The following is a 144179-nucleotide window of genomic DNA, read 5'->3' as shown; positions in this document are numbered from 1 at the left end:
CTGATTTCTGCTTTGTATGCACTTGTTAGCGTGACTTTGGCCAAGTACCTGAATGTTTTTAAGGTTGTTGACTCTTCTGGAAAATGCAGATAGATAACAGTAGTTGTTATAGCACGTAGTAGTTGCAAGGATGCAGTGAGAAGATCCATATGAGGCGATTGGCACGGTGCCGGCATAACTTGAGAACTGTTAACTATGATCACACTGGGCTGCTTGTTTTCCTTCCCAAATCCCACCAGCTGGGGAAACTTCAGTGTTCTTTGGAATGGCCCAAGCTGTTCCCCACCAGCGATCCCTGCCTTCTTTGAATCGGGGCTTCTCTGCCGCGCCCCCATCCCACTTCTTTATGACAATGTCCTGGTCTACACTTCACTGCCAGGGTCACTGTCTTCTTATCCATCATATCCTTGCCTCTTTCTTTTCTCTACTTAAAAATTTTTATTTCCCCGTGTGGCCTGTGGGATCCTAGCTCCCTGGCCAGGAATTGAACCCATGCCCCCAAGCATTGGGAGCCCAGAGTCTTAACCACTGGACTGCAGGGGAAGTCCTGTCCTTGTCTTTCTGTATCACCAGGTGGAACCCTTCAGCCTTGGTCAGATGACTTATTTTCCTTAAACCTACACAGGCTGTGCTGTATAGATAATTATCTCATATAAATGTCAGGCCTGTTCTAAGGGTATATTTTCATAATTCTTCCACTGGAAGGATGGACATGGGACTAAACCACTCCCTGTGGGAAGGATCTTACCCTCTACCTCTCATCTGGAGATTGGGCCCTGGGTCAGGGGTGGCTCTGATCCCGGGGGGTGATCATCTAGGACACTCTTGGCAGAGAAGCAGGGTGGCACTCTCACATGAGAATGGCCCAGCAGGGAGGACACCAGGAGGTAACCTTCAACACCTGAATTCAGTGCCTGAGCTCAGACAAAGACCCTGGAGTCCCGGGACAAACCCAGCTGTGCTTCTGTGCTTCCTTGACTTTCTTCGATTTCTCTTAAACTGGGACTTTTGGAAATTCCAGTCTGTCTCAACCCTGCTGAGTCACAACAGGATAAGGAATTCTGTCCGACCATGAGGCAGACTTGGAAGATGGCTCTTTGGGAGGAGGAATGGGGACAGCAGAGGGAATTGAGTGGAGGGCTTCCTGAGGCATTTGGAATGATCTTGGCACACAGAGCCAGCAAGCTAATGACCTTCCTGTGCCAGGGATGTGGGGAGGGAGGAAAGATGGGGAGAAGGTTTAACCTGGCTTGTGCTTGATCTTTCCCGTATTCTGAGAGGTGGCACGGCCCTTTCTCAGGATGGAATGGGGAGGAAGGGAGAAGAAAGTCTGGCAGATACTGGGAGATAAGAACATGACCACATACTTTTGTCCATGCGGCTTGAGGTTTTATGAATTCCCAGAGCAACAGATACATTTCTATCCAAAACACAGAAAAGATACCCGAAAGGTAACTCCTGATTGACCGTGATTCTGAAGGATGTCTTCACTATCCTCTTATAGGTAGATAATTAAGTATAAAATAGAAATATACAATATTTAAAAGAGATCAGAGAAGCTCCCCATCCCACCACCTTATCCACAGGGATCATTCCAAGACTCCCAGTGGATGCTTGAGACCACAGATAATGACAAATCCTGTATATTATGTTTTCCCCTATACTAGTGGGCAGGTATTCTGGACAAAAGGATGAATCACATCCCTGGTGAGACACAGGGACAGCATGAGATTTCATAATGCAACCTAGAGTAGTGTGCAATTTTAAATTTATGAATTGTTCATTTCTGGAATTTTCCTTATAACATTTTTGGACTGTGGTTGACCTTGGTTAACTGAAACCATGCAAAGTGAAACCTTGGATAAGTGGGAACTACTGTATACAAAGAGCTGGGAGGTCTGCCTCTCAAACTGTTCATCCAATGAAAGGCCATGTGATTTAGGACAAGATGCTTAGCTTGCCTCTACATTTCCTGAGGTTTAAAATAACTGTTGATTAAAAAAAAGAAAAATCTCCTTTAAGATGTCATGAAGAATAAGGGAATATTCATGTCATACTTTGAGGAACTCCAGGGAGCAAAGTGCTTTAAAAATGCCATCTGGTCTGTGAAGTTTTTAGGTATTTGAGGAGAACTATAAAAGGCAGCAGGAAAAAAGTGCAGACATCTCTAGAAAGCATTGAGCTGTGCATTTAAAGAAAACTAAACACAATATCTTATGTTTAATAAGAAAGTGGAGTATTGGCATCGGGTAGAAAGGAAAAAAGGAAGTGATAGAAAAAAATTCTTTAAAACCTTATGCTCAGTTAAGTCTCTTTCATTGCCATTCCCAGAATTCCATCCTACTGTTTTTGAGTTCACAGAAATAATTAGCTTCCTAGGGACGCAGTAGCAAAGTAGGTGGCTTAAAACAAGAAAAATTAACTTTCTCACAGTGGTGGATGCTGGACGTCTAGGTGGGGATGGTTTCTTCTATGGGCTCTGATGGAGAATCTGGTCCTTCTTGTCTCCTAGCCATTGTCTGCGATTCTTAGTGTTCCTTGCTTGCAGATGGATGACCTTAACTTTTTAAAAAATTTTTATTTTATATTGGAGTATTGGAAGCAGGAGGAGAAGGGGATGACAGAAGATGAGATGGTTGGATGGCATCACTGACTCAATGGACATGAGTTTGAGCAAGCTCTGGAAGATGGTGAAGGACAGGGAAGCCTGGCGTGCTGCAGTCCACGGTGTTGCAAAGAGTTGGACATGACTGAGTGACTGAACAACTGGAGTATGCTGCTGCTGCTGCTGCTAAGTCACTTCAGTCGTGTCCGACTCTGTGCGACTCCATAGACAGCAGCCCACCAGGCTCCCCCGTCCCTGGGATTCTCCAGGCAAGAACACTGGAGTGGGTTGCCATTTCCTTCTCCACTGCTTGAAAGTGAAAAATGAAAGTGAAGTCGCTTAGTCGTGTCTGACTCTTGGCAACCCCCTGGAGTGCAGCCTACCAGGCTCCTCTGTCCATGGGATTTTCCAGGCAAGAGTACTGGAGTGGGCTGCCATTGCCTTCCAACTAACAATGTTATGAGAGTTTCAGGTGAATAGCAAAGGGACTCATCCATATGTATACATGTATCCATTCTCCCCCAAACTCCCCTCCCATTCAGGCTGCCATATAACACTGGGCAGAGTTCCCTGTGCTCCACAGTACGTCCTTGTTGGCTATCCATTTCAGACACAGTGGTGTGCACATGTCCATCCCAAACTGCCAATCTATCTGTTTCCCCCAACCTTCCCTCACCAGCAACCTTAAGTTTATTCTCTAAGTCTGTGAGTGTTGGATGACCAGTTCTGCCTCTTTCATCACAAGGCCTTCTCTCTGTGACTCTCAGCATCAAAACCCCCCTTCTCTTATCAGGACAACAGTCATACTGGATTACAGTCCACCTTAACAACCTCATCCTAGTTTGCAAAGAGCTAATTTCCAAATAAAGTCACATTCACATGTGTTGGGGACGGCTAAGACTTCAACGTATTTTGAGGAGAGGACACACTTCAACCTACAATACTGACCAACTTAAAACTAAGCCTTCATTTTGCCTGGGTGATGAAGGCAACTCTCTGTGTGGGTGAGGCATCTTGGGGGCACCTTCTAGGGCAGGCAGGAAGCCCAGGGACTGAGCTACAGGGAAGTGAATTGTGCTGTGCGTGCCTTTATGCAACTTTTCCCTGGGTACCATAGTGCCCTCAACTAGCCACCCCCAACCCTGCCTCAGTTGTCCTTCTGCTCTCTGTCCAAGACATTTATTTTCAGTTTAACAGATAAATCAAATACTTAAAATGAGAGTTAGTTGGAAGGGGGGACCTATGTATACAGACAGCTGATTCACTTTGTTGTTCAGCAGAAACTAACACAACATTGTAAAGCAATTATACTCCCATTTAAAAAAATGGACTTAGTTAAATAAAAAGGTCAAATGTATTTTTTTTAAAAAAGGGTCAGAACATGCATTCTTGGCCTCTTGCACTCCGCTTCGTTTTCCTCGGCTCTATTTGCCACAGCCACAAAGGAGTTCTCTTGACCTTCTGCAGCAAAGAGACCATGCCCCCCTCCCCAGAGAGGATGCCTTCGCTCAGCTGGAAGCAGCTGGTGATGTCAGATGCGTTACAAAATTAAATGCCTTCTACTGCTGAATCTTATTTTAAAGCTTCTCTGAGTCTCCTGCATTTTCTTGAGTATGGTTATCACCAGGGGTGACGGGGTGGGAGGAGAGGAGGAAAGACAGGGGAGGACACTTCCAGCAGAGTGCGTGCATGCCTGTGTGCTCCGCTGCTCGGCTGTGTCCAGCTCTTTGCAACCCCATGGACTGCAGTCCGCCAGGCTCCTCTGTCCATGGGATTCTCCAGGCAAGAATACTGGAGAGGGTTGCCATTTTCAGGGAATCTTCTCAACCCAGGGATCGAACCCGCATCTCCTGCATTGCAGGCAGCTTCTTTACCACTGAGCCACCAGGGACAATTCCAAGACTCGCTGTCACCTCCAGCCTGACAGTCTTGGCTCACATTCTCCTGCAGGTTCGTGTATATTCATCTGAGTACAGGGTCAATTCTGGATGAATGGAGTCAGCTACTTTTTAGCTTCTGCTGCCAGAAAATGGATTATTTTTTCTTCAACAAAATGTGAACGCGGTGGCCTCTCATTTTTGCAAAAACAATATGCTTTTGACAGTATTAATGAAATGACTCCAGTTTATCCAAGTTGATGAAACCTTTGACTGTTCACTCCTGTCTGCTTTGACTGCAGTGCCCCCTAGTGGATACTTTTCTAACAAGGTTCTCATGGTTGATCACTTGCCAGAAATAGAAGAATGCATTTTAGCAAACATTATTTTCTAAAGTAGGTCTGTATTTTTTTCTTTTTTTTTTCCCAACGAAAGTTCACTTCAATATATGACCAAATTATGTATATGTATAATCCTCTGATTATTCACATGAAATTCTCTGCACGTCCCCTGCAAATTTCAGGAAAGGAGGGAGAAGGAAGGGAGATATAATGAAACAGGCACAGAAGGAAATGACCATGAGGACTTCAGAACTGTGCTCGGTAACATGATGTATGTGTCTGCGGCTGCTGCTGCTGCTAAGTGGCTTCAGTCGTGTCCCACTCTATGCGACCCCATAGACGGCAGCCCACCAGGCTCCCCCGTCCCTAGGATTCTCCAGGCAAGAACACTGGAGTGGGTTGCCATTTCCTTCTCCAATGCATGAAAGTGAAAAGTGGAAGTGAAGTCGCTCAGTCGCGTCCGACTCTTCGTGACCCCCTGGACTGCAGCCTACCAGGCTCCTCCGTCCATGGGATTTTCCAGGCAAGAGCACTGAAGTGGGGTGTCACTGCCTTCTCCGGATGTATGTGTCTAGAAAAACAAAAACTCTGGAAATACAGTATAGTGAAGCTTTAAAACTGAGATTTACATGACTAAACAAGTTTTAAAACAGGATAAGGATATGAATTTCTGCAGCCAGAGTCTGACCTCTATTTTCTGCCTGAGGGCTTGTGACAAGTACATGGGGAGGAAACAGCGGGTCCCCAGATAAAGGCCACTTTCTTACTGCTTTGCATAAAGATGTTCTGCCCTGAACTTTATCCCCATTTTAATCAGCAACTCCTGGGATCTCCAGCTATTCTGTGGACTCTGGCTCCTTCTGGCCCACAATTAGGGTGGAGGTGAAGGCCCTGGCCTCACTTCCTGGCTCTGTAGCTTCTAGAAGACTGTGCGGCGCAAAGTCTAGGGATTCAAGTAAGTATTATCTTGTACAGGAAACAGATTGGGGTGTGAGTGGGGAGTTCTCAGGTCCTCTCTGAAGCTATCGCATCGATCCCCACACTTGAGATTTTGCAAACGAGCCAAGAAGGAAAGAAAGTTCTAAATGGGGGATTAAAGAATGATTGCTAATTTAAAAATGTTTTCTCCAATAAATGGCATTAAAAGTAGTAATTATATAATTACTATCCACATTAGTTCATAAAAGAGAGAACAGTTAAATACAAAAGATGAGACGTAATTATAGATGGACATTTCATCCAGAGGAAGTTGTGTTATATATATATATAATATGTATGTGTTGTTGTCTTTCCTTGTCTTTCATTTCACCATAGATCAAGGAAAAATTTGTTCTGAATTGGCAGCTGTCTGTGGACTGACTTTGGGGAGCTCTGATCCTGAACTTTGACTCTCCCTGGTAATTTGGAATGCATCTCCACTATGTGATTTCTTTGGAACTGAGACGCAGGGCCCGCTGTTGTATAAGGATAGATGAACCATGAAAAAGAGAATCTACCCTCCGGGGCTACAGAATTTGTCCCTGCTGGGCTCTGCTTGCTGTGGAGGGTACATGAGAAAGTCAGATCACTGAGAGCCCTGGGGACCGCAGGACCCAAAGACACCGCCTAGTTAATCCTCTCGGGTTAGTGCAGCACCGCGTGTGGAGTATCCCGGACAGATGGGCTGTGCTCACGCTCAGGGCCCAAGCGCTGTTGTACATGGCAATGCTAACCTCCGTAGCGCTCACACTTAAAAAGGAAATCCTCAGACTCTTGGAATCAGCAATTTATAGCCAGAGTGGGACTAAAATCATGCAGTTGAATTTCCCCATATTACAAGGTCACTAATTCACCTGGAAGAGGCAAAGGACAAGCACAGATTCAGCGAGATGCTCTTTGAAGGGGCTGGCATTCGCCCGTAGGCACCAGTGCCCAGTGATGGAGCCGTGAACGCAGATGTCCTGGGAATGGTGGATGGCTGCGCTGGGCTCTCCTGACACTTAACCTTACACTTAACCCCACCCCCTGGGGCACACTCTCTACTTACTAGGAGCCCTGTGAGCCCAGGAAAACACAACAGTAGAGAACTTTCTTGAGAGCCTTCTCCCGCTAGGCTTGGATCAGTTATTTTAGAGTCTAAGCTTTCTCTTATCCAAGCCCTTATTTTACAAATATTTAATTGTTAGGTTTTCTTTTCAAATTTAGTTCCCTTTTCACATGTACTCTTCCAAATGGGTCACAGTGTCCCAATGTCCAGTTGACACCAAATATTTACATAATTTATGGATTCTTCTATTCTGTGCATTTTGGGAGTTAATGCACTGTATACTATTACTCATAATTTTCTTTTTTAATTAATTATTTTTTTATTGGAGGATAATTGCTATGCAATGTTGTGCTGGTTTCTAACATACATCAACATGAATCAGCCATAGGTACACACATGTCCCCTTCTCTCTTGAACCTTCTTCCCACCTCCCACAACCATCCCATCCCTCTAGGTTGTCACAGAGCACCAGGCTGAGCTCTCTGTGCTACGTGGCAACTTCCCGTTAGCTATCTGTTTTACACATGCTAGTATTTCTGTTTCAGTGCTACTCTTTGAATTTGTCCCACTCTATCTTTCCTACCAATAATTTGGCCACCTGATGCAAAGAACTGACTCATTGGAAAAGACCCTGATGCTGGGAAAGATTGAAGGCGGGATGAGAAGGGGATGACAGAGGATGAGATGGCTGGATGGCATCACTGACTCAACAGACATGAGTTTGAATAAACTCCGGGAGTCGGTGATGGACAGGGAGGCCTGGCGTGCTGTGGTTCAAGGGGTCGCAAAGAGTTGGACATGACTGAGTGACTGAACTGAACTGAACTGAACTGATCTTTCCTACCAGCCACCCCCCTCCACGCCCCCCGTGTCCACAAGTCTGTCTGTTCTCTATGTCTGAGTCTCTATTCCTGCCCTGCCATTTTTCTAGATACCAAATGTATGTGTTAATATATGATATGTGTTTTTTCTCATGTACTACTGGCTCTAGGTTCATCCACCTCACTAGAACGGACTCAAATGCATTACATTTTATGGCTGAGTAACTGCTACTGCTGCTGCTAAGTCGCTTCAGTCATGTCTGACTCTGTGCAACCCCGGAGACGGCAGCCCACCAGGCTCCCCGGTCCCTGGGATTCTCCAGGCAAGAACACTGGAGTGGGTTGCCATTTCCTTCTCCAAAGCATGAAAGTGGAAAGTGAAAATTGAAAGTGAAGTCGCCTAGTCGTGTCCGACTCTTCGCGACCCCCTGGACTGCAGACTACCAGGCTCTTCCGTCCATGGGATTTCCCAGGCAAGAGTACTGGAGTGGGGTGCCATTCCATTGCATATATGTACCACACTTCTTTATCCATTCATCTGTTGACAGACGTCTAGGTTGCTTCCGTGTCCTGTAAATAGTGCTGCAACGAACACTGAGGTACATGTGTCTGTTTCAATTATGATTTTCTCAGGGTATTTGCCTAATAGTGGGATTGCTGAGTATTCATATGGTAGTTTTATTCCTAGTTTTTAAAGGAATCTCCATATTGTTTCCATAGTGGCTTTATCAATTTACATTCCCACCAACAGTGTAAGAGGCTTCCACTTTCTCCACATCCTCCCCAGCATTTATTGTTTGTAAGTTTTTTGATGATGGCCATTCTGACTAGTGTGAGGAGATACCTCACTATAGTTTTGCTTTGGAATTCTCTAATAATAAGTGATGCTGAGCATTTTTTCTTGTGTTTATTAGCCATCTGGATGTCTTCTTTGGAGAAATGTCTGTTTTGGTCTTCTGCCCATTTTTTGATTGGATTGTTTGTTTTTCTGTTCTTGAGATGCATAAGCTGCTTGTACATTTTGGAGAATAATCCTTTGTCAGTTGCTTTACCCATTCTAAGGGCTGTCCTTTCATCTTGTTTATGATTTCATTTGCTGTGCAAAAGTTTCTTAAGTTTAATTAGGTCCCATTTGTTCATTTTTGGTTTTATTTACATTACTCTACTAGGCGTTTCACAGAGGATCTTGCTGTGATTTATGTCAATAAATGTTTTGCCTATGTTTCCTTCTAAAGAGATTTATAATTTCTGGGCTTACATTTAGGTCTTTAATTCTTTTTGAGTTTACCTCTGTTTATGGTGTTAGGAAGGGTTCTAATTTCATTCTTTTACACATAGCTGTCCAACTTTCTAAGCACCGCTTATTGAAGAGACTATCTTTTCTCCATTGTATAGTCTTGCCTCCTTTGTCAAAGACCTGGTGCCCACGAGTGTGTGAGTTTTATCTCTGGCCTTTCTATCTTGTTCCATTGGTCTATATTTCTGTTTTTGTGCCAGTACCATACTGTCTTGATGACTATAGCTTTGTAGTATAGTTTGAAATCAGGAAGGTTGATTACCCTATCTCCATCCTTCTTTCTCAAGATTGCTTTGGTTCTTTTGGGTCTTTTATGTTTCCACACAAATTACGAAACTTTGTTCTAATTTTGTGAAAATGCCATTGGTAATTTGATAGGGATTGCATTAAGAGTGCTTTGGGTAGTATAGTCATTTTCACAATATTGATTCTTCCAATCCAATTACATGGTGTGTCTCTCTGTTTATGTCATCTTTGACTTTTTTCATCAGTGTCTTACAGTTTTCTGTATATAGCTCTTTTGTCTCCTTGTGTAGGTTTATTCCTCAGTTCAGTTCAGTCACTCAGTTGTGTCCAACTCTTTGCGACTCCATGAATTGCAGCACGCCAGGCCTCCCTGTCCATCACCATCTCCCGGAGTTCACTCAGACTCACGTCCATCGAGTCCGTGATGCCATCCAGCCACCTCATCCTCGGTCGTCCCCTTCTCCTCCTGCCCCCAATCCCTCCCAGCATCAGAGTCTTTTCCAATGAGTCAACTCTTCACATGAGGTGGCCAAAGTACTGGAGCTTCAGCTTTAGCATCATTACTTCCAAAGAAATCCCAGGGTTGATCTCCTTCAGAATGGACTGGTTGGATCTCCTTGCAGTCCAAGGGACTCTCAAGAGTCTTCTCCAGCACCACAGTTCAAAAGTATCAATTCTTCGGCACTCAGCTTTCTTCACAGTCCAACTCTCACATCCATACATGACCACAGGAAAAACCATAGCCTTGACTAGACGGACCTTAGTCGGCAAAGTAATGTCTCTGTTTTTGAATATGCTATCTAGGTTGATCATAACTTTTCTTCCAAGGAGTAAGCGTCTTTTAATTTCATGGCTGCAGTCACCATCTGCAGTGATTTGGGAGCCCAAGAAAATAAAGTCTGACACTGTTTCCACTGTTTCCCCATCTATTTCCCATGAAGTGATGGGACTGGATGCCATGATCTTCGTTTTCTGAATGTTGAGCTTTAAGCCAACTTTTTCGCTCTCCTCTTTCACTTTCATCAAGAGGCTTTTTAGCTCCTTTTCACTTTCTGCCATAAGGGTGGTGTCTTCTGCATATCTGAGGTTATTGATATTTCTCCAGGCAATCTTGATTCGAGCTTGTGTTTCTTCCAGTCCAGCGTTTCTCATGATGTACTCTGCATAGAAGTGAAATAAGCAGGGTGACAATATACAGCCTTGATGTACTCCTTTTCCTATTTGGAACCAGTCTGTTGTTCCATGTCCAGTTCTAACTGTTGCTTCCTGACCTGCATACAGATTTCTCAAGAGGCAGGTTAGGTGGTCTGGTATTCCCATCTCTTTCAGAATTTTCCACAGTTTATTGTGATCCACACAGTCAAAGGCTTTGGCATAGTCAATAAAGCAAAAATAGATGTTTTTCTGGAACTCTCTTGCTTTTTCCATGATCCAGCAGATGTTGGCAATTTGATATTCCTAGGTATTTTATTATTTTTGTTGCAATGGTCAATGGGATTGATTCCTTAATTTCTCTTTCTGATTTTTCATTGTTAGTGTAAAGGAATGCAAGTAATTTCTGTGTATTGATTTTGTATTCCTGCAGCTTTGCTAAATTCACTGATTAGCTTTAGCTCTTAGTAATTTTCTGATAGTACCTTTAGGGTTTTCCATATATAGTATCATGTCACCTGCAAACAGTGAGAGTTTTACTTCTTTTCCAATCTGGATTCCTTTTATTTCTTTTTTTTCTCTGATTGCTGTGGCTAGGACTTCCAAACTTATGTTGAATAACAGTGGCAAGAGTGGGCACCCTTGTCTTGTTTCTGATGTTAGAGGAAATTCAGGTTTTCACCATTGAAAATAATGTTTGCTGTGGGTTTATCATATATGGCCTTTATTACCTTAATGGTAACTTCCTTCTAGCTGATTTTCTGGAGAGTTTATCATAAATGGGTATTGAACTTTGTCAAAAAGCTTTTTCTGCATCTATTGAGATTACCATGATTTTCATGTTTTAATTTATTAAGATGGTGTGTCAAATTGAGTCAGTGGTATGTACTGAAGAATTTGGGCATCCCTTGGATAAACCCAACTTGATCATGGTGTATGACCCTTTTAATGTGTTGTTGGATCCTGTTTGCTAGAATTTGGTTGAGAATTTTTGCATCTATGTTCATCAGTGATATTGGTCTATAATTTTCTTTTTTTATGATGCCTATGTCTGGCTTTGGTTTTCAAGGTGAGGTTGGCTTCATAGAATGAGTTGGGAGTGTTCCTTCCTCTGCAATTTTTTGAAAGAGTTTGAGAAGGATAGGCATTTGTTCTTCTCTAAACATTTGACAGAATTCACCTGTGAAGCCATCTGACCCAGGGCTTTTGCTTTTGGGGAGATTTTTGATCACAGCTTCAATGTCAGTGCCTGTGATTGGTTTGCTCAAAATTTCTATTTTTTCCGTGGTTCAGTCTTGGAAATTTAAATTTTTCTAAGAATTTTTCCATTTCTTCCAGGTTGTCCATTTTATTCGCATATAGTTGCTCCTAATAGTCTCTTATGATCCTTTGCATTTCACATTGTCTATCGTAACCTCTCCTTTTTCATTTCTAATTTTGCTGATTTGAGTCTTCTCCCTTTTTTTCTTGATGAGTCTAGCTGATGATTTGGTACTCTTATCTTCTCAAAGAACTAACTTTTAGTTTTATTGATCTTTACCATTATTTTCTTCGTTTTCTTCTGCTATGATCTTTATGATTCCTTTGGGTTTTTTGTGCTTCTTTTTAAGCTGCTTTCGGTGTACAGTCAAGTTGTTTATTTGATGGTTTTTTTGTTTCTTGAGGTAGGCTTGCATTGCTATAAACTTCCCTCTCAGAACTGCTTTTGCTGCATCCCATAGGCTTGGGGTCATTGTGTTTTCACTGTCATTGTTTTTTAGGTTTTTTAAAAATTTCCTTTTTGATGTCTTCAGTGACCTATTGGTTATTTAGAAGCATGTAGGTAAGCCTCCACGTGTTTGTGTTTTTTACAGTTTTTCTTTTTTTATTCCTGTAATTGATATCTAGTCTCACAGCACTGTGGTCAGAAAGATGATAGACAGAATTTCAATTTTCTTAAATACACCAAGGCTTGATTTGTGATCCAAGATGTGGCCTATCCTGGAAAATGCTCTTTGTACACTTGAGAATAAAGTCTACTCTTCTGCACTTGGATGGAGTGTCTTGAAGATATCAGTTAGGTCTGTTTGGTAAAATGTGCCATCTAAGGTTTGTGTTTTCTCACTTTCTGGTTTGACGATTGGCCCGTTGGTATAAGTGGGTGTTAAAGTCCTCTGCTATTATTGTGCTACTGTTGAGTTCCCCTGTTATGTCTGTTAATGTTTGCCTTATCTACTGAGGTGTTCCAATGTTGGATGTATAAATCTTTACAATTATTATGTCTTCTTGGATTGAGCCCTTGATCATTATGTAGTGTCCTTCCTTATCTCTTGTAATATTCTTCATTTTAAGGTTTATTTTTTCTGACATAAGAATTGCTACTCCAGCTTTCTTTTGATTTCCATTTGCATGGAATATCTTTTTCCATCCTTTACATTCAATCTGTGTGTGTCTCTAGGTCTGAAGTAGGTCTATAATGGACAGCATATATATATATGGGTCTTGTTATGTATCTATTCATCCAGTCTGTGTCTTTTGGTTGGAACATTTAACCTACTACATTTAAAGTAATTATTGATATGTATGTTCCTATTTGCATTTTCTTAATTGTCTTAATGGACAATATTTTTGTTTTCTCAATAGTCTGAATCGAGTGAGAACACAACAAAAAGGACTAGGGGAGAAAAAAAAGAATCCCAGATAACTGGTCAATGCAATATTAGGTAAATAGTAACAAATGCAAAGGAACACACACACACAAACAAAACCAAAACAGCCCAAAGAAAACAAAGTACAAGAGAGTGACCTAGTGAACCAGACAGAACCAAAACTGATGTCAACAAATTAAAAACAACAATAGCTGAAACTCAGAACAGAAAACAAGACCAAAGCCTAGAGCCTACTGAAGAATAAAGCAAAGAGAACAAAAGTGACTAACCAACATGGTGACAAACAGAAGGAAAAAACAGAAGTACATAAAAATTATATATATATAATTTTTATATATATGAGAAATATGTATATATATGAGAAATATTTATATATATATGAGAAATATGTATATGAGAAAAACTACACCAAGAAAAGAACAATAAGAGAAACAAAACAAATGAAAAAAAAGAGAGAGGAGAAAACAACAACAGCAGCAACAACAAATCCCATAGAACTACAAAAAGTCAATGTAGAGGTTGAAGTATACAAAGGAAATAAAAAATGTAGGTGAACAAAAATCCTCAAAAACTTAAATGGATATAATGATAATAACAACAATCACAGTAACAGAGAAAAGGAAAAAAAAAAACAGAAAAAAAAGGTCAGACTCAACTACAGAATAAGTCAAAATATAAGAACAATAATAAATGTTTTTCTTGGGTCTCAGCTGTCAGCATCCTTTTCCTTGCTTTCATTCACAGCCCACCTGCATCTTCTTAGGAGGCCCTCCAATACTGAGGGTGGTCTCTTGATCTGCTGTGGGGAGAGTTCAGACTCTAATCTGGCCCTACTTTGGAGTGTTCTTGCCTCCAATGTCCACAGCTGTTGGGGCTAGGACATTTTCCTTTGTGGAAACACTCATTGTCCTTTCACATATTCCATAGACACAGAGGCTATCTAGTTGACCCCATGGATTTAATATGTACCTTGTACAGCTAGTAGAGAGCTTTTTAATCCTCTTCCTTAGCCACTCCATTCTTGGAGCTCAACTGTGGTTTTATCCCTACCTCTACTTGTGGGTAATCCATATGAGTTTGCTCTTGAGACTTCCCTGTAGGACGTGGGTCTGCCCCAGTGAGGACAGGCGAGGAGGTGGCATAGCTGCTTAGATTGCAGGGACCCTGGCAGTGCCAGGTACATGGGAAAACCAGTGGCCTAGGGCACAGAAGATATGGTGCCATTAGAATCTTTGTATAGCCTCTGGCAGCTGGTGTTCAAAGGGCCTCCCTAGCTGGTCCTTCTCTATTGTTTGGTGAAGCAGGCATTTAAAGTGCCACCCTCTCTGAGGTCTTTCTATTGGTTAGCTGCCAGCGCTGACTAAGATGGGGAGAGAGAAGCTACATTGATGGCTCCGCCCCCTGCACATGACCCAGCAGCAGCACCCTGCCTCCATAGCTGCCTGTCTTTCCTCTGAACACGTTTTCTGCTGCAATCTGCTCTCTCCTGTTCCCTCAGACTGTCTTCCACAGTCGACAGTAGTCCTTGCCCTGGGATTGCTCTCCAGCCCCTACACTCCAGCTCCCAGCTGCTGTACATTCCAGTGGTCTTGCATTCCTTGTCTGGGATACACAGGGCTGTGGCACAGATTGTGCAGTCCTCTCTCCATGCAGATTGTCACAGATCAACTGCTTTACTCTGCAACAGCCTCAGACGCTGCCCCTTCATCCCAACTGATTGGCCCAATGTGGAGATCTCAATCCCGCTTCAGCTCTCCCACCTCCTGGGTGCAGGTCCAGTCTGCTCACTCTTCTCCCCTTTTCCCCTTCCTTTCTTCTTCCTACCAAGTTTTGTGTGAATCTATAGACTCCTTTCTGGTGGTCAGGGACACCTGCCAGTTCTCAGCTGGTTCTCTGGGAGGTCTTCTGCACCTGAAGATGTATTCCTGAGGCATCCATGAAGAGAGATACACCCTATATCCACCCACTCACCCACCATCTTGTTTCTTCTCCTCATATTTTTCTTGACTGTGTATGTTTCCATTTGCCTTGTCTTATATTGCCAAGCTTTGAATCAGTTGTATATTTCACCCAGTTAACTCAGTGTTTTGGTTTTGATGGTGTCTCTGTCATGAGCTGAATCACATCCCATCCTCTAGTTCACATTGTAATCCCTGGAACCTGTGAATGTTGTTACTTTATTTGAAATAAGTAACTTTGCAGATCTAATTAAGTCTAGGATCTTCGAATAGGAAGATCATCTTGGATTATCTCTGTGGGTTCTAAATCCAGTGGCAAGTGTCGTTATGGAAGACACACATGGGAAAGGCATACAGAGAAGGTGATGTGAAGATGAGACCAGTGACTGGAGGGATGTGGCCATAGGCCGGGGAGTGCTGGCATCTCTCAGAGACTGGAACAAGCGAGGAAAGGATTCTTTCCTAGAGTCTGCAGAGGGCATGTGGCCCGGCCAACACCTTGATTATGGATTTCTGGCCTACAGAACTGGGGGAGAATACATTTCTATTTTATTTACCTATGCTTTATTTTGGAGAAGGCAATGGCACCCCACTCCAGTAACTCTTGCCTGGAAAATCCCAGGGATGGAGGAGCCTGGTAGGCTGCAGTCCAAGGGGTAGCAAAGAGTCAGACACAACTGAGCAACTTCACTTTCACTTTTCACTTTCATGCATTGGAGAAGGAAATGGCAACCCACTCCAGTGTTCTTGCCTGGAGAATCCCAGGGATGGGGGAGCCTGGTGGGCTGCTGTCTATGGGGTTGCACAGAGTCGGACACAACTGAAGCGACTTAGCAGCAGTAGCAGCGTGCTTTATTTATTTTTATGAGCTTTAAAAAAAATATATATTTTGGCCATACCACATGGCTGGTAGGATCTTGTTCCCCAACCAGGGAATGAACCCATGCCTCCTGCAGTGGAAACATGGAGTCCTAACCACTGGACTGCCAGGCTCCTCTGTCCATGGGAATTCTCTGGGCAAGAATACTGGAGTGGGTTGCCATGCCTTCCTCCAGGGGATCGTCCCAATTCAAGGATTGAACCTGGGTCTCCAGCATTGCAGGCAGATTCTCTACCAGCTGAGCTACCAGGGAAGCCCGAGAATACTGGAATGGTAGCCTATCCCTTCTCCAGAGGAATCTTCCTGATTCAGGAATCAAACTGGTATCTCCTGCATTGCAGGAAGATTCTTTACCAGCTGAGCTAAATATATATATAAAAGTTGATTTACAGTGTTGTGTTAATTTCTGTGGTACAGCAAAGTGGTTCAGTTATATGTAACTGAATCATCTCTTTGGGGACCATTTTTTTTTTTTTTCAGATAAAGTCCCAACTGTTTAGCCCTACTTCCTAGACCCTCCAGAAACTGGTCTCTGCTGGCTTTTCTTGCTCAGATGGTCATATACCTGGGACCAAACTGGAGGTACAGAGTTAGACTTCAGTACAAGTGGATTGCTCACTATCCTCTCCAAGTAGTCCTCATTTTTGCCTCTAAAGTCCTTGAACTACCCTCCCCATGATCAAGTAGACAATTCTACCTTTCCAAGAAAACTCAGGCCCAATCTCATCTCTTCACAAAGTCTTTCCTTACAGCCTTAAGTCTTCAGTGAGTGTCCCTCTCTCTGACTCAGAAAATAGTCTTTTGGAAATTAGTCAAACTACTTGCTGAGTTATTTTCTTATTACTGTCTTTAATTGTTCTTGAAACTTCTATTATTAATATCTTGTGCTTATCTTCCCAACTAACTTGTAACTCTTTGATGACGTTTTAATTTTAATTAAAAAAAATCAAGATAATATGTGAACATAATTTAAAATGTCATCAGTACATCAGAAAAGACTTATAGTGAAAAATACCACTTTTCTTCTCTTTCCTCCCCATCTTTCTTTTCACATTCCTTACAGGAATTCCTTTTCGATTCTTAGTTGGTTCTCCTGGCAAATTCCTCCATGTATTATTTTTCTTTCTCTAGTTCCTGAATTATCATTTATAGGCTATCTATTGAATTTCTGCTAAGGAATATAAACATAGGGTGTTCTCCCTCCCATCATTCCCACCCACCCTTTCAGCTTACATTTTCCTAATAAAATCACAACTTTTGCAGTTGAATTATTAGTGAGTATTTACATAATTACGACTATATAATATGGTTTATCACTGAGCCAAATAGAGTATACGAGCTTATTTTTTCCCTAAACTTTCATTTTGTTGTCTCTGAAACTATCGTTCATTTTATTTCCAAATGCTCTCATAAAACTAACGTGCTTGTCAGTATTATTTTCCAAATTCTCAAATGCAACATATAATCTTTTAGCTCAGGTTTTGCTAGGAAATCTTCCTCCCACAGATTCTGTTCACCTGATCTAGTCTTGGCGAGTTGTTGACTGAACTGGCAGCACCGTTGTTCTACCGGGACTTCCCTTTCTTTCCTGTGTTGAACATCTTCTTTTCTTGGTTCCATGTCCCACTTCTCTTTGGTATTGGCCCTCATTCTATTGGGATCCTTAAAGTTTGAAAACGTCTATTCTACTCTTACTTTTGGTGGATAGATTGGCTGGATATAAAATCCTAGATTGAGAACAATCTTCCTTTAGAATTTAAAATGTTTTAGCTTTTCCCTCTGGTGTTTTCATTCTTATTCCTGATTCCATTGGTGTCTTTCTTCTCTGGATGGCTTTAGCATCTTTTCTTTATCCTTGGAGACTTTCAAGAGACTGCTTTGTTGTGATCTCTTCATTCACTGTACTTGGCATTCAGTGTGCCTTTTTCATTTGAAGACTTGCGATCCTCAGGCCTGGGAAACACTTTCTATAAACACTCTGACAATTTCTTCCTTTTAGCTTTCTTTCTCAAATTTCAGAAATGTTGGGCGTCTTGTTCCAGACCTGTCTTTCTATTTCTTAATATTTTTACTTTACTTTCTAGAATTTGCTCCATATTATATTGTAACCTTCTTATTGAAATTTATCTGTTTATTTTTTTTTAATTCTCAAGAAATCTCTCTTGCTCTTTGATACTTGTTATTTTATGAACAAACTCTCTTCTCTAATAGCTCTAATGGTACACACACACACACACACACACACACACACATCTGTTTCCTGCATCGTCTCTATATTCCCTGGAGTCAATTCTACCATCTCCTCTAACTCATGTACAAAATTTTCTTAAATACCTGGCAATCTTTGGCTGTCCTTTCGTAGTTAAGACTAAGAGACTTGAAAACAATTTGCAAGCTCTCTGTGTGGTTAGAGCTGCAGGCTTCACAATTACGTCTAACTAAAATTTTGGCTAGAGGGCCAACTGGTCTTTTCATTAGCAAGCCATTTCTCCAGAGAAGACTCCAGTCTTCTACTGGGTGGGTGGGTGGGGATGTTATTTTCTGCTTACAGGAAAATACAGCAGGAACCACGTTCTGAGAAATGTTTCTGGCATCAAGTTGTGAGGAAGTGGACTGAGTATTCTACCATGATTAGGCTGACCCTTAGTTAATTCCCCTTTCAGGCCTGCCTCAACCTCTTTCTGGTGCTCATCATTAACCATTAGACTGGTGCTTCTTTTCTTTTTAAATTGGGGTATAGTGAGGTTTTCCTGATGGCTCAAACAGTAAAGAATCTGCCTGCAGTGCAGGACACCTGGGTTCAGTCCCTGGGTCAGGAAGAACCCTTGGAGAAGGGAATGGCTACCCACTCCAGTATTTTCGCCTGGAAAATTTAATGGACACAGGAGCCTGGTGGACTATAGAGGAGCCTGGTGGGCTGCAAAGAGTTGGACATGATTGTTTCATTTTGACTTACAATGTTGTGTTGGTTTTTGCTGTATAATAAGTAAATCAGTTATATGTGTACAATTATTCCCTCCCTCTTGGACCTCTCCACCCCCACACCCCCATTCCCACCCATGTAGGTCATCACAGAGCATCAAGCTGAGCTCCCTGTGTTATATAACAGCTTCCTGATAGCTATCTGTTTTATATATGGTAGTGTGTATGTTAGTCAAAATCTCCCAACTCATCTCATTCTCCTTCTTTTACTCTGGGTTCATCCATCCATTCTCACTGTCTGCCTCTCTATTCCTTGCTTTGGAAATAGGTTCATCTGTACCATTTTTTCTAAATTTTACATACATGTGTACATGTGTTAATATACAATATTTATTCTTCTCTTTCTGACTCACTTCACTCTGTATGACACATTCTTAAGTCTGTCCACGTTGGACTCAGTTTCTCTAGAGCAAGTGTCCAGTTAAGGCTGGGGGCAGGGAGCTTGGAGGTGGTTGCCTCTGTTGAATACTTGGGAGGGAAGTTGGGGGTACATTTGTTCTATGCAGAGACTGTCAACCAAACCCCTGCAGTGTCCCCTGCCTTTGAGTATCTTCCAACTTGAAGTCCTAGATCTTTGAAGGCTCTATAGGGTAAGCTGACTTTTCAATCCTTCTGGGAAAGAATTACAGTTTAAACCATTTTGTTTTTCATTAAAAAGACTAGTTGAAAAAGTATTGTTGTGAATTGTGTGATGGGGTGGAATTTGTGATGCTCGATCTGGGTTGCAAGAATCAGCAGAAACTGCAGGTTAGAATCTACATGACTCAGCAAGTTGGCTGTTAAGAGGCACACACTGAAAGCTGTATTAAGAACACTAAGTTGTCACCAACGGGAAAGTAAATTTGTATTCTTTGGGACATTAGAATGCATTCTCGCAGAAACATCAAGGGGATGTAAAAATAATTTTAATTTGGCACCAAATAGATGTTGCTTTGTTACCATGCCCTGGGGCCCGTAGGCGAGATGTCCCTTCCTTTCCTTGATGCCAAAAACAGAAGGGAAGAGAACAAAATTATTTAATGAAATGGAATTTTAAAATCAGAATATCTTAGGTTGAGTAATTTGTTTTCATTGAATGTACCTAGCAGTCAAAGAAATGTGTACCTTATTAGCCATTTGCAAGCCAGGAAGATGGTCCTCACCAGATATTGAATTTGCTGGCTTGATGTTGGACTTTCCAGCCTCTAGACCTGTAAGAAAATAAATGTCTGTTATTTTACCATTTGGTCTATAGTCAGCTTGAGCTGACTAAGATATTCAGTTACTGTTCTTCCCCTTCACCAGACTGTGAACCCTAAGAGGGCATGAGGGTAGAAACCACATGTTTTTTAAAAAAATTATTTCTGTACCCACAGAATTTATCTAGTATAGCAGTAGATTCTCAACAATGATAAAAAATGTTGAATGAATGGTAACAAATAAAATATATTTTAATTAAAAAAAAAGAAATTAGTACCTTCTGATTAACAGGCTATAAATGCAGAGTAGCAACACCAGGGAAATTAACACTAGTTGTTTAATAAATATTCTTGAGTATGTGCATTCCATGGAGCCATGGATAGCACTCAATCGCTCATACTTTCCATCACTCTCTATGTAAAAATTGTTTCAGTCATATCCGACTCTTTGTGACCCCATGGACTGTAGCATGTCAGGCTTCTCTGTCCATGGGATCTCCCAGGCAAGAATACTGAAGTGGGTTAGCCATTCCCTTCTCCAGGGGGTCTTCCTGACCCAGGGATAGAACCTGGGTCTCCTGAATTGCAGGCAGCTTCTTTACCATCTGAGCCACTAGGGAAGCCCAAGTCTTTTTCAGTTCAGTTCAGTTGCTCAGTCATGTTCGACTCTTTGTGACCCCATGAATTGCAGCATGCCAGGCCTCCCTGTCCACTACTAACTCCGGGAGTTCACCCAAACTCACACCCGTTGAGTCAGTGATGCCATCCAGCCATCTCATCCTCTGTCATCCCCTTCTCCTCCTGCCCCCAATCCCTCCCAGCATCAGAGTCTTTTCCAATGAGTCTTTTCCACCTCTTCATAGGAGGTGGCCAAAGTACTAGAGCTTCAGCCTTAGCCTCAGTCCTTCCAAAGAATACCCAGGAATGATCTCCTTTAGAATGGACTGGTTGGATCTCCTTGCAGTCCAAGGGACTCTCAAGAGTCTTCTCCAACACCACAGTTCAAAAGCATCAGTTCTTCAGTGCTCAGCTTTCTTCACAGTCCAACTCTCACATCCATACATGACCACTGGAAAAACCATAGCCTTGACTAGACGGACCTTTGTTGGCAAAGTAATATCTCTGCTTTTGAATATGCTGTCTAGGTTGGTCATAAATTTCCTTCCAAGGAGTAACCTTTTTTTAATTTCATGGCTGGAATCACCATCTGCAGTGATTCTGGAGCCCAAAAATAAATCTGCCACTGTTTCCCCATCTATTTGCCATGAAGTGATGGGACCAGATGCCATGATCTTTGTTTTCTGAATGTTGAGCTTTAAGCCAACTCTTTCACTCTCCTCTTTCACTTTCACCAAGAGGCTTTTTAGTTCCTCTTCACTTTCTGCCATTTTATTGGACTCTAAATCTCATTTTAAATCTCACAACGATGCCAATACCTTCTAACGCAACTTAAATAAGACCTAAGGGTGCTTTTTATCATGAATGTGGTAGGTAAAGTGGTTGAATGGAAATGATCAATGATACTAATGAATAACTTAACATTTATTCATTGCTTAACATCCACCACACATAAGGCTAAGCATTTTTTATGTATTTGTTCACTTATTTTTATAACTACTATATAAGATATTGTATCAGTTAATTTAGATTAAGTTACACTGCAGTTAAAAAAAAATAGACCCCAGATAAAAATAGATCTCAAAGGCTTATGACAACACACATTTATTTTTTATTCACATGACATGTCCATCGTGGAACTGTGTCACTAGGCACCCAAGGTAGGGCAGCTCCTGGGTGGTGGATACTGGTAGTTTCAGGTGATGAGAGAGGAGAGCTGGTAAACTAGGAGCTAGTTCTCAAAATTTCTATTCAATGACATGTCATTTCTCCCCTCCATTGAATGGCTGAAGCTAGTCACATAGTCACTCCTGACCTGCACGTGTCAGGGAGGTTTTATTCTACTTCATGGAATGTGTGTGTGTGTGTGTGTGTGTGTGTGTGTGTGTGTGTGTGCGCGCGCGCACTTAGTTGCTCAATCAGTCATGTCAGACTCTTTGCAACCCCATGGACTGTAGCCCTCCAGGCTCCTCTGTCCCTGGGATTTCCAGGCAAGAATACTGGAATGGGTGGCCATTTCCTGTTTCAGGGGCTCTTCCGAACCCAGGGATTGAACCTGCATCTCTTGCATTTCCTACACTGGCAGGTGAATTATTTATGCCTGTGCCACCTGGGAAGTCCTATTTCATGGAAACACATCACAAATCACATGTTCATGCCTGCTCCCTGTGGGTGGAGAAGTCCAGTCATTCTTCAGGGAAAGCAGCAAATATTTTGAGGAATGCAACCCACCATCAACAAAACAAAATCAGCAAAACAAGACAAGAACACAACGTGGAGGACTTCATAATGCAGAAATGTGAGAATCAAATCCTGTATGCAACTTTTTCAAAAAGAGAAATAATTTTCCTTTGTAGGTTATTATTCTAGGAGGTAGTTGGTAAAGAAAAAGAAAACGTTAAGGTATTATCTATGAGGAATAACACCAAGATATTTCTTTACAAAAGGACCAATCTAATGTTATTTCTACAAATTAAACTCAGATTCTAAAATCTAGATTTCAGACAGCTTAGGTGGTCTCAAAGAGGATCCTGTTTCCCTTTGGGGATTCTGTAGTGTTTTACATTTACCACGTGACTCTAAATTTGCCAAATGTGAGGAATAGCTGGGGCACTTAAGCGTTATTGTTTTAAGGGGATATAATCTTAAGAGGAAATAGTTTCCGATCATGAGAAGTGTACCTTAAACTCCTGGGTACCTAGTCAATCTTTGCATTTTATTTCCTTTCTAATGGTTACATAAAGTCTTGTCTATCAAGTAAGTACTTGTGAAGACAAGTTCATACACATCTCACTACTGGAAACTGTTTTCCAGTTTATTCAAATATTCATTGAAAAGCCACCACTTCCCTGGGTTTAGCGTTTATCACATTATGGAAATCAGCCAACGAGTTGACAGTGTTTTCTTGGTATAAGCCTGCCATCTTGTGGTCATTTGGAAAATCAGATTTGGTAAAACAAGTGTTCTGCAGTACTTTTCCTTGAATTAGTATTTTTTGACCTCCTAATGCCAGGTGGCTTCATGGCAAGTAGAAGAGGAAAAAGTAGAAGCAGTGACAAATTTTATTTCCTTGGTCTCCAAAATCACCGTGGACAGTGACTGAAGCCATGATATTAAAAGACACTTGCTCCTTGAAAGGGAGGCTATGACAAATCTAGACAGCATATTAAAAAACAGAGACATCACTTTGCTGACAAATATCCGCCTAGTCAAAGCCGTGGTTTTTCCAACAGTTACGTATGGATGTGGGAGTTGGACCATAAAGAAGGCTGAGAGCCGAAGAATTGATGCATTTAAACTGTGGCGCTGGAGAAGACTCTTCGACAGCAAGGAGATCAAACCAGTCAATCTTAAAGGAAGTCAGTCCTAAATTTTCATTAGAAGGGCTGATGCTGAAGCTGAAGCTCCAATACTTTGGCCACCTGATGCGCAGAGCTGACTCACTGGAAAAGACCCTGATGCTGGGAAGGATTGAAGGCCAAAGGAGAAGAGGGGATTAGAGAAAGAAACAGATAGTATCACTGAGTCAATGGACATGAATTTGAGCAAACTCCAGGAGATAGTGAAGGACAGAGGAGCTTGGCATACTGCAGCCCATTGGGTTGCAAAGAGTTGGACATGACTTAGCAACTGAACAACAACAACAACACCATATGGCGCAGTGGTAAGGAATCTGCCTGCTAGTGTAGGAGATGCAAGAGACTCGGGCTTGATCCCTGGGTCAGGAAGATCCCCTGGAGGAGGAAATGGTGACCCGCTCAAGTATTCTTGGCCTGGAAAGTTTCCATGGACAGAAGAACCTGGCAAGCTACAGTCCAAAGAGTCAGGGACAAGACCGAGTGGCTGAGCACACACATAATGTGTACCAAACAATGTCCTACATACTAGGCTTATGACAGTGAATGAAATGGACAAGAATCTCTGCCTTCCTGTAACTTAAGTTTGAAAGCGAAAAGACTTTCATATATAAGTTTAACTTTGGAGATATGACCCCATGTTCTTTACCATTCTCTGTGCTATGTTTAAGCAAAATAACCTCTTCCTATAAATGTCAGTTCATTCCCTTTTTATTCTCCAAATTCATATACTTCTTGCCCTCCCAAGGACTTGGCAACTATAATTAACCCCTCCTTCCTCTACATTTTCAGTCTTTGTACATTCCCTTCAACACATACACATGCTCCAATAGCTGTCATTAAAAAAAAAACAAAAAAAAACACTTTCCTTTGTTCCAAACTCTCTCTAGCTAATGCTGCATTTCTCTGCTTCCCATCACAATAAAACTTCTCAAGGTTTTGTTTGTATGCTTTGTGCCTACAAGGACCTCGCCTGCCTTGTTTATTACTAAATTCTCAGCACTCTGGCAGAGTTCCTGGCATTTAGCAGGTGCTTGGTAAATGTTTAGTTTACGCATGAAATCATATTGCAAGAATGGCAACTCCCACCCAACCCTGGTCTCTGGGTAATCTGGTGTTTGGAAGATAGAAGTAGAAAAGGCACTAGAAAGTGAAAGTGTTAGTCACTCAGTCATGTCCAACTCTGTACGACCCCATGGACTGTAGCCCACCAGGATCCTCTGTCCTTGGAATTCTTCAGGCAAGAATATTGGACTGGGTTGCCATTCCCTTCTCCAGGGGATTTTCCCAACCCAGGGGTTGAGCCTGGGTCTCCAGCATTTCAGGCAGATTCTTTACTGTCTGAGCCACCAGGGAAGCCCCAGAAAAAGCACTAAGTTGATAATTATGCTTAGCACTTGGAAAGATGCTTTAATCTTACGGCTTCCCAATTTGTAAAGTGAGGCCCTGGAATTCATTGGAGATGACAATTACATATCAGCCTTGGGGTAAGATCTAATTGACAGTGGCATCTTGGGTATAGTATAACAAAGAATTTTTTGCCGAGTAAAAGAATATTGTGATTGATTGATATTGACTGATTAGCAGTGCCCAACTGGATGTGGAAGACGGTGTTGGCTGGGGATTCCTGGGTTACATGGCTTCCTTCAGCTCTAATTGTGAAATGATTTGAAAAGACAGATTCCCAGAACATTGTCATTTCAACTGCATTTTAGATTTGAACTAGATTTAAACCTTTGAGCAGTTCTCAACATTTAATGATAGAGTAAGATTTCAATTCAGATTCAAAATTATAAACTACAATCTCTAGGAATAAATCTAAGATGAGTTGAAAGGGATCTACATCCATTTATTTAACTAGAATTCATCTGATATTCTATATCTTGAAAGAAAAGTATTTTATTGTATATTAAAAATCTTCCTTTCAGAAAAATGTCCTGCAGTGTCTGGTATTTATTACGTCTGTTATTTTATCTCCCTAGATGTGTTATCTTTTCTTCTAGTTGGCTGGCTTCATTTGCTTTCTTTTCTTCCATTTTGCTTCTTTACAAGGAGATAATCCCAGGCTAGACTGACGAATATTTCAAGCTTTATTTCCATTATGGGAATAATAAATGTGAAGTTAATGAGATTAAGATAAAATGAACCCCAGAAGGGAGTGTAAGCACCTTTTAATGAAGATCAGGATTAAATGCAAATTTTCATCACTTCATAGTTCACTCAGTCGCTCATAAACGTTTTGAGTGGATAAAAAAACACCTGAATGGACATAGAGACTTAAAAGAATGGGTAGAGTTTATCTCAGTGCAAAGAAAAGATAGTGATTGGTGATTTTAGTGGGAGGAAGTTATTAATGATGTATACCAGGGCTGGACAAACTGCTGATCTTGTGTCAAAGCTGACCTGCCAATGTGTTTTTGTAAATAAAGTTTTATTGGGTCACAGCCATGTCCATTTGTCTTTATGGTCTGTGTGGCTGATTTCTTTTGATATGGCAGAGTCCCTGTGGCAGACAGAACTCTCCTGGCTTGCAAAACCTAAAATATTTACTATTTTGGCCCTTTCTAGGAGGGCCTTATAAGCTTCTCCATTAGATTATTATTATTTTTTTAAATTTACTATTTAAAGTAGTTTTAATATGCCTTTTAATATACTTGGTTAGTTTTTCTGGTCACACCATGTAGCATGCAGGATCTTAATCCCTGAGCAGGGATTGAGTCCCTGCAGTGGAAGCATGGAGTCTTAACCTCTGGGACCACCAGGGAATTCCCTAGATTGTATATTTTTGAAGACAGGAATTCTAGGTTTAGCTTCAGTTTTTAATTTACCTTTAAAAAAGTATCAATCCCTTTGAGATGATCAGTTAATAACTCTAAGAAATGTCATATAGCATACACATTTCTGCACTGGATGGTATTTTCTAGTAGTAGTTACACATGTCCTATAGGCCAATCCTGTTTTTCTCAGCCCTCAGGGCTCTGCCCCTCGCCCCTCCATCTCTGCGCTCTGCTAGGGTCTGCAGCGAGCCACACTGGAAGGGTGTCCATCCCCAGACTTCCACAGCACCCCTTCAGGCAGACCTAGGGGAGCCCTCCCTGGCCAAAATACAAGCCAGGGTCTTAAATTTAGAAGAAGAAAAAGAAAACCTTAAAATACAAATATTCTCTTATTATTTTTCAGTCAACACAATACTTGAGAAGTTGATTTTTGCACCTCTGCTTTTACTTAAGTGTGAAAGTGTGTTAGTTGCTCAGTTGTGTCTAGCTCTTTGTGACCCCCTAGGCTATAGCCTGGCAGGCTCCTCTGTCCAGGGGATTTCTCAGGCAGGAATACCAGAGTGGGTTGCCATTTCCTTCAACAGGGAATCTTCCCAATCCAGGGATGGAATCTGGGTCTCCTGTGTTGCAGGCAGACTCTTTACCATCTGAGCCACATTTACTCCAAAATATCTGGCATTTAGTAAGAAGCAGCCAAAGTGCAGGAGATGGAATTCCAGCTGAGCTATTTCAAATCTAAAAGATGATGCTGTGAAACCACTGCACTCTATATGTCAGCAAATTTGGAAAACTCAGCAATGGCCACAGGACTGGAAAAGGCCAGTTTTCATTCCAATCCCAAAGAAAAGCAATGCCAAAGAATGTTCAAACTACCACACAATTGCACCCATTTTACACGCTAGCAAAGCAATGCTCAAAATTCTCCAAGCTAGGCTTCAACAGTACGTGAACTGAGAACTTCCTGATGTTCAAGCTGGATTTAGAAAAGGCAGAGGAACCAGAGATCAAATTGCCAACATCTGTTGGATCATAGAAAAAGCAAGAGAAGTCCAGAAAAACATCTACTTCTGCTTTATTGACTATGCCAAAGCCTTTGACTGTGTGGATCACAACAAACTGGAAAATTCTTCAAGATGGGAATACCAGACCACCTACCCGCCTCCTGAGAAAGGAGGTCAAGAAGCGACAGTTAGAACTGGACATGGAACAACTGGGAGAGGAGTACCTCAAGGCTGTATACCCTGCTTATTTAACATATATGCAGAGTACATCATGCAAAATGCTGGGCTGGATGAAGCACAAGCTGGAATCAAGATTGCAGGGAGAAATATCAATAACCTTAGATATGCAGATGACACACACTTATGGCAGAAAGCAAAGAGGAACTAAAGAGCCTCTTGATGAAAGTGAAAGAGAGTGAAAAAGCTGGCTTAAAACTCAACATTTAAAAAACTAAGATCAAGGCATCTGGTCCCATCACTTCATACAAATAGATGGGGAAACAGTGGAAACAGTGACAGATTTTATTTTCTTGGGCTCCAAAATCACTGCAGATGGTGATTGCAGCCATGAAATTAAAAGATGTGTGTTCTTTGGAAGAAAAGCTATGACCGACCTAGACAGCATATTAAAAAGCAGAGACATTACTTTGCCAACAAAGGTCCGTCTAGTCAAAGCTATGATTTTTCCAGTAGTTATGTAGGGATGTGAGAGTTGGACCATAAGGAAAGCTGAGTGCCAAAGAATTGATGCTTTTGAACTGTCGTGTTGGAGAAGATTCTTGAGAGTCCTTTGGACTGCAAGGAAATCAAACCAGTCCATCCTAAAGGAGATCAGTCCTGAGTGTTCATTGGAAGGACTGATGCTGAAGCTGAAACTCCAATAATTTGGCCACCTGATGCGAAGAACTGACTCATTGGAAAAGACCGTGATGCTGGGAAAGATTGAAGGCAGGAGGAGAAGGAGATGACAGAGGATGAGATAGTTGGATGGCATCACTGACTCAATGGACATGAGTTTGAGCGAGCTCCAGGAGTTGATAATGGACAGGGAAGCCTGGCGTGCTGCAGTCCATGGGGTCACATAGTGGGACATGACTGAGTGACTGAGCTGAACTGAACTGAGCCAAAGGGGAGGGGTGAAGAGTTCACAGATGGCCACCCCTTAGTCCCCTAGGAGCCTGGAGTCCCAGATTGAAAACTTCTGCCCAAGACTGAAAGGAGAGGCAGCGCCAGGGCGTGGGGGCGAGAGTAGACATGTGTTTTGAACTGACCTTGCTCCCACAGTGGACACTGCCCAGAGCAAGGAGACTCTCTCTGCTCCCTTCCTGTGCCCTCCAGCCACATGGAGAATCTGTCTAGGTGCTCCAGCCACAGTTGCTGGTCTGGACCTCATTATTTTTAATTTTTTCATAAAAACGTTTTTGCAAAATTATACTAAGATGGTTTCTGCATTTGCAAGTTGATACAATAAATGGCCTCATGAGAAAACTGCTATATCTCCAGTAAAAGTCATTACTGAAAAATTTTCCTTTAATAAATTTAGTATCTTTTACAGAAAGGGATATAGAGATACATTCTTCTTAAAGCTGATTGCTAGGAAGAGTTGTTCCTTCTGACACACTTGAAATGTTTTCCCTTATCAGAAAAATTAATAGTCCATAATATTTTGATTTTTTTCTCTCTTGGCTTCCAAGAAACTTAGAGCTAAATTATTTGTGCAAACATGGCAACATACTTCAGGCCTTCCGTTATGGTTTTCTGAACCCTCCCGTCTTCCCTGATTCATTACTTAAGTTTTGTTATTTTATCCTGTCCTCAAAGGTCATACTGGTGGGGCTACAAAATTAGCTTCCTTAGAACACATTTTCTGAGTTATGTTTTATGAATTGGCTAAGAGTTTTACATTCATTTTCTCATATAATTTTCAGAACAGTCCAGTGAAATTGGTAATTTTCTCATCTTCCAGAAGAAAAGACTAAGGCTAAAAGACAAGAAGGATTGTAAGGCTAGAAAGTGAAGGCAAAGTTAGGATTTGATACCATTTATCACCTAAAAGCCAAGCTGGTCAACTCAATCACTGAGACAGACAATCTCTCCCAGTCATATTCTGGTGGGTTTCAACAGATGTCAAAGAGACCAGCTTTGCAAAAATGGAATCAATTTTCCCATTGGAAAACAAAAAGATTAATAGGATGAGCAATTACTAATAGCAGACTTTTATCCATAGAATTGATATTAACCGTTTCACAAGAGACTGAGACTGTGACATCAAATGAAATCCAAGCAATGAATCGACATTGGGAACACAGTCTAATTGTGTCTGTAATTAATATGCAACTTAAAACCATTATAAAATGTTTTGGCATTGGAGCTCTGTAGAGGTAGGTTCTCTTAGGTTCTTCTGGTTGCAGAAAATTTGTTTAATCTTATTGGTGGACAAAACCATAGAAATCAGCATAGTGTCAATGTATGGATCCTCTTTCTAGAAACTGAGGAAATATTTTAAAAGATGAGAACCATGTGTTCAAAGCTGTCACTGCAGCATTATTAGCAGAAAGGGGATAACTAGTCTTCAATAGAAGATAAAATGCTCAGGTGATTTTGATTCAACAACAGTGCTGTGTACTAGAAGTTCACTGATACACTGAGGAAGACATAACAAACAATGTTATAAAAAAAACAGAACTCTGTTTTGATTATGCAAATACAAAAATTAAGTTACTACATGGATGGAGTGGCAGGAACTAACTATAGACTAAAATCTTGTTCCTCCTATTAATGAAATCCCCATCTCAGAGTCTGGGAGTGGGAGGCAGTTCTCTACATTAGAAGTGGACTGGATTAGGGCACCCCAGGGACCTCGGCCAGCAGCCGAAAGGAGAATGCCAAGGCTGCGGCCACATTGTTCATCCAAACCGAGCCACTAATTTAAAGGTGAAGCAGCAGAGAGATGCAAGAAGCAGTGGTATGGTGTTAAAATACGGAGTGCCAGGAAAGCTGATGAGAAGGCAGTTTCCAAGTAGTGATTTCTTAGCCCAGGTCTCCTGAGCAGTGTACAAAATTATAGATTGTGATTCCCAAAGTAATGAGTGGTCACTGCAAAACCAGTCATTCAACATAGAACTTTAGAACATGATATTAGAAAGCTGAGTAACCTTCTGCCCCACCTCTGAAATGACACTGACTCCCACTGAGAGCTACAGTGAACAGTTTGGGCTGAAATCCTGTGGCTCCTCCCTGTGTATTTATGTATAGCATAACATAAGGACAGTAATACTTTCTATACCATTCAGGAACTTACTTTAGACATCTAGGAAGTTGTTTTTGACATCTTTCCTTGTGTTTGATTTTGATCACATGAGTCTTTTAATTACTACAATGAGATTGCTTTTCTTTTTTGTTCTAAGTCCTCCAGAAACGCTGATGCTTTAAGACAGGGACCATGCTTTCCTTGTGTGTCCAATTTCCTGGCCCATCACTCATTTTCACAGATGACTTTCAGGTCCCATTAAAACTATTGATACAATAGCTGTTTTTGTGATTGGTTGGTTTTTAGGTATCCTCAACCATTTTCGCCAGCTCTTTCTTGAATACATTTGCAATTTGGCTTTCTTATTTCTTACTATTTTGCTTTTCTGTTTTGGGAGGAATCATTCTTTCTGACATTACGTTGAACTTTGCTGAGTAGGAGATTTCTAGGCTTAAGAAGCAAGAGGGTTACGGTTTCTGTTTGGAAGTCTTGGGGAGTCTATCCAAAGAGCAGAGTTGAGGAGATGTTGGAATTTGACAATATTTGCACTTGGAGGAGTAGGCAAAGCAGCATCGCTTTACTAATTTACAGCAAAAACAAAACAACAAAAATGCATTCTCTGCCTTCTGCCTGGCAACTTACTTTGCACTTAAAACCAATTTGTTTGGGGCACTATTTCTTGCATTGGAGTTAAAAGTAAAAATACCAGTAGGGTATTTGATCTGAGAGAGAAGCAGGTGGTAACAAGAAATGCTGGTCTTAAGCTTCACAGTACTTAATGTTGGAACCTCTATAGTCTCTTTTACTCAAAAGGAAAACCATATGAAAAAGTGTTCTACAACATTCTTTCTTTATGCCATTGTAAAGTCACTTGTTATTTGAAGAGCTTAATGGGTGATTATGGAGGAAGGGCAGCCGAAGAATTAAGGACTATTTCCCCAAGACTAAGGTCCCTCTGTTCTAATCCTCTGCCCTGTGTCTGTAGAAACAGGTAAGCAGTGCTTGAAAAAAGCCTTCCCTGGTTAGGGAGGCAAATATCCTTTGATCACCGGCTTTATGTATTTTCTTTTATTTATTTATATTGAAGTAAGTCAATTTACAGTATCATGTTAGTTTCAAGTATACAGTATGCAGATTCAGTTATACACATACACACATTCCTTTTCAAAGTCTTTTCCGTTATAGGTTGTTACAAAATACTGAGCATAGTTCCCTGTGCTATATAGTAGGTCCTTGTTTATATAGGTCATATTTATAAACAGTAGTAGGTATCTGTTAATCCTAACCTCCTAATTTATCCCTCCCCCTTTTTCCCTTTGGGGCTTCCCATGGTAAAAACTCTGCCTGCAATTTGCAGGAGACTCAGGTTCAATCCCTGGGTGGGGAAGATCCCCTGGGGAAGGGAATCTTCCCTCACTCCAGTATTCTTGCCTGGAGATTTTAATGGGCAGAGGATCCTAGTGGGCCACAGTCCATGGGGTTGCAGAGTTGGACATGACTGAGTGACTAAACCTCCACCACCTTTCCCCTTTGGTAACCATAGGCTTGTTTTTGTCAACAAAAAAAGATGCACAACTTGGGAGTTGCAAGTTAAGTTTTATCTGGGGCAAAATGAGGACTGCAGCCTGGGAGGCAGCACCTCAGATAGCTCTGAGAGACTGCTCCAAAGAGGCAGTGGGGGAAGGTCAATATATAAGGTTTTGGAGAAGGCCAAGTTCAGAACCATTAAGCACTCATTTTACAAAAGGTTTTCTGTTAGTAGTGAGGATCTGATGTCACCATGGAGGGATTTAGTGCTTTTCTAGATAAAAGGAGACGCAAGGACTGAGATCATAACATGAAAGTGAACGTTGCTCAGTCGTATCCGACACTTTGCGACCCCATAAACTATAGGGGGGATAATCTCTAGGCCGGGATACTGGAGTGGGTACCCATTCCCTTTTCCAGGGCATCTTCCAACCCAAGGTTCAAACCCAGGTCTCCCACATTGCAGGCAGATGCTTTGCCCTCTGAGCAACCAGGGCAGTCCATCTCTGCAGAGGCAAATGGCAAATGCCCTCATTTTTCAGTCATTGTCAGCACTCTTGGCAAGCGCCAATTTGTAGTTGACATTTTCTATGTCTAGTTTTGTGTATGTGCTTCATAGAAAATGCTAGTGAGTAGATAAAGTGCTTTGGGATTTACAGGATAGGTGGGGAAATTCCTGTCTGTGAAAGGGAGGAGGGAGTTGGGAACGAGAACTATTCAGGTAGAGGATAAGATTTGTTTTTTATCCATTTTTTATCTGGGCCAAAAATGTTTCCAGTGTGGTGCCAAGGCCAGGTTGCTCCTTGCATTTCAGGTCCACTGTTTCGTGGTAAACACACGTTGGCTCAGGTTTCCAGCTCTCCTCTTACAGGACAGAAAGAGGAGTGTGAAACAGGGGGTCAGGTGAGTTGTTTTCTTCCATTTACTCAGCATGTAGGAATACAGTGAATTAAAAATCCTTGCCGTGGCTCTGAAGGTCACCGCCTAGATCTGTGATCTATCCAAGAGAGGTGGCAATGAAGGGGCTCAGGGTGCAATGCAGCCCCTACTCAAAGGAAATCTGTTAATTCTTTGCACCTCCAGAGTTGCTGCCTCCACTGACACCTTGAACCACAGCAAGAGACAGTTCCTCAGGCAGCATGTGCTCTTCAGAAAAATCAGGTGTTAAACCAAGGTTTCTCCACTCGCTGTTACTGACATTTCAGGATGAGCAACTGCCTGTTATGGGGGCTGTTCGGTGTGCATTGTAGGAGGTTTAGCAGTAACCCTAATCTTTATCTATTAGTTAAATTAGTTAAATCTAAAGATGCTTGATCTTTATCTATTAGCACCACTTCTCCCCTTATGAGTCTTCCCCAAAGCCTGGAGATATTACCGCTTGTCTTCTGGGACTCAGAAGAGCCCTTGCTTGAGAACCATTGACTGAAACAAAGTCCTTTCTTAGCTATGTGAAGGCTGAGACTGTAATAATGGAGGTGGAAGGTGCGGCAGGGGGAGGGAGATAGGGAGAAAGAGGACGTAAATATGCACGTCAACATTTTCCTTTGATTAAAAATTATGAGTGTATTTAAGAAAGAAAAGCTATCTACTTTCATATGTAATACTGCCTGTCTAACCTTTAGCTTGCAATTCATAGAAGAGACCTTGTGAACAAATTGCAGCAATTCAATCCTTTGCCCAATACTTAGCTGTCCTGCTGAATTGATCAAATTCTCTATAGAAGTCTCTGTGGGTTTGCATTAATTCAGTGGCCCTGAACAAGAGCTAGTCAAAAAGATGTCAGGCAAAGGTGGCTAGGGGAACACTGGGCTGACATGACTGTGACCATGCTTTTGCTTCATTCATGTTGGTCCACAGGTATTATTTGGGGTCGTAATTCTCTTTTCAGTGTTTAGGAGGAAAGACTGGGGAACTGGGAAGGTGCCTGGCCTCGGTGGGTGATATCAGAGGTACCGAGAGGGGAGTTGTGGGTGAGCTTTGGATGTGAGGCGAGGTCTACATAATAATCTACCCTATATGTCTCAATAACAATAGATATGATTTTAAAAGCTGAACACATATTGAGGTTTTTGTAAGCCTACTCATTTAGGTGACATGAGTCCATTTCATTGCAAGCAATTCTACAGCAAATCCTTTAGTAAAAGTCAGTAGTCGCCGAATCATTTATCTTTTTGATGAATATTTCCATAATGCAGGTTATGCCTCACTGAAGCAAAATACGTAGGCAATTGAAAATGACAGTGAAATTCATTTTCCATCCCAGGAAGTCTAGCTTTATGAAAAATTATTCACTCGTTTTAGAGAGTAAAGCAATTTTTATTTTCATGTATATAATGTTGAAAATTAATTACATTTGTCACAAACTGCACCTTTAACATCTACTTCCAAGTTATTTTGTCTATAATCTGAACAGCGAGTGGCATCCATAATAGTTTATGCTAACAATTTTCTGAGCTCCAGAGCTTTAAATTGCTTAGTCATTAATTCCCTAAGTGTGGGTTTAAAAAAAAAGAAACAAAACCTTTCAAGAGCATGCATCTTAAAAATGTAAGACGTTAGATGAACAACTAAAAATGAGTCTAAAAACATCAACAAATTGGATTTTATAATGTATTGAGATATAACAGATATAACGTGTTGGGTACCACCTGGTGCATATCTATCAATTCTGGAAAAGCTTCCATTCTTAAGATTAATAGCACTATCAGCCAGTTACATCATTATTTCATTAAAGAATTGCTTTAAAAATCTTTTAAATAAACAAATCTGATGGAAGACCAAACCGAGGAGAGCTGAAGTCTCACTGATGTAAGCTTTTGCCTCCTGTTTCTATGGTAACCTGTGATCTATATTCTAACCACACCTTTGAAAGGCTTGTTTTCTCCATCGTGAAAATTTAGCTAGGAGCACTGAAAGTACCAAACATTAATTGTTAGGGTTTTTTTTTTTTTTTTTGGAAAAATGAAAAGATAGAAGATAACATCCAAAGACTTACCACACAAACACAATAGGAACACATATTTACTCATTTGGGGATGAGTTTACATGACTGGAAGATCACAGGGATGAAAACTGAATGCTAAATGAAATAACTATGCAGATACCCTAATAAATATATTCAATACATATTATGAGCATAAAATTGTAAGTGCTCATTTAATTGCATAGGGTTAAAACTTAAAGACTTGCTCATAACAGTTCAAAAAAAAAAAAAAAAGATAGGCCAGTAGTTTTCAACCTGGAGGGATGTTTGCCTCCCGGGGGATGTTTGGCCATGTCTGGAGACATTTTGGTTGTCAAAAGTGGTGGTGGTGGGGGTGATACGTGTGTGTTTCTGTGTATGTTACTGGTAACTAGTGGATGGATAGAGGTCAATAACGATGATGAACAACCTACAGTACACTGGACAGATACACCCAATCCCCACCCCCATCAGAAAATTATCTGTCCAAAACAGGAGACTGAGAAACCCAACACCTAACTTCATAAATAATGTGCTGGAATGAGAGACATATACTGAACATAGAAAATTATTGAACATTTATGTTCAAATAAATAAAATGCTTTTATTTGTAATTTGCTTCCCTGTTTTTGTACCATATTTACTTCTTTGGCTCAGTGATAAAGAATCCTGCTACGAATTCGGAAGCTGCAGGAGATGTGGGTTCGATCCCTGGGTGAGGAAGACCCCCTAGGAGGAAGAAATGACAACCCACTCCACTATTCTTGCCTGGAATATTCCGTGGGCAGAGGAGCCTGGTAGGCTACAGTCCAAGGGTCAAAAAGAGTTGGACAGGACTTAGCGACTGAGCGCACACACACACACACACACACTTTGTTATTTCATTTAAATAGGAAACAGACAAAAGAAAAAAATGACAACGACTGCAGAATTCCCTTGCCCCTTTGGCTTTCATAGGTGTGTATTTCCAGCTTTCACGCCTTTGTCTAATTCGGCGTGACCCACATAAACAGTAAATATCAGTACAGTCGGGGAGCCTTGTTCCACTGCAAAACTTCGAGGCTTGTATGGGGTTGATATTGTCACCCAGCTTAATTTAAATATAGCAATTAAATTCTGGTAAGTTTATTCCTTGTTAATCGGAAATGGACTTACCTTTTCCCACTTGAATGCGGATGCACTTGCCTTTGGCGTCTGCCTCCTTGTAACATATGGTTACACTGTATCATTCCGGCTTTGGATACATTCCTATCCTCGAATCCTCGCCCAGGTCAAGAGGGCAGAACCGTCCTGGAGAAGCAGCCGCAGCATACTTTGGTTTTCTTTGCTGCGATGTGGGCGAGCCAGAAAGCAATCCAGATACCGCCAGGGGGCGCGCAAATGCCGCAAATGAAAGTTCCAAAGCCTCAGAAGGGTTTTGCAGGAAGGGTAAAATTGGCTTTTGTCTAATGAAAAGAGCTATACCGTTCTAAGCGATGTCGTGTTACGTTATTTTTCGCATTTGCTTCTTGCCAACAGATAAGCAAGGTGAGCATACATCCCCACCCTGGTGGTTATTTTGTATTCCTGTAATAAAGTGGCAGCCCCCCAGGGACACCCCACACCCCGCAGTTGGCCACGGTTTTGACCTGTGCGTTTCTGAGCTTGCACTGTGCGGCTTGTCTCGGCTAACTCTCTCTTCCTGAGAACTGGTGCCTCCGTTAAATCACAGACATCAAAAAAAAAAAAAAAAAAAAACCCCACCAAAAAACAAACAAAAACCCGACGGCTCCGTGCCTAGGGCTCTGGTCTTCCCTCCTTCTCCCAAGTCCTGAGAGCATCCTCGCAGGGGCGACGCCGCGCGCCCGGCCAGCTGGACCTCCGCGCCGCGCTGGTCCAAAGCCGCAGCCTGCCGGGGCGCAGCACACTCGGTGCACCCGGGCGCCGCCCAGGCGTGCCTGCCCTGGGAGACCACTGTCCACCCTCGGGCGTCGGTCCTAAGGGCCCGAAGGGAGCCACCAGGTCAACCCCTCCCCCGAACCTCACTGCCCGCCCGGGTATCAGAATTTCAGCCGGACACAGCGAGCGTTCGGATGGGATGCTGAGAAAGGGTAGCAAGGGTCAGGGGGCGTCAGGCACCACCTCGAGGCGGCCCCTCAAGGTCTGAGAGAGAGCCCGAGACCTTCTTACCCAACCGTTCCAAACAGAATAGACGGAGAGAGAGAGGGGGGCGCAATGGAGAGCAAGTGTGTGTGTGTGTGTGTGTGTGTGTGTGTGTGTGCCCCAAACATCGCCGGCGCTGCGTGGGGAGGGGAGGCGGCGGAGATGGGGGGCCAAGGACTGGAGAGGAGTGGAGGGGAGGTGGGTTGGGAGTGGGCTAGGAAGGCAGGAGGGGCCCGGGGATGGAGGGAAGGGGAGGGGGCGAAGAGGGGAACCAGCCCTTTGGAGAAGGCAGGCGGGGGTACCGGGGCAGGCGGGGCTGGGGGACCGCGGGGAGCGGACGGGAGGCGGGCGGGGCCCCGAGCGGGAGGGAGGGGAGGGGCGTTCGGGGGGCGGGGCGCGCGGGGGGCGGGCGGGCGCGCGGGGGGAGGGCGCAGGGCAGGAAGGGGAGGGGGAGCGCGCGCGCGAGAAATGCAGAGGCTGCGGCGGCGGCGGCGAGGGCAGTAGCGGCAGCGGCGAGGGCGGCGGCGGCAGCAGCGCGACAGCTCGCTCCTCGCTCCGGGCTCCCCGCCGTCGAGCCGGGGAGAGAGCCTCCCGCCTAGCGGCCAGGCACCCGGCCGGACGACGCCCAGCGACCCGGGCCCCTGCGCGGCACCGCGTTCACCTCGGGGCGGCCACAGGCACCCAGACCCGGTAAGGAGGCGCGCCCCGGTGGCCCCCGCAGCCGCCCCGGACCCGGGGTGCCGGCCACCCCGGGGGCCTCCGTTCCCTTCCCCCCACCGGCACCCCTTTCTTTCCCCATCTGCACCCGCCCCCCCCCCCCCCCGAGGCCCTTTGTTCTCTCTCGGCGCCGCGGCCCGGGATGGGGGGTGTGGGGAGGGGGAGTGGTGCGGGGCCCCCGATTAGACGGCGCTGGTCGTGGGGGTGGGGATCCCTCGGGGAGGGCTCCGTCGCGCCGCGGGGTACTGGAGAGATGGGGGGAGCGGCCCCCCGAGGTGGGTGGCTGCAGCCACTCGCAGGGTGGGGAGGCTGGGGGGATGGGGGGCTGGTGAGCCTGTTAAGCGGAGTTGGTGGTGAGTAGCGGGAGGAAAGCAGCTAGTGCAGCAGGAGATTGCGGAACGTGAAGCCCTTGCGGTGCACTGAGTCCCGAAGAGACAGTTTTGTGAGTCTGGTGGGAGAGGCTGTCACCCGCCCGGCTCGTCGCCGGGAAGAAGGCGCTGGGTGCGGGGGTCGCAGCGGCAGAAGACGAAGGGTGGGGGTGGGGTGGGGCGAGAGTGTAAGGGGGAGAAGGGATACGGGGGGACGTGGTGTGATCAGAAGGAAGGAGGTGGCTTTTTGGTTCAGCAAATGGGTTTCTTTGGCCGCTGGGACTCCTGAATCTTGGCTTGGGGTGGCCGAGGAATGCGAGGTTCACACGACAGCCTGCCTCCCGAGGCACCACTGAGCCGATATGCCTTGCCATTAACCTGTGGGCTCCATCTGAGCGTGTCCTAGTCTCCAGCACTCAGTTCGGAGAATGCGCTGGGCGCCCCCTCTGCGGCCCTGGCCCGGAGGGTGTGAGCTTGAACCTGACAGCGCGCGGCCCCTCGCCGCCCAGCCCGGCCGGGAGCGAAGGTTTAGGGTTTAGTAGGTTTTGCCTAAAGCGCTAATACTGAAACCCGACGCCTGGCCCCTGTTCCCCCTTCTTCGCCCAATCGCCTCCTCCCTCCTTCCCCAAAGAATAAAAATTGCAGAATCCTTGGATCCGAGCGCACACACAATGCGTGGCTACAAACCGCATTCTTTTCATGAATATTCATCGAACGCTTGGCTGGGCTCCTTATCTGCTTCCTCTAGAGACATTTCCGCCTTGAAACGAACTCCGTGAACAGTCTTTGCCTGTGTAATTTTCACCCTGCTTAAAATAACGCAGCGCACATGGGTGCATTTTTTAGTATCTGGAACAGGATTGACAGCCACGCCTCGGTCTGCCGCGAGGCCACTAGCATATCTGCGGCAGGTTAAAATCAAACACTGTCAAAGAGGTGGTCTTCCTGCACTAGGGGTGTGGATCATCCTCGCAGGGATTACAACCGGGGCTCACAGACCTCAGTACTGCAGGCAAAATGAATGAATCCGGACTGTAATTACCTATTCCTTTGTCTTGGCCTCGCGCATGCGCCGGAGAGCAGGGTGTGGAGGGCCCGGGCCGACCCATCTGATCCCTCCATCACCCACCCACCCACTCCCTTCCCAAGCCCAGGAACAAAGGCGTTTGCCCTAAATGTTGCGTGAAACCCTTGGATACAGATGACAGTTTTCCCCCACCCCGTGCGTATATTTCTTCTCCCAGGCTATCTCATCTTTTGCCTTCTTAGCTATTTCAATTGATGAAAAATAAGATTAGCCTTGATGCTGAGGGCAAACTGTGGGGTTTAATGTTTTTGTAACCGAACACTGCTCTTTTCCTTTCTCGTGCTGTTCATTGTTCTTTTTCCTGTAACGTATCGCACTGCAGTGATGGTGGCCCTATTAATTTGCATCAGTTAACCGTTTGTCTGAAAGATTTTTGCTGCTGGCCGTTTGATGAAGGGACATTGGTCTCAAAAATGACAGTGGGTCTTGCCCCTGGTGTCACTACGGGAAAAATTAAAGACATTTGGCATTTCTTCGAACAAGAGGGCCTACAAAACCCAGAGCTGAGAAAATCGTTACTTTGTCAGGATCCTAACGCTGTTTTCTTTTGATTCCTACCTCATTGTTTCATTAGGAAAATCCGAGAAGAACCCCATGGAGATGGAGACCACTGGTAGGGGAGGAAGAAGGCACATGGGGCTGCTGGGGTGAAGATGGTCTATTAAGTTCTTAATTTTTCTTTTCCCTATATATCGATATATGTCTCCATATATATATACATATGTGGACATACACACACACATTTGATGGTTGATGACTGATTTTTCTTTCCAGTGATGCAGATTATGGCCTCTTTTTGGGCCAGTTTGTTCTACCAGCTAAAAAGAGACTTAACTGTTGTGTATAAAAAGGAGCTAAATAATTACATTTTGCCATGGTACGTTACACTTGAAAGAATTTTATGTTTCAGTATTCTCAGTACACCCTGGTAAGACAACACGTGGCAGGAAAATGGAAATTATCTTTTTTGTTCCTGTTAATAAAACTTGATATTGATCAAGTTGAATGTATCAGGACCTTTATTTGATATGGAGGGTAGCCGCCTGCTACCCACTGTCCTCCATAGTATTGGGTGGATTTTTAGGGTTTAGAGGGCTAGGGGTAGGGTTTTTTTTTCTTTAGGTTATGTTTTTGAGGAACAGATGAGTCGGAGTATAGATCACATGCAATAACAAGTATATACCAATATGCCCCAATTCGAGGAGTCTCAGGTTTTTGAGCAAGATAATTTTTAAATTGAATTATAAATGATCGGTTACCTTATTCTTTTACCCGGCTAGCTTTTTGGCAAGCTTTAGCAGGTGGAGAAAGGGAGCTGAGGCTTTTGACAAAATGCGCCAGCAATGACCATATTATCAGCGGCGCCAGTGGCGTATCTCTCCTTAACTGATACACTTGCTCTTATTATGCAGGCAGAAGAGAGCCTTTTCTCCCCGTAGACCACCCTAATTTGAACGTATGATTTGAGTGGAAGAGTCCTACAGGGCTCTGGCTCCTTATCTTTGGAGGCATCCGTTGCAATCTTCCTGGATTTACTAGAACAAACCATATTATAATCTAAGGTTGGATGTATTCTGTCTCGTTAATTTTTGTCTTTAAAATTTTTTTTATATTAAGGAAAATTTCAAACCATTTTCATTCCACAGTCAAGATAAGGGGAGTATGAAAAACTTAGGAGATTTGGTCACTGTTAAATGGATGTCTGTAATATCCACTGTAATTTTGTAAAAAATTACCAAAATCCAAAACCATTTTTAAGGAAGGTAAGGTGCCAGGTATATACATATGTATACACACACATACACACACACAATTTGTATATATATATATATATACTCATGTTACAAAATAAATTTTATTACTGATATGAAACAAAATAGTTTGTACAGAATATCATTTTATAGTGCTTCATGTTGGTCTTTGGAAAATAATCAGTTTTCTGTTTTTCTCAGTATGTATATAGAAGGGAGAGCCTAGCTGGTCTACTAAGATACTTGTTTCCGATTTTTACCAGTGTACCCCTGAAATAAATGGGTTGCATTGAGCATCTTAAATTAGCATGTTCATTTAGGGTCTTAAACATTCACATGAAAGCATTTTAAAAGTTGTAATAAACAAATGCTTATACTAAACAGAAGATTTATAAAGTTGCTCTGCCTTATTTTTGTTTATAAAATTTTGTTTCGAAAATATTTAAAAAGAGGCCTGCTCACTATTGTTCATCAAAAGCAATTGATTTCCTTTGGTGTCTGATTCTGTTGAAAGAGATGTTCTGAATTGCTTAGGTCTTTATCTTTCTAATATGTAGTTTTAACTTACTACTTCATTTATATCCTCTATCAAAAGATTAACATCTTCTTGATGATTATTTTAGTTGGTAAACTGGAAGCCAGGTACTGTGGAGGTAAAACTGAGCTTGTATATGAGTTGAAGTTCTGGAGGTGGGTGGGGGGATGGGAACGGAATCTGTTGTTTTATCACGTTTTCTTAACTCATTGAATCCTGTCCATTTATTCTGACTCTTAAGACTTCGGGTAATACAATGCAATGGGAACTTTGCAGCTTAAGTCTGGTGGATTAGTATCAGGAAATAACCCAGGCTGTGAATAGCCAGAATGTTTTTTAGAGAGAAAATATTCTTGATAGGGGGGTTTCCTAGGGTGTAGTCGAAAGGAGAGTCAGTTTGAAAAATCTCTAGGCACTGGCTGGGCCACTTTGACCAAATTGCTTCAAACCACTCTGAATTTCATTTTATCCAATTGTAAAACTGGAGTAATAATTCCTAATTTTAGGCTATAAAAAGGATCACACATGTCTGAAAAGGGCGTAAGAACAGTGGCTGGCTCCTCGGGGCCCCTCGCCCTCTCAGTCTGCATTTTCAACGTAGTCATCAGTGTGATTGACATCAGTAACTAATTTCTGTATATTGAGCTGTGTTTTTGTTCCATGCTGATTAAGATTTGAGGGTTTCAGTATATTCAGTCAGAAATAGGATATTTCAAACCTCATGGAGATACATATTTGAAATTCTATGAGATACCGAATGGGAGTTTGCTCCCATGTGGACTGAATGACGCCAGAATGGCCACCCTCACTGAATTTCCCACAGCTGCCTACATAACTCAAGAGACGGCATTTCAGTTCTTTTGAGAAAATACAGGGGTGGTCTTAAAACCACCGAAGTTCCCAGCCTGCCAAAAGATTGTTGTTAAATGCCGTCCCCTCCCCTGCTATCAAGACAGACATCTAGGTAAGTGTCATGTAAGAAGAAAATGTCCAGTAAACCGTATCAGAAGTAAATGATAAGCATCTAGATCTTACCAGTGGATAGTTAAATTGTAATTTTGAAAAGACACAAGCCTAGGAAGCAAAGCGATTAAACGACATTCTCTTTGTTCTGGAACTCAGAAATGGGATGACGTGGATGCTGAGTCTCATAATATATTTTTCTTCTTCTGCACCCTAAGGGTTTAAGGGACATTAAAAATCAGGCTTTCCAAAGGCAGTAGATGTTTTTGAACAAAAACAGGGAAAGCAAGAGTTTTTTGACTAGTCAAGGAAGTTAGAGAGGGGAGGTGCTAATTGAGCATGCCTCGAAATCTAGGAGTAAATTCCTGAAAGCTTTAGAGTCTTTGAAATGGAAGCCATCTGCAAGCGCCACAGGGACCCAGGTCATAAGGACACATTTCAAGATTATATAAGAAAATGGTGTTCAGCTGGGAAGGCCAAGTATTTCCACATTTCCTTCTTATCACTTAAGACGCTTTCTAAACTTGTTTTTGAATTGATTTATGTTCTTAATCATTTTGGATGACTTAAGAATTTCATTTCAGCCATTTACTAGCTGTGTGACATTTGTCAAATTGCTTAACTTCTCTGTGCTTCAATTCTCATCTGTATAATGAAGATTACAATGTAGAGTTTCTGTAAAGATTAAGTAATCAAACAGGAGAATACCTCACACATTCTGTATACCTTCATAATGCACACTCACTGTAAAGCGGTGAGAGGACCAGCTTTCTTTCCTTCCTCCTCTGTATCTATAGCTGTTCATATTCTTACTTCGAAGGTTATCATTGCAAGAAAGTCTGGTTGGGGTACCTTGGACAGGAGTTGGTAGAACACAGAAATCTGGTTTAGAAAAGCCTCCAAATGCAGCTCTGATACTTTGAAGTTGTTGCCAAGATACTTGTGCTAGTTTTAAAAGTCCAGAGTGGGTCCCCAGCCCCCATATTGATTAGGATTACAATGAAAAACAATACTGTGAAAGTCTTTGGAACTTACAGCCCCTGGTGACTCAGACGGTAAAGAGTCTGCCTGTAATGCAGAAGACCCAGGTTTGACCCTGGGTCAGGAAGATCGCCTGGAGAAGGAAATGGCAACCCACTCCAGTGGAGATCTTCAGAGAAAGCCTCTCTGTTTTGATCTGGACTCCACTGGAAGACCTTAGTATAGACACAATTCATTCATACCTGAAAAGACTTGGCTTTGTGGTGTCCTGAATCAAGGTGCATTCATTGGCATCTGAAAGGAGTCAGTACAAAGATTGGTAAAAACCAATTTGGATATTTAAAATCCTGAGGACACTGTTCCACATCCCCACCACCCACACCAGGAGTAAAGCCAAAGCTTGTCTTATTCAGGGATGTGAAGGTATTGTTACCTGTTGACAAAATATCTGGAAATAATTATCCCCCTGGCAACCTTAGTCACTGTGACCAAAAAAAAAAAAAAGAAGTTCTTTGGCCTTCGAGATATTTGCGATGGTTCATCCTGGAATCACTTTGACTTTTCAGGCATTTAATTCAGGGATCTGCTTAAGTGATTCATCTTTGGCCTTCTGGACACTGGGCTTTGCTGTTGAGTGAAGGTAAAATCATTTTCATTTTGGTTAAATTATTTTTTCTAATAGTTTCTTTAAACAGGATTTTGAATCTTATGGAATCAGAAGGGAAATTAATTTATCTGTCAGGTATCCACTGTGGGAAAGTGGTTTTGGGTATGGTAAGTGTATCATAGAAGAAATTTCCTTTTTCCTTTTAAATATGGAGAAGTTAAGGGATGAAATTGGACATCTATTGACTATTATGTGTCTTATGCTGTAATTGAAATTTATCCCCTTAAATTGTAAGAGGCATTTTGCCTGTGAATAAATGACCAAAAAAAAAAAAAAAAAAAGAGGGTTAAATAATGTACATAAGATCCTAGGGCGAACAGAAATTAATAGAATTTGGATCCATGTCTAATAGTCCTATTCTGCTGGCCAATGCTGCTTTTTCCCGTAAGCCTTCGCCATTTTATCTCATGTAATATGGACACTTGGGATAAAATGGATAATATATTGTAACATATTAACCTCTTCAATATTCATTTAGAGAGGGTTGTGCTAGGTTCTTCTCTGAAAAATTATCTTAGAAGAGATACACTGTCTAATACATATTTAATCCATAAATGCATTTAGTGGCCTCTAGATTAGAAATGCTTCCTGTTGTGTGAATATAGGCTGATGTCTTTAAGTCATCTCTTTTTCTGGGGATGACAATGATGATAAAGGCTGCTTTTGAGGACTGTAGAGAAATGGCCTCATTGCACTTCACAGGTAGAAATAATCACTCGAATGCCTTATCTGTAATTCTACTTTTGAAATAGTAATCAGAGACACTAGTCAGCCCTCTTCCAGCTCTGTAGTTGCCTGATCAGAAATAAACCAAGTCCTGAACTCGTGACCCCATTTTCACTCTACCTCCACGAAGGGTTCATTTACACGAAGTCGGTGGCTGTGTTTAAATACTCTCCTAATTATCAAAGCAACCTCAGTGTTCTTTGTAAATTCTTGCATCATCCTAACAGAAGGATTGTAAGCTCATCACTAAAACACTTCTTTTGGAACTCAGAGGACCTTAGAAATGTTAGTGGCTTAGTCAAGGTCCCATGAGCTGGTTAGTGGCCAAGTGGAAACCCAGGTTATTTCCCGCTAAAACTCCATTCCTACCAGCCCTCCTTTCGGTCTAATTGAGTTAAACTCTTACTATCTTCAGCTTAAAAAAAAAATTCCTTCCTTCCTTTCTTTGACTCTGATACCAGTTTTGGGTTTTTTTTTTTTTTTAAGTCTTTATTGAGTTTGTTAACAATATTACTTCTGTTCTTTTATGTTTTGGGTTTTCGACCCTCGAGGCACGTGGGATCTTAGTTCCCCAAACAGGGATGGAACCCACACCCTGTGCCTTGGAAGGGGAAGCCTTACCCACTGGACCACCAGGAAGTCCCTGATAACAGTTTTGAAAATCCAGTCCTGATCCTGTCTTCTCTCCAGCAGAGACCCAGTTCCGCCTTCTCGATAGCACCACTTGTGCTTACTGCCTGCTGCTGGTTTTTCGACATGCCATCTTCTCCGCTTTCTTCTTATTATAGGCGTGTGGTTTCCTTCAGATGCTAAAGAATTTATGGCATGCGTTAAAATAATTTCGCCCAGAAGACTAAATTTTTGTGTCGTATCTTTCTTTCTCTCCTAAAATAAACAAATGTTGCAGGGTTTGGAGCCTGCAGATGGAGGGTAGGAGTTTGAAAAGAAAGCCAGTTGGTTTTAGACTAATTTGGGGGCTGTGGAGTGAGCAGAGCAGTGAAGCATTGTGCCCTAGAAATGCTCCAGAATCTCTTGGAAGATCCAGTGTGCACAGTGCTGTAGAGATGGCCATGAGTTTTTCTGTCCATTCCTGGGGTTATCTGGACTTCCCAGGTGGCACTAATGATAAAGAACTCGCCTGCCAATACAACATACGTAGAAGACAGTGGGTTTGATCCCTGGGTCAGGAAGATCCCCTGGGGGAGGGCATGACAACCCAGCCCAGTATTCTTACTTGGAGAATCCCGTGGACAGAGGGGCCTGGTAGGCTACAGTCCATAGGGTCACAGAGAGTCAGACAGAGCGAGTTAGCACACACAGACAGTCTGGGTTACTGGCTTGAGAGCTACGTGAAATGTGAGGTTTGATCTTTTTTCTTTAGCATGATCAGAATGATCATTTGTGGTATTTGGGATGATTTAGAGGATTTAAAAGAGCAGTAAGTTTCTGAAGTAGTCATTAAAATACGAAACTGAAGTACTTAAGTTGTTAAAACACTTGATAAAGCTTAATATTCAGATGTTTGAAATGAATTTTAGCAATGTAAACTGTGTGCATTTGTATTTGGAGAAAACTATGATGTTTATTTTTAGATAAGAGAGTTCTAATTCATATTTTAAACAATCTATTTAGACATTTCAGTAAGTAGAGAATGAGTCTTAGATAAATTTATATTTTTTCCCCAGGGAACCCTGCAATAAACAAATGACTTTGCAATTTTGTTAATGCTTTTAAATTATCATAGTTTTGCAGGTTCAGAAATGGAAATATTTCTTAAATAAAGCCAAATTAAACCCCCTTTTTTTTTTTAAAGTTTGTGAGGCAAAGGATATCAGAGAACAGCTTCTCCTGGTTAAGCTTTCTAAATTACGAGTATCCTAGATTGCTTGGCTAACTAATTTTGAAAAGACCCACATCATTTACCTGATGGTGGCCATTCAAAACACCGTTGCCAATAGACTAATACAATAGCCAAGTTAAACAGTAACAGGATCTACTTGGGGAAATAGTATATCAAAAGAGAAAGCAATAACAGCCATCTAGTGCCTGTGAGGACATCCAGATTTCCTTGGAATCACTGGATCTTCCCACAGTCCTGTTTTAAGCCTCTCTGAGCTTGTCTTGGAACCTATAGGGGCTGTAGAAGATTTGCTGACTCTGACCTTTATGAATATTCTCAGCTGTTTCAACATGGGATAAGAGCATCCTAGTTTGCTTTAGGCATGTTGAAGACTTGGGAAAAAGGAAAATCTAGAGAAATCAGTGACTTACAGATAGAGAGATTTGAGATAGCTTTCCTCCTTTATCCTGTATTCCATCCAAGAGGTAGGGTGAGATTATATGACCACTTGGGTATTCACTAAAGACTTGATTGATTAAATGAGGTGTTCTGGAATCTAATTTGCATGACTCATTTTCCTAAGGTAGGAAAAAAAGAGTTTCAATTAACAATTAATGGTGACAATGGTTCTTAACAGAGTCTTGTGATCGCCCAGCCTCAGTGAATACAATTGACCAGAGGTTATTACGGCATTAGAGTTTCTCAGTAGCCCTGGTCATCTTTTGTTGAGACTTCAAGCTTTGAATTCCCAGGGCTCACCCAGCTGGACTTTAGAAACCTGGTTCCAGAACTTCTACTATGTGGTTTTCAGACAAAGAGTAACAAGTGTTTGTAGCGATGGTCTCCCACAGAGAGCATTTGTAGCAATGGTCTCCCACAGGTTGTTAACACAAGGTTGATGGTTTCCCAGGTATGTGTTTCTACATGTGACTCACATCTGAGTATTACTCTTGTCCATTACCTAATTCAGTGGTTGACTAAGGAAACGTCTCATTGAAAGTTTCATTGGTATAAGAGACAGAACCAATAGCTCACTCCATTTAACCTCCACCCTTTCTATTCTAACTGGCTTTGCTTCTACCTTCCAAAGAGCTTAGCTTTCATTTCATTTATACTAAAGTCTCCTGGGTGGGTGGGTACAAGGTCCTCCTAGGAGAACTCAGCTGGCTACAATGCAGAGAAAAGCAACTACATGATGGGATTATGACACATACTTCCACTAAGGTAAGAGAAGAATTTTTAAAAAACTGAGTCTGAAGGTCACCAAGCTTCTCATGTCTCTGCCTCACCCAACCATGTTAATTGGTCCTTTCCTGCCTGAAAAATATCACATGGTTGTACTTTAAACTTTAATGTTGTCAGTAGTAATACATTCTATGACTGTATCCTTATTTCCAGCAACAAATATTACCATATTAAGGGGAGATGTGGTGGTTAGAGGAATCAGTTGGCAACTTAGGGTTTGTCCCGAGTTAAATTAGGGTTTGTACCCATGCTGCCACCTTTAACTTGCCTTCTTTATGACCAAGAGTGACCGCTTGCATATGTATTTCCTGTTAGTGATCCCCTTTGCTAGGTATACTACTTAAGGAGTGTTCTTTCTCCTATCTGTAGTGAGATAGCCAAGGATCCCAAATAAAGGGTAAAGAGTCCAGAATGATGTAATACTGCAAAAAATGTTACTGCTGTTATAAGTGAAATGAAGAAAAGCTCAACCCAGTAGAGTTGAGCATTATTTCTGTTGGAAGAGGGTGTCATCTGGGGCAGATAATATCGAAAAACCAGCCCCCTTAATTTCCTAAACCCTTAGGGTATTTAGATAGCATCATATAATAAAATTACTGTTAGCAGCACACAGCACGGTGAAGCAGCAAGCCCTGACATGTTAGCAGTTGTTTGCATAGTTTACCTGGCAGAGAAAATACCTAACTGCTAGAACAAATGTTTTAGATCGCTAATGTGCACCGTGGTTAGTGTAAGTTGGCTGCGGAAGAATTTACATTGAATTCTGATTCTGATAACACATTTAACTACCACCCTAACTAAACCATCCCATCTTGAGAGAGGGAGACGCCTTTGGGAGTAATAGCATTTCTTATTAAATACTGAGGTTTGTGAAAATCCTTCTGAAAAGAAGGAAATGGCTATGCTTGAGGGAAGTTTCCACGGGGTATTTTTGCAGCTGTGTTTCTGGATGGAGAGAGGGGAACACCATTCCTTTCTGTTCCTGAGAGTGTCTGGATTCCCCTTGTGTGGGCAGGGTTTCTGGTAAGTACAATACAGGAAGCAAAACTGCATTGTTCTAGATCAGCAGTCGGTGACCTCGTTTCTAAACCCCAACCCCCTCTTTCTAGTGTTTTCAGGGGAGAAAAGGAACCTGGAGAGTGAGAGGAGGCAGGGGAGGGGCAGGAGAGGAGAGCTGGAGATACTCGTGTGTAACAGGAATTGCAGAGGCAGGACACTTTGTTCCTGGGGTCCTCTGCTAGGGCTGCCATGACAGGCTCCCTGAACTGGAGGCTACCATGCCAAAGTCAAGATGTTGCCCCGTTCAGCTTCCTCTTGGATGTCTCGCCCTGGCTTGCAGATGGCTGCCTTCTGGCTGCGCCCTCCTTGGGTCTTCCATGTGTGCGTGCACCGCTGGTGTCTCTCTCTATGTCCCAATTCTTTGTGACCTCATGGACTGCAGCATGCCAGGCTTCCCTGTCCTTCACCATCTCCAGGAGTTTGCTCAAACGCACGTCCACTGAGTCGGTGATGCCATCCAACCATCTCATTCTCTGTTATCCCCTTCTCCTCCCACCTTCAGTCTTTCCCAGCATCAGGGTCTTTTCCAGAGAGTCAGCTCTTCACATCAGGTGGCCCAAGTACTGGAGCTTCAGCTTCAGTCCTTCCAGTGCCTGTGGTTTACTCCTTGCAAATCCATGTGAGGCAAGCCTGAGCAGTGTTCTCTTTTGACAACATGAGATGCAGAGAAGTTAATTTCCTTGAGATTCACATCACTAGGAAAGGTAGAACCTATGTGGACTTCAAAGCCTATTTCTGTGGCTCCCTTGGGCTGTGGATGGCAAAGGGTATGTGCAGGTACTATTCTCTCTGTTGTACTCAGGATAGATGTGGGATGAGGCCTCAGAATCCTTCTCAGCACTGCTTTAGGCGGTTGCCACCAATCAATAGGCATTAATATATGGTGAAGCCTGTTTTCATTCCAGCACTATATGATCATGCTTTTCCTCTGCATGAAGCCTTTTCCATTGGTTATCCATATTTCTAAATACAGCAAGGGAATAAAGGAAGAGAGAAGGATTGACATAGTCCAGGTCATGTAAAGGATACCTATTCTTGAGTAAATTAAAATAGAGGTATTCTGGGGGGGGGGCGGGGGGGGGGGAGAAAAAAGACAACTCCTACCAGTAGTGGCATTGGTCAAGAGCCCTTCTTATTGTAGATGGAAGGGTTGACCAGATGTGTAAGCCAGTATAAAATCCTGTACCAGCATCCATGCTTGTTGGTAGGGATTCAAGGTCCAGAAGAATCTTACTGTGGGCAAGTTTTCATTGGATGGATGGTTGAAGACATTAGAAGATACAGGTTTTAACAGAAAGCAAATGTGGAAAGAATGGTTGGAATTTTGATAGGTTTCTCTACAGTGGGACAGTAAGTGTAGGGAAGTTAGTGTCAGGAGTCATGAAGTTTTTGATAACGAAAAAATCAAGGCTTATGAATTCTGGGGCCTTTCCAAGAAGTAAAACAAGTAGTGATACTGAAGGGACTCTTTGAGGGGGCATTCTCAACAAGTGTGGATGTGGCTGTATCTTCACGTAACACTTTGGCGGTTCTTTTTCAGAAAGCACTTGACTTCTGAAAGTGCCTTTCAAGTGATTCAGTCATTGCCTTTCTGTTTCGAGCTGCAGGTCACGTCATGTTGTGTTTAACTATAGCAATAAAAATATTACCTCACTAAGCCACAGTCTAATTGAATATAGTAATTCAATTTGGCGAAGCTAGATGAGCCACCGGCCCTAAACTAATTGAAAGTTGGTACTGTTTAATATCTTTTATGGAAATAATTTTCTTCATAAAACCTGCAATGTTACTGTAGAATTTTTTTAACTCTTTAAGTTATGCAACATCTGTCTTTGAGCCAATGTCTGCAGTCTTCTTTTGGTGTTCAGTTTCTGATCAATAGCACCTTCTTCCATTCATTCCAGAAAACGGGGATCTTCCTGCAAACAAGGGTCTGGGGTATCTCCCTGGTCATTGCCCCTCATATCCGTCCATTCCTCTCTACGCTAAGTCATGAACCTAGTTGAAGTTTTTACCCCTCTCCTCGATTACTGTGGTCATACTCTGCTAAATGCACACATGGCATTCCTGTGCTGAACACTTTTTCATCATGACTTTCTGTTACACGTAGAATAAAATTATCAAAACCCTTTGCCGATCTGTAAGTTCCCTCGTGTTCACCTTCTGTTTTCCTCTTCAGCCTCCTCTAATCCCCATCCTCACCTGTGCGGCCTGCCTTTCAGTTCTTCCAAATGCTCCAGGCTCTTTCCCATAGTTCTTCTTCCTGGAATATTCTTTTTTCTATTGTCCAAATACTCCTCAACCTAAAAATGCCACTTTCTCAGACGTTCCTTTCCTGACTGTCCCCATCCCTCTCAGAGCACTTGGCACTTTTGGCTCTTAATTGATCAAAACATGACGTGATTATTTAATGTCTCCATTCCTCTGGATGGAAAGACCCAGGAGGCAGGGATGCGTCAGTTTTGATGATCCGTGACAGAGCTGTCCAGCAGTTCTGGGGCTTACGTAGCGCTTCATATTTGCTCGGTGTCAAGGTTGCCCACAGGACCATATATTTCATGGAGGGCACACATCCTCTGAAAGTCACCTTTGGCGGCTGAGATAACTTCCATGTATTGACATGCAATTTCACCTCATCAGTTGTGCTTACTGTGAAGATGAATACCTGATGAACTCCAATTAGTGTAATTATTCTGTTTCCAAGCACCAACCTTAGTGGTAATTGTTCTGCAGGCCTGTGACATTATGGAGTAATTTGTACTAATGGCTCATGCATCCAGGCTTCCTCCTAAGGTAGGGTGTCAAATAATGAAATTGTGTTATTTGGGAAACAGGAGTATTACCCTGTGAGGTCTTTCCAGACAGAAACCATAGCACGTGAACATTGGGGCGGATTGTAGCTGTACTTCTCATGCATTCTTTCAAGTGCTCGAATGTCACGGGTCTGCCATGAATCGGTCATATTGAGCATCTTAACCATTGAATTTTTATACCAGACTTTGTGAGGTCGGGAGTATTAGGCCCCCAGATGAGCATAATGATTTTAGCCCAAATAGATTATATACCTAATGAAGTAAATATGAATTTAATGGGCAGAGGAGCCTGGCAGGCTACAGTCCATGGGGTAGCAAAGAATCAGATATGACTGAGCACACAGCCCTGATTTTATGCTGTGACCTCTTACTCTAAATGATGAGTTTCTCCAGCACAAGGCTTTGTTTCGTTCATCTTTGGACATCAGTTTCTAGCACGAAACCTATGGTCCAGTAAGGAGTGAAGGCATAAGAGGTCATGTTTTACAGCCATGTGACATCTTGCTGTGCAGATAAAGGCATATTTCAGAGCACTGACCTTTGCTGTACTTCCACATCCAGGAACGAGCTTGTAACAAACTTTTAGCAGATATCACAGTGTTTCCTTTGGGTTGGTTGGGGTGAACACAATTTAAACGGTTGTGATTTACTCCTCATCCACCCCTTACCCCCACCATTTACACATACTCTTTGATGGTCAGTATTCAACTTTCATTGTCTCATCCCTGAGTGTTTTTAGCTTCAGTGTGAACTAAAATTCTTAGAGATAAATATTTTCTTCTCAGCCCTGAGATCTCTCACAGGACAGTAACCTCATTCTTAATGATAGAATTCTTATTAAATAAAAAAAGTGTAGTTTTTGACAATCATAGGAAATTGATTTTTAAAATAACCTGTAGTTAAGAAATAATAATGTAAGGTTCCAGTTAAAAGCAAGTCTAATCTGGCAATACAACTTATTCTGAAACATTTCTAGGTATTGATATTTTATTTGCAACATTTTTATTTTAATTGTCTACTTTTAAGAAACATATTCACTGTGCAGTTATAGGTGAAGTGATTTCTGGGTCCCGATTGTCTTTATCTTTGAGCTGTGTTGGGCTGGCTATTGGGCATCTCATACCATCTACATGATTAATACCATAAACGTGCTACTTTTACTAGTAAATCAATACTTTGTCTTAAAATGGTCTCATTTTAGATGAAATGGGGCGCATTCTACAAGATGGCTGTAGACTTGTACGGTCTCATTTTGAATGAGTTCAGTTTGTGAATTAGCCAGTGGCATTCTCTGCAGCTGTGGCTCCTTTATCTCTCCCTTGCTTGCTGATGTCCCTCCCTACTAACACATAGGATGGCACATCCGTATGGATTGAAGGGAACTGGCCATCAGAAAGGAGAGCTCAGCCTGGGATCATCGACTCTGTAGGGCCATGAGTTGGATTTAAATTGAGTAGTAGAATGAAAAGGGCAGTGATGCTCTTTGCAGTTAATTTTTGATCTTATGTGCTGTTGAGTATCCCTAACTCACCATACTGACAGCTGGCTTCTCACATACCAGACTTCTTGTCTTGAAGCCTTGAGGTTGTAGATTATGTACTTGGAATATGTGATTAGCCGGAAAGACATGGTATTGATGGTTGAGCAGTGGTTTATGACACAAATGAGTAGCTGGATGACTGATAGACTTTTGGATGTGTATTTCCAAGAATTTACTAAGCAATATTTTCCTTGATTTATTTAAAAAAAAATCATCTTAATGTGGCTTGCTAAGATAAAGATGTCATTTTGGTTTTAAAGTTGAGGAATATAAACAGAAAAGTTGCTGTGGCTGCAGTAAGGAATCCCAAGGCATGGTTGGCTTAGATATTCAAGTCCCACCATCCCCCAGCTCCAGGAAGCATTCTGTGTGGGCTTCCCGCTGTTGTGGATACCTACGTCACTCCCCTTCAATTTTTTGTGAAGACAGTTCTATTTCTGTTCTATAAATGCATTATCAGGTTGGGTGCACGTGACGTACATGCACACATTTGAAGATGTAAGCTTAAAATTTTATTTTATATAGTTAAAAGGTACAGGCATTACTTGGTAATGAATTCAGTCTTTATTTTAATATCAATGGTTTTCTAAAAAAGACAAAATAAAACAGGCAGTGGTTTTGGTAAGCATATTTTTAAGACTAAGCTTTTTAAAAGCAGTTCAAATGAGCAGCCGACGTGGGAGTTTGCTACTCTGTTAAATGCAGTGTAGGAAAATACAAACCACATTAAAATCTTGTAGAGTTAATATTTGTTTACTGGCTGAGCTGAGAGACGCAAAGACCTGTTAACCTTGTTTTTAAGGCGTTTACAGTTGGTGAAGGCAAACAGGTACACCAGTAATTACAGTGAGACAAAAGCGTTGGTCTGTATCCACATAGAGATATTAGATACTTACTGAATTAGCAGCATGGATCAATCATTACCTCTGTCCTCTCTGTTCTGCTGTTGGTAGATCCATCTTTTCTACTTGACTAAGCCATCCATGTGGGATATTCTGAGTTGGTAGGCTATTATTTAAAGAGTTTTATGTAACTATTACTTTTGAGAATATAGAATCCAGCATTGGTTTCATTTAATTCAAGGGTCTTAATCACTCGGTAGGGAAGTCATTTATGTATCTTACATTTTCATTAAGAACATAGTACTTTGGGATTATAAACTGAAGGGAAAGCCTTCAAGCCTAGTTAGTTCTCAGAACACATATGAATATGCTTTAGGTCTCAAGCAGAGCGGCCTCTTCAGTATCTGAGGGACCTAACAGGGGAAGGGTTCCCAGCTGGTGCCCCCTGACCAGTTTAAGACAGGCTTCTCAGCCTGAGAAATAAAAGGGAAGAATTTCTCTTGTTCTTTCTTTGAAAGTCTCAGAAAAGCACTTAATGCTTTGTAGGATCCTTCAAATCTTTATTCTTGGGAAGTTGGTTCCTGAATTCAGGAATGAATGATGCTTGTCCTTTGTTCTAGAGAGAGTTGGAATCTCTAGGAACACAATGGGAGGTGTGTGGAAATGACTCTGACCTGGGACTAAGGAGTATCTCTGCACAAAGTTCATTTTGATAAAAGGTGCTTTGGAAAATCTTAATTCTAGAGTTTCTTGGATTGGGTAAGTTTGCAGTGCTAAAGTTAGTAACAGATCATTTTTCTGTTAGTATTCCATGTTTTGTCATAGGAATTATATTTCCTTATGTGTCTAATCCTTTTTGCTCTAAGGTGCTGGTTTCTCTTGACTTCTGTGTTGCAAGTAGCTTACAGAGATTCGTGAACATGACTTTAAAAAGAAATCTCAATGACTTCATGGCAAGTTTGGTAACCAATCTCATATTGTTCTTCTAACCTTCACCTTCTAGTTTGATTTGTACTAGCTGTTGTCTGTACCAGCTGACTGATTATTTTTCAACCCCACAGGGAAACTTGTTGGACATAGAAACCCTGTCCACTGACTGCTGTTCTTCTACAACTTAGGCAATAGTTGTCTCAGAAATATTGTTCAACGTAAATCAATGTATTAGTCTTAGAGACTATCTGCCTTGAGGGAGAAATGCAAGAATGATTATTTTGTACATTTTAAACATTTGTTATTACATGAATTTAAACCAGTGATACATTTGTGAGTCCCTAGGGCAAGTCATTCGGAGAACTAATTTTCTGGCTGATAGATGGGAATTATAGTATTCGTGCTCTGTTGATATTCTCTTAAGTAGTTAAATGGCTAGTGAATATATCCTGAGACCAAGTCCTAAGAGTTTAGTTTTCATGTCATTGTTATTTATATCATCTTTGTAGACCCTTATATCTAGATGTTAAGTAAGTCAAATGTACTGGGTAAAGCACACTTCTAATTAGATCCATCTTAAGAAAAAATTCTTAACAGAAAGTCTTGTTGTAAATATATCAGGTCTTCATATCAAACAAGCCACTGTGTAAATCCTGATATTTTCAAGAGCTGGAATTTTTCTGTATACCTTTTAAAGTTTGTTAATGGAATTTTCCAGCTCACCTTGTAGTAAACAACTGCAAATTCTTTCTGGAGGTGTTGTAAGCAAGACTGATAAGGCTTTCTGAGAGGGAAGCAAAGAACCTTCCTTGAGCGCATCAGGAATGCATTTCTGAATTAAAGCACAGATTACAGATCTGTTTTTAACATTACTGATTTGGACGCTTTTCATTTTGAAGAATGAAAACTGCCTAAATCTGGGCTTGGGGTTGAAGGCATTACTATGTAGACCTCTAGAGACAGGTGTTTAAATGAGGCTTCTGTAACCTGGCCATGGCAGAAGAAGAGGGTGGCATAGGATGAGATGGTTAGATAGCCTCACCAGCTCAATAGATATGAATCTGAGCAAACTCCGGGAGATGGTGATGGACAGGGAAGCCTGGCATGCTGCAGTCCATGGGGTTGCAAAGAGTCGGACACAACTGAGTGACTGAACAATGATGGTAGTGTGTGTCACCAAACCAGTACAAACGCGTGTGAAGAGGCGTTCATGTTATAGATGCTTATCTGGAGTCTTGTCTTCTCTGAGTTTCTGAGTCACATTCTCTTGGATGGGTCTGAGCACTTTGAGACACTTCGCCTAACACTTTCCTTGGTGTGTGACTTGGGATATATTTGCGAATTATACTTATTCTATTGTCCAGGTGCCTTTCGTTTGTTTTTTCCCCCTCTGTTTCAGTCGCTTTCTCTTTTCAGAACAGCGCTGCGCTTTCTTCTTCTTAAACTCATTCCATATTTCTTTGGTTCTCCTGGCCGCTTAGTTTCATCCAGGAAGAGTGGTCACCATTTTCAGCCAACTCACTTCACATAGCTGCCTATCTGAGTTTTTATTGAAGGCAAAATAAAACTTCAAAGACGCCGAAGAAGCTTGAGCATCCCTTCTGTCCCTTTCAACTAACACCTACCAGTGTTTATCTTGGGAGTAATTTGAGGTTTATTTGATGAAACATGTAGTCAAGTGTTAATAGAGACTAATATCAAGCTTCAGAACAATGTGCAGAAAGCTTTAATATTTTTTGTTGAGCATTTGATACTCTCTGATCATGGGTTTCTGTGGAATCCATGAAAGCTTGGAGTAAAAATGCTCACCTGGCTCCCTGATAACCAAATGCACTGATGTGCAGCCCCAGCCGTTTCCCATCTGAGCTTGTTCTGCCTTTTCTCTGTCTCCTTTTCTTCTTGGGCCTCATGCCATCTCCAGTTTGCCGTTCCATTTTCCAGCTCCACGTTGGCTCCTAATTTCTCATAACTACCTGAAGTGTGGCATAAAGGATATGCGTCTTTAAACGTGATTCACTGGGAATCATATTTAAATATTGGTATCACCATGATTTCCCGAAGAATATGTGGAAGCCTCTTTCTGAGTTTAAACTGTTTAATCATCTACTTTCTATCCAACGTTGGTTATCTTCAGTATGTCTTAAGGACCCAGCTTCTCAGGTGAAGACTACGCAGCTCTCTAGTGAATGGCTGGAAAAGGACGACTGTCTAGCGCTTGCTCAGTTCAGGCCGGTAAGAAGCCAGTTTATCTGCTTTGAGCCAAAGGAATGTGTCACAATAGTGACAGTAAAGCCACATGAGTCCTTCACTCCTACCTGACTTATCAGTCAGCACTTGACTGGATGTTGGGCTACCCTGATGGCTCAGATGGTAAAGAATCTGCCTGCAATGTAGGAGACCTGAGTTCAATCCCTGGGTCAGGAAGATCTCCTGGAGAAGGGAATGGCAACCCACTCCCCCATTCTTCCCTGGAAACGTCCATGGGCAGAGAACCCTGGTGGGTTACAATCCATGGGGTCGCAAAGAGCTGGAGACGACTGAGTGACTTTCCCTTTCACTTTAACCGAATATTCTACAGTATTCTAGCTCCTTCTGAAAGAACGTGTAGCATAGATGAAAAGTCTTCTCACTTCATTTTTTTTCCCCTTTTTTTCCTTTCAAGTTACCAGACCCGGGTCCAGATAAGACCCCGGGTCGATGCTGGTGTATGCACAGAGGGCCGTGTATTTGATGATAACCATTGGCCTCCCACTCAGCTGGACCCTAGGTCTCAGAGTCCTAAAGGATATGTTGAGATAGCTAGGCCATCATCTTAATTACAGCTTGGGTTACCTTCCTTCCAGGATCTTTGCAATGTAAGGCTGATTCCAGTTTGGACCCAGTTAGGAATCGAGATGGGTCTGGCATATATGCGTCTGCTAATGGCCTTTAACGGTTAAAAACAGAAGCTTCCCTTAGGGAAGCAAAACTGCTCCAGTTTGGATTTCCCCTCCCCTTTTACCCCCATGTGTGAAATGCTTTTAACTGGTAACCACTGCAGAGTGGCGTCTTCAGGAAAGCCACCCAGGAGTGTGGTGGTATTTGCGTTTTCTTTCAGTCTTTCAACCTGTAGGCCTGTATTCGACACTGTTAATAGTTGATGCAGTTTCAAAGGTGCTTCTAAAAAGGCCTAGGATGTTATGGTTTTGATTAAAAGTTGATAACATGAAACCATCATTACAGGGAAGGTAAAACCATACAAAGATATGGTTTTCAAATGACATTTCACAGCATTTTATATTCTTTTAAAATTATGTTATTATAAAATAAAGCCTTTTAGTGTGCTGAACACAAGCTTAGCAGAGACCAAGCAGGTAGTGCCACAGGCTTCACAGATCCTGACGTTTTAGGATACAGCAACCTGAAGTGGGACGTGTTGTTATCTTCCCATTGTACAGATGAGAAGACTGATGTACAGAGCCGTAAATCCCAGCTCACACAGCCTCGGAGACCAACCCTTTCTGGGCCACAGTCTATGCGCTTCACTTGCCAGAAGCATTCCAGTCAATGGAAAAACTTAATTTGTTGCTTCCAATTTGGGTCACTTCTCTTGACCTCTTTAAGTAAGTGCCATACATTAGCTGCATTGGAAATAGAACAGGAGTCGGAAGCTATGTCTGTTCGGGGGCTGGAGTGGAGCCAGTGTGCACAGAGGCCCCTGTGTCTGCCTGTGAGACTGCGGGCTACCAGTGTCTCATTGCCTCTCCTCCAGCCCCTTTGGCTGCAGTGGGTGGGAATTGATCCTGTGGGTCAGTTTACCAAAAGAAAACCAAGACCCCAGACCCATCGGTGACCAGGAGATGGGGACTTGGGCACCAGGCTGCAAAACTCGTCCAATGATTCAGCATGCAAACTTTGGAATTCCTGAGACTCCAATTTAAGCTTAAAGAATTAAATCAGAGGACTCAACTGAAATATTGAACCATACTGTGATCTCCCTACAAAATACAAGGTGCACTGTATTTTAAGGGAAGGTGGTTATCTCCGAGAAGACACCCTGTTCCCTTATGTTCTGTGTGGTTTCTTCAGTGGCAGAGAGAGGAGTGAAACCACAGTAAGGCACTGGCTTCTCAGACTGCTCCTTAGAGTGGAAAGATTCTTGATGTTTTGGCAGTTACTATCAATTACACTGATTTTGTTGGAGAAGGAAATGGCAACCCACTCCATTGTTCTTGCCTGGAGAATCCCAGGATGGAGGAGCCTGGAGGGCTACAGTCCATGGGGTTGCAAAGAGTTGGACACGACTGAGTGACTAAACCACCACCACCACACTGAATTTGTAGTTCGTGTGTGTGTGTGTGTGTGTGTGTGTGTGTGTGCTCGCACGCACACGTGCGCAGTTACATCTGACTATTTGAGACCCCATGGACTGTAGCCCACCAGGCTCCTCTGTTCATGGGATTCTCCAGGTAAGAATACTAGAGTGGGCTGCCATTTCCTTCTCCAGGGGATTTTCTTGACCCAGGGATCGACCTCGGGTCTCCTGCATTGCAGGCAGATTCTTTACCATCTGAGCCACCAAGGGTGCTAATACTGGGTTGGCTAAAGACTTTGTTCAGATTTTGCAGCAACGTCATATGGGAAAACTTGAATGAACTTTTTGGCCAGCACAATGAAATGATGTGTTTTGTTTATAAGCCCTTCCATGCCCAGAAGTTTGCCCTTTTCCTTAGAATCTGAGTATAAGACTGGATCTTGCATGTGAAGGGAAAAAGAACATTCTGGAACACCTGTACCCTACTGTCTCCACCAGAGTCGTGCAATAGATGGTAAGAGGGAGTAGTGATAGACCCACCTGGACCTAAATCTTTGCCTTATTTATTTACATTGCCGTATTTATATCTACATTGACTTGGGTCAGTTCCTCCATCCTTCTTCGCTGCAGTTACTTTGTGCCTAATTTGACATGACCTGTATCTACCTCCTGTTGCTGTGAGGATTGGTCTGCCCTGGAGTAGTCCCTCAAGAAGGAGTGATAGTTACTGTTACTCCCCTCCTGGCTCTTATCCAGATCTTTGTTATAACACCTATTTGTGGACTATATACTATCATACGATCTTCTCGTTGACGGTCTTGTCTGGTATGTGTGTGATGCTGTCTCCTTACTAGGCGGTAATGGAAGCTCTCTGCTACTAGCCCAGGTCTGTCTCCTGCACTGTGACCCTTACATATCCTCAGTGCATAGTTATCCCCTGCCGGCGGCAGAAAACCAAGCACTGGACCTGTGGCCGAAGTGTTTATCAGACACGGTTTCTCCAGTGCCATACGTGCTTCGTATTACGTAAAGTCAGGTAACATTCAGTTCAGTTCAGTCGCTCAGTCGTGTTCTACTCTTTGCCACCCTGTGAATTGCAGCACTCCAGGCCTCCCTGTCCATCACCAACTCCCAGAGTTCACTCAAACTCACGTCCATCGAATTGGTGATGCCATCTTATCTTCTGTCGTCCCCTTCTCGTCCTGCCTCCAATCCCTCCCAGAATCAGGGTATTATCCAATGAGTCAACTCTTTGCATGAGGTGGCCAAAGTATTGGAGTTTCAGTTTCAGCGTCAGTCCTTCCAGTGAACTTCTAGGACTGATTTCCTTTAGAATGGACTGGTTGGAATTCCTTGCAGGTAACATTCAGTTCAGTTCAGTTCAGTCTCTCAGTCATGTCCGACTCTCTGCGACCCCATGAATCACAGCACACCAGGCTTCCCTGTCCATCACCAACTCCCGGAGTTCACCCAAACTCATGTCCATCGAGTCGGTGATGCCATCCAGCCATCTCATCCTCTGTCGTCCCCTTCTCCTCCTGCCCCCAATCCCTCCCAGCATCAGAGTCTTTTCCAATGAATCAACTCTTCACATGAGGTGGCCAAAGTCCTGGAGTTTCAGCTTTAGCAGCATTCCTTCCAAAGAACACCCAGGACTGATCTCCTTCAGAATGGACTGGTTGGATCTCCTTGCAGTCCATTTCCTTGCAAATATATCCTTATACTGAAGGTTTCTCTTTGATAGTTAAGGCTCTCAAATATTGGATGATAACGTTTTCTTCAGTAAGGATCTCTATGTTAAATATTTCAATATATGCCCTTTTGGTATGTATTGTACATCACAAGGTCTGGAGGACAGAATAAGTAGGTGAAAGGCTGGTCCAATGTTATGCTATTTTTTTCTTCCAAACTAGTAATTTAACTCATGCCAGAATAATTGGATTTATACTTCTGAGTGACCTTGCTTTAACTTCAGACCAAATTTTGTATAATGTCAGTTTTGTTTGATTTGCTTTGTGAGGACAGGTAAAAATTATATCAAGTCACAAACATGAATAAAACATCAAAGAGCTGTCCAGTATCAAGAAACACATAATGACTTAGGAGTATGGTATCCATGGATGTCTGGGGACATACATTCTAGCCAGTAACTCCTGCTGAGTTGAGGTCTGACATTGAATCCTGGAAGCCCTGTCTTTCAGTTCTCCCTTTTAGGGGTGAGGGAACTGATGACCAAAGGGTCTATGAGTTACCCACAAGCACACTGCTGTTATATATATACAGATCCTGAAGTCATGTTTTAATGTGTAGGGGCCTTGATAGGTGTTTAGGCATTGAATATATATGTACATTTATGTGCAAAATACTGTCATGACAGTTTTTAAAAAGGTAGTTAAGACTTTTTTTCTTTTAGTGGATGTCAAATACATTATATAAAAGTTATTTAAAATTTTAATATTTTAACATAAAATTATTTTTAAATTAAAATTTTAAAAATTATTTTTTAACTGATTTGGAAGATGGAGTTCATTTTATCCTTATGCTGTTTTGTCTCAGTGGAGCTATTTGAGTAACACTGATTGGTTTCACTCTTCTAATGGTTAACAGACATTTTATAAATGCTAAATATAAACGCCAACTAAATAATATTTGTATATAAACTAATACAAATCTATAAATGCCACCTTGCCTCCCTTATTAATTTTATTTCTTTTATAAACACTCTCACCTCAGCAATTTAATATCTGAGATCCTGAGATTAAGGATAAACTTATAATTTTATAGGCCTTTAAAAATTACTAGGTTCTACATAGAAAGTTGGGGCTTCCCCAGGTGGTTCAATGGTAAAAGAATCCACCTGCCAATGCAAGAGACATGGGTTCAGCTGCTGGGTAGGGAAGATCCCCTGGAATAGGAAATGGCGAGCCACTCCAGTATTCTTGCCTGGAGAACCCCGTGGACAGAGGAGCCTAGTGAGTTAGAGTCCATGGGGTTGCAGAGAGCTGGACACAACTGAGCATGCGCACGTGCACATCGAAAGTTACAGTTTTCCCCTCTAGGAAGAGAATCTCCTTGGTCTTTACTGTTTTTCTCACTTGGAAAAGAACAAAAGAGAGAAAACTTGCTGGGTGGGAAAAGGTAAAAATAGAGAAAAGGCCAAGGGAGGGAAGACCAGAAAAGAAGAGAGAGGAGAAGAAACTGAGGTCAGAGTGCATAAATACATCGAATAACCCCGAAGTACCAGGAGCTGTGTGTGCAAAGCTTGAACTTGTGCTTATCTTCCTGGAGTCAGAACAAACCTGGGGTCCATTAGCGAGGTACTGATGTGTTGAATGATGTCAGTAAATGTACAGACGGAGACAAACGTTTGAAGAGCACTCTTGAAAGGAAAGGGCATAGCTTTTTCTAGAATTTTTTCCCTAGAATTTTCTAGAATTACTGGGAAAGGCCTCATGGTAGAGCCCCATCATACTCAAAGGTTTTGTGTGTTTTTTGGTTCATTCATTTGTTTTTTGCACGACATGTGGAATCTTAGTTCCTGGATCAGGGATCCAACCCCTGTCCTCTACAGTGGAAGCATGGAGTCTTACACTGAACCATCAGGGAAGTCCCCCCAAAGGCATTTGAAGGAGGCTTGATCAACAAGATTTGTCCCTGCTTTGAGTGTAGACTTATCAGTCCCTTCAGAGGACAGTCTCGACCGTGTTGACAAGAACTAAAGATTCCCCATAAAGACCTTTGGAAGGGAGAGAGCCTAGTTCACAGGAACCAGAAGACAACCCTATTAATAGTAATTAATAATAACAATAATAATAATTAGTGACTCAGTCGGGTCCGGCTCTTTGCAATCCCATGGACTGTAGCCTGCCAGGCTCCTCTGTTCATGGGATTCTCCAGGCAAGAATACTGGAGTGGGTTGCCAGTCCCTTCTCCAGGGTATCTTCCTGATTCAGGGATCAAAGCCTGGTCTCCTGCATTGCAGGCAGATTCTTTACCGTCTGGGCCACCAGGGAATCCCATTAATATTAATAGGTTAAAACTGACGCTTGCAAGATGGCTGTGGGGAGTTAGACTGGTAACTAACTGAATACACCAAGTTTCCCAAATCCACAGCTCTCCAATGCATAAAGGTGTTACTTGGGAGGGAGAGAAAGAAATTCATGTGCCAGGGGCTAACCTGCAAACTAGTAAACTTAGAGGACTTGCAAACTAGTAAACTTAGAGGACTTATAGGTTTAGACTGAAACGCAGGTTGTTATTTCAGTAATGGGTGATTTAGTTCAAACTCTGTTAAGTGCAGCTCACTGTGAAAGGAACGGTGCTGTGCTTTGGGTCAACTCACATCCCTGCATCTAGATACAAGCTTATATAGATACTTGTAACTTGGCAAAATCTGAAGAGAGGGATCTTTTTCAAAATGCATTTTTCTACCTCTGAGTCTCTGGGCTTTTGAGCTCTGTGACTGTGGAGGAAAGTTGCCCTGTCTTCTCTGTCATTTTGTGTCACCTTATAAAAGTCATCTGGATTTCTGAATGTTGGATTAAAGTTGTCAGCATAGAGAGTACTGGCCACTGGATCTGGAGGCTGTTGATCCAGGAGTCTTCCATGTGAAAAGGGGGCTCCAATGGGCTCTAAAGGATGTGGATCCTGACTTCATACATGCAAGGGGTTTTTTGAGATGTTTTCATTTAGTTCTGAGATTGGGAAAACATAAATGTTACCGTGTCTTCATTCAACTACGGAAGCAGTTATTTGAGCACCAGATTGTCCAGTGGGTGTGTGTTCCCTATGCTGTGAGGCTGTCGAGACTGGTGTGAAGCTGCAACTGTATCATGGATGCTGATCCTTCAAAGGTATCTGTGGTTGGGAACCAGCTTTGATGTGGCTCATGAACTTCCTGGGCCAGCACTTAAGCCTGCCTTTGATGGAATCGCCCCTCAGTCAGATTTAAGCAATGTGTCTGAAACTGTATCTCTTTCAGTGTATAAGACAGTGATAGGAATGAGGTACATGAGTGTGGCTGAGGAAATCATTTGGCACTTCACATGGCCCAGATGTAACATAAAAGAATCAGAGGAGTTTGTGTTCTGAGAAGCAGGGGATAAATGTATTGCAGAGGATTTGGGAAATAGTTAGCATTTTTGTGGTCTCTTTAGCAGTACCCCACCGTTGCCTGGAAAAGCAACATTAGTGATCAGAGAAATTGTGAATCTCTTTGCATCTGGGCCACCATGAAGCTGCCTTAGGCACGGACTGATCCATAGCCCCACAGTCTTGAGGCTTCCTCTGTCTTGTTCTCAGTTGCTTATGATTTTTTTTTTTTCAGTTCAAACATTTAATTATTCCAGATCTAGGATAGTGAGCAAATGGTTTCATGACATTTTAGATGGTCGCCTATAGTCATATTGTCAGAATTCTCATTTAAGCTATAGGTGTGACTTTCTCTGCACACACTAAGTACAGCTATTGTTTATAAACTACTGCAGCGAAAGGCCCACGTTCACACCTGGTGTCTACTACCTGGAGAAAGTGACCAAGTGTGCACTTCAGAGCGGCCTCTGTTGTGACCTTAATTTCTTGATTTGGTGTGAAAACAGTTACATCATACTTTAAAATAAAAGGTGTTTTCATCATGTGCTGCTGCTGTGTGTGCCAGATAAGGATTTTGTAACTCAAATTTATTTCTGAATGTCAGTGACTGTTGCTGCTCTAGTCGACTATGTGAATTTAAATGGGAAGTCCCTTCAGCAGAACCGTTAAAAAAGATCTGCTTCAGGTTGAGTTGGCCATTACACTTCCCAATGTTTATTCTACCATGGAACATTCCCATTGCATAAACCAGAGGATTAGTAAAACCAAGTTCAGTCACGGAAGTGTTCTCCTGAACTCAGAAGGAAGGAGCAGTGTGTTGTCCTGGGTGGTTCGCAGTCCGTTGTAGAGCATGATGTCTTAAAACAAGCATGTCTGGGGGCCTCTGTCAAACAGGAGGGCACTGGATGACTCTGACACCATAATATCAGACAGTATCATTGTTAGAACAATAACAAATATTGTTTATAAACACAGGCCACATTGCCATTGTGGTTTTTTCATCCCTTTTAAGCACTTTTACCTATGACTGCACTTCCTTTAGGCTCCTTCATTACCTTTTTCTAGTCACATACCACCATTCCACCAAGTTCTAGCATCTCTTAATTATGGAAGGCTTATGCCATGTCAAATTAAATATGAAAACACTAGCATCCCAAATTAATATAATTTACATAACTAAATCTTGCTGTGTTGAAGCATAGGTGCTCATTGGCATAAGTATTACTGTAGGTGCATTTGTCTGAGTCCATTGGGCTTCAACAATAAGTATTAATTTCACTTTGATATGGAGGCTGGGAAGTCCAGAATCAAGATGCCAGCAGACTTGTGTCTAGAAGGGACAAGGAGCTCTTTGGGACCTGTTTTATAAGAGCGCTAATCCCACTCATCAGGGCTCCCTCGAAAAGACCCCACCTCCAGACACCATCACTTTGGGGACTGGATTTCAACATGTGGATTTTGGGTGAGGGGAGGAAACAAACATTCAATCTGTAGCAACAGTTAAACACTTATTCATTAAAATCTGGAGGTCTTTTTGCATTTTGGAGGCTGTCTTTAATTTCTTTGAGATCACAACATTTTATACATTCCAGGGCCCCGTGTGAGCTCAGACACCCTCACCGTGTACCTGCAGGGCCTGACTTGGAACCATCCCTGTTGCTGGCTCTGCCTTGCTGAATTCTGCTCTTGATTGGGTGGGTCTGACCTGTGTTATTCAGTTGCTCAGTTGTGTCTGACCCTTCCCTGTGCTTCACCATCTCCCGTAGCTTGCTCAAACTCATGTCCGTCGAGTCAGTGATGCCATCCAACCATCTCATCCTCTGTCATCCCCTTCTTCTCCTGCCTTCAGTCTTTCCCAGTATCAGGGTCTTTTCCAGTGAGTCAGCTCTTCACAACAGGTGGCCAAAGTACTGGAGCTTTAGCTTCAGCATCAGTCCTTCCAGTGAATATTCAGGGTTGATTTCCTTTAGGATTGACTGCTTTGTTCTCCTTGCTATCCAAGGGACTCAGTATTTGTCAGTCTTCCTGAAGCCTTTTATTTTTCAGCCGGAAAAAAATTTGTCCACAGGTGAGAAGACATCTGCTTCTCTAAGCCTGTAGCAACAAATCTGAGCTTGCATCTCTTTGAGTTGCAGTGTACAGGTCCTTCTTCATGGTACTTCTCCAAGCCAGATTCAGGTACTAGTTCAGTGAGACCCTAGGAGTCCTGTTTAATCAGTGCCAAGGCAGTATTTCTCATCATACATTAAAAACACACACACACACTATGTAAAGTCACTTGCTAAACACAGCCTCTTTTTCTTCGTTTAATCATCAATTTGTTGATGGTGGTTTAGTTGCTAAGTCCTTTCTGACTATTGCGGCTCTGTGGACTGTAGCCCATCGGGCTCCTCTGTCCATGGGATTCTCCAGGCAGGAATGGGTGAGTTGCCATTTTCTTGGGCTGGTCCAAAAGTTCATTTGGTTTTAAGTAAAAATAAAAGACATATTTTCAGTTTTCATCAAGAACTTGATTGAATAACGGATTGACTAACTGAATGAACTTTTGGGCCAACCCAATAGTTTCTATCATGTTTCATACCAGCACGTCTCTATCTTTGCTTTGCTCCTTCCTACTTAATTTTTTTCAACCCACAACTTTTTTCTTGTCCACCCTTAAGCATGTGTTTTTAGAGCTCCTTTCTCCTTTTTTCTTACTGCTAAGAGTCGCCCTTGCTTGTGCTGTTTAATCAGTCTTGACTAAACTGCACCTCCTATTTCAGTTGATACATGATCTTCCTGACTATAAAAAGTCACTTAGTTCTTTATAAAAACTTTGCACTTAACAGAAAGTGTGTTCTTTGGTGAACTTGTCTATTGTATGTGTGTGAGATTACCTGCATTGAGTTTATAGAAGTATGAAAAATCAACCTAATTTTCTGTTACTGGCCTGTCTAGAGTTTTTAAACTGGAGGTGCTGTGTTGATATCAAACCTAAGTCTTTCTGATCTCAGGCAGTCAGAATACAAAGTATGTGATAAGAGGTTTTTAAAAAAAAATTATCTTGTTTCCCAATCTTAAAACATTCCCATGTGACATTCTTCTTTACTGATAATATTGTTGCAGGCTCAAAAGAGCCTGGTTAATCTTTGTAGCGTCTTTTAGGCTTGAATCACACTTTCATCTGATAGTAGGAACTGAGTCACTGGTGAAGTATGTTCATCCAAGACTCTAGCCTAGACAGGGGTCAGCAAACATCTTCTTAAAGGACTAGATAGTAAATATTTGAGACTTTGCCAACCCTACAGTTTCTACCATAGCTACTCCACTCTGCTTTCGTGACATGAAGGCAGCTGTAATGTGTAAATGAATGGGATGGCTGTGTTCCAGTTAAGCTTTATTTTCAAAAACGAGCAGGTGGCCTAGTTTACTGACCCCTACTCCAGAAGAAAGCTAAGTTCTAGAATTTCTGCTTTTAATGCTGCGAGTAAAATCATCTGACAAAATTGTGAAAAAAAGGCAGTTGTTCTTTCTCATTTCTAGAACTCAAAATATTTAGCCAATTTTGTTTTTAAAATTAACTTATCTCTATAATGGTCTTTTATAAGTGTAATGACAATTTGGGGAGAGTAGCTGCAAACTATGAAATTGGATTTCCTTTCTTCTCTTCTTTATTTTCTCCTGCCTAGTCTTGATGGAATTCTGAGCTATGAAGGTCCCTCCACATCTCTCAAAATAATCAATATCTTTCAAGTCAGTCCCTAAATCATGGAAAGCCTTGATTACCTAACTGAGACATTGAGTTCTTTGATCATCATCCATATGTGTGTATCCCAACATCTGTGGTGTTACAGACTGGAATCTGAATGTGTGGCTACTTGCATTATTAGCAGTTTCATGCATTTTACTCACCAACGAAAAGACCACTATGACATTTAGGGGACTCGCACAGAGTCGGACACGACTGAGCGACTTCCCTTTCACTTTTCACTTTCATGCATTGGAGAAGGAAATGGCAACCCACTCCAGTGTTCTTGCCTGGAGAATCAGAGGGACGGGGGAGCCTGGTGGGCTGTCTATGGGGTCACACAGAGTCGGACACGACTGAAGTGACTTAGCATAGCATAGCATATGGAATAGAAAACATCTGCACCTCAGTTACTTTATCTGTTTTTTTCTAAAGTTTGTATTATGCATATATATATATATATATATATCTTAGAAAAGCATTCTAGGTGGAATTTGCCTTTTGATAGTTTTCCAGTAGGTTCAAATTGCAAATCTTCTTTTGTATTATAGTAGAGAATTTGGGGTGATATGAGCTACACGGGGTTTTTAAGGGAATTATCTTTTTCTCATGAAAAAACAAATTCCCGGGACTTTCTATGCAAATAAGTGCTGATTATAACAAATGAGCCTAATGAATTTGTAAAAGAGTCATAAGCAGGTTCTTGAGTCTCTTTAGCAGTTCTCATTCATTTGTAATTGAAAAAGCAAATCTTTGCTAAAATAATTTTCATCCGTCGTGTGTGTTCATTTCAGAGTGCCCTTCCTCTCCCGGGCCAGGCTGGCTGTGTGCATCCTTAGTACAGGATGCACCTTTGGGGAGTGGCCCCCTCGTGGCTGTTGAGTCCTGCTTATCTGTTTGCCCTTTGGCTCTTCTCATGACTTACAGGAAATATACAATTCTTGTACAGAAGGTCTTTGAAATTTGAGTGCCTGGGGGAACTGAGAAGTCCTGGTGGACTTCGGGTGTCTATTATAATGAGTCTATTATAATCACCTGTGACACTTTTCATTAATTCCAAGTAAAAAGAGAGAGTTTTGCCAAAAAAGATGGTTTGGATTTTAACGTTGTCTGCCTCACAGCTGTGTTATAAATGGAATAAACCTGTGTGAATAAGTAAAGTAAGGTAAGTTGTTAGACGTGTTTAATTTGCAAAAAAGAGCTTCTGTATTTAATGAAGAATTCAATAAGCTTTGAATAACTATGTTCATTTCTCAGGTAAGAATTTGGGAACAATCGCAAAGCCCATGTTTGAGTCATCACAAAGTTGAATCCTGATTTAGCGTAAGGAATTTTTCCTCTACGCCATGCTTCATAATGATCCCTAAGACATGTTAGGCTTAAGTTAGTACGTGATCCAATATTAAAATGGAGGGAGTAAATCTTAAGGCAGTGTCTATGTTGAATGTCCTTATTTCACTGGATGGCACCTTGGCTGGCCTATTTCAGTTGGCACCATAAGAAGTAACAAGGTTCAGACACTGATCTTGCCCTTTAATAGATGCTCCATCTTTCATAGGTGGTCTTAGGTAATTTTAACTCACCTTGTGCTTCCTTTTAGCCTCCCAATTGACTGAAGGTGTAGCTTTGATTTTTCTTCATGTTGCATGATAATTCTAACCAGCAACATTTATTTATTCACTTATTTGGACCCATTTTGGCAAACAAGTTAATAATTTGGGACATGTGAATTCTTCTATACTAGAGTTTATTGTCATCATCATTTAGACACATGATATTTTAGAGAGGAAATAGCTCAGCCCCTTTGTTTTACAGAAAAGCATTACAGGTCTAGAGAGGTGGGGAGCAGGTGGACAGTGATAAAAGCAAGAGGATGCCATTCTAACAGAGATTCTCCTGCCCTTTGGTTCAACTTAATCTATTTTAGGACTCCTGGTAATGACAGAGTAGAATAATATACCCACTTCATACTATAATAGGTTCACTAGGATTTTCCCGTTAATGTAGATTCATGAGTCATAGCCTAGTGTTACCTTCCACACTTTGATTCTGTACAGTAAGTGCCCTACGAGCAAACTTTCAAAGATGTGGACATGCATCTGGTTCCAGCAAGGAACCGGAACCTTTGCGATCAGTGTCAGACATGAGTGAAGCACAGCTTGTTCTCTGCCCCCTATTGCTGGTGATTCTTCAGCTCCACCATCTCCTACCTCTTCCTCTTCCAGTCGGTAACTTGTCTGTTCACTCAGTGCCAGCTGTTGTACTTTTCAAGGTTCTGTATTGTAAGATTAAAACATTCCCTTTATTTTTTTATATTTCTTTTAATAAATTTATTTATTTTCAATGGAAGGATAATTGCTTTACAGTGTTGTGTTGGTTTTTGCCACATGTCAACGTGAATCAGCCATAGGTACACATATGTTTTTTTATGTATTTAGGTATACATGTTTTTTTGTGTATTATTTGTGTGAAGTCAAAGTGTTAGTTGCTCAGTCATGTCCAACTCTTTTGTGAGCCCATGGACTGTCACCTGCCAGGCTCTTCTGTCCATGGATTTCTCTAGGTATGAATGGTGCAGTGGGTGCCCTTTCTTTCTCCAACAGTAATACTGTAAACTCACTGCGGTACAGTACTGTATAGCCGATTGTGTTAGTTGGGTACCTGGGCTAACTCTGTGGGACTTAAGAACAAATTAGACTTTAAAATGTGCTGTTGGAACGGACGAGTCCCTTGGACTGCAAGGAGATCCAACCAGTCCATCCTAAAGGAGATCAGTCCTGGGTGTTCATTGGAAGGACTGATGTTGAAGCTGAAACTCCAATACTTTGGCCACCTCATGTGAAGAGCTGACTCATTGGAAAAGACCCTGATGCTGGGAAAGATTGAGGGCAGGAGGAGAAGGGGACGACAGAGGATGAGATTGTGGGATGGCATCGCCGACTCAATGGACATGGGTTTGGGTGGACTCGGGGAGTTGGTGATGGACAGGGAGGCCTGGCATGCTGTGATTCATGGGGTCACAGGAAGTTGGACACGACTGAGTGACTGAACTGAACTGATTGTAACGGAACTTGTTGGGATGTAGGGATCTTAAGAGTAGTGTAGCATCTGTGGTACCTGTGCCAGACTAAGGCTCTTGTGTCTTTTGAAATCTCTTGCCCCACGCTAATGCCTAGGGTCAATCAGGAAGTGTGGTAATTGTTACCCAGTACCCTTGAAAGTGTTACCAGGCAGGAAGTTGTGGGAGTGCAAGCTTGGTGGTGGGGATGAGTCGTAGAAGCCTCAGGATCTCTAGTGAGGCTTACTTTTTCCTGCTTGTCTAAATCAGGTAAACTTTGTCACGTTAATGCGTCTTCTCTATCACCGCCACCTTCTGTTTTCAATGGACACTATGTTTGCCTTTGACTTTCTTATTAAGACAGCACACCTCTCATCAAATGTATCTGTCACAACGCCTGGGTTGCTTAAGACTCAGACCGTCACTGGTGTATTCCATTTAGCAACGTCCTACAGATCAGAACACATTATAGACTGAACTCCAGGTGCCCGCATCTAGGAGACACGGGTTGAGTGCACAGATGGGACCCTTGGTTTCCTGGTCAGAAGGAATTTGTGCCCGACTGAGTGACTCCTGATGTATCTGTCATTGACGTCAGAGGTGTCTGTCGTCTTTCCTTTGTCTGGTATCAGCATGCCTTCCCACCCCGCTTTTTAGTGCTTTTCTTGGTCCTTTCAGCTCCCACCTTGGTCTGCATCTCAGATACTGTGGAAAAAATTTGAAGGACACCCCAAAGAAAGCCTCATTGGCAAAGATTTTGGTCCCTACTTCTGTATTTTCTGCTCTAACTTTTGCAAAATAAATTGAGCTGAAATGTTTTTGTTGAAATAGTTTAAGCTATACCATTAGCATCCAGCCCACAAGTTAGCATTACCTTTGACCTTTTTCAGAGAAAGAATTTTCCTCTGACCTGGACTTAACAGATGGGGCTGTCAGAGTTGACTTTGTTTCTCATTGGCCATCCAGCACAGCGCCTGGGCGTTAGTGGCATTCTTGAAATATACGCATTAGCAGATTTGAGTACTCAGCAACATCTCATTAAGTTTGTGCATTATTAAAGCTTCTTTGGGTAAAGATGAAAGATTATAGACATAAGGGATATAGTTCTAGTTGTGTATATTACAAATGAAATAACCAAGCCCTGGGGAGTAACGTGGCTTTTTTAACATAAGCAGCCAGCATTGGTTATGGTGAGACTCAAGCTCAGGCTTAACAGATACTCGTAAAGATTTAGGTTCACAAGGAGTGGTGTCAGTTCTTTTTGAGGGAGAGCGATTCAGGTGAATTTTTGTGTGGCTTGAATGGCCCCAGAGGGACTCCACTGAGGCATGAAATGGGTGGCCTGTTATAAGTTCCCCATGTTGGGATGGTATTTAGCACTTGGTCAACAGACTGAGTCTTAGCATGATGCTGGTGTGGCTCAGAACTCATTGCCACATTTCCTAGGACCTGTCCAACTCCCAAGAAACATGCTTATGGATTCAGACAATTGGATTTTCTTAGCTTGCTTTTCTCAGTCTACAGGCAAAAATAGAGAAGTGACTGGCTTCTTGCCTGAATTTTTTTCCTGAGACCTAGAAAGGATATCTGGTAATTCCTTCCTTTACTTTGTATTTAAATATATTATTTTATAGCTGTAGGTGAAGAATAAGATATTCCTAAGGAAAAGGTTTATTGATATTATCATTTTGTAACCAGTTTATTGAGATGTAATTCACATACTATACATCCACCTGTTTAAAGTGTATACTCAATAGTTTGTGTATTACATTTAAAACTACGTTAAATTATGGAACGGAGAAGGCAATGGCACCTCACTCCAGTACTCTTGCCTGGAAAATCCCATGGACGGAGGAACCTGGTAGGCTGCAGACCATGGGGTCGCTAAGAGTCGGACATGACTGGGCGACTTCACTTTCACTTTTCACTTTCATGCATTGGAGAAGGAAATGGCAACCCACTCCAGTGTTCTTGCCTGGAGAATTTCAGGGATGGCGAAGCCTGGTGGGCTGCCATCTATGGGGTCACACACAGTTGGACACGACTGAAGTGACTTAGCAGTAGCAGCAGCAGTAAATTATGGAAAAATACATACAACATAAAATTTGTCAACTTAACCATTGCTAAGTGTTCAGTTAATTCAGTAGTATTAATTACATTCACAGTGCTATGCACCTATCACCACTTCTATTTCTGAAACTTTTTCATCGTCTCAAGTAGAAACTCTGTACCCATTAAGTAAAAATTCCCCTTTACCATCAGCATCCCCCAGCCCCTGATAGACTCTCATCTGTTTCTTGCCTCTATGAATTTAACTCCTTTGGGCACCTCATATAAGTGTAATCATACAGTGTTTGTCCTTTGATGTCTGGCTCATTTTGTAATGTCATCAAGGTTCATCTATGGGGTAGCATGTGCCCAAACTTCATTCCTTGTTATGGTGGGAACTCCAGACAGGTGAAGTGGGCAAAATAGGGGTACCCTGTATGGCCCTTCACCACAGTTGGTCAGTCTAAAGCAGTAAGAGAGAAAGTCAGGAAAAGACTCTCCCTTCTCCCAAGGTTGCTTTAAAGCACATTTTAAGACCCTTTGTCCCTTCTGATTTTCCCTGTAGCATTTTCTCATGTATGCTGGGCACACTTGGTCCTTCAGTGTTCCGGTTTGGCATTCATCTTTTCCCAGTGTTACTTAACTCAGGTTTAGCTGCTCACTGCTCGAAAGCCAATGCTAGAGACTGTTGATTGGGAAGGAAAGATTGCTTTATTCAGGAGACCGGTAACCTGGGGAGAAGACGGACTCATGTCCAAGAACCAACATCTGTTCTCATCATTTTAAGATTTTGCCCATATAGTAACATTTATTGCTTTTAAAATCTACAGATTATAGAATGGATATTTCAGGCTTCAATATAGAATGTAAACATTAACGGAAGTGATTACTAGTTTGATTACAGTTGGATCCATTTTCATTTTTTTTGTCTGTTTTGAATATAGTAATTTGTATACACCTCTGTTTTCCTTAATCTTGAAATTCAAGATTACTCTGTATTATATATTGACACAGCTGAGAAATGGTTTTAGGTAAAAGAGTAAACAAAAAAATTACTGAATACCTACTGTGTGTCTTCAGTTGAACTATGTCCTTTCCTGAAAATTCTCCATTAATAGCCTCCTCTCCCTCTTTTTTCTTCTATGGTTGAGGCGCGTTTGCTGAGGTTAATGTTCGTGCTCAAGTTCACATAGCTGAACTTGGCCTGCTGACCCCATTGCCCATACAATTTCCCGCACAGAGTGTTGGATCAGGTCTCAAAACTCATTGGCAAGCCATCAAAGTTCTGCTTGAAACTAAAAAAGGAAAACCTGTTTTCTGAAACGTGAACTCTCAATTACATAAAATGGATGCTTCTGAAAACGGTATTGTCTCAACAGGGTGGACTGTAAACCTTGAACAACAGTGTAAACCTCATGTTATGTAAGAAGGAAGTTTATAGAGCCGAATATCCACTGAGCTGTGTTTCCGCTCCAGTAATGGGCAGAGTTGCTAGGGTAACAAGGGAAGGAGCCTTGCTCTTCTAAGTGGGCTGCTCGTGCGGTGTCCCACATGGCTAAAATTTTAGAGAGGGGCCCAGGGAGGAGAGTGGTGGGGAGGGGGTGGTAGAGCACTGGTGTGTGTGTGTGTTACTCGCTCAGTTGTGTCCGACTCTTTGCAACCCCATGACTGCCAGGCTCCTATGTCTATGGAATTCTCCAAGCAAGCATACTGGAGTGGGTTGCCATGCCCTTTAGGAGATCTTCCCGACTTAGGGATCGAACCTGGGTCTCCCACATCGCAGGCAGATTCTTTACCATCTGAGCCACCAGGGAGGCTGGGGATGATTGAATACTGGGACGTTTGGGAGAAGGAGAATAAGCCCAGATAATTCTGGTAGCAAAGAGAACTCAAAGACAAAATGGCTCATTCATTGGGGCTGATACAACCCTGTTCTCTCCACCCTTATTTCCGGGTTAGACCCAGCTAGATGTTCTGCCGTGATTGCTTTTAGCTTTGTAACCACCAGTAATCACACTGGTTTCATATTTCAGTTTTTACAGATGGCGAAAAATCCCTTAACTGTCTCAGTGTCTCTTCAAACTCCATATATCTGTATTTCTCAATAATGACTCTGACTCACTAGTTTTGGCTCCATCTGCTCAATGTGTTGAAAAACAGATTCTTGGGATCCACTCGGGATCCCCTAATTAACCTATGTAACGAGACCCTGGTCCTACATTTTTAACAGGCTCCTCACTGGTGATTTCTACGTACACAGATTTCACTACTACTGTTTGACACATTATATTGAAATAACCAAAAAGAAAATTTGAGTGACTTTGCTTCAAATGACATCATGAATAAGGAACAAACTGGTATTGAATTCTAGTTGCTTTAATTAGAATTCTTTCCCATTGATTCATTACTTGAAAAGGTACCTATTGAGCTTTTGCCATATGCCTGGTCTGGGAATAAAAGACAGTCTCTTTTTCGGTAGTTGCGTGGTTAGGAAGAAATACCCCTCAGTTGTGTTTTTAAGTCTTACGGCCCCCTGAGACTCAAACCTTCAGTGTCTCTTCAGTGCTTCATTAAGTAGCCAAGATGCTCAGTTTTGAAGAAGGCAAAAGCATGGCAGGGAGTATGAACATGGACAGCTTGGGATAGAATGTTTGATTGAGAAGTTTTGAGAAATAAACTTGATTTGTATGGAGAGGGCAGATGATAGATGACGTTAAATGTTACACTCTTGCTTAAATTCTATTGCAGTAGCCTTTTGAAGACAGATATAGCACATACTATTTGCCTGTGGATTTAATGCATTGTATCTTAATTCAGAATATGTTTACTGAATCCTTATTTGTGCTAAGCACAACACCAAGAAAAAAGGCAGACTCTTTGTTTAAAAATCAAGGATGCGTATATATATATATGGAATTTAGAAAGATGGTAACGATGACCCTATATGTGAGACAGCAAAAGAGACACAGATGTAAAGAACAGACTTTTGGACTCTGTGGGAGAAGGCGAGGGTGGGATGATTTGAGAGAATAGCATTGAATCATGTATATTATCATATGTGAAACATATTGCCAGTCCAGGTTCGATGCATGAGACCGGGTGCTCAGGGCTGGTGCACTGGGATGACCCTGAGGGATGGGATGGGGAGGGAGGTGGGAGAGGGGTTCAGGATGGGGACACATGTACACCCATGGCTGATTCATGTCAATGTATGGCAAAAACCACTACAATATTGTAAAGTAATTAGCCTCCAATTAAAATGAATAAATTAAAAATAAAATAAAAATCAAGGATGCATATAGAGAATTTTAGAATGATTTTCATCAAAAATGGTCAGGACTGGAAATACTGAATTTGCTGTTGGTGCCATGGGAGAAGAAAAAGACACATTAAAATGTCAGTATATGGTGACTTTAGGTGTTCACAAAGAGTGTAGGCCTCCCTTTGTGATTGGATGTAGAAATTACTGGAATGAAATTGCAGTTCTTCTCAGTGTAGGTGGCCGCCTCTCTGTCTCCTTGGCCACCAGCCTCTTTTTGTCGGATGAGCCACACTGAGCAAGGCTGGTACAGCTCCAGAGCCCAGGATGGTCTGTCTAATCCATCTTAGCTCCTGTAAGTTTTTTCCCTGTGCTTTAAAAACTCTTGTTTTGAGAGTTCAAAATTAGCTGTGGTGATAAGACATGCTAGTTTCCTGGGTCTTTGGAAGAGAGGAATGGTTCAGAAGTGATCTCAGTGGCTTGCATTTCCTGGGCCGATTGTTGTTCCTTTACCAGCTTTATTGACTAAAAGAGCAGGTGATTCATTTAAACTCATATGTTAGAATGCAGTTAAGCATGGCTTTTGAAAGGACCACCTCACCCGTTAAGTGCAAATAAATAACGATGTGTGTATACAGCAGACTCTAAAAGCATATTAGACAATTGATGAGAATGAATAATACATGTTCTCTGGTAGTGTTTTCTCTGTGTGGTAGGATATTTTAAAAGTGGGGTGATAAGAAACCCTCTGCATGAGGCCTGCATTTAGTTCTTCCAAGACAAGCTTAACCATCATCTGCCATATTTATAAAACAGCGTCAATTCAGGGTTTTATGCTCAAAGCTTGTAGAATAAATTAGGAGATATACTTTGAAAAAATTGATCTTTACAATATACACATAGTAATCTAAAAGAAAAATGCCTTGTCAATATTAGTGCAGTAGTTTCTGTGTATTCTCATTTTAATTATGTGATGGCCTCTAATGCTTTAGAGTTTCTCATCATGGATGATCCCTGGAACTTGGCCATGTCCCATTTAATGGAATGGACGTTTCAGTTTTAATTTAGCCTTATTTCTACTGCTAAGTGAAGGCCCAGTTTATATAACTCAATTTATATGGTTGTATAAACTCATCTTCTGAGCCTGTAACTTGAAAACTGAGTCTTTGTTCTGATATCATTATATTTACATTGAGTAAATCTGAAGTTAGACTACAGGTTGATGTTGAAATGGGGTCCAGTCTATCTTACTGCTAAAACTTCCTACACAATAGAACACAATGTAAAAGGGTTAAGAAATGATGGTATAAATAACCAAAAATAGAGGCTTATCTAAGACTAGATTGCATAATAAGGAAATAATAGGGTAGTAATTAGGTTCTTAAGAATTAATGTTCCTTGTATACACTGTTATATTTAAAATCGATAACCAACAAGGTTCTACTGTACAGCACAAGGAACTCTACTCAATACCCTGTAATAACCTTAATGGGAAAATAATTTGAAAAAAAATCCGTTCAGTTGCACAGTCGTGTTCGACTCTTTGCGACCCCAGCACGCCAGGCTTCCCTGTCCATCACCAACTCCTGGAGCTTACTCAAACTCATGTCCATCGAGTTGATGATGCCACTCAACCATCTCATCCTCTCGTCGCTTCTCCTCCTGCCTTCAAAGAATAGATGCATGCATATGCAAAACTGAATTGCTCTGCTTTATACCAGAAACTAACACAACACTGTTGATCAACTGTACTCCAACGTGAACATTAAAAATAAATAAATAAATTTTGGCTTTAGCAAAAAAGAAATTAATTTCATTTTTATATTTACATAAAATATGGGTCTAGATATCAACTATGCATTTGTTGTCATGCACTAACCCTATTTGCTCTCCTTTTGCGCATCAGATTTTTCACAATAAGGCCTCTCTTGGTTTAGTGGTCACTGTATTCATTCTTTAGCATTTTCAGACATTTTAGTTGAAGAAATATCAGTCCTTTTCCTTCCAGTACTTGAGAAATCTCTTAACTGTTACATGAAAGAACTGAGAAGATAAAGTACCTTAGGTCAATGGCTATTTCCAAGACACGTGATCTCATGTTGACTCTAGAGAGACCTTATTGAGTCTTTGGTCTGGAATAATTCGGATTTGACTACATGCACTGAAAAGAGAACTATGCCGATGGCCAGTCTGGGAAAACCGCTGGATTTGAAATTCACTTAACCCCTCTCCCTCCTCCATCTGTATAGCAAGGGTTCCTGCTTACCAAGCTTAATCTTGACTGGCAGTCTTTAAGAACTGTGCCCTATCCATTATTTCTCCTTTATCTTTCCACTTTAGTTTCTCTCTTTATTCTTTGTCTCGTCCCATCTTCCCATATGTATTTTTAGTTCTTCCAAATCCTTATAAGCAAATAAAATCCAGTATTGACAAAATTGTAAATTGTTGCCCTGAGATTGCTTTCACTTCACCAAAACCCTTCAGTGTGGGCTTTTGTAGATATCTTTTCTGGCTCATGTCGTTTTTGAGCCTTTTCCAAAGAGGTGAATGTCTTCACTCCTACCTGAGTCACTCCAGGGTCAGTAGTAAACAACTCATCACAAGATCAAATTGCACAATTTCTGTTCTTGGTTTGTTTTTTTAAAAACTCATTTTGTAGCAGAATCTAACTCCTCCAAGCTGCTTCCTAAAATTCTTTCTTGACTTCTGACACCTTTTTTTTTTTCCCCCCTTTTCTGGAAAAATCTGGTTTTCTGCTTTCTGCCACGTAGGTATAAACATTCTGTTAGGCAACCTTGATAGATTATGTTCCATCACCCCTCCCTCCAGGTAGATAAGTCCTCACCTAGCTCCAAAGTGTAAATAAGTTTTTCATACACTCTTGGCTAGATTCTTCAGTCAAGAATTTGTTGCTGTTTTTGTTTGTTTTTTAGTCACTAAGTTGTGTCTGACTTGCAATCCTATGGACTGCAGAACGCCAGGCTCCCTGTCCTCCACTGTGTCCCAGAGTTCACTCAGATTCATGTCCATTGAGTTGTTGTTGCCATCCAACCATCTCATCCTCTGTTGTCCCCTTCTCTCCCTGCCCTCAATCTTTCCCAGCATCAGGGTCTTTTCCAATGAGTTGGCTCTTTGCATCAGATGGCCAAAGTATTGGAGCTTCAGCTTCAGCATCAGTCCTTCCAGTGAATATTCAGGGTTGATTTCCTTTAGGATTGACTGGTTTGATCTTGCAGTCCAAAGGACTCTCAAGAGTCTTCTCCAACACCACAATTTGAAAGCATCCTGTTTGTTTGCTCTAACATAAATGCTTTCCAATTCCCCATTTTCATTGAAAGGTAGCTTTCAAGGCAGTTTATCATAGTGTTTAAGAGACCTCACTCCAGAAACAGAGTGTGTGGCTTCACAGCAGTTTCCAGAGTGCCAGTTGTGTCATGTTGGGTAGGTTACTTGGCTGCTGCTGCTGCTGCTGCTGCTAAGTCGCTTCAGTCGTGTCCGACTCTGTGAGACCCCATAGACGGCAGCCCACCAGGCTCCCCCGTCCCTGGGATGCTCCAGGCAAGAACACGAATGGGTTGCCATTTCCTTCTCCAATACATGAAAGTGAAAAGTGAAAGTGAAGTCGCTCCGTCGTGTCCGACTCTTCGAGACCCCATGGACTGTATCCTACCCGGTTCCTCCAGCCATGGGATTTTCCAGGCAAGAGTACTGGAGTGGGGTGCCATCGCCTTCTCTGGTTATTTGGCTTAGTTTCCTTGTGATAAAGTGGAAGTGGTGATAATTTCTTATAGGATTGATGAGATTATGGCCTAATGGGTTAATATATGTAAAGATTAAATAGTAAGACAGTCCCAGACAAAGTTCTAGTGTATAAATACTTTGGTTATTTCTGCTGTTTCCAACTCCACCTGTCTGTCTCCCAACTTCAACTAAAGGTCTTCTCTTCTGGGAAAACTAATTGTTTGCTGTCTCATTTTAATTGTTTCTGTATGTCTAACCCTCATGGCTGGATGGCATCACCGACTCGATGGACATGAGTTTGGGTGAACCCTGGGAGTTGGTGATGGACAGGGAGACCTGGCGTGCTGTGATTCATGGGGTCGCAAAGAGTCGTGCACGACTGAGCGACTGAACTGAACTGAACCCTCATGCTAGACTAGAGTAGACTTTTTGCTCTTATGTGTTCTCTGCTGTGTCTTACTTAACTTGAAAAAATTTTTCTTTTCCTACTAAAGAGCAAGTCTGTTTTTAAATCTGGAATAATTTCTGAAGATTTTAAGTTCTTAAGTCAACTCCGCATGTTGGATTTTTGTTTTTATCCGAGCATGTGGGATCTTAGTTCTCTGACCAGGGATTGAACCCACACCCCCTTCATTGGAAGCATGGAGACTTAACCACTGGCCTACCAGGGAAGCCCCTGCATGTTGAATTTTTGATGAGAGATCTTTAAAGATACTAGAGGATGCTCTATAGGGCCTGGACTTAATAAAGGAGAATGGAAATGTCATTGGTGATTAATTTCCCTTTCTATAAGAGAGCTTTCTGACTGTAGTTATAACTCATCTTAACCAGCTCTCTAGGAAAATTGGGTGAGTGTTTGTGTATCTGTGTGCCTTCCACAGATTTGCACATTTTACAGTACATTTTTACAATGTTGAACACTTATTGTAACAGGGAAATAAATTAACTTTGAAAATGTTTCTCTAAACTTTTACTTGTATTTAATAGGTTTGCCTTAGAAATTTAGACATGGGTTGACAATTCTTGCTGTAGTACCCTCTTCCTGGAGGACATTCCCATCCCTAAATGCTGGTGATGTTACCGAATGGAAGCTTTCATTGAATCAGATACCGACAACAATTCCAACAATGGACATTATCACCAGGTATTGATAACACCTAAGAGCAAATCATTATGACATAGTGCACCCTGGTAGAAATACTGAAAATACACATGGGCAATATTATCTTTATTTCATTTTCCTCTTTAGAATAAAACTTTTGGCATTTGAAAGGTCATTTATTAAAAACAGAAATTTCTGGACATAAACAATCATGTTTTAGATTCCCCCCCCCCACTCTTATTGTAAATGTATTTTGAATTTGTTGTGTTTCTCCATGCTTTTAAAACTCTTTCCTTAAGGTAAAAAAAGAAAAAAACCAAAGTTGTTGATCAAACCTACCTGAAGCAAATGCAGGTAGGTTTGATCAAAAGTTGGATTTTTTCCGCCAGAATCATTATAAAACCAGCATGTCTGGTGATATTTGTCTGCAGATGCATTTTATGAGTCAGTTCTAACTTTGTATGTTACCTTAAAAAAACAATAATTGGATTGTCTTGTATTTAAACTTGTTGAGTTTTTATAGCCCTGAATTTGCAGAGTGACACAGTTTAATTTGCTATGACCACATGTTTAACTTCGTCAAGAAATCTTGATTGGTTCTCATGATGTGATCAAGACGAATGGTCTTTTTTTGATTCTGTTTCCATCTTATAATCAGCAGAAGATATATCTGCCTCACAGATGGAAACAGAATCAAAAGGAGACACTATTCTTCATCTTGATCACATGATGAAGCAGCAATCAAACAGAAATGACACTTCAGTCTCTGACACATACTGTTGCATATTCATGTTAGGTTTTGCCATAGACTTGGCGTCATCTTTTTCACTGTAATCTGTTTGACATTATCCCTAAGAACTTTATCGTCTCCTGGTTCTAGATGAAATGATTAATTAATCCAAATTTGTATTTTCAAAGTAGAAACTTGGCAGTGGATGGGACCTTTGTATGATTCAAGCTGTCCTATATAGAAAAATGCCTATATAATAGTGCAGAGAGCAATATAAATAGGAATCGCATTGAAGTCATAATATTGTAACCTTCAGGCCATATGGAGAAATACTCTGTTAATCATTTTCTTGTTTTGTTTTATATACCAGTTAATGTATGCCAGTGATTTTCATTGTCACAGAATGACATCATTGTTCACTGACAAAGTAACAAAAATACAGAATTATGCTAAGGAGAAATGGAACTGGAAAATGTCATGAAGTATGTAGTCATTGTAGGAAGAATCTAGGAAACACATAATCCCTGTGGTTTCCAGGTGGTTAATGCCTAGAAACTGTGATATATGCAAGGTTGCATTTTCTGAAGAGAGTCAGTATCTGAAGATACGGGAAGCCAACTAATGAATGTAACCAACAAAATGCTGCCTAAATGATGGTGATCATCTGCATATCAGTACATCTAAAATTCAGTACATGGGCCGAGATAAACATTTTACATTTAATCACCAGTAGTTTTCCTTTCAGAATGCAGAATGGTTCCTGAGAGTTCTTTGGATGACCCAGCTATCTAGAGGGACTCTTCTAGAATGCCCAGTGGCATGCTATTCCTTAGACCTGCCTCTAAGAACTGAAATTTTAAAGTTGGTGATGACATTATTATTTCTCCAACTTAAAACTCCTTTGAATTCAATATTTACCCCATTCTCTCTCACTGAACACAACCAGATTACTTAGTGCTTTATTTCAGACTAAAGAAAGAAAAGAGTAAATAGGAGTCCCAGAAACATCTTATTTTTTTTTTTTTGAAAACCATAACACTTTCACAATGGCTAAAATATTGATTAAGTCCTATACTGGTAGGTAGGGTTTTGAGTTCCTGTGTCTTAAAACACAGACAGTTGTCATGATGGAAAGCAAAGGAATATATGAGCAGAGTGGCTGAGCCATGTGTTTTCACGTGGTAGCCAGGTTATTTGAGAACCTTAGTCAGTGGAAGGGGCGGGACTGCTTTCTGCAGAGACTACTCAGGACCAGGTTGGCTCAGTGACTCCACTCGCATAGTCGACCAGTGGGCTCCTTTTCTTAGCTGGGAACAGGGAAACTATCCCAGTGGGCTTCCAGTTGCTACTACCATCGCTTTGCGTTTGGTGCAGGATGGAGTCAAGATTTAAATCCTTCACTGCTAGATCTTTTATCTTGCCTCTGAAGCTGTCCTCCTCAAGAAGCTTGTAGGATTGAATATTTGGCTTCAGTTTCTATAAGTTAAAGTGCAGAGAACGACTGGATCCAGAGGAAGAGCAGATATTCATTCATACACAGTAAAGGGAGGTAAAGAGGAGTATTTGCAATCCCCTGGAGAAGAGGCGAAGAACCCGCTTTCCAGTGCAGAAGACAAAAGAGATTCGGGTTCCCCATGGCTTGGGAAGATCCCCTGGGGAAGGGAATGGCACCCCACTCCAGTATTCTTGCCTGGAGAATCCCATGGACAGAGGAGCCTGGCAGGCTACAGTCCATGGAGTTGAACAGAGTCGGACAGACACGACTGAAGCAACTTAGCACGCAGTGAATCTTTGCTCTTACTGTATTAAAGTCACCATGACCTCATGCTAATATTCCCAAAGCAAAGATGTTGGTATTAAAAATCTGTAACTGACTGGAACTCTTTCCCAACTTATGATAAACTCCAAACAAAATCTTCTCAAATGTTGCATTCTAAGTAGCCCTGTAACAATGCAGCTGTGTCCTAGTTTTGTGTGGTATAGCTTTCCATTACAATAGATGTAGAAACGAATTACCCCTTGATTTTGGAAACAAGCAACTCATGAGAGATTTCTTAGGTAAAACTATTTTCTAGTCAGATTCTAAACATGCAAGGGGATCCATGAAAAGATACAGGCCTTTATAAGCAAATGAAATATTCCATTTTCTAGGCTCAATTCAGTTCAAAGCAAAACAAAGCAAAAATGGTTGCTTCCAAAGGAAATGGTAATACTGTGAGTGAGTGCTAGGTGGCTTGTTTTTGACATGAGTTGTAAAGAAAATATTTATAATTTTTCCAAAATGACACTTTGTCCTCTGCCTTTCTCCTTTTATTTTCCCAAAACGAAAGCTAAGTTTTAATTTGGTAGGCTATGCTGATGTGCATGCTCAGTTGTTTTAATCGTGTCTGACTCTTTGTGACTCTATGCACTGCAGCCCACCAGTCTCCTCTGTCCATGGGATTCTCCAGGCAAGAATACTAGAGTGGGTTGCCATGCCTTACTCCAAGGGATCTTTCTGACCTGCATTTCCTGCGTTGCAGGCACGTTCTTTAAAAACATATTGAGAAAGTCCTATATGAGTTGATCATATTAGAATTTGTAAGAATTGTGGTTCATCTAATACAGATGTAATTTTGCCTAGCATGTCCTGGGATTGTGTGTACAAAATAAACACAGACTTAGATGATTTGAATGGCTAAGGACCATCTTCCGTGTTCTCTGACGGTCTTCCTGGAGCAAAAGGATCAAAGAATTTGAAGAGCTTTGTGGAAGCAACTATCTTTGTCTATTATTAGAGTATCATTATTACCATATAATATTTCAAGTTATTTCTTCGCCTGAATGCCTCAAAGAAAATTCTTTTAAGCTTTGCAATAGTGGTGATATGTAGAATTACATTTTTTTCTCTTCATAGATATATATTAGTATTCAACTTAGTAGTTGACCATTATCTTGTAAACAGGAATTCCGTTTACAAGAAAATAAATACTTGTTAGCTCAAAGACTCAACAAAATCCTCCAAATATTTGTTTTGGAGAAACAATTGAAATCTAATTTTGAGGCCATTTATTATTTACTTCATGGATTTATTTCTGAGGCCCCAAAATGCCTTACCTTACTTAAGGTAAGGCAAGGAAGGTACTCTATTACATGGATGTGATCTGAGTCCTGATGTGAGGTGTAGGCAAAGAACTGGGCTCCGGGGCTTCATACCCGCCAGTGATCTTCCCTCTGATTTTCACGGCTTCTCTCCTGTTTCCCCACCTTCCCTTCCAGGTTGCTTTGATCACATAGCAGTGCTAGAATGTCACTTTCTCTCTTCACCAAAGAGCAGAATTTTCATTCTTCTGGAGTATTTGTATATATAGCCAAGGGGGATTAATTAACTAGATAGAGGCTCTCTTTTATAAGAATGGAGGAGCAGATAAGTCACACGGCAGCTGTGAGCCATTTTGAATACTGTAGTACCTGAAAAATATGAAATGATTTGAGACTTTATAAAAGAAAAGTTTCATCTGTGGGAAAAAAAAGATAGGTGGTGGCATTTGACTGTTACCTTCCCTCATAAACATTCTATGTTTAGCTTATTACCTGAGATAAAGTGTTGATCAGGTTTTTTTTTTTTTTGGTCTTTCACATATGTATATAATATGAGTAAAACAAATAGTTTTAATGGAAGAATTTGGATTCTCTGTTCATCCTGAGAACTGAGAGGGAGTTTTTTTTCTTGTTTCCATGGACCAGGTGACAGAGAATTAGTGGGGAGAGAAAATGATGTTTCGTCTATGATCACTCTGAGTATGCGCTCAGATTGGGAGGAAGTAGATTTGATGACTGATCCATAATTTTTACTTCTGTCTGGGAAATTATTTCTTGGTATAGTAGACTGTTTATATTTTTAAAAGATTTTTAACCTCAAGAATCTTAAGTACATTAAAGAATCAAATCAAAGGAGTAGACTAATATTAATATTAGCAGCATGGGGATTATAGGTGACCATAGGGGCTTCCCAGGTGGGGCCAGTGCAGGGGACACTAGAGATACAGGTTCCACCCCGGGTCAGGATGATCCCCTGGAGGAGGGTATGTCTGTCAATCCACTGCAGTGTTCTTGCCTGGAGAATCCCATGGACAGTGGAGCCTGGCAGGCTATAGTCCACAGAGTCACACAGTTGGATACAAGTAAAGCAACTTAGCATTCATGTGCACATGGCGACAACAGATAACCACACAAACTTCTTTTCCACACATATGCAGTCAGCAGGAGCATCCTTGAAACACAGATACCAAACATCTTGATGCCATTTAAAAATATTTTAACCACAGTGCTTCTAATTCCTGATTCTAGAGTGTGTTTGTGGAACCTGTGGCCTGCTATTCTCTTATAGTTTACAAGCACATAATTATCTAAGAATTGCAAAATTAAATGATGGGGGAAAGAACTAGCCCTTTTTGCAGGCTCATGAAATGGCATGTGCAGCGTCTCCATGAAGTAAGTCCTGTCCAACATTTTCAAGGTTAAAAACAGTGAAGTTTCTGTCTCTTGCTGTTGGTTGTCAGTTGTTTTCTAGGCCAGTTTGAAGCCATCAGTCTATAATTTTGGCCCTTGTAACATACAATTTTGTTGTCATTTCAAAGCACAACTCCTGAGTTTGCTTTCCTCTGAGATGTTGTAACTAATACATCAACTTTAGCGTTTGGTTGTCATATCAACATGGAGAGCTTAGTTCAGTGCACAGGTCTGAGTTTTCCTGCTGTGTCACTCAGTGGCTGGGAAATGTCCCAATGTGGAGAAATGCAAAAGTCGCCTAGCCCTTTCTTTGTAGCTTGAAAATGAAAGTTGCTCAGTTGTGTCTGACTCTTTGTGACCCCATGGGCTATACAGGCCATGGAATTCTCCAGGCCAGAATACTGGAGTGGGTAGCCTTTCTCTTTTCCAGGGGATCTTCCCAACCCAGGGATCAAACCCAGGTCTTCCACACTGCAGGTGGATTCTGTACCAGCTGAGCCACAAGGGAAGCCCAGGAATACTGTGTTAGCCTATCCCTTCTCCAGCAGATCTTCCCGAACCAGGGTCTCCTGCGTTGCAGGCGGATTCTTTCCCAACTGAGCTATCAGGGAAAGATTTGGGTTTAAGTACCTTCCAGGATGGATTACTAGTTGATGTGCTTGTGTGTGTGTTTAACTGTTGTTGTTTTTTTTTAATTTAGAAGTTCAAACTTCTGAATTTCTACACCAACTGATTTCTTTCAAAATTATAAGGGATAGAAATAAGAGAAAAAATATATGCCCACCACCCCTTATTTCTTTAGGATTTTGATACAAAGCTCCATTAGCAAATGGGATGATAAAAAGTTACAGGGACAGAGGGTACCAGAAAATCTGAAATTTGTCCTAATCATGTCAACATCTTGAGTCGCCCTAGAGCTGCACCAGCCTTGTGACTCAGGATGGGTACCCTTCCTGAGATGAGAACTTTGCCCACTTGCTAATTTCTCAGTGGAGTTCTCTGTGACAACCTAGACAGTGCCACCCTGCCTCACCTAATTTTTTAGGACTTGGCCTTTTTCTTTTATGACACTGCTCCATGAACTCAGCTAGTTAGAATTTGGATAGGGATAACAGGAAGATACTAATGGTATACTTATGATCTCATGGTGCTGTTGAGAAGATTAAATAAAATACTTTAGTAACATATTTGGGATTGGGGTTGCTCCTGGACCCCTGGAAACAGTTAATAGACTTGAAATTAGAATTCTAATTTATCCCTGGTTGTTGGCAAGGTTTTCACCCATATTTTCTTGAGAAATAATCAGACTGTTCTGCTTTTCCAGTGTTCTAGAGAATTCTATAAGACTTCCTCTGATACCTCACTATAACTAACACAGGAAAATTTGCAAAAAGTGATAGTGTTTATTAACTTTCAAAGACCAGTTGGAATGGAGACATACTTTCTTACTTAGAATTTGATTATGTACATTTGTTCATTTCCTGCCCAGAAGCAAATAGAGACTGGCCCTAATTGTGTTTCAGAACACCAATTTTAGTAAAGTAGATTTTAGGTTTGTTAACTAACATGGCTAAGTCTCTAGGGATAGCTGTATACAATTTCATGCTGAGTATTTCAGAGAGGACACTTGGTTTTGGTCATACGCCCGCCACATTTATACTTTGTCTTCTGTACTTTCTAAGTCGGTTCATGGGTTTCTATTATGGAATTGGGAAAAGATCCTACCAGGCAGACCTGCCAGGTTTTCTGTTTCTTAGCTGGAGAAGGCAATGGCACCCCACTCCAGTACTCTTGCCTGGAGAATCCCATGGACAGTGGAGTCTGGTGGGCTGCAGTCCAAGGGGTCACTAAGAATCAGACAAGACTGAGCGTCTTTGCTTTCTCTTTTCACTTTCATGCAATGGAGAAGGAAATGGCAACCCACTCCGGTGTTCTTAATTGGAGAATCCCAGGGACAGGGGAGCCTGGTGAGCTGCCATCTATGGGGTTGCACAGAGTTGGACACGACTGAAGTGACTTAGCAGCAGCGGCAGCTCTAACCTAATGTACCAAAATATTTTGAAATATCAGAGTTGACATTTTGACATGCACCATTCATACATACTGGGTAATTTGGAAGTCAGTGAAAGAGTTTAAACTATAATTTAAAATACTGCTCCAGTTTATTTCTTCATATTTTCATTTATTGTTTTGTGATTGCTTACAGAATAAAGGTGCATTTAAAGTATTTTTACCATATATGCTTGCTCTCACTTCTGAGGGAAAAATAACCCAAAATTAAATCAAATATAGCCTGTCAGATGTCTGAAGTAGGTTATGACCAAAGTCACTCCCTTTTGAAAAAGAAATGTGTATAAGAGAAATTCTTACTTTGATAACATAATAAAGGTCTTCTTTGAGAACAGGAACAGTATTTTCGTCATCTTTTGGTTTATTGCTTTTTTTTTTTCCTCCTCAACTATTAAAGTCATTCCAGACAGGAAATTCACGTACATCATGGTGAGACAAATTTTGACTGAAGAATAGCACTTTTGTATCTAACACCCGGCTCTTAAATAAGATAAATGTAGGTTATCACTGTCCTGAATCATGAGTCCAAGGAATGCAATGAATGAACAGAAAATTTTCTATTCTAAATGGAAAATACTTAAAAAAACCACATCACAGAGTACAATATAATTCTGCCAGGGGTCAGTTCCGACCTGAAACAGAACCAGAGGTGTCACCTGTATGTGGGGACGCAAAGCACAGGGTACGTTCTCCTCTCTCTCTTTTTCTCCTGAACTTATTTGTGGGGAAGAAAGAGAATATTGCCATGTGATCTTTGCCACACTTCATCAAGGAAAAGCAACCAATTTGCCTCCAAAGAGCAACATTTCAGTGGATTCCCACTGATATATGATGCCATGAAAATACATTTGAACTAAATTTATACCTGATTATTGATTTGGATGAATGCTTTAGTACCAGAGGAGAAAGATTCAGGATCAAGTACACTCAGGTTCTTATACCAGAGTCAGTGTCAGCCTCCTGGAAGTTGGTGACTTACCTTTGAGTGAAAAGGCCGTTAATGACCATTAAAGTTGAGTATCTAGTTTGAATTCTCATCAGGAAATTGATCATGAAGGACATTGTTATATTACTATGGAACTATTTCTTTTAAGCCAAAAATACCTTGAAAAGCAATGAATACAAGTCTGACACAATTAACAAACCAAATGTAACTGGTGACACTCTTTTCTGAGCAATCGTTTTCCTTTAATGGGTCCTTCTTAATGAGATAGACCAAATCCTCCTTGCCCTTGGTCTTTGAAGATGTGAGTGCATATACGAATAGTGGACTTTGAAGCTTGAGATTATTTTCTCCAAATTTGAGATCTGTGTGGTTTTTTCCAGCTGTGTCATTTCTCTGGAATGTGGTTTAAAATTATGACACCTTTCACTAGCTCTCCCATAAATCGAAAACGGCTGTCACTGCCAATTTGTTCAATCCTTGGTGTTTGAGCTGGACTTGAGGAAGCAGATACACAAATAGTGGCTCCGTTTCTCTTTCCAGTTGACGGTCTTAGTCTTTTTAATCACTGTTCTTTGATTGTAGCTGGGCATGTCCTTGGCTTACTACTGATCAGATACTTTAAATGATTCATTGTTTAAATTTTATTTTATTTTTAACTGTGATGAAATACTTGTAGCACATGATTTACCGCGTTTACCATGCTAAGGTGCACGGTTCAGTAGTGTTCTGAACCCTTCTCTTTGTAAATGGAAGCCTCTTTCAGTTTTTATACTTGACAAGCATCTTAGCGCTGCTGTAGCTAATTACCATAGATTGAGTGGCTTGTGGGAGAAGGCAGTGGCACCCCACTCCAGTACTCTTGCCTGGAAAATCCCATGGACGGAGGAGCCTGGTAGGCTGCAGCCCATGGGGTCACTAAGAGTCACACTGACTGAGCAACTTCACTTTCACTTCTCACTTTCATACATTGGAGAAGGAAATGGCAACCCACTGCAGTGCTCTTGCCTGGAGAATCCCAGGGACGGGGGAGCCTGGCGGGCTGCCGTGTATGGGGTTGCACAGAGTCGGACACGACTGAAGCGGCTTAGCAGCAGCAGCAGAGTGGCTTGTAAACAATAACAATTGATTTCTCACAGTTCTGCTAGGGTGGGAAGTCCTAGATCAAGATGTGGGCAGATTTGGTATCTGGTGAGGACCTGCTTTGAGATTATAGGGGGCTGGTTCCTGGCTTCGAGGGCACATGGGGAAGGGGGCCAGAGAGGTCTGTGCCGGGGTTGCTTCTATGAGGGTGCTAATATCCATGAGGGCCCCACTAGCATGTCCTAATCACCTCCAGAAGGCCACCCACCCCACCCTGCCTCCTAATACTATCACCCAGGGGTTTAGAATGTCAACCCATGAATTTGGGGGGACGCAGACCTTCTGTCTAGAGCCTCAAGTAACTCTTTCTCGTTTTGTTTTATGTTGTGTTGTTACAGAACTCCAAGATGGGAGGCAAACTGAGCAAGAAGAAGAAGGGGTACAATGTGAATGATGAGAAGGCCAAGGACAAAGACAAGAAGGCCGAAGGAGCCGGGACAGAAGAGGAGGGAACCCCAAAGGAGAATGAGACCCAGGCAGCTGCCGAGACCACAGAGGTGAAGGAGGGCAAAGAGGAGAAGCAGGAGAAGGAGGCCCAGGACGCCGTCAACAAGCCCGAAGACAAGGAAGGTGAGAAAGACGCCGAGGCGGCCAAGGAAGACGCCCCGAAGGCAGAGCCTGAGCCGACGGAGGGGGCTGAGGGCAAGCCGGAGCCCCCCAAAGATGCTGAGCAGGAGCCGGCGGCCGCCTCAGGCCCCTCCGCTGGCGGCGATGCCCCCAAAGCTTCGGAGGCCGAGGCAGCGGAGCCCGCAGCCCCCACCAAGGATGACAAGAGCAAGGAGGGAGGGGACCCCACAAAGACTGAGGCTCCCGCCGCTCCTGCCGCGCAGGAGACGAAAAGTGACGGGGCCCCAGCTTCAGACTCAAAACCCAGCAGCACTGAGGCTGCCCCATCCTCCAAGGAGACGCCGGCAGCCACGGAAGCACCGAGTTCCACGCCCAAGGCTCAGGCCCCCGCAGCCCCCGCAGACGAGGTCAAACCTGCCGAGACCCCGGCAGCTAATTCCGATCAAACCGTAGCAGTGAAAGAGTAACAAAGGACAGCCTATGGAAAAAAAAAAAAAGAATACAGCTTAACGACGACCTGTCTCTCTTGTCTCTCTATCTTTCTCTCTTGTCTCTCTCTCTCCTATACTAACTTGTTTCAAATCGGAAGTAATCATATGTATTGCCCAAGAATAAGGATGTGGTCCCATCAAAGGGAGGGAGGGGGTGGGGAGAATCCAAATAGTATTTTTGTGGGGAAATATCTAATATACCTTCAGTCAACTCTACCGATCAGCCCTGGATTTTCAAGATCAATGTCTGAAAGTGCAGTACATCTTTTGTACCTGAACTGCGGTCACATGCGATCCTGCCACTAAGATCTGAACATCTTGTCTTTCTGCAAGGGGCAGGGGGTGGGGAGTGATGCGTTTGATTCTGCCCGCAGGGCTGTGCCAAGGCAATCAGATGTTTATGAAAGCAGTATTTTCTGTGTTTTCTTTTTCATTTACAGCCTTTCTTATTTTGATATTTTTTTAATGTTGTGGATGAATGCCAACTTTCAGACAGCCCACCGTAGCCTGTCCACATGTATCTTGATGCCAATACTCCATTTTTCCTCCCCTGGTCTTTTTGGGAATAACAAACATTCTCTCATCCTACTTAGCCTCCCTAGATTTCTCATGACGAGTTAATGCATGTCCGTGGTTGGGTGCACCTGTAGTTCTGTTTATTGGTCAGTGGAAATGAAAAAAAAAATAAAAAAAGTCTGCGTTCATTGCAGTTCCAGTTTTCTCTTCCATTCTGTGTCACAGACACCAACACGCCACTCATTGGAAAATGGAAAAACATAAAAATTTAAAAAAAAAAAACAACAAAAAAAATGTACAATGGATGCATTGAAATTATATGTAATTGTATAAATGGTGCAACAGTAATAAAGTTAAACAATTAAAATGAAGTCACGAAGACTACTGGTTTTCTTTTTACCACCATGACCCCTCCCTGCTCCTGGGTCATTGCCTCCGTAGAGAACAGAACAATTATTGGGAATTTTCTTGGGTATATTTGGATAGAAAAATAAAGCAGGATCTTCAAGATTATTTGTTTAAAAAAATGAGCTGGATCAGTGTCAGTCTATGGAGATATACTCTATAAAAAATGAGGATGTGTTAATTAAAAGTCACATATTTTGAATGAAATACATTGTAAGACAATAAATGGATTTGAACTTAAAGGCTGGGTAGAAGAGAATCATAAGGTCTTATAGGTAGATGCCATGCAGGTAAGTTGTAAAACCACTGAAGGTTATTTTATCAGTTTGTATACCATATTCATGGTAGCTGTGGAGTGAAACCAAGCATGGAACCGGCCTTTGGAGTGACTGGATTCCTGTTCTGGTTTTGCACTGATGACTTACGGCTTTTGCTGCTGCTGCTGCTAAGTCGCTTCAGTCGTGTCTGACTCTCTGCGACCCCATAGACAGCAGTCCACCAGGCTCCCCCGTCCCTGGGATTCTCCAGGCAAGAACACTGGAGTGGGTTGCCATTTCCTTCTCCAATGCATGAAAGTGAACAGTGAAAGTGAAGCCGCTCAGTTGTTTCCAACTCTTAGTGACCCCATGGTCTGCAGCCTACAGACCATGGTAGCCTGGTAGGCTACCTCCGTCCCTGGGATATTCCAGGCAAGAGTACTGGAGTGGGGTGCCATTGGCTTTTAAGTCCCTTCTAATTGCAGGCTTCTCTCTTACATGTAAGAGGGTTAAAACAAACCCCATTTCACATCTGAAGTATTAGCTTGTGTATATGCCTGGTGATGATTTTATGGGATGGACAGGTATGTCCCAACAGAAGGTATGTCACCTCTGTCCGTCGATTTCTCTCCCAGGGCTGGAATGGCGACCCTCAGTTTGCTATATTCCATAGATGGGGAAGGGGTTGGGAAATTAGTATCAGCAGTTGTTTTTATGGAGCAGCAAGGCAGGTGCATCAGTGCTGTAACCTAAGAAAAGAAGGAATTGTCTCAAATCTCTTGGTAGTGGTTTGGGTCTTTTGCAGTTGGTTATTAAAAGCCAAATCTCAAATACAAAGCACTTAAAAGTGAAGTGAATCCTGAAAAGTGAAAGTTGCTCAGTCGTGTCAAACTCTGTGACCCCAAGGACTGTTACAATCCATGGAATTCTCCAGGCCAGAATACTGGAGTGGGTAGCCTTTCCCTTCTCCAGGGGATCTAACCGATCCAGGGATCAAACCCAGGTCTCCCGCATTGCAGGCAGATTCTTTACCAGCTGAGCCACTAGGGAAGCCCAAGAGTACTGGAGTGGGTAGCCTATCCCTTCTCCAGGGGATCATCCCAACCCAGGAATCCAACTGGGGTCTCCTGCATTGCAGGCAGATTCTTTACCAACTGAGCTATCAGGGAAGCCCCAAAGTTAATCCTAGACAAAGATTTCTCATGATTGAGTCCATCAAATGCCAGGTTTGAGAAGAGTGGGTTGGGTGGTAATAGAGTAATAAATATTAGTAATAGACTAATAAATAGACCCTAACCTAAGAAATTTTCTTTAGAATTTGTGAAGGGCCAGTATACTGGAATTAATTCCCAAAATTAGTTCATCCTCATCCACTAGTGAACAGTGGATGAGGAGGGACCTTATTCGGTTTTTATGGGTCACAATACACAGGATTTAAAAAGCAGAAAGAAGTCCCCTCCAATGATCATCTCAGTAGCCTAGTCTGTACCACACTTAAGATGTTGCCAGTGGGTTATACCGGAGAAGAAGAAATGGTGAAACTGGATACTAGGGTTCAATGCGGGTTCTTGTTTCTGTAATGAAATAAATTTGAACTCTTAATGCTTGAAAGCACAGCAAGAAATATGTAAATCCATTAACCACCAAGCAGCTGTTTTAGGTAAGAAAAATAGCAGAGAAATGTCCCCATTATTACCAGTGTGTCCTGGCCTATGTGAAATAGCTCGGGGGTGGATTAGTGGTGCTGGTAGAGAGAGAACAGATTCTTTGAACCATGGAGGATATTTAAATGATTACTAATATTAAGTACCATGCATTTCTTGCAGATAGACATGCTCATTGATGAAAGTCATATAAATTCACTCTCTTCATTCTTTTCTCATAAAAAACTCACTAGGCTTTTGGATGATTAGAACAATCAAATCAGTCTCCTGGATTAGTGCTCATGACATTTAATTTTACTGTAGTGAAGAAAACCTTGGTTTGAAGTTGTGTGTATTCAGCAGAACGTGTTTTGTGTGTGGGAGTGATGCACTCAGCCCGGAAATGTTGAGCGTCCATTTTAACTCTGGAGGAAGCTCAATTGCTCCCTTCTCATGAATGATTTTAAAGAAAAGGAAGGTACTGCATAGACTTGTGCGTCACTGGCAAGTTATTTGGGGACTCACCACATGTTTGGCTCACCACTTCATGCGTGTTTAACATCTGCTTTATGGAGAAGAAAGGCTTCCGGGGCTAACACTCACTGGGTGCATATGTACCTACAGCAAAAACTAACAGAGAGTGAAATGAGCTTTTCCGCAGTGACCAGCTTTGTCCCCTTCACCTTGAATGTCCTGTCCAGTAGCTGACACTGCTGCTGCATGGTAGGGATGGACTCAAGTCCTCAAGAGCTGTTGTGTGCCATGGTGATCCTGCCTGGCCCCAACCCTCTAAGCAGGCCGTCTTAAGCCTGTCTGTGGTCACTGAGGCAGAAGCCTCACCTGGCCACCATCCAGGAACCCCACTTGCCATTCTTAGTGGAGTCAAGGCCAAGGTTCGGTGTATACTGGGCGCATGGTTGTCAACCATCTGGTGCTGATAAAATCTAGACATTCTTTAGTTGCCTCAGTTGGGAAAATAATTAGGTGCAGCAGCTACACATTTTGTTCTCATAATTCAGTTCAGTCACTCGGTCGTGTCCGACTCTTTGCGACCCCATGAATCGAAGCACTCCAGGCCTGCCTGTCCATCACCAACTCCCAGAGGTCACTCAGACTCACGTCCATCGAGTCAGTGATGCCATCCAGACATCTCATCCTCTGTTGTCCCCTTCTCCTGCCCCCAATCCCTCCCAGCATCAGAGTCTTTTCCAATGAGTCAACTCTTCACATGAGGTGGCCAAAGTACCGGAGTTTCAGCTTCAGCATCATTCCTTCCAAAGAAATCCCAGGGCTGATCTTCAGAATGAACTGATTAGATCTCCTTGTAGTCTAAGGGACTCTCAAGAGTCTTCTCCAACACCACAGTTGAAAAGCATCAATTCTTCGGCACTCAGCTTTCTTCACAGTCCAACTCTCACATCCATACATGACCACTGGAAAAACCATAGCCTTGACTAGACAGACCTTTGTTGGCAAAGTAATATCTCTGCTTTTCAATATGCTGTCTAGGTTGGTCATAACTTTTCTTCCAAGGAGTAAGTGTCTTTTAATTTCATGGCTGCAGTCACCATCTGCAGTGATTTTGGAGCCCCCAAACATAAAGCCAGCCACTGTTTTCACTGTTTCCCCACCCATCTGTTTCCTATGAAGTGATGGGACCAGATGCCATGATCTTTGCTTTCTGAATGTTGAGCTTTAAGCCAACTTTTTCACTCTCCTCTTTCACTTTCATCAAGAGGCTTTTGAGTTCCTCTTCACTTTCTGCCATAAGGGTGGTGTCATCTGCATGTCTGAGGTTATTGATATTTCTCCCAGCAATCTTGATTCCAGCTTTTGTTTCTTCCAGCCCAGCCTTTCTCATGATGTACTCTGCATAGAAGTTAAATAAGCAGGGTGACAATATACAGCCTTGACGTATTCCTTTTCCTATTTGGAACCAGTCTGTTGTTCTATGTCTATTTCTAACTATTGCTTCCTGACCTGCATACAGATTTCTCAAGAGGCAGGTCAGGTGGTCTGGTATTCCCACCTCTTGAAGAATTTTCCACAGTTTATTGTGATCCACAGAGTCAAAGGCTTTGGCATAGTCAATAAAGCAGAAATAGATGTTTTTCTGGAACTCTCTTGCTTTTTCGATGAGCCAGCGGATGTTGGCAATTTGATCTCTGGTTCCTCTGCCTTTTCTAAAACCAGCTTGAACATCTGGAAGTTCACGGTTCACGTATTGCTGAAGCCTGGCTTGCAAAATTTTGAGCATTACTTTACTAGCATGTGAGATGAGTGCAATTGTGTGGTAGTTTGGGCATTCTTAAAACACCCCCAAATCTTAATTTTCATTAAATTAAATACCATGCTCTATTGAAACATGTTATCTTCATTGTAACACTCAACATATCAATTGATGTCCATCCACCGTCTGGACACTGGCTTAGGAACACACATTTACATTGTTTCTTTACAGACATAAGGCTTTGACATACAGTAATTTTTTTTTTTTGACATACAGTAAATTTCACTCAAGTTTTATTTATGGGAAAAAATTACTAATTAGGTAATTTACTATTTTGTTGTAATCCAAATTCTTTCCTCAAGATTGATGAGATTAGTCCTCATTCTTTTGATTTCTATTTTCCAGTGTAACAGTGCAGTTATTTTAGTCTTTATTTTTAACCAATTTACACAATATTGGAAATCAGATGCTTGGAAGATAATTTTCTTACCATCAAATCTGAATGAAATCCTTGCTGGGTAGAGTAACCTTAATTTAGGTTTTCCTCTTTCATCACTTTAAATATATCCTTCCACTCACTTCTTGCCTGCAGAGTTTCTGTTGAAAAATCATCTGTTAGCCTTATGGGGATTCCTTTGTATGTTATTTTTTTGCTTTTCCCTTGTGGCTTTTAATAGTTTTCCTTTGTGTTTAATTTTTGTTAGTTTGGTTAATGTGTCTTTGTATATTTCTCTTTGGATTTATCCTGTATCGGACTCTGGGCTTCCTGGATTTGGGTGACTATTTCCTTGTTGGTGGGAATGTAAATTGATACAGCCACTATCGAGAACAGTATGTGGAGTCCTTAAAAAGCTAGGAATAGAACTACATTATGGTCCAGGAATCCCACTACTGGGCATATAACCTGAGAAAGGCACTAGTGAAAGATACGTGTGTACCCTGGGTGTCCCTGGTTGCTCAGTGGTAAAGAATCTGCCCACAAGGCAGGCTTGGGTTGTATCCCCGAGTCAGGAAGATTCCCTGGAGGAGGGCATGGCAACACATTCCAGTATCCTTACCTGGAGAATCCTATGGACAGAGGAGCCTGGCAGGCTAGAGTCCAAAGGGTCACAAAGAGTTGGACACAACTGATGTGACTGAGCATGCATACATGTACCCAGTGTTCATTGCAGCACTTTTAACAATGGCTAGGGCATGCAAGTGATAGCTCAAAGTGAATGATGTCAGATTCATGATATCCACAGAAGAAGACTTAGCTTCCGGACCAGGGACCAGGCTTGATCACTCAAAAGGTTTTGTATAGCAGAGTTTTCAGTTTAGTTCAGTTCAGGCACTCAGTCATATACCACTCTTTGTGACCCCATGGACTGCAGCACTCCAGGCATTCCTGTCCATCACCAACTCCCAGAGCTTGCTCAAACTCATGTCCATTGAGTTGGTGATGCCATCCATTCATCTCATCCTCTGTTGTCCCCTTATCCTTGTGCTGTCAATCTTTCCCAACAGCTGGGTCTTTCCAGTGAGTCAGTTCTTTGCATCATGTGGACAAAGTATTGGAGCTTCAGCTTCACCATCAATCCTTCCAATGAGTATTCAGGATTGATTTCCTTTAGGATGGACTGGTTGGATCTCTTTGCACTCCAAGGGACTCTCAAGAGTCTTCTCCAACACCACAGTTCAAAAGCATCAATTCTTCGGCGCTCAGCTTTCTTTATGGTCCAACTCTCACATCCATACATGACTATTAGAAAAACCATAGCTTTGACTAGATGGACTTTTGTTGGTAAAGTAATGTCTGCTTTTTAATATGCTGTCCAGGTTGATTATAGCTTTTCTTCCAAGGAGCACGTGTCTTTTAATTTCATGGCTGCAGTCACCATCTGCAATGATTTTGGAAACCAAAAAAATAAAGTCTGTCACTGTATCCATTGTTTCCCTGTCTGTTTCCCATGACGTGATGGGACCGGATGCCATGATCTTAGTTTTTTGAATGTTGAGTTTTGAGCCAACTTTTTCACTCTCCTCTTTCACTTTCATCAAGAGGCTCTTTAGTTCCTCTTGGCTTTCTGCCATAAGGGTGGTGTCATCTGCATATCTAAGGTTATTGATATTTCCTGAAATCTTGATTCCAACTTGTGCTTCATCCAGCCTGGCATTTCACATGATGCATGATGTCTTCTGCATATAGGTTAAATAAGCAGGGTGACAATATACAGCCTTGACGTACTCCTTTCCCAATTTGGAACCAGTCTGTTGTTCCGTGTCCAGTTCTAACTGTTGCTTCTTGGCTTGCATACACATTTCTCAGGAGGCAGGTCAAGTGGTCTGGTATTCCCATCTCTTTAAGAATTTTCCACAGTTTGTTGTGATCCACACAGTCAAAGGCTTTGGCATAGTCAATATAGCACAAGTAGATGTTTTTCTGGAGCTCTCTTGCTTTTTTTATGATCCAACACACGTTGGCAATTTCATCTCTGGTTTCTCTGCCTTTTTAAAATCCAGCTTGAACATCTGGATATTCTCGGTTCAGATACAGTTGAAGCCTCATTTGGAGAATTTTGAGCATTTCTTTGCTAGTGTGTGAGATGAGTTCAATTATGAGGTAATCTGAACATTCTTTGGCGTTGCCTTTCTTGGGGATTGGAATGAAAACTGACCTTTTCCAGTCCTGTGGCCACTGCTGAGTTTTCCAAATTTGCTGGCAAATTGAGTACAGCACTTTCACAGCATCATCTTTTTGGATTTGAAATAGCTCAATTGGAATTCTATCACTTCCACTAGCTTTGTTCATAGTGACTTGACTTCGGATTCCAGGATGTCTCGCTCTAGGTGAGTGATCACACCATCGTGATTATCTGGGTTGTGAAGATCATTTTTGTATAGTTCTGTGTATTCTTGCCACCTCTTCTTCATTCTGCTTCTGTTAGGTCTATACCATTTCTGTCTTTATAGTACCCATCTTTGCAAGAAATGTTTCCCTGGTATCTCTAATTTTCTTAAAGAGATTCGTCTCTCCTTGCTATAGCAGAATTTTATTAAAGTATAAAAAGGGACAGAGGAAGCTTCTGACATAGACATCAGAAGGGGGACGGAGCATGCCCCCTTTGCTAGTCTTAGCAAGAGAGCTATATACTTTTTCAATTGGTTGTTACAGTAAATCAAAAAAATGTCTCAATTTTGTAAAGGTCTTACCAGACCCACTCCCATGATTTACATTTTAAGATAAGGGATTAGAGCTAACAATAGAAAGATCTTACTAGACCCACTGCCATAATATACATTTAAAGATGACGGAATTAGTCAGAAGGGTCATAAGAAGTAGAAACATGTCTTGGAGCAGGATACATTGTTGTTATATAATCACTGGTACAGAGTTTAAGCTGAGTTGTTTGTTTTGTAATCATCAGCTCTAGGCTTAAAGAAAAAAGCCATTTTATAAGATGAAGGAATGTAGAAAACAAGTTCATCCTTTTCTCCTTCTCAAGAGCCCCAGACCCCTTTCAACTCCTCTGAGACCCCAGACTTCTCATCAACCTGCCTAAGAATTGACTCTCTCAGAAGCAACCAGATACCCATCAACAGATGAATGGATACAGAAATTGTGGTACATATATACAATGGAATATTACTCAACTGTTAAAAAGAATGCATTTGAGTCAGTCCTAATGAGGTGGATGAACCTAGGGCCTTATTAGAGTGAAGTAAGTCAGAAAGAGACAAATGTTGTATGTTAACACATGTATGGAATCTAGGAAGATGGGACTGATGAACCTATTTGCAGGGCAGCAATGGAGATGCAAACCTAGGGAACAGACTTATGGACACAGTGGGAAAGAGAGGGTGGGATGAATTGAGAGCATAGCATGGAAACATATATATTACCATATATAAAATAGGTAGCAAGTGGAAATTTGCTGTGTGACACAGGGAGCTCATCCCAGTGCTCTATGACAACTTAAAGGGGTGGGTTGGAGAGGGAGATGGGAGAGGGATTCAGGAAGGAGGGGACATATGCATACTTGTGGCTGATTCATGTTGACATATGGCAGAAACCAACACAATTAGTGTAAAGCAATTATCCTCCAATTAAAAAAAATGCTAAGATAAAGGAAAAAACAATATACCAAATAGCAGTGCCACTAATATTTGTGGGATTAATCAGATGAATTTTTCTATGCAACCTTATAAATGGAGACCAAATTTTCTTCATTTATATCTGACATTGTTTTGGTCAGCCAAGTAGTTCATGTTTTAAATGTTTAATCAATGACTGCTGTTTGGCCAGGAGTTTTTAACCCTTCCTGCTCATGGGAAAGTGAAGAGAGTAATTCAGAGAGTTTTTCATAAAAGTATTTGTCTTTTTAAAAGTTTATTTATTTTTTGACGGTGCCATGAAGCATGCAAGATCTTAGTTCCACAACCAAGGATTGAACCTGTGCCCCTTGTATTAAGAGTGCAGTTTTAAATAAAGATATATGTCCTTGATTAAAAATAAAAAAACTATTTCTTTTCATGAGCCTATATGCCTTGTGCCTTTTTAAGGATAGAAATTTTATTAGTGTATGAAATCTCAAAATCCACGAACCATTGGTTAAGTACATTTCTCCAAACTCCTCTCAGTCATTTTATTAAAAGCAGTTTTTCTTCTGAAGCTGTGTACTTCCATTCACTTACACGTTTAAATTCCTGGAGGGAAATTTTTTGCAAAAGAACTATGCTCTTGAAAAAGGATACTTGGTACAACTGTACACATTGAAATAGAAAATCAAATAGCAATATCGTATATCTCTATCTCATGTACACTTGACCTTCATATTTTCCTAAGGCCCAAATATCACATTTGTTCCTCATTTCATTTCCTTTGAAGGTGGTTTTATGTTTCTCCCAAGTTTCCCTCTGAGTCCAGGGGAATTCACATTTAACGTCATTCATTTATAAATTAATAAGCCTTCTATAATGTATCTACTTCTTTTGTTTTAACTCCCCCAGATTCATGTCTTTACTGGTCAAATGACAAAATGATGGCGTGATAAGCACCAATTTAGAATCATCAAGAAAGCGTTCGTATTTGCTTTCTTCACATACGTTTTTGATTATGTAGTCCACGATTTAAGAGTAAGAGAAAAAAGTCCAAAAATGTTGTATTGAAGAATTCTCATCTTGAATATGGCTTTACATCTATTTCCCTAACTCTAAGGCAGTTTCAGATAACAAAAACCAAGCCAGACAGGCTGTAGGCTTCCTCAAAGGCATGGGTGTCGGACAGTCTACTAAAGCTTAAAACAAAATTTGCTATTTTAAACACGTAAATATTCTGATACATTAAAAATGTATATCTTAAAGACTCAGTTTCAATCACTAGACAGACTACTGGCAACCTCACTAACTTTTGCCTTTTTAAGCTATGAATTTATTCAAGTAGAAACAACGTTGAAATAGGCACCAAAGACTATTCTTGCCTTGTTGACTAAATTAATCCTCCATATCAATTGGTTTGTATTTAAGAGCCACACATTCAGAAACTCAGGCCCATCAATGTTGTTACTCAAAGGAAAAAGGCACTTTTTATTTTTTTAAACTAGAGGAAACCATAGTCACTTGGAATACACTTTTGTTAACAAAATGAACAGTGAAAAAAACTGAAAAAGAATAAAAAAAAATCCCTGAGCCCCTAAAATGAAAGCAATCCTCTTAATGGAAGGGAAAGACTACATTTCAGTACTTTACTGACAGAAAGAGCCCTGTTTGGAGATTTGCCATGAGCAGAAGGGAATGACACGTCTGATTACAATCACCTTTTACGCAGGTTTGGGAAATTTGATCTGACAGGTGAACCCCGTTAAAAGCACTGACTAGAAGAAGGTCCTGTAGCAGCAGTGAACAATTTCCATCCTGAGCACAGACGGCTAAGAATAGAGCCGCCTCTCAGCCGGAACCACCCACCGCAGCCACCAGAGTCTGACTAGTATGCAAATTCCCCAGAGGGTGCTTTTCCTTCTTCTTCTTTAAAAAAATTAAATATATATATATATATAGGTTTTCTTTTTTTTTAAGCTGAGTATAATAGAGCCTATATTTTGCTTGCTACCTATTCATCTGCTTTCCCTAGCAGGGGCTGAAAAATGCTTGACATTCATGGCAAATTCTAAGTTTTCTAAATAACACATGCACACACAGACACACACACGCACTAGTAAAAACAACGAAACCAAAAATAACATAATTAGAAGACAAAAAAGAGTTGCTTACATTTCTGATGCTAGCCAGAATTTCATTATAACTTTTTAAAATCTTTTATTTCCTCTCTTCCTCTGCATTTTGTCTTTCCCATCAAGTTTCCTACTTCTATTTTTTTTTGATCAGCTAGTAAAATTCTAAAAAGATATTGTCACTGTCTCCTTCCTCCTCTCCTTCCTTCCTTCCTTCCTTCTGCCCACTGAATTCACACTGAGGCAAATACATACCCTGGGTAAAAAATTTAAAAAGTATATACATCGTTAAGTGTGTACTTTCTACGTACACAACAAATGTACTGTTTTGTTTTCTACTTTGCACAACACATTTGTTCATTTATTCATTTGTTCTTTGCTCAGGAAGAACAATGTACTTTTCTTGGAATTCATCTGTACTTTATTTACTTTCCCCCTCAACCCACTTATCTATAAGAATAACAGGGAGATTAGTTCAGTTCAGTCACTCAGTCGTGTCTGACTCTTTGCGACCCCATGAATAGCAGCATGCCAGGCCTCCCTGTCTATCACCAACTCCCAGAGTTCACTCAAACTCATGTCCATTGAGTCGGTGATGCCATCCAGCCATCTCATCCTCTGTCGTCCCCTTCTCCTCCTGTCCCGAATTCCTCCCAGCATCAGGGTATTTTCCAATGAGTCGACTCTTCGCATGAGGTGGCCAAAGTACTGGAGTTTCAGCCTCAACATCAGTCCTTCCAAAGAAGACCCAGGACTGATCTCCTTTGGGATGGACTGGTTGGATCTCTTTGCAGTCCAAGGGACTCTCAAGAATTTTCTCCAACACCACAGCTCAAAAGCATAAATTCTTCAGTGGTCAGCTTTCTTCACAGTCCAACTCTCACATCCCTACATGACCACTGGAAAAACCACAGCCTTGACTAGACGGACCTTTGTTGGCAAAGTAACATCTCTGCTTTTCAATATGCTGTCTAGTTTGGTCATAACTTTCCTTCCAAGGAGTAAGCGTCTTTTAATTTCATGGCTGCAATCACCATCTGCAGTGATTTTGGAGCCCCCCAAAATAAAGTCTGACATTGTTTCCACTGTTTCCCCATCTATTTCCCATGAAGTGATGGGACCAGATGCCATGATCTTTGCTCTCTGAATGTTGAGCTTTAAGCCAACTTTTTCACTCTCCTCTTTCACTTTCATCAAGAGGCTTTTTAGTTCCTCTTCACTTTCTGCCATAAGGGTAGTGTTATCTGCATATCTGAGGTTATTGATATTTCTCCCAGCAATCTTGATTCCTGCTGTGTTTCGTCCAGCCCAGTGTTTCTCATGATGTACTCTGCATAGAAGTTAAATAAGCAGGGTGACAATATACAGCCTTGACGTATTCCTTTTCCTATTTGGAACCAGTCTGTTGTTCCACGTCCAGTTCTAACTGTTGCTTCCTGACCTGCATATAGGTTTCTCAAGAGGCAGGTCAGGTGGTCTGGAATTCCCATCTCTTTCAGAATTTTCCACAGTTTATTGTGATCCACACAGTCAAAGGCTTTGGCATAAGTCAATAAAGCAGAAATAGATGTTTTCTGGAACTCTCTTGCTTTTTCCATGATCCAGTGGATGTTGGTAACAGGGAGATTAAGGGAGGATTAAATCAGAGTCTAACATAATTTGAAATGGTCTTTGATGTGAAGTTCTCATTAAAAGGTAATCCTAAAGGTTTCACATCAAGAAACTCTTCCAGAAGGCAGGGCAGTGGTTCTGAAGTGCCATAAAACCTGACTACATAAAAACTTGTAGGATATTGAAATAAACACAATCCAGGCACCAAGCCATGATTTTGAACCAGCAGTTCCTATCGAAGGCAGAGGGAGGGGAAGAGTTTCACAAAGCCCGTCTTTTGGAGTTCACTGAGATAGTGTGACTTTCATACAATTTTCAAAGAGCCTTGGATTAGAATCTGTTTTTCAGGATAATTTGATCTTAAGTAAATTACTTAACATCTCTGAGGCTCACTTACCTCATTAGGAAAAAAGGGAATAATAATAAGTTGCAGTGAATATTTTTTAGCAAGAGCCAGAAGTAACCAACTCTTGACATATACTCAATGAATCACAGCAAAGGTTTCAGTTTCTAAAAAAAACTGAGATTGTAAGCTCTGGCTTGTCTTTAAATTGCAAAGGAAAATGTAATGGGAAGACATTTCTTAATGTTTCCTTGGACATACAAAGATAATGACTATGAACTTGAGACCCAAGTTATCCTAGACAAAACAGCCTAGTTTGTAGTGCTGGGAGAGTGTGTAATTTCCTTGGTTTTGTCTTGCTGCAGCAAGAGGCATGAGGGCAGGCCAACCCCAAAGGAGGAGCCTCAACAAGTCTTGGCTCCCTCTTTTTATACCTTTTGTCTCCTCCCCCATGAGCCTGCCCTATGCAAATGAGAGCTAGCCAGCAGGGGAGCATGTTTGTTTCACCCGAGGTTCTCTCAGGTCCAAGGATATTTCCTTTGCTCCATTTTTGCGGGCCTTTTCCTTTCTTTGTCTGTCTTTTAGCCACTGCCATTTTGGATTCCTTTTTCCTATTCTAACTATTTAACAGTAGGAAAAAAATAAAACACACATGCAAGGCATGGAAACCACTTGGTGTGGGGTGGTGGGGAAGGTCAAAATCCAAGATGGCTTTCCTGAGAATGTTCATATTAGGTTACTGAGGTATCTAAGATATAAATCAATGAGGGAGAATGAATGCCCTTTGTGTATGGCAGGTGAAGACCTTGGAATCCTACCTCTATTGTGTAATTAACTTTGTGAACTGAGGACAGCATTAACTTCTTAGAGCTTCAGTATGCTAATCTGAAAATTAGAGAACATGCCTGTCTTGGGATGGGGGTGGGGGATTGTGGCGAGAATCAAAGGATGTGTTTAGCACAGTGCATAACTGTGCCGAGACTGTTGCCGCAGAATCATACCCCTGCCTCTCCCTGATGGAAACCAACTACTCTTATCTAAGATTCAGGAGGAAGCTACAGAGAGAACATAACAAGAACTGGATAGAACCTGCTAGGCCCAAGATGGTGGAAGTCTTGACTTCCAGCAGACCTTGAACCTCCTTATCCACTCATTGTAATACATTAGAACGCTAAAGACACACCCACCAGGGCTGTGATTGCCACGATAACAGCCAGAAAAGCCCCCAAAGTGCAGGTGGACTCCGTTGTGTCCAACTCTGTTCGATCGCATGTACTGTAACCCTCCAGGCTCCCCTGTCCATGGGATTTCCCAGGCAATAACACTGGAGTTGGTAGCCATTCATTTCTCCAGGGGATCTTCCCCTTCCAGGAATCACACCCAAGTCTCTTGCAATACAGGCAGATTCTTTACTGCCTGAGCCACCAGGAAAGCCCATAGAACTACTGAAAATGAATGTAGCATCGGTTCCATTTAAAGTCACACCGCTGTTCTCAGATAAGTCATGACTATTCCTGTGAGGAAAGAATATATACTGTGATGGAGGCACACCAGTTGGAGTGCTGGGCAGATAGCTTGGCAGGAACCCTAAAGATGAGGAAGAAGGAATATCTGCAAGATGACCTCCAAGTTTAGTAAGGTGATGGCAACCCACTCCAGTACTCTTGCCTGGAAAATCCCATGGATGGAGGAGCCTGACAGGCTATAGTACATGGAGTCAAAGAGTCAGACACGACCGAGTGACTAACTCTTTTAAAACACACTTGAGGGCCCATCGGAGATGGCTTATCTTGACTAACGAATCATGATTCTCTGTTGCTTGTTCTTCCTCAGAGTTCCTTCACTACTTGGGTATAGACATATAAAAAGAGCACAGTTGGGGCCTCCAGGGTTGGACTTTTCCAGTGCATGTGACAGAAACACAGGCCTCAAAATCCAACTAGAGAACTGGCAAGATTTTTGTTGATATGATGGCCATCACACGACAATAAGACCAAGGGGGTGTGAACAACAGGAGACTGGTGGGTGGGAAGAAAGGAAAGCTCAATGTGGGAGAACACATTGAGAAAGCTGAACCCCAGTCATGATAAGAGTGGCTGGAAAAGCATGTGTGAGAAATGGAGGAGGACACTGGAATAGGAAGTTTTGGAGGTGGAGATGTTTTGCATGGTGACAATTTTCCTTGTGACTGAGGAAGAAGGTTGCTGAGGAGATGAATATGTTATTGAATAAGAGGAAGTGAAGCCATCAAGAGCCAGGACTTGAGCTAAGCTGTTCATGTGAAAGGTGACACCATGCACAAGGCTGGTGGCCAAGACGTGGGGAAAGAGGATTAAACAGGAACCCATGAAAATGTGAGGAGGAGGGAATGCTTTGACCAAAGGGCATAAACTTCAAAGAAGACGGTGCTGTTTTTCACAGAAAGTGAACATGTTAGTCACACAGTCATCTCTGACTCTTTGTGACCCCACGGACTGCAATACACCAGGCTCCTCTGTCCATGGAATTCTCCGGGCAAGAATTCTGGAGTGAGTTGCCATTTCCTTCTCCAGGGGCTCTCTCCCACCCAGGAATCGAATCCGGGTCTCCTCCACTGCAGACTTTTCACAGAAGCATTGCCCAATACACTTCTGGAGTTTGCTGTAGGAGGCAAAGAGTTCACCAGCCTCACGTGAGAGGTCTCTGAGGAGTTTATCCTCATGGCTTCAGTTAAGGCAAGGAGGGGAAGGGATGTTCCATAAACAGGATGGAGGGTAAAAGGCATTTCCTTGCTCTGATGCTGTGCTTCTGCAGCAGAGGCCAGGCAGGGAAGCAGTGCATTATGGGAATGATGGTCTTGCACCAAATAGGTGACCCCAGTAACTTACACTTGTGTGTTGGCCAATAGTAATCAGAGATGAGAGGTGTGGAGATTAAGCTTTACTGCTCCCTTTGAGGACAGTGAATTCTGGCCCTAATGGGCAAAGCTGTATTCTCCACTGTGCTTCAGTGGACCCTGCAGGCTGGACCTCAGACCAAGCACATGTCTGTGTGGGTGAACCTGCTTTACACTTAGGCTCAGCACTCACTGCTCTGATCACCTCAGATCTCTCCAAAGACCTCCCACGTCTCCATTCTCGTGGACCTTTCCTCTCTCACTCCCTACACCGGAAAGATGTTAGCAGATTCGCTGGTTTGAAGCTTGTCTCTGAGACTTTCTGAGTTCAGCAACCTTGGGCAGATTACTTCACCTCTTTGTGCATTGTCGTCCTTATCTGTAAAATGGGAGCAATACTCTCACTCAGCTTGCAGGGTTGTCACCAAGATCAGTGCTCTCATGGACCTGATGCACAGTACCCGGAATCCAATTTTCACCTTCACTGAAGCCCAGTGACAGACTAAAGAAAACCTGAGGGTTTCTCTCTCTCGACTTCTCCAAATATTTCCTAAAATCCAGCCTTATTGGACTTTTTCAAATCCTTTCTCTCATAGAGGTCCTTTATGAGCTGGGAGTGATTGAGGGCAGAAATATAACTTCTTATTTTCTTATCTCTAGTCTTTTGAATGTTGCCTCACACTATTTTTAAAATAGTTGTTGTGATGTAAGTGGCTTATGTAATATCATTTCTTATGTCTTCTCCCAGACTTATTTGCTTTATTAGATAGGACAAACAGTTTAAGTCAAAATGACTTTCAATTGTCCAGTTTCAGGTAGATGGTTAGGCATAGGAGAGGCATTTGTTTGGGAAAGATTGAGGTGACATTGGGTGGGCAAACAATATTGCTGATGAGGATCTTCCTAGAACTAATAAAATTGCATCATGGGTGGCTGGTTTTGACTTTCTCAACTAATAAAGGCAAATCTGTATCTGGTATTTGTTACAAATACATGATATGAAAGCAACATAGTTTGTTTTCTTATTAAGGAATTTAAAATATAGCAGTCTCTAGTGTTTGGAAAAGAAGAGACGTGAGTGTTTGTCCTAAATTAAATATAAATCAAAAACATGCATCTGTGAATCACAAATTGAAGCCAGTCATTTTTATTTTATAAAGATGTTGAATGGAATTACCGCATATACTTCCTATCTCAGAATAGATTCCAGTGACTCTCCAATAGTTTTCCTATGGAACTGGGTGGTAATGAGCAGATGAGCTTACTGTGATCTTGCTAAAAATACTGTATTTTTCAACTTAAATTTGGAGAAAATAAAAGAAATTAGAAAGCAATTAGAATAACAATCTGTTTTGCTTGATATTCTTTGGAGAAAGTAACATTTATTATTGAGTTTTTCATGGGTTGCTGGAAATCTGAAGTCTGTAGCATAGTCTTGGAGTTTCAGCCTTTTCCTGAAAGTTCCATAGGAAGTTCAGTCAGAAGAGCTGATATTAATTTACGTAATTCTCTAAGTCTCTCTAAAGACCACTAATAATCATTGAATAGCTTTATCTTTTTAAAATAAACTAGGAATTTACACACTAAGTCTATAACCAATCCTTCAGAGTTATTAAGTAACTAGAGAGTGAATTTATCCTGGCAAAGCCCTTACAGTAAACTAACATACAAGTTATCTTCTCTCTGTACGTAATGGATGATGGTTTGGTAACTTCTAGTGGAAATGTACATAATTCTCTTCTAGATTTTCTTTTTATGGCCATGGTACTTTCTTTTTCTTATGGAAACATTAAGTGTTCATGATTTCCATCAATCATATCAGGCTACTATGCATATACCTATATCCTCATTGATGGTGGTTTAATAATCACTAAGTCATTAAGTCATGTCCGACTCTTGCGATCCCATGGAGAGTGGCCTGCCAGGCTCCTCTGTCCATGGGGTTCTCCAGACAAAAAGGCTAGAGTGGATTACCATTTCCTTCTCCAGGGGATCTTCCCAACCCAGGAAATGAACCTGGATCTCCTGCATTGCAGGCAGGAGCGACAAGGGAAGACTTATATCCTCATTATATTTCAATAATTAAAAAATAACATTATTCTTCACTTACAGAGAGCATACAAAAAGATACTGCAATCATGATGCACCTTTAAAAAGAAAAAAAAAAAACTAATTTCCTTAAATTTGTTCAGTTACCCAATTTATAATACAATGAAAATCTGTATAAGGTTATAGACATATGGATTATTATATTTGTTATAAAACGCATTCACATTGGTAGTTTATGCTGGGTATCTGATTTTAGGGAGAAATTCTGGGTAGTCACACTACCTTTTTTGGCTGATATACTTTCTTATAATCTTGGTCTTTGAAGAAACATCTGTATCTATCAATGGGTCTATCAACTGAGAAGTTGCTAGATTAAATCATGCTACTTTTTTTGAGTGCCATCGTTTTGTTGGCTGCCCAATCATCTATACTCCATAGCTCAAAGTCACTCCCACGAGGTCCTTCTGATGTTCTAATCAGAATTCTTCAGACTTTGCTCATCTTCCAACTCTCTGAAGCAAATACAAACTAATTCTCATCAGAGATTTCATATCAGCTACAAGCAACCACCACACCCAAAAGGAAGAGGTGGCCACAGTATGGGTCCTGATTCAGAAGACTTTGTTAAGTTGAGCCAAAAGATACTTTGCATTTGAATTTTGGCTCCTTAAAAAAAAAAAACCCTAGACTATTGTTCTCCAATTTGCCTTGAGATAACTTGGCTTATGGACGAGTTAGAAGAGAGGCTTGTGTGATTTTTGAAGAAGATCACTTAGAAAAATAAAGGTGTGGGAGTAATAGTTGCAGACAGAATAGATATCTGAAAACCAGCAGGGCCAGGAATAAGCATATCAACTGGGAACTAGCAAATCAGATGAAGAAGAAGCTGGTTCTCCACTTGAGCATCCAGTCAAGAGGCAAGATCAGAAATCAGAGACTTTTGTGATTTACGAAACCAAACATCCAACCGTGTGTGCATTTACCATAGATGATCCATGGCTTCAATTTCTCTCCAGTCTATCTCTTCAGCCTTTTGTCTGCTCCCCAGTCCTCCCAGGGCTTTTCCTGAATGTGTGGACTTCCTTTCTGCTACTCACACCATTCCTCATTCCACTTGTGTTTCTGATAAGTTTGCTGAGTATAAGGGAATTTTCACCATTTGAAAATGGTTGAGGTGGAGAGTGGAGATAGGAAGTAGTTCCTTAGTATATTTATTTTCACCAATTAAGAGCTATATTTAAAGGTAACAATTGGTAACTTCATTTCCCTATTGGTTCAGTTGGTAAAGATTCCGCCTGCCAATCCAGGAGATGTGGGTTTAATCCCTGGGTCAGGAAGAAACCTGGAGAAGGAAATGACAACTCCCTCCAGTATTCTTCCCTGGGAAATCTCATAGACAGAGGAGCCTAGCAGGCTACAGTCCATGGGTTATCAAAAAATCGGACACAACTTACTGACCAAATGACACAAACAGAAAATGGTAACTATGATGGAGAGTTTTCTGTATAAGAAATGAACGTAATTTTCTAAATTTTCTTTATTGCACATACTGAAAAGGTAAGGATACTAGTAAATATCTGAGTATTTCTCAAACATAGCATGCATACGAATCACCTGGAACCCTCATTAAATCGAAGATTCTGATTCAGTAGGTCTAGGCTGAAGCAAAGGCTCATCATTTCTAAAAAGCTCCCAAGGGATGCCCGCGCTGCTGGTCCTTGCTGCACACATCAATAGCTAGGTCTTAAGGGATTTCAAATAATTAATGATATTTATTCTATGCAGTTGGAAACTGTCTATTTCTCAAATGTATGTCATAGGTGTGTATCTAATTTTTTTCCAGTCTGGTACTAAAAATAATAGTAATAATAATAATTCCTAGGCTCTCTGCTTTGCTGTCTATATCTGAATGATTGCTAAACTTAATTCATGAAATGTTGAACAGACATTGCTCTGCCTCCAACAAGAGACTGCTAAATGACAGTTTCTGTGTCTTTAAATACTTAGAGAGATTTTGTTTTCTTTTTCTCAAGGAAGAAGCTTCCCAGCATACCTTCCACTCCCACATTCACAGAGGACTAAAATAGAAATAAGCTTAAATTGGGACTTCTGTGGGGGTCCAGTGGTTAGGACTTCATGCTTTCACTGCTGAGAGATCCCACAAGCCATACTGTGTGACCCCCCCCGCCCAAGAAAGATTAAATTAAGACTGTATAACTGATTTGTTCATAGCAGAGATTTATAGGATGCTGGGGCATGTAAGAATTCTCGTCACTGAGTGATCTTCTCAAAGAGAATAGACCCATGTCATCCCTGCCCCCAGTACTCTTGCCTGGAAAATCCCATGGACGGAGGATTCTGATTCAGTAGGTCTAGGCTGAAGCCCATGGGGTCGCTAAGAGTTGGACACGACTGAGCGACTTCGCTTTCACTTTTCACTTTCATGCATTGGAGAAGGAAATGGCAACCCACTCCAGTGCTCTTGCCTGGAGAATCCCAGGGACGGGAGAGCCTGGTGGGCTGCCATCTATGGGGTTGCATAGAGTCAGACACGACTGAAGCGACTTAGCAGCAGCAGCAGCATCCCTGCCTCTGGACGAGAATCATTGATTCAGAGTATTGTTGCCATTTCACTAAGTTGTGTCCAACTCTTTGTGACCCCAGGGACTGTAGCCCTCCAGCCTCCTCTGTCCATGGGATTTTCCGGGCAAGAATACTGGAGTGGGGAGCCAGTCCCTTCTCCAGGGGATCTTCCAGGCCCGGGGATCAAACCAGAGTCTCCTGCATTGGCAGGCAGATTCTTTACCACTGAGCTGCCTTTGAAGCATACCTACCAAATTTGCTTTCACTGCTTTCCCTGGTGGCTCAGAGGTTAAAGTGTCTGCCTGGAATGCAGGAGACCAGGGTTCGATCCCTGGGTCAGGAAGATCCCCTGGAGAAGGAAATGGCAACCCACTCCAATACTCTTACCTGGAGAATCCCATGGAGGGAGGAGCCTGGTAGGCTACAGTCCATGGGGTCACAAAGTCAGACACGACTGAGCGACTTCACATAATCACATAATAATACCAAATTTAGAAGGCTGGACCGCTGATGCTCACAGGTCATGATTTCTCCAAATAATCACAGAAAGATCACACCATCACCTTCCATTATGTGCACAGCCCTTGCCTGATTCTCATCCTCTGAATACCTCTTCTTCCTGCCTCTGGGAAGACTTCACTGGCACATGAAGATTCGTCTTTACCTCCAAGATAGAGGACCATTTCTTGACCTCAGTCCCATCAGGGGACTTAGGAAGCCTTAGCCCAACATTGAGGCTAATGATGGCAGTACCACCTAGGGTTTGGGACCCAACCTACCCGTGGACCTACTTAGGATTAGAGGATCAGCGGCATATCCTGGAATCTATGCCTTCGCAAACTGTGCTCCTCCAGAATTGAGGTTCTTCCTAGATCTTGCCAGTCCTCCTTGTGACTGGGAGGCCAGGTCCTGAGCTCACTGCTAGCGGCAAGATCCCAGCAGCTGCTAACAGAGGCTTGCCACAGACTAGATGCTGCCTGCAGGATTTCTGAATTTTGCTTTTTACCTGGATCCCCTGACTCTCTGGTGGCTCATATGGTAAAGAATCCGCCTGCAGTGCAGGAGATCCAGGTTTGATTCCTGGATTGGGAAGATCCCCTGAAGGAGGAAATGGCAACTGACTCCAGTATTCTTGCCTGGAGAATTTCATGGGCAGAGGAGCCTGGAAGGCTACAGTCCATGGGGTCGTTAAGAGTCAAACATGACTGAGCGACTAATACTTTCGCTTTCCTGACCCTCTTACCAGTACAGATAATCCTGTGACTGTTATTCCATCTTATACATACTAACCCCGGCTATTTGCCTAGACTGGTCAACATTTGCCAAATTCTCTGAATTCTGAGTTTTCCCTGAATTGGCAGGAATTGAAGCATTCACCACATTAAGGAGCATACCTATTTCTGGGTCCACCTCCTCTGGCCTAATCTTTACACCACAATGACTCTGACTTTGCCTGACAATGTTCTGAGATGGAACCTGGGCACCAGGAAGGGTGGATGCTCCTGATGGTTCTGAGTGTTTGGTGGTGGTCATCCAATAGAAGAACCGTGTGCTGAAATTTTGAGACAAAGGTGTTACAGAAAGTTTGGGGGAAGAGTCGTTTTGCCTAATCTCTGGACAGGAATTCAGACTCTATGAACCACATATATTCCATTACCAAGAAGAATAAAGCTTACTGCCTTCCGTTACCATTTCATCTCTAGAAATGATTAAAGACTACTCATTGGTTACCTACTATGTAAACTCTTAGTTAGGAAAAAGCATTCTTTAGTGAAATAGATGTTTACCCTTGGTCCTATCACTGGGAATTGACAACTTTTTTTTTTTTTTTTTTAATAGGCACAGGGCTTCCCTGGCAGTCCAGATGGTAAAGAATCTGCCTGCAATGCAGGAGACACAGGTTTGATCCCTGCACTGGGAAGATCCCCTGGAGAAGGGAATGGCAACTCATTCCAGTATTCTTGCCTGGAGAATTTCATGGACAGAGGAGCCTGGTGGGCTATAGTCCATGGGATTGCAAAGAGTTGGATATGAATTAGCGACTACTACATAGATTCTTTTTAGTTCCTTTTCAGGTTTTTTAAGGATATTCTTTGTCAGACGAGGAGATATGAAACTAATCAGGATGTATATATATGTAATAAATGTACACATATGCACACACACATACACATACATAAAAAATGTCTCTAACTCAGTGTTTTCTTTTTCAGCCTATCACCTACAAAACTGATAGTTTTGCTATCTTTATGTAACACCTGGACTTGTTTACTTAAGTGTTTGCTTCAAGTTTGTTCACTGGTTTATTTCTACTGAGTCACATTTATTTAAATAGGAACCTTTATTTCACCACCAAAATGGAAAACCACTATCATTTGGCATGAATAGGAGATACCTGAGGACTTGAATGCTAGCCAGATGGCCTGGGCTGCCACAGCCTCTCGATGGTGGGTACACTGACTCCAGCGAGGAGATTAGTCAGTGCAAGAGTGGAGATAAAGAACTTAGTAGATCAAACTGAGACTTTCAACTGGCTTTCGTTAGGACTGAAGAATGCTGCAAAGGAAACCACTGTGTGTTTTTATTTATTTACGTTGGTTCCTGGCACCACCTAACATCATCTTACCAGTCCCCAGGATAGACATCACACTGCATGGAAATCAATGATCCAGCTGTGCCCGTGCTCAACAGAAACCATCTGTCCTCCTGCTGTTTTGAACATAGTTCCTATTGCACCTAAGCTGCTAACACTGTCAGCTAACAAGAGAAAGGTAAATCCGATCAAATACAGTCCTCTTTTAAACAGTATTGAAGAGCTCCTTCAACTGACTTTGTCATTAGCTTATTGCTACTTCATATGTATTAATAAATAATAGTTAAGAAATGCAAATCACTTGCAACGTCTCTGCCCTTGAGGGGTTTCCCTCTAGGGTTTGCTTGGAGCTGCCCCTAGCCTACCCTTCAAATAATTTTTTTCATTCAGCTTCCGGGTGCTAAGCTCTCCACTTTTTTCTCATCTCTCTTCTTCGGTTTTTCTCCATACTTCTCCACCTGCAGTGTAAAGCCTGAAAATTAAGGCTCTCTGGGGCCTTGACAACTAGGGGAAATTGGGAGGGCCTTGGGGCTTTCTTGATGGCTCACATGGTGAAGAGTCTGCCTGGATTGCAGGAGACCTGGTTCAGTCCCTGGGTTGGGAAGATCCCCTGGAGAAGAAAATGGCAACCCACTCCAGTATTCTTGCCTGGAGAATTCCATGGACAGAGGAACCAGGCAGGCTACAGTCCATGGATCACAAAGAAGTAGCAACTAAACAACAACCACACTTCATCTTTTATTTCACATTTCAAAGTCCTTCCAGAATGCCACGTCATCAGGTCAAAAGAAAAAAATTACTTCTCTTGCTCATTGGTACCATGGTAATGGATGGTATAGTTTCTTTTTTTTTTTTTTTTTTAAGGAGTTATTTATTTATTTTTGACTGCCCTAGGTCTTCATTGCTGTGAGTGGGCTTTCTCTAACTGCGTCAAGTGGGGGCCACTTTCTGTTGCTGTGAGTGGGCTTCTCATTGTGGTGGCCTCTCTCATTGCAGAGCACAGACCCCAGAGCTCGAGGACTTCACTAGTTGCGGCTTGTGGGCTCCAGAGCTTGGGCTCAGCAGTTGTGGCGCATGGCGGGCTTAGCTGCTCCATGGCAGGTGGGATCATCCCCAACCAAGGATCCAACCCTTGTCCTCTGCATTTGCAGGAAGAATCCCAACCACTAGACCACCCCAGGGAAGCCCAGTGTAGTCTGTTACAGACTCAGAGGTTTCATCTCCCGCGACTCGACATCTAGTTCTGACTGTAACCGAGGATAATCCTGGCTGAGTGACTTACCCTCAGCCACATCTGTAAAATGGGTACCTATGCTTTGGGGTTCTTGCGGGGGTGGATGGGGTTAATAATGTCAGGCCCTTGGAAAATTTTATACTATATAGAAATCTCAATCTCAAATGCATGCTTTAGAGCACCCATGTGTTCTTACACTGCTATTTTCTAATATCCTGACTTTCTGTGGATTTATGGCTAGTGTCTTAGTTTAAATCTGTCTTAAAGCCTTACTTGTTCTTGATTGAATTGCCGTTTTATTTGACAGTAATTTTTTCTCTGATCTGAATTATTGCAAGGGGGAAGCAATGAGCACAGGGCATAAACACGCTTGGTGCATACTCAGCAAGCAGCTGGCTAAATAAATGCAACGTTAGGCATACTTTATGATTTAATGACCTGTATTTTTTCCACACCCATGCCTAACTTACTTCTGCACTCATATTTGTGTTCAAGATGGCTAGATTTCCCCAAAGCTTGACTTCTAGAATAAAAGAGATGTTGTTCAGTTGTCGCCTTGAGGTGTTATGCTTTGATCACTGTAAGTGAAATTCACTATTTTCATCAGAGAAAAATCATGATTTAAAACAAAAGTTATTCTTCATGCTGGAAATGAGGCTGGAGTGTCATGCCTTGTTGGCTAGTTAAATAGACCACTAGCAGTATAATATGGTTTGGGAAGGGCTATTATTTATAGATAGTGGGTTCAGATGAAGGTGTGGCTGGCAGACCATATTTATTAGAGGGTGAAAGAGGGAAAAAGAAGTTAAACCTAAACATTGCAGATTCAGACACAGTTTTTTGGTTATTTTAAGTTTAGACATGGACAAGTGACAATTGGTAGAAAGCGTGTCTGTGTATGTATGTTGGTGTGTGCACGTAGGTGCAGCTAAGCAGGTGGAAAGCGAACACACTGAAGAAACAGATAATAATCACGGAACACCAGTGATCATTTCAAAGCGCTATTGACACTCATGCGTTATAGGAAGAGTGACATCACTGCCATAACTCTCCTGAGATTTCAGGATCTAAGAATTATTGCTGCATTAAGGGCAATTTCTAGAAGAACTAGTTCACTTTTTTTTTTTTTTCTGTCAGACCAGAGCAGAACTAAGAATGGAAAATTAAAAAATTAGACCTTCCAAAGTTGTTTTTATTACACATTTTCTAGCCTTTGATAAATGTTTATTTGTTACGTTGTATCACTCATAAGTTAGGGAAACATCCTTCATGAGTAGGTATTTGGAGTTAAAATCATAAACAGTTAAGAACTGAAGCTGTTTGGTAAGCACAGCCATACACATTTTGAATGATAAAAATGAACTTTTTGTTTTGAAGAAATAAAACTTTTTTAACAAACGAAATATTTTAAGTGTTTTTTATGAAGACCCAACAGTTCAATCTGTGGACACGTAAGTGCCGTGACCTTCCTCTTACCTTACCTTATGGAAGCTCATGAGATGCAAACCCCAAAATAAGCCAAAGAAAACCATGAGCAGAAATCAAAGAAAATTCTTGTTATGAACTTATTAGTCATTGCTCTCCAGAAGTTCTCAGTCTCTTGCTTAGATAGTAGCCTGCAAATAAGGTAGTGGATGACAAAAATGGCAAATTACGTAATAATGGTTCTCTGTAGAGAGAGGAGACAGAGAATCAGTAAAAGTTGGGCCAAAGTACCACAGTCTGAGTCCATCAAGACTGGGGCAAGTGATGCCACAGGTCAGAGGGACTCATTTATTTTTATTTTTGCTGTTCTATTTTCTCATATCTTCTCTAAACAATTGAAATATGGTTGATTTACAGTGTTTCAGGTGAACAGCAAAATGATTCAGTTATATTGTGTGTATATATATATATATATATATATATATAAGTCCTTTTTAAAAAATCTATTTTATATACAGTATTGTGTATCTGTTAATCTCATAATTCCTTATGTATACCCCCCTTTCCACTTCAGTTCAGTTCAGTTCAGTTCAGTTGCTCAGTCGTGTCCGACTCTTTGCGACCCATGAACTGCAGCATGCCAGGCCTCCCTGTCCATCACCAACTCCTGGAGTTCACTCAGACTCATGTCCATTGAGCCAGTGATGCCATCCAGCCATCTCATCCTCTGTCGTCCCCTTCTCCTCCTGCCCCCAATCCCTCCCAGCATCAGAGTCTTTTCCAATCAGTCAACTCTTTGCATGAGGTGGCCAAAGTACTGGAGTTTCAGCTTTAGCATCATTCCTTCCAATGAACACCCAGGACTGATCTCCTTTAGGATGGACTGGTTGGATCTCCTTTTCCCTTAGGTAACTGTAATTTTACTGTGTCTGTGAGTCTACTTCTGTTCTGCAAAGTAAGTTCATTCATATCGTTCTTTTTTAGATTCCACATACAAGTGATATATGATATTTGTCTTTGTCTGACTTGCTTCACTTAGTAGTATGATAATCTCTAGGTCCATCGGTGTTGCTGAAAGTGGCATTATTTCATTCTTTATAATAGGTGAGTAATATTTGATTGTATATAGATACCATAACTTCTTTATCCATTCATCAATCAGTGGACATTTAGGTTGCTTTCATGTCTTGGTTATTGTAAATAGTGCTGCTATGAATAGAGAGGTGCATGTATTGTTTTTTGAATTTGAAAAACTCCTTTTTTTTTTTTGCTTGTTTAAAATATGTTTAGTTCTCATCACACCCACAAAATTTCTGTAACTGTATATGGTCACAGATGTTAACTAGACATGGTGGTAATTATTTCACAATATATAAAATATCAAATAATTATGTTGTACACCTGAAATGTATATAATGTTGTATCTATTATACCTCAATAAAAAATAAAAGCTTGTAAGAATTATATCATACTGAAGTGACAAGGGCAGAAGAATTGAAAATTAATTTAAGGAATATCTGCCAATATTTCTCAAGAGCCCTTGAAGTGCACACACAAAAATTTGATGTGTATGGAGATGACCAAGGGCTTCCCTGGTGGCTCAGCCATAAGGAACCCACCTGCTAACGCAAGAGATGTGGGTTTGATCCCTGGATCAGGAAGATCCCCCGGAGTAGGAAATAGCAACCCACTCCAGTGTTTTTGCCTGGGAAATCCCATGGACAGAGGAGTCTGGTGGGCTGTAGTCCATAGGGTTGCAAAAGAGTCGGACACAAGTTAGTGACTAAATAGCAGCAGCAGGGATGACCGAATCACAAAGAAAAGCTTAAATTATGCTCAGGGTCATTCCTGACTCAGTTTCTTTCATTTCCTCCCCAGATGTTCATTCTCCTTGGTTATGCTGTGAGGAGGAATGGCTGCTTCCTCCTCCTTGGCCTCTTCTTCAGAGGCTTCTCTGGTGGCTCAGATGGTAAAGAGTTTGCTTGCAATGCAGGAGACCCGGGTTCTATCCCTGGGTCGGGAAGATCCCCTGGAGGAGAACATGGCCACCCACTCCAGTATTCTTGCCTGGAGAACCCCATGGACAGAGGAGCCTGGCGGGCTACAGTTCACTGGGTCGCAAAGCGTCAGACCAAACCGAGTGACTAATGCCCATGACTGAGCGGCTAACACTGGCTGCTTTCTCTTCCTTTGTCTCTTCTTCACGTCTCTAAGTACAAGGACAGAGTCGCAAAGAGTCTTCAGCATTAAGCAGAGCATTCTGGTGTCACAACAAATTGTAGAGTCATGTGCCTTACTGCCTTACAGTGCCTTACACTGTATGTGTATAGCCAACAGAACAGGGACCATCATCCTCGCCTTCCTCCCATCACAGCTCTTACCCTGTTTCACCCCTCCTTGCTCCCTCACATTGCTTCATCCTCAGCGCAGAGGCTGCAGATTCAGGAGCTGTGAACCCAGGGGCCTATGGGAGCCATGTAGGGCCAAGTGCTCAGTTCCCACAGATGGTTGTTATAAGCGAAGGCAGGCGAAGAGAGGCCAGGCCTCTTTCTCACCAGAAGCCCCCAGTTATAGTTTTTATGTGAGATTTTAGCAATTTTTAAAAATTAATGCAACATTTTAAAATATATGGGATAAAAATAACAGTTTTTAGGATGCGTCTAGTTCATAGCTCAAGTCTTCAGCTTCAACCATCTCTGAAATTCACTTCATTTCTGAGTCTTCCCCACACCTGACCTGTGTCTAATCAAATATGTGTAAAGGACAAAGATGTGTATTAATATATGACTTCAAGCTAGATTATAATGGTAATCTTGTGTAATGATATGCTGTAATATATATAATAATAATAATAGTGTGTTGTAGTACTATAACCTTGGACAGCAATGTATTTCCCAAAGAATTGTATATCCTTTAGTTATAAATTACACATCAGGGGAAATAAAGCTTATATATAATTTACTTTTTAGAAAACCTGAATTCATAATAGAACAAAAGAAAGTTTTAATTAATATTCTTTAGTAGCTGTAAATCTCCCTAAACTATTAAGATGTGTCCTGGGGTATATTTAGGATTTAGGAATAGAATTTAGATTAAGTAAAATGTACTTATGATCATGCCTACAGTACAACAAACATGAATTTTAGTTAAAAAAAAAAAACAGGAAACAGGTAAGTCGGAATGGATTATATAATTTATAAGATACACTTTATTGAACATTTCATTTGGTCTAATAAGTTTCTGTTGGTAGATATACATTTGTCATATGGACCCCTTTGCAAAGTTCTTGCCTTCAATAAACACTGGACAGTCCCACTGCTCCTAATAATTTCATCTCCTCTGATGTTGGTTTTGTATCCCCCAAATTTAGCCTTGGGTAATAAAATTCTCAGGCTAATTCAGGGATCTTTTATCAGCTTTGAGATGGCTTTGTGGCACTAAGCTTCATGCCAAATTAGTTGAATTACACAGGGTTGAAGGGAGGAGAGGAAAGCAAAACATTTCATTCCCTTGATGGGAACTCTCAGGTGTTCCTGAGGATGCTCATCACCTGCATGATGGTGGTCATTGCCGAGTCCCACCACCCGGCGCCTGGCAGTGCCATCCCCAGGGAGGCCCTCGTTCACCACGGATATACTGACCTGGCTTCTCTTTGGACCCCTCTCAGCCTTGAATCTTCGCATTCACACCAGCCTTGCAGTTCTGAGGATTTCAGGCTCTGCCATTGCTCTGCTAAGCAACCAATTAGTTGCTTGAGCCACTGCCTCGAGGTCCCCATTGCAATGTCACTTTTTCCACCTGAGACATGATTTCTGTGACCCCCGACTTCTGTGGAAACCCCCAGCCCCCCACCCCCACCCCCCCGGCTTGCCCCAGTGTTTCTGCTGAAGTCTGCTGGACACTTACTTTTCTCTGCTCAGTCTTACATGCAGCTCTGAGTTGCTTGTCTGCCTCCAGGTTTTTTCTTGCTGACGGTTCCTCTGTTCTTGTTATTACTCTATGGCATCTAGCTGGAGTAAATTGCTCCCTGGAGGAGCGGACTCCTCTGGGGCTCCTCCCATGTGTGCTAGCTAGAGGATTTCTTGCTCTAGAGACACAGCCCAGAGTTCTGCAGAGAGCTGCTCGAGGAGCACTCTGGAGTTGGTTTTCATAGCCCTGCACCTTAATTATGCTGGAGGGTGGGGCAGGCAAGTGACTGTGGATTCCAGTGGGGCAGAGTGGGGGGCATAGAACTTTTTCTTTCTTGACTGAGAAGCCCTGGCCCTGAGGAACCTTGGTTTGATACTGTACAGGCTGATACATGGGACAGTTTGGTACTCTGCGATGACCTAGATGGGTGGGATGGGGCGGGGGGGTGGGGGGTGGGGGGTGTGGTGGGAGGGAGGCCTAACAGGGAAGGATTTTATATATATGGCTGATTTGCTCCGTTGTATAGCAGAAACCAACATGACATTGTAAACCAGTTATACTCCAATTAAAAAAAAAAGTCAGGTTTATTTTACACTTAACAATATGTCTTGGGATCATGCCATATCAAGTCATCTTCTATCCCAGGGAACCCCTGGGATAACTGATTTCATCACTCTCCTCCTGATGAGCTGCCGAACTTTTTGATCCCAGACACTCCAGGGGAGAAGTCCCTGGACCCATGCCCTTTCATCCAGGTGTGAATCAATCTTTCACAGAAATGTTCAGTAGGCACAACTCTAAGGAAGATGAAGGAAGAAAGATACTGTAGTCTCTGTAGCAGAAAGACTATGGAACCAGGAATCAGGAGACTTGGGTTCAAGCCTCAGCTCCACTCCTTGTGAGAGTTAGACCAAATAGCCTCTCTGAGGCTCAGTCTCCTCACTAGTAAAGTGAACATAACGCCCCTGCCTTGCCTTGCTCATGAGGTTTCCATGAGCACCAGACCTCTGGACACCCTCCCCTCTTTCCTGTCCCCTCTTTCTTCCTTCTTTCCACTGTGCTTTCTTCCTTTATTTCCCCTGGGTATTCTTTCCACTATTCCACAACTTTTGGAAAATTCCCTCATTCACATTTCCAAAGGAATTTCCCCCCACATCTTGGAGTCCCTCTTTCTCTGAAGCCCTTACCACTCCCAAAACTCCCACAGGGCCTAGATGCCTTGAGAGTGGTCCAATACCCTAAGCTGGGGGACTGGTGGAAGGGGTGGGTTTGTATAGAAAACCTTTCTGTAGGCAACATCCTCTGTCTCAGAAATCCTAACTTTATGATGAAAGATTCCTAACAGATGCTCTTGCACTTAAGGAAATGTATTTACATTTCAAGGGAAAGCAGTGGAATTTCATCAAGGAACCTCAATTCCATGGAGAAATCAATGCAGGGCATAATGTCTCCAAGCTGGCGCACCACGGAGACAGGACTGGGGAAAGACGGCATTTCTAAATTAGAGTGGCCAAAATCCACTGGCCACTGCTAGCCAAAACCTAGGCCCTCTCCCTTGCACTTATATCAATACTGGATGGACGAGAGTTTCCTCAACAATAAATTCAATGGCCCATGGTTGCCCCTGTGCAGAATTCTCAGTCTCGTGGTGATTGCTTTTAGAAGTGGGGCCTCCATCCCATCTTACTGACTTATTCCATAATTAGCCTCTTAAGGATTCAGTTTAACAGTAACCGAAATTATTAAGGAAATAGAAATTCTAGAAATTATTATGGAACTAATGATAGGCACTATGTTAGCTGGTATAGTTATATACATGAGTAAGATAGAGTTTCTTCCATGAAACAATTTATTGTCCAGTGGAGGAGAAAGACAGATAGTGGGGCAAATTTGAAATAAAAATGATTCTTTCTTACAAAATGATTGGCTTTATTTTTCCAGAACAATCTATTTAATACGTCCAAATAAAGGATTAATATACTTCTAACAGACTTGGCAATACCCACTGTCTGTTCCTTGAGTTTTCCAGCTCTAGGAAGAGGATTTTTTTCTTACTGAAAATTACTGTATTTTATTTATTTTTTTAAGAAAAAAATTTTGTTGGCATATAGTTGATTTACAACATTGTATTAGTTTCAAGCATACAGCAAAATGAATCAGATGTACATACACATATACGTACAGGAAGAGGAATTTATTGAACCTATTTGCCCAACAACTAACATAAATTAAATACCTATTCATTTCCAAATTCGTTTAGCATCACTGTAGTAATCACCAGGCATCAGAGATACAAATCCTTGTTCCTAAAGACATTCTAGTAAGAAGATGGAGATTGTAGCATCAGAATCTCATTTTGCACCTTTGTCTGTCTGCCTTGTATAGTTTACTGAGTCAATGACAATGAAGTTTCAAAGTTGCAAAATATTTTCCTTGCAGAGAAATTTTGCTTACAATGATATTTGTTTTGTTTGGAGTTTGGCCTCAGCTGTGATGATAAGTCTGTTGGGTCACTCAGCCCTGAAACAGTGAAGGCATCTTGTTGCTGTTTTTCTTTTAATGTTTGCAGAGAATTTTCTGAAAGCTTCCTTCTGTCTGCAATATGGGACATGGAAAAGGTAGACAGCTACAGAGTGACTAAAAACAGAGCCAGTAGTGATTTCTGTAAGTAGACGAGCTCTAAGTACAAATGTAGGAACAGGCATCTTGGTTATTGTAAAGAGGACTCTTTTATTTGCTCAAGAAGGACCTGGTTTTCTTAAAATTGCCACTTCTGTGATGATATTAAGTTTGACTTTGGCCAGGAACTACAAATTACAGAGTTGGTCCAATTGTCACAATTATAGTTCATTGACATTATTAATATTGTGGAGCACGAAAGGCCGTCCTTGTTAGTATGGTGGTGAGTGTCCCAGCCTCTCACTCAAGGCTGAGGTTTGATTCCCCAGTGGGGAAGGAAAACGCCCTTTTGGGGTTTACCTGGTGGCTCAGTGGTAGAGAATCTACCTGCCAGTGCAAGGGATGCAGGTTCGATCTCTGGGTCAGGAAGATCCCCTGGAGAAGGAAATGACAACCTACTCCAGTATTCTTGCCCGGAAAATTGCATGGACAGAGGAGCCTGGCTGGCTACAATCCATGGGGTTGTGAAGAGTTGAACTCAATTTAGCAACTAAACAGTAACAATGTATAAAAGAAACTTTAGATGAAATTTTAAAAAAAGAAGGCAAAATTGATGTTAAATGACTTGTAAAACTCATAACCATGTTGAAGGAATTGACTGGACTAGATAAACAAAAATATAGACTCAGTCTTGCAACCTTTGGTGAAGTACATAGCACCAGATAAAATAACCTTAACATAATGAGGAAGTAGAATAAAGAAAAGATTATATTCTTGGTGGTCAAAACAAGTCACAGAAGCACTAGGAATATCTCAAGATCACCTAAATTCTAGGGCATCTCCAAAGTCCTAGCCCTTCAAAAGATTGAATGATTATTTGAGCAGTTATTTAGCCCTAGATAAAAATGGAATTTCTATTGTCACAATTCATGTAGATGGTGTTGACTTTGGGTGGCAAACAAGTTGGAATCAGACCGGCTTGATATGCTTCAGGCAATGATGTCAGCAGTTGCGTGTTAAATAAATAAATTAGAGATTCAGTTCATGCCAAGGTACACAGTCAGAAACACAAGAATCTCTGTCCATTTGTTTTTCACAACAAGGTTTGTGTAACTACAGGGCAAAACCCAGAGGAAGTCCACTGGCAAATCTGGAGCCTAGTGAACATCTTAGAATATGGCAGATAAATGACTTGAGTGCTGAGAAAAATTCCAGCCCATTTCTCCAACTACTGAGAAGTAGATGAGGTGGCTGAAGAGTGTAGGGATAGGCTGTAAAAAGCTTGACTCTCCACAGGGATCTGGTCCCCTAGTGACTTCTACCCTCCAAATTGTGAGAATTCTCTGGGAGGTTTGCACTCACTGTGTACTATTTAACACTGTGTTCTTTTAATTATTATTATTGAAAATAACAGCTTCCACAAATATATATATATATATTCTTTTAAACTTTTATTTTGTTTTGGGGTATAGGTGGCTCGTCTAGTAAAGAATTTGCCTGCAATGCAGGAGACCTCGATTTGATTCCTGGACTGGAAAGACCCCTGGAGAATGGATAGGCTACCCACTCCAGTATTCCTGGGCTTCCCTGTTGTCTCAGATGATACAGAATCTGCCTGCAATGCGAGAGACCTGGGTTTGATCACTGCATTGGGAAGATCCCCTGGAAGAGGGCGTGGCAACCCACTCCAGTATTCTTGCCTGGAGGACAAGAGGACAGAGGAGCCTAGAGGGCTACAGTCTGTTGGGTCACAAAGAGTCAGACACTACTGAGTGACTAAGCACGGCACAGCATAGCCAATTAACAATGATGTGATAGTTTCAGGTGAACAGAGAAGGGACTCAGCCATACATATACATATATCATATACATGTATCCATCATCCCCCAGACTCCCCTCCCATCCAGGCTGCCACATCAGAGTCCCATGTGCTGTATGGTAGGTCCTTGTTGGTTATCCATTTTAATTGTAACAACTGCCATTTATTGAAGTCTTCTTATGTGCCAGGCATTCATTTAGAGGCTTCAAGTATACTTGTTCCATCACCACTGTGGCATCATTTTAAACATTTTTTCAGTTTCAAAGATGGTTTGTGAATAGATTCAGAAATGGATTAAAGAGGGGCAATCCATTATTAAATTGGAAAATAGGTGCTCAAATACTTGTACAAATGTTTCCCAGGAGCATTAGTCACAATAGCCAAAAGGTAGAAACAGCCCAGTACTGATCTGTGGAGAGTCTATAAACTGTGGCTTATACAATCAATGGAAAATTATTCAGCTATAACAGGAAGGAAGTACTGACATGTGCCACAAAGTCAATGAACTTTGAAAACATGATGTAAAGAGAAAAAAGCCCAAGACAAAATGTTTCACATATTGTACTGTCAACTTAAAAAAATGCACGATGTGAGAGTTGCAACTTCAGTTTTATTTGGGGGCAAATTGAGGACTGCAGCGGGACACAGCATCTCAGATAGCTCTGAGAAACTGCTCCAAAGAGGTAGGGGGAAAGGTCAATATATATGCGATTTTGTTGAAGGGGGAATACATGCAGTCAAGCTCATATATTTTTTTTTTTAAGAAGGTTTCTGCTAGTCATGAGAAGCAGTCGTCACCATGAATGATTTTAGTGCTTTTCTAGATGTGAGGAGATACAAGAATTAAGCTCATAAAATCAGCTCCTGAGCTTCCCTGGTAGCTCAGATGGTAAAGCATCTGCTGCAATGCAGGAGAGATGGGTTTGATCCCTGGGTTAGGAAAGTCCCCTGGAGAAGGAAATGGCAACCCACTCCAGTACTCTTGCCTGGAAAAGTCCATGGATGGAGGAGCCTGGTAGGCTACAGTCCATGGGATTGCAAAGAGTCGGACACGACTGAGCAACTTCACTGGTTCACTAGAAAATATCTAACTATCTGAAGACATGTTCTGCCAGTCCCTGCCCCACTACACTGAGCACAGAGTGCCTCATTTCTGCTCTCCACCCTGAACTGCTTTCAGGGGGTATTGAAGGTCAGCAGCTGCAGCAGCACATGATTTAATCCTTGTAGAGTTTAGATGACAAGTGCCAATTTGTAGTTGACAGTATAACTCCCTTTACATGAAGTATCCAGAAGATAAATCTAGAGGAACAAAAAGTAGATGGAGGAGGTTGCTTGGAGTTTCTGGGAGTGGAGACTGGCTGCTAATGCAAATGGAGTTTTCTCTGGGGGTGATGACAGTCTTTCAGAAATAGAGGTGATGGTTGTACAATGTGTGGACACATAAAATGCCAGCCAATTGTATACATCAAATAGTTCATTCTATGTGAGGTGGATTTAATCTCAATTAATAATTTAAAAAGATTAAACCTAGAATAAAACCAAAAGACCCTAATTTTCTATACCTCTTATGGACACACCTTTTCATTCCCAACTGTAAGCCTTCTGATGGGCCCAACAGAAACCAGCAAAACAGCTGAATTTGTCTAACTTACTTGAGATCTTGACTCAAAGGTCATCTTATCAGAAAGGACTTTCTGGCCTATTTATAACAGGGCCTTCATCATTTTGGCCCTCTCATCCGTTGTTTGTCTTTATAGCACTTTTCACCAACAGGCATATGTATTTATTTGTTAATCTCCTGCCTTGCCTTCCAATTGAATATTAATCTACAAGGGCAAGAATTTTTATTATTTTTATTCACTGTTGTATATAAAAAGAATATCTGTCACAGTACAGTGCTCAATACATATTTGGTGAAGGAGTGCATGAATCAGTACTGGGTCCTGATTTTCTTCAACATTCATCATCACAGGTACTATAAAGGCAAACATTCTTGGGTGAAGGATAGGTATCGCTTTCCTTCTACTTCCAAGATCTAGGATGCCATTGAGAACAGAATAACGCTCATTGAGTAGCTTTGGAACTAAACGAAGGACAATCTCGTTGGCAAGATGAGAGGTAGGTAATAAACCAAAAGTTAAATGACAATGCAAAAGAATAACATGTTGTTAGAGCAGAGGAAAGAATCATCTAGGAGGCATTAGACTTCATGTCTAATTCTGGCTTTTTTCTTCCTCTCAGGAGAGGATTTTAATCTCCTGGGCCTCAATTTTCTCATCAGTGAATTTAGGACCAGATGGCCTCTCTGACCCATTCTAAACTATAATTATTATGCACATGTGCGTGGCAAAGGAAAAGAGTCCTATGTATTTAAATAAATGGAAAATCACCCGAGATAGGAAAGTTATCAGGTCAGTCACTCTCCCCCCGCCAGCCCCCCACCCCCTCATCATGGGATAAGTTTAAAGAAGAAAATTTCCTTCAAATGTGAAATTTTGTTGCTTATATATCTAATTTTGTGAAATGTGAGTGGGAGTGAGTTCTAAGTCATATTCTAGGCCTTTTGAGACAACAATCCTTATTTGGAAAATGATACATTTGTGAAGTTTGGCTTATTCATGATGTCAACTCTTCAGGGAAATTTAACCCTGTGCTAGAAAAACGAAATTCTTAAAGGTCAATAGGATCTTCAGTGGATCTTTAAGGCTACCCACCAGAGAAAGCTCTGACTGCAATGATTTCTCCAACTGAAATTCTAAAGTTCCCCAGATATTTTTCTTGTTTACAATTGTATATCCATAAACTCTAAATAAACACAAACATGGCATTGAAGTCCAAGCAAAAATGCTGTTCTCTACCTGGGATGGTTGAAATGGAACAAGGGCAGCAATATCATACAAGCAAAAATCAGGGTTCAGCTGGCCCTTAATACGTTTCCTGGGATCTCTGAAATTTGACAGTAGGGACTTGGCAAGTGAAAGTCTGTCTTATTTGCAGTTTTAGTGCCAGATGAGAGAAGGAAATTACAACAGGCCAAAAGCAAAATATTACAGTCTAACAAAGGAAAATCCTCAAGTGGGCCAGCACTATAGAATCGTTTATAAAAGGTGGTTTAAAAATCCATCTAACAATTTTTCCCTCAGAGCACTATGAAAAAGAAATAATCTTGCTAAACTAGAGTAATTTAAATTCAATTCAACAAACATTTACTGAGTACCTATTCTGGGACACATACTGTTTTGCAGTGAAAACAAAAACGAGGTTGAATTTTTTTAACAATCTAAAGGTTATTGTATAAATGTGACCCAATATAAGACTAATTTCTTGCTTTTAGTTCGTTTTCCCTTTTGGGAACATTTCTGCCTTAATTTCAGGTAGAATATAATTTTCTTTCTTTTTCCTCTATTCCTTGAAATATGCCTGATTATCTTTTCACCATACTTTATCTTGTTCTTTCATTTTGTTTCGTACTATTGATGCCCAACTCTTTGCAACCCTATGGACTGTAGCCCACCAGACTCCTCTGTCCATGGGATTCTCCAGGCAAGAACACTGGAGTGGGCTGCCATACCCTCCTCCAGGGTCATACTATTTATAATTACATATATTTAGGTATATACCGGGTGGCTCAGATGGTGAAGAATCTGCCTGCAATGCAGGAGACCTGGGTTCAGTCCCTGGGTCAGGAAGATACCCTGGAGAAGGGAATGGCTTATATATGTATTTAACTTTTTCCATTTTTCCCTAAAACTAGAATTTCCTTCCTTCCCTCTGCCCCATTTCCTGCCTATATGGACTCTGGCTGAATATACTTGATATGGTTCTTTGATGAAATAAACAGAAAGAGAGTAAGAACTGTGTTATAATGCTTGTAAGTATCATTCCATCATACAAATTAGTCAAATTCCCTAGGCCTCAATTTTCTTTTCTGTGAAATATGCAGGCAGTAAAATATGGAAAAGTGATCTCTTCAATTCATCACTGGAAACCTTGAGTTGAAATTCATAGATGTCAGGAAGAATGATGGCAATATGGCCCAGATGGCTACTGTGTGGCAGGCTATTAAGCTGACCTTATATTAAGCATAAGCCAAATGTTTATTTAAGTTGCACAGACATGCAAGACGTAGCTGAAGAATTGTAATAGATGTCTTAGATTAACGATCAATCTGAGATAGTCTAAGATAAAATATTCAACTAGGAAGTATTTTGCATATTACCAAGTAATGAAGATGATAAAGACATGAGCTTGCTAGGTTGCATACACCCTAACAATAGACTGACACATGGGACAAATCCAGAATGCTTCACTAACTCTACTGGGAGATTGACAGAGAGGATGTCTGCTACTGAAGACTGAATTGGAGACCAAGCAACACACGTAAGGACAGAGTGTTTGGGGAAGCAACACGTATAAGGACAGAGAATCTTGGGTATTCTCCTGGGGAAGATGTATAAGAAAGTTCAGAATGAGAGTTCTCTGCTAGTTTTGTGATATTGTAAACCATCTGAGAATATTCTTTGGGAGTATTTTTAAATTGAGAGTGGGGTCAAATGAAAGGGTTAGCATATTTAGCAAAATCTGGTTTAGTGATGTACTCATGATTATACTAGAATAGATGAAAGCATTCGTGATTTGAAATAACAGTAGTTCCATCCCTAATTGTTCTCTTGAACTGGGTGAGGCCCCATACACTCTCTGTCGCTCCTGATTTCCTTTTCTTTTCTGCAAACATTCGTGAACCACCTACCATATATAAAAAGCTACATACTGGAAAGTGTGCCAAGTTTATCATTTATAAGAGTCATCTTAAAAGCAGGTGGTTCTCAACTACCTTGGATTTTAATCTGAATCTGTTTAAAAACATTCTTAAGATGTTACATTTTATTTTTAAATATTTACCATATAAAAATAATTGAATAAATTGATATTTTGGCTGAGTTCACAGAGTAACCTGGTGTTTTTTGCTCCTTCTTCCAAATATGGTCGACAGATCCACAGCGTCAGCACCTCCTGGGAGCTTGTGAGAAATGCACACTCATGGACCCGAATCTCCAGGGGTGGGCCCAGCAGTCTGTGTTTTAACAAGTTTTCCAGGTATTCTGAGAAGCCCTGCTTCAAGTGAAACTATGAGATCATGTACTAATGATTTGTTCTAATTAGTAGTTTTAAATTTCAATAATGAGAGGAACAAGTGTAGTGTATATGGGAGCATAGACAAAAAAGATCAAACATATTTTTCATGAAATTGAAAATATTGCCAATTGATGATCTTTCACATATGGAAAGACTTATGTGTGCATGCGTGCTAAGTCACTTCAGTCTTGTCTGACCCTTTGCGACACTATAGACTGCAGCCCGCCAGGCTCCTCCGTCCATGGGATTCTCCAGGCAAGAATATACTTGAGTGGGTTGTCATGCCCTCCTCCAGCGGCTCTTCTCCAACCTGTCTCTTATGTCTCTTGCATTGGTGGGTAGGTTCTTTATTGCTGGTGCCACTTCTAGTGCTTTTACTAGTGAAAGCCTGGAAAGACTTATAACAAGTGGAATATGAAGAGTTGGGGAAAAACATTGGGAATGATATTTAATAATTGTTTCATTTCAAAAGGCTTTGGATTGAGTTTTTATGTTGAAATTATCTGTATCATTTAATTTGAATAGATTGTCTCATGGATGCAATAATCGCATAGGACAGATTGTCTTTTTTAATAGAATTTAAACCTAGAACACACTGAGAAAAATTAACTTACATTTTAAGTTGTTCAAGCTACAGCTTTAATAATTATCTATGAAAAACTGTTGTGTTTCTGCTAGCTTTTTTTTTTAAATTTCAAATCCGTTCTGGGCTGTGACTTCTATAAAATGCAATTAAGTGAAGTACTCAGATCATGAACTCCTTACTGCCTAATTCTATTGGCAATAGATCGGTATCACTTATTCATTCATTCATTCAAGAAGATTTAAGTGTTTGCACACTGCTAGGTGTGGGTTCTCCACCCTTGGGACCCAGACCTTTGTCTTACTCTGTTCAGACTGTTAGAACAAAGTGCCATAACCTGGCAAATGATCAAGGATGGAATATAAATGGTTTTTACATTTGAAAATGGTGTTTCAAAAAGGGAACGCTACTTCATGATGTGTAAAAATAATGAAGAATTCAGGTTTCAGTCTCCGTAAATAGTTCCACCGGGACATGGTCACACCCATTCATTTACAGATCACTTCTGGCAGCTTTCACACTCCAAGGGGCAGAGGTAGAGAGCTGCTGCAGAAACACAGTGGCCCACGCAGCCTAAAAATATACTATCTGACCCTTCCCAGAAAGAGTGTGCTCTAAATCCCCGCTCTAAACCCTTAGTTCCTTTATTGTCTTCCTTCCACCCTCTGTCCGCCCCAAGTCTGAGGTCAGCTTGTGTCATTCCGTGTCACTAATAGTCTCCTATCTGCCAGTCAAGGTCAAAGAAATTGTTAACCTTTGTTTCAGCATGATGTGCCTAGCAAAGCAACCTCGATTTCCATACAGAAACGAGATTTACACAGCGCTGCTCCCGGAGAAGCTTCTTTTCATATAATTTGCATTCACATTTTTGTTTCAGGGTTTAGGGCACATATTTTCTTAGTATTTGGTTAGGGACCTGGTTTTAGCGGAAAAGGCTGTGGGCCAGAAGACCAGCCCGCTACTGCGGGTTCTGTCCAGAATGCTATGGCATGCGCAGGGTCGATGGTTGCAACTTGTGGAAATGAATACTTGTGGTTTAGGAACCAGGCAGTTGTCATCCTAGATGAGATGAGATGTCAAGTTCAGACTTTCACTTCCTGAACAGGGTCCTCTCCTAATATGTCAAAAGTGGAAGGCTTGCATACAGGCAAGTACGCAAGCTGCAAACGGAAATGAGGAGTACGAAGGCCATTGTACTGCCTGTGGCAAAACAAGATGATTCTGTTCTTTGCCTTGTTTCAGAGGCTGGATGCTGCTTTGCTCAATGCTAGCCTCATAACTGCTGAAACTGTGATTTCTGTTAAAATTAATCTTTTCAGTCACTTATTCATGTGCAGCAGGAGCAGTCAATGGCACATGGACTGCTTAAGCGAACTACTTTTAACACAAAGAGGAAGATTTCATTTTGGCCTTAATTTTATATGATTTTAATTATGTGCGTGTCTGAGAATGACACAATTTTGCTTTACTTTTCCTTGGGGGGACATCAAGGAACTCTCAGCTCCTTCCAGGGATCAGTCTCTATATACTGTGTGCTCTGCTTCATCACCTCTCGGTTCAATTCTCATAGGGCCAGCTGGACTTTAATTTGATGTAGCGGAAAAGGTGTGTGTGTGTGAGAGAGAGTATGTTGTGTGTATGTGTGTATATGTGTGTGTGTGTGTATACACATGTGCCCTCTTGTAAGGAGGGGAAGACACAGAATTCTAGACTTAGCACTAAAGAATGAAGGAGTATGACCTTTAAAATTTGTGTCACTATGTGGTGTACCTGTAACCTATATAACATTAGATGTCAACTATGTCTCAATCAATAAAATAAAATAATGAAGGGGAATCATCATGGAAATTTGCAAAGTCAATAAATACGAAAGGATTTATATTTCATTATTAATAAAAATTTCATTTTAAACAACCTTGTTCTATTTCCCTGTAAAGAACAGCTTTCCAGAAGTGCCCACTGATTAGGTAGGAAACTGCATTTTTGTTCTCTGCTGTCTGGGAAGAAAAGAATAGGGCAGCCTTAGGTGAAGAGTAAAAGAGGAATTTTGGAAGGAGAAAAGACTCCAGGACTGAGAAGGAGGTCTTTGTTTTATTTATACAGATTTTTTTTTTTTTTGGCAACTTTTGTTTTGAAAAATTTCAAGATGCGGAAGGGTGGAAAAAATAGTTCAGTGAACACCTGTATATCCACCCAGCTAGATTAAACAAATTGTTCAGATGTCCCTATTTTTGCTTTATTCCCCCGTCAATTTATCCATCTGTTCAGCTATCACTTGGCCCTCTGTCTCCTCATCTCTCTATTCCATGCATCCATTCAACCACCCACTTACTGATATGTCTTCCTATCAGTCTCTCTTTCTAGAGCCTTTGGAAAATAAGTAGCAGATATCATCAGCTTTGATTCATAAATACTTTGGCATGCATTGCTTCAAAATAAGGACTGCTGCTGGTGCTGCTAAGTCACTTCAGTCGTGTCCGACTCCGTGCGACCCCATAGACGGCAGCCCACCAGGCTCCCCCGTCCCTGGGATTCTCCAGGCAAAAACACTGGAGTGAGTTGCCATTTCCTTCTGCAATGCATGAAAGTGAAAAGTGAAAGTGAAGTCGTTCAGTTGTGTCCGACTCTTAGCGACCCCATGGACTACAGCCCACCAGGCTCCTCCATCCATGGGATTTTCCAGGCGAGAGTACTGGAGTGGAGTGCCATCGCCTTCTCCAAATAAGGACATCCCCCAGTATACATCCCCCAGTATATTATTATCACACTTATAATTATTAAAAATAATTCCTTCGATATTATAAAATATTCATGTTTGCTGAGTTTTTATTTCAGTTACTAATATTATATTTATCATTTTGAGATTTAAAAAAAATTTGCCTGTTTCCTACTTATATATTAAAGCTTCTTTCAAAAAACATCTTTCAAAAACTATTAAATATAGTTATCTACATTGTGCCTAATAATTCCAATATCTAAAATTTAGTATGTCTGTTTCAGATGTTTCCTCTTTTTGCTGAATTTCATTGAGATGTCTGTTTCTTGTGTGTTCCCTGAAGTTTGAATGAGAGCTGCCCATTTCCCTTGGGAGTTTATTAGTGGCAATTCTTTGAGGTTTGGTTTGAACTGAAATCTTTGGCAGAGGATGTATCTTGACTCTGTTTGCAATGAAACCGAGACTCCTTTAATGTAACTCTCTGCTGAGATGTTTTAGATCACATGGTCAGTGTACATTTAGACTGAAGACTCATTTAAAGGCCAGACTACCATCATAAAATCCTAAAGGAAGTTTCCTTTCCATTCACCCAACTCCAGCTTTGAGATGGATATATAGTTTTTGTTTTGTTTCATTTTGGTTTTGGTTTCCTTTTGTGCAAGATATATTTATTTCCCTTTGGGGTCTCAGCTTAAGATAAAGGTTTTCCTGTTGGTTTCAGCTTGGATGTACTTGGACTTCATCATATTCCCAGGGTTCAGCCCAACTCTCCCAGTATCAGAATAGAGCCAGTTTGGGACTGGCTTGCTTTTTAGGTTTTTAAGTTCCCCTTTGGGGGTACACTCAGTAGTACGGTGATCATACTTCCAGAAGGAGGTATCCTGTAAATTATTCCTTAAGATCAGAGGGGAGAATATTAAAAAAATGACTTTCTCTTCAGTTTAGTTCAGTCGCTCAGTCGTGTCCGACTCTACAACCCCATGGACTGCAACATGCTGGGCCTCCCTGTCTATCAACAACTCCTAGAGTTTACCCGAACTCATGTCCATCGAGTCGGTGATGCCATCCAACCATCTCATCCTCTGTCATCCCGTTCTCCTTCTGTCCTCAGTCTTTCCCACCATCAGGGTCTTTTCAAATGAGTCAGCTCTTCACATCAGGTGGCCAAAGTATTGGAGCTTCAGCCTCAGCATCAATCCTTCCAGTGAACACCCAGGACTGATCTCCTTTAGAATGGACTGGTTGGATCTCCTTGCAGTCTAAGGGACTCTCAAGAGTCTTCTCCAACACCACAGTTCAAAAGCATCAATTCTTCTGCACTCAGCCTTCTTCACAGTCCAACTCTCACATCCATACATGACCACTGGGAAAACCATAGCCTTGACTAGATGGAACTTTGTTGCAAAGTAATGTCTCTGCTTTTGAATATGCTGTCTAGGTTGGTCATAACTTTCCTTCCAAGGAGTAAGTGTCTTTTAATTTCATGGCTGCAGTCATCATTTGCAGTGATTTTGGAGCCCCCCAAAATAAAGCCAGCCACTGTTTCCACTGTTTCCCTATCTATTTCCCATGAAGTGATGGGACCAGATGTCATGATCTTCATTTTCTGAATGTTGAGCTTTAAGCCAACTTTTTCACTCTCCTTTTTCACTTTCATCAAGAGGCTCTTCAGTTCTTCTTCACTTGCTGCCATAAGGGTGGTGTCATCTGCATATCTAAGGTTATTGATATTTCTCCCAGCAATCTTGATTCCAGCTTGTGCTTCTTCCAGCCCAGCGTTTCTCATGATGTACTCTGCATAGAAGTTAAGTAAGCAGGGTGACAATATACATCCTTGAGGTACTCCTTTTCCTATTTGGAACCAGTCTGTTGTTCCACGTCCAGTTCTAACTGCTGCTTCCTGACTGCATAGTGGTTTCTCAGGAGGCAGGTCAGGTGGTCTGATATTCCCATCACTTTCAGAATTTTCCACAGTTTATTGTGATCCACACAGTCAAAGGCTTTGGCATAGTCAATAAAGCAGAAACAGATGTTTTTCTGGAACTCTCTTGCTTTTTTGATGATCCATCAGATGTTGGCAATTTGATCTCTGGTTCCTCTGCCTTTTCTAAAATGAGCTTGAACATCTGGAAGTTCATGGTTCACATATTACTGAAGCCTGGCTTGAAAAATTTTAAGCATTACTTTGATAGCGTGTGAGATGAGTGTGATTGTGCAGTAGTTTGAGCATTCTTTGGCATTGCCTTTCTTTGGGACTGGAATGAAAACTAACCTTTTCCAGTCCCATAGCCACTGCTGAGTTTTCCAAATTTGCTGGCATATTGAGTTTCTCCTAGGGAAAGACAATCTCAACACGAGTTTAATGTCTTGTCTTGAAGTAGTCTAGAATACTGATAGCATACAAACCTTTGCGATGACGTTTTCTATTTTACTGTAATAAAAAACATTAAACAGGGCTTCTGTGGTAGCTCACTGGTAAAGAATCCACCTGCCAGTGTGGGAGACATTGGTTCAATCCCTGGTCTGGGAAGATCTCACATGCCGCAGAGCAACTAAGCCTGTGTGCCACAACTATTGAGTGTGTGCTCTAGAGCCTGGGAACCTCAACTGTGGAGCCCACACACCACAGCTACTGAAGCCTGTGTGTCCCAGAGCCCATGCTCCACTGCAGTGAGAAGCCCGCACACCAGAATAGAGAGTAGCCCCCGCTCGCAGCAACTAGAGATAAGCCCATGCAAATGCAAAGATCCGGCACGGCCAAAAATAGATAAATAAATACAATTCAAAACAGAAAACATTAAACAAACCATCGACTTCATCTGATCATGTACCAGATGCTCGCTTTGTTTTGTTTTTTATTTCCTACAGCAAATGGGGGTTACACTAAAAATGAATGTTTTGCCCGCTTAAAACCAAGGAAACTAAATAATGACCAAACTAAATAAGAAGACGTGGTTTCTACTCTTAATCTCAGGAAAATGTTTCTTTAGGCACCCCCAAGAGGCAATTCCATAAAGGAGGTGAGAGCAAAAGGTGACTTTGATGGTTGTGATCTTTAGAATAGACTCTGTAAGAAGCCAAATGTCTAGCCAGTAAACTACTCAGATGAAGTTCTACAATTTGAGTGACCATCACCATGAACCAACCCGAAAATTCAAAAATGTTGGAAAGTGAAAAAATAAATCTGGTAGATAATTTGATCTTAAAATTCAATACTAGATGATATAGAAAACAATATCTTTCTTCTGTTGCTTTTTTTTTCTAGTTTGGTTCACTAATGAAATCGAAATCTTGAGTTTGGATGTAAAGTGAAAGTCTCTCAGTCATGTCCAACCCTTTGCAACCCCATAGACTGTAGGCTGCCAGTCGCCTCTATCTATGGAACTCTCCAGGCCAGAATACTGGAGTGGGTAGCCATTTCCTTCTCCAGGGCATCTTCCCAACCCAGGGATCAAACCCAGGTCTCCCACATTGCAGGCAGATTCTTTACCATCTGAGCCACCTAGAAAGTGGAAGAATGCTGGAGTGGGTAGCCTACCCCTTCTCCAGTGGATCTTCCCAACCCAGAAATTGAATCGGGGTCTCCTGCCTTTCAGGTAGATTCTTTACCAGCTGAGATACTAGGGAAGCCCTTGGATGTAAATACATATGCAAATAAGAAAATAGAATATTAGGACAAACTTCCAAGTCCATTTCCTCCAGAATGATTCCATAGTGATGATAGAAATACATGGATGAACTATTAGCTTTTTTTTCCCCCTCAAGATGTACAAATTATTGTGTCACTTTTGGTTACTTGATTATAGCCTCCAAGGCTTATCAGAACATGTAGATATCAAGTTCCTGAAAATCACAGCCTTGTTTCTCCCAGGGAGGCTGGAGTTAGTTGTCAACCACAATGTACCCAAATCAACTGGATAAGGACTTTATGGATCTTTTAATTCTTTAAAGTGAAAGTGAAAGTGAAGTCGCTCAGTCGTGTCTGACTCTTTGCGATCCCATGGACTTTAGGCTTCTCCATCCATGGGATTTTGCAGGCAAGAGTACTGGAGTGGATTGCCATTTCCTTCTCCATTTTAATTCTTGAGTCTTCTTTAAAAAATCCCTCAAGTGTGGATGTAGAGGAAGTATCCCTTTTCAAAGTAAGATGATTTTATTTAGTACTTTAAAAAAAAATTGATCACATGCCCGTAAGTCCTTTCCTCTGTCTCTTTAGCAGCCCACCGAGAAGCAATGAAGCAGGATTGAAGAGGTAGGAACGTTTTGAACTGGGCAAAATAGAGCACCTTTGGCTCTTGGGCCTGCTCCAAAGTGCTCCGGGCCACACGGCCAGTCCAGAGGTGCCCCGTGGAGCCTGAGCTTGTAGAGTATCTTTGTGTACTTCATTTGAACTTGCCCTCTGGCCTGGTGTTGGAGAGTTTTTGGCACCAGGATTTATGAACTCTAACATCACCATCAGTTCAATTCAGTTCAGTTGCTCAGTCGTGTCCGACTCTCTGTGACTGCATGAACTGCAGCATGCCAGGCCTCCCTGTCCATCACCAACTCCCGGAGTTTACTCAAACTCATCTCCATTGGGTCGGTGATGCCATCCAACCATCTCATTCTCTGTCGTCCCCTTCTCCTCCTGTTCCCAATCCCTCCCAGCACCAGAGTCTTTTCCAATGCGTCAACTCTTCACATAAGGTGGCCAAAGTACTGGAGTTTCAGCCTCAACATCAGTCCTTCCAAAGAATACCCAGGATTGATCTCCTTTAGGATGGACTGGTTGGATCTCCTTGCAGTCCGAGGGACTCTCAAGAGTCTTCTCCAACACCACAGTTCTAAAGCATCAGTTCTTCAGTGCTCAGCTTTCTTCACAGTCCAACTCTCACATCCATACATGACTAACTGGAAAAACCATAGCCTTGACTAGACGGACCTTTGTTGACAAAGTAATGTCTCTGCTTTTGAATATGCTGTCTAGGTTGGTCATAACTTTCCTTCCAAGGAGTAAGTGTCTTTTAATTTCATGGCTGCAATCACCATCTGTAGTGATTTCCTGCCCATAGAGTAGATATAATGGTCATCTGAGTTAAATTCACCCATTCCAGTCCATTTTAGTTCGCTGATTCCTAAAATGTTGATGTTCACTCTTGGCATCTCCTGTTTGACCACTTCCAACTTGTCTTGACTCATGGAACAGTCCAGGTTCCTATGGAATATTGCTCTTTACAGCATTGGACCTAGCTTCTATCACAGTCACAAATATCACCATCAGCCATCTAGAAATTCTTCACTTTATCTCTTCTCTTCCTTCTGTTCTCAGTGCCACCATCTGAACTAGACCCTCAGTTCCAGCCTGCACTGGACCACTTATTGTTAAAATTCTAACACATTAAAATACCACCTCTTACCTCTCCCCACACCTGTCTACAGTGTGTACAGCACTCTGTCAAGTCCAATATGACAAGCACAACTCAACTTGCCCTGTGCTCAAGAACATTCAGTGGCCCCCATGATGGATGGCTACACAGAAAAAGTCCAAACTCCATCATTTTAAGTCCCTTCAGGACCTGGCCCTCACTTCCTCATCCAGCTTTAGCTGTCTCTTACAACTCACTTATAAGAACTCTACATCTTGGTTATATTCACTTATTGTTTATAACTCCCTCTGAGAATCACATCATAAACATCCAAGCCAACAAAGATCATTATTTTTGTATTGTGAAATCTCAGAGGAAAAGGTTAAGGGAAAACACCAATGGATGAAGGAAACTTATTTAAGGATGTAAATTTCCTGAACCAGAAACTTGGCACGTTCTTTTTTATACTTTGGTCACAATAGGTGGTTTAGACAGAGTGATGTGACTAAATCCATCCCACCTGGAAGCAAAATTTCATCCTGCATAGGGAGCTTCCTCTTCGTACGAATCCTTCCTGCAACTTCCTTTCTCTGCTATTTTCTTTTGAACTCTCCTCTTTGACGTTTGTTATTAACACTCCTGCTGTTCCACGTTCCTAAATATTTGCCATCCTCAGAACAGCTGGATTTATTTCAATGGATATTTCATTGTTCATTATGCAAACACAGCATCACTTTGGACAAGATTTTTCAGTTGATGAATATTCTGAGAGTTTATTATGCATGGATGGTCTTGTCCATCACAGGATCCCCAGTCAATTTTGGCAGCCTCTGGCACTCACATGTTTATTACTATAGAATTCACTTTGTTCACTAATTCTAACCCTTAGTTTCCTTTCCTTTTAAAAATCTTGTGATCAAACCAATAATTTTGCATTAAAATATTACCCGGTTATATGTTTTGAATCTTTTCTTCTTTTAGCTTTATTTTGGGGGCATATTCTACCATTTATACAGTATATCAACACATTACTTCATTATTTGTTAAGAAATAAATGCACATAAGGCCTTCCCTGGTGGCTCAAAAGGTAAAGAATCCACCTGCAGTGTGGGAGACCTGGGTTCGATTCTTAGGTTGGGAAGATCCCCTGGAGGAGGGCAGGGCAACCCACTCCAGTATTCTTGACTGGAGAATCTCCATGGACAGAGGAGCCTGGTGGGCTACAGTCCATGGGGTCACAAAGAGTTGGACATGACTTAGTGACTAAGCACACAAATGCATATAAATTGATGATGGACACTTTTTTAATGAGAGGGATGCATGATCAGAGGATATTAGAAGTTTGGAGACCATTGTTTTCAAACCATTGGTTTGACATTTATCATGTTTCAGCATATGTGATTATCTTTTTTTAAACAGATTTGTGGAAGTATAATATACCCTACTTGCAGTCATGAAGACTATCAACACCATTCAGTGTTAGCACAATTCTGTGATCTCAGAAAGCTCCTAGGTGTCTGTTCACAGGCATTCCTTGTCCCCACCTTCAGCCCTAGGCAACTAATGCTCTTTCTGTCCCTGTAGATCTGCCTTTTTTAGACTCTGCATGTAAATGGGATCATATGATTTGTGCCCTTTTGTAACTGGCTTCTTTCACTTAGCATGTGTTTTTGAGGTTCATTGTGTTACAGTTTGTAGTAATGCTTCATTCATCTATGTTTCAGAGCAACACATACAGATATCCTGTACAAATAGCCTACATTTTGCTTATCCATTTACCAGTTCATGTTTATTTGGATTGCTTCCACTGGTTTGGCTGTTATGATATAGAAGTACTGCTAGGAATATTCATGTAGACATGTTTTTATTTCTCTTGAATAATTTCCTAAGAGGGAATTGCTGGGTCATATAGCAACTTCATGTTTAACTTTTTAACAAACAGACACACTGTTTTCCAAAGTGGCTGTACTATGTTACATCTCATCAGCCAGGGGTGAGGATTCCAGTTTTTCCACATCCTTCTCACCAACACTTGTTACTGTTTTTTTTGGATTATAACCATCCTGGTGGGTGTGAAGTGACATCTCATTGCGGTTTTCATTAGCTTTTCTCCAATGACTGATGTATGGATGTGAGAGTTGGACTGTGAAGAAGGCTGAGCACTGAAGAATTGATGTTTTTCAACTGTGGTGTTGGAGAAGACTCTTGCGAGTCCCTTGGACTGCAAGGAGATCCAACCAGTCCATTCTGAAGGAGATCAACCCTGGGATTTCTTTGGAAGGAATGATGCTAAAGCTGAAACTCCAGTACTTTGGCCACCTTATGCGAAGAGTTGACGCATTGGAAAAGACCTTGATGCTGGGAGGGATTGGGGGCAGGAGGAGAAGGGGATGACAGAGGATGAGATGGCTGGATGGTATCAATGGCTCGATGAACGTGAATCTGTGTGAACTCCGGGAGTTGGTGATGGACAGGGAGGCCTGGCGTGCTGCGATTCATGGGGTTGCAAAGAGTTGGACATGACTGAGCGACTGAACTGAACTGAACTGAATGACTGATGATGTGGAGCTTGTTTTCAATGTGGAGCTTCTGATGTGGAGCTTCTATTCACTGGGGAAAGTTTTATTCAAATCTTTTGCTGATTGTCTTTTTATACCTTTTCCAAAAAAGTGAACTTTCTGTGGAGATAGGAGCAATACTTTATACTTCTTTGAACCCCAAATACCTGCCTAGTACATTATAGGGTCACTCATATAATGGTGGTCCAAATGTCCAAAAGAATGATGATGATTTTATAGATTAAATGGAAAAAAATAATCTCATGTTTTATCTCAGAGGTTCACAAACTCAAGTGCCCACAGTCACCATGCTGGTAATATAAATGGGCAATTTGGGCTGACTATATATAGGAAAGTGGGGAGTGATGGAGACAGCAAGCCTTACTTTAAAAAGACATCTCTTGAGAGCATAGCACTGAAACATATATGTTACCATATGCAAATAGATAACCATCGCAAGTTTGATGAATGACACAGGGCACTCAAAGCCACTGCTCTGTGACAGCCTGGAGGGATGAGGTGTGGAGGGACTTGGGAGGCAGAGCTCAGGATGGAGGGGATATGTGTATACCTATGGCCAATTCATATTAATGTATGGCTAACACCATCACAATGTTGTAAAGTAATTATCCTCCAATTAAAATAAATAAGTCAGTTTAAAAAAGAAAATAAAATTATAAAAAGACATTAAAGTTCATTTAAAAAAAGTCACTGTAACAATTGCCAAGACGTGGAAACCATGTAAATGTCCATTGACAGATGAATGAAGCAAGAAGGTGTGGTGTATGTACACAAAGGAATACTACTTAGTCATAAAAAGAACAAAATAATGGCATTTGCAGCAACAGAGATGGAACTGGAGCTTGTCATACGAAGTGCAGTAAGTCAAAAAGAGAAAGACAAACATATGATGTCACTTTATATGTGGAATCTAAAATAGGCCACAAATGAACTTATATGAAACTGAAACAGACTCATAGGCACAGAGAACAGACTTCTAATTGTCAAAGGGGAAGGGAAGGTAGGAGAGGGATGGACTGGCAGCTTGGGGTTAACAGGTGCAAACTTTTACATATAGAACAGATAAACATCAGGATCCTACTGCATAGCACAGGGAACTGCAGTCAATATTCTGTGATAAACCATAACAAAAAAAGAACAGGTATGTATATAACTGAATCACGTTGCTATATGGCAGAAATGAACACATTGTAAATCAAATACATTTCAATGAAAAAAAATCACTGTGCAGCCAAGAAATTTATTTATCACTGTATTTGACCTGCAGGGACACCAGATTGATACATCTGATAGGCGTACACCAGATCCTTCCTCACTGAGCCTAATTCAGGAGAAGGCAGCCTACCATTCAGACTGTGTTTCCCTATCACTCAGTTGCTATGAGAGTCTTCTATGAGTGATTCCACAGCCTTCTTATAAGTCTTCTATTCTCAAGCTTTCCATGGCCCATTAGGCGACAACCAGAGGTATATTTTTTGAAACCCTGTGGATGATACTGGCACACTGCAAACCCTTCAGAGACTCCTCACTACTC

At 41.6% G+C, this 144179-nt stretch overlaps 1 protein-coding gene across 1 annotated transcript; it reads left to right on the top strand.

The window, feature by feature from the left end:
- The first annotated feature begins 37735 nt into the window (after positions 1 to 37735).
- Positions 37736 to 91939, top strand: BASP1 (brain abundant membrane attached signal protein 1). Its single transcript, XM_052659341.1, has 2 exons — positions 37736 to 37833; positions 91244 to 91939. The coding sequence occupies exon 2, from the start codon at positions 91253 to 91255 to the stop codon at positions 91937 to 91939; it is 687 nt and encodes a 228-aa protein (XP_052515301.1). The 5' UTR covers positions 37736 to 37833; positions 91244 to 91252.
- Positions 91940 to 144179: the final 52240 nt, after the last annotated feature.

The sequence above is a fragment of the Budorcas taxicolor genome, chromosome 20, assembly GCF_023091745.1.
Source record: "Budorcas taxicolor isolate Tak-1 chromosome 20, Takin1.1, whole genome shotgun sequence".
Taxonomy (NCBI): Eukaryota; Metazoa; Chordata; class Mammalia; order Artiodactyla; family Bovidae; genus Budorcas; species Budorcas taxicolor.
The sequence above is the reverse complement of the archived record's forward strand: the minus strand, read 5'-3'. Positions and strand labels throughout refer to the sequence as shown.

Excerpts from the sequence above, each read along its gene's own strand:
- BASP1 (XM_052659341.1), top strand. The coding sequence starts at position 91,253 with ATGGGAGGCAAACTGAGCAAGAAGAAGAAGGGGTACAATGTGAATGAT.